The following is a 125,706-nucleotide window of genomic DNA, read 5'->3' as shown; positions in this document are numbered from 1 at the left end:
AATGTAACAAATCTATACATACATTTCATAACCATTGGAAGCGATCAATCTCCTCGAATGGCAATGACCTATGGGGTCCCTCAAGGGTCAGTTCTTGGACCCCTCCTTTTCAGTCTGTATATGCTACCCTTGGGCCAAATTCTTCAGAACTTTCTTGACTATCATAGCTATGCAGATGACAGTTATATTTAGCAGTGTCTCCAGATGACTACAGTTCAATTGGGGTGTTGTGTCATTGTCTAAAACAGATAAATAACTGGATGAGCCAACATTCTAGGTGAAAAATTCTTCTTTTTTTCTTAAGCTTTTTAGAGCATTTCCATATTTAAATGATCTTTCTTGCACTGTACGCTGTTTTAATTGTATTTTTATTTTTCTCTTTGTTTTAAGTTTGTAAGCTGTTTTTTTTCTTTGTTTTTAAATGCTTTTAATCATGTAAAGCACATTGAGTTACCTTGTGTATGAAATGTGCTTTTATTGTATTTTTATTTTTCTCTTTGTTTTAAAAGTTTATAAGCTGTTTTTTTCTTTGTTTTTAAATGCTGTTAATCATGTAAAGCACATTGAGTTACCTTGGGTATGAAATGCGCATATAAATAAATTTGCTTGGCTTTGCTTTGCTTACTGTAATACTAAATGATAAAAATAAATGAAATTCTGTATAAAAAGGCCAAAACAAATGTAATAACACATTAAACCTAGGTAATAACAAATAAATAATACATATGAGTGAATGTCTATGAGTCTCTGTGCTTGCATGTATTTTCTACAGGTATTCCGGCAAACATACAAAGTCCACACAGAAAGACTGGAGCCCCAATTCAAACCCTTGCCCCAAGAACTGTGAGCCTCAAATGCAACCCACTTTCCACCGTGCCGCTGAATGATAAATAAAATAGTTTAGCCATCAATGAAAATGCATACATGCATGCGCGCGCACACACACAATTTTATCAACTGACTTTGAAATCTTTTTCCACATGTGACACAAGGCGGCTTGTTGCTCGGCAGAGTTCATAGGGCTCAGTCACAACTGCCCTACTAGCCAATAGAAAAGAGAAAAAGGCGGTTGCACGCGATGCTGAACGAATGATGAACAAATGTTAGTTTATGCAGTGCAACTGTCACAAAGGCATGTAGATAGATAACTGGATGGATCGATAGATGGACAGAAAGCTAGATAAAAAGATAGCTAGATGAGAGGTAATGGACAGAGTGCTCCCAGTGAGCGCTGCGAGGGTCAAAGTTGCACATGCCCGCTGGCTGCGTCATCCCAGCTGCATTGAAGCACTCAAGATGTTGTGGATAAAAGCAGCACATTAAACCACCAAACAAGTGGCATCCAGCTATATGCGGAGCGCTAAAAGCTGCCGCTAGCTTACTCGCTCGCGTCCTCTCCTGTCTGTGCCCGTACGTCCACTCATGACAACGCGGACAATGCAGGAAATGTGTGTGTGTGTGTGCGTGTTTACTCTCTTCATTTAGCTGGTAAAAGCTTTCTACGCTGCTGTGAAAGCCTAACAACAGTACTTTTCGTACCACTGTAGCTTTTAGGACGTGCTGTATTTCCACCCACCAAAAGCCACAGGCAATGACAAAACATTTTGATTTTGTTGTTCATACAATTTCTTTCTAAATATGGTGGGATGGGAGAGTAATGAAGTGAGGACGTAAAATGAGGCAACTACGACATCTACAGGCTGCGTGTAGCATAACGTAGACTAAAATTGTGATACAGTGAACCCCAGTTTATCACGGGAGATGCTATACTTTCAACAGGTGTAGAGATAAACACTTGTTGCTGTCGTACTGTTATCTGTTATTTCCGCTCGATATTCTCCAAACCACCTTAAGTGTTAGCATCGATCTATTCGCACTCTCTTCGGCTAACCATGCCAACTTGCGTTGGTGGCTATGCGTTCATTTTTTAATTTAATTACATGTCGCTTTTTCCACTCTACAAACTATTCAGTTATGCTTTATGTTGTTTGTTTCTATAAACCTACGCTAAACGACGACCAAATGTTGTCAGTCGTTAATGCGGCGCTGCTTGTTGAGGTACGAATGATAAACCGCGGTGGGGAAGAAATGTATTACCAAAAAGAGTTGACATTTTATGAGGAAAAAAAGGGATTTTCTGGGAGTACTGTTTGTGATATCACGAGAATAAAAAGTATACGAGAATGAAGTCAGAATTCGACGAGAGAAGAGTTGTAATGTTTTGAGAACGTCTTTATTTTTACAGTTTTCTGAAAATAAAGTTGTGATATTAATAGAAAAGTTGCAATTTTACAAGAATAAAGTAAGAATTTTACAAAAAAACTAAACAATTGAATGATAATAAAGCCAAGATTTGACAAGAATAGAGTAGTGAGATGTGATTTTACGAGTAAAAATGTTATAATTGTACAAGAAAGAAGTCCCCTTCATCATGTTGGTGCTCTACTATCTGATCTCAGTCTGCAGATCTCAGAACCCTTCTGGGTTTCTAATCCATTAGCATTTCTTTAACATATTCAGGACCTAAGCCAGTCAATGATTTATCGACCAGAAGCAGAACTTTAAAGTCTATTCGATAGCTGACTTGGAGCCAGTGGCGAGACTTTAGAATTGGAGTAATATGTTCTGATCTCTTTTTTTTTTCTGGTCAGAACTCGAGTTGGAGCGTTCTGAATGAGCTGCAGCTCGTTTAATGTTCTTTTGGGGGGAGTCCAGTCAGAAGACCATTACAATAGTCAAGTCTACTGGAGATTAAAGCCTGGATGCGCTACTACTGGTCTGCTTGGAAAATGCAAGTCTTCACTCTGGATATGTTCTACAGACGGCTGCTTTAGTGATTGATTTGATATGACTGCTGAAAGTCAGATGGGAATCTATAATAATAAGTTGTGAATGCGTAATCCTGCTAACTAACAAAGGAACGTAAAATAATTATACAATTTCTTTCATTGACGGGCTCTGCAACCACTATCCAGTTTTCAACATGGATATGCGTTGCGTAAATTTGCTTTGAGTCCCGTGCACAGTCCCAATGGGAAAGGCAACGTGTAGTTAATATTCTTCCCCCATGTCAGTGTCGTGCACTTTTGCAAATTTGCCAATTACTCCATTTTTGAAGAAGTTTGCATTATGTCGCGGGATGAATAATCACTGCGGGCGCTGGGAATTAACCTTTTAATGCGTATGTGTCTCGCCTCATAAACACGCCCCAGTACACACACACACACACACACACACACACACACACACACACACTGTGTGCATGCGGAAAAGTCAGCTCATTGTGGATAGTGCTGGAGTATATAAATCCCGCATCGGAATAATAATAAGTGTGTCATTGTAATTCAGATGGATCGAGTGGAAATGAGATTTTTTTTGGGAGGATTGTTTTTGCAGATTGTGCAACATTCCCCTTCCTGCTTGAAAGGCAAAATGAATTGATGGCTTTAACTGTCACCTTGCATCTTCATTGTGTCTCCACACATCGCATCAGTGACCACATGGAAAATGATACACAAAAGGCAATACAGTGAATCCCGTTTATTGTGGGAGATGCATATGTTACAGACCCACCGGCAACAGTATTTTAACTTAACAAAACACCCTGGAGTTTATTAAATGACACTTTAAAAGCATTTTTTGACACCTGCTTTCACGCTCACTCCCAAATAAGAGGTCCAGTTTGCTTGCTTCAAGCTGTTTGTCACTCCCAGTTGAGGTCTACAGTAAAACTGACACATAAAACTAAAAGACAATCCAACATTGTATATTTCAACACCAAAAATGCTCAACCAAACCATATCATTTAACAAACGTCTGCTAGCTTAATGCTAACATATAATGCAAAATGCCATAGAAGAGCTAATGGAAATGAGCAAAGATGTAAACAATCATAATGACAAACTTTAAAACAACTCCTAGTTTAAAACAGACACAGAGCAGTAACACATACAAAAAGATAAAACAAAATTACTCACAGGTATTATCGTCGCTGTTGGGCGGAAACCTTGTATCTCCAAATATGGTCAATTTCATATTTTTTTCACAACTCGATACTACTGGTCTGTCCCCACATTGTCTGTTATTTTTGCACATTATAAACAAATTGAAAGTGTTGAAAATAACGAGAACTTTTCGCTCCCTTGAATGCGCAACTGCCTCAGAAGTGTCGCCTGTGCCCTCACTGTATGGGAGCCATACGGCATTGTGTCGCCTCAAGATGGAAAGTCGGGAGGTGTTTTTTCGACGAAGGAAAATATTTAGGTTAGATACTTTTGAGTGAGCCTGTTTTGTTAAAAATGGATCGCTGTAATGCTTCGGTGCAGAAGCAGAAGTTCCGTGCTGATTAATTTCCGCCTTTTCAACTGCTAAACCAGCTCATCGTTTTATTTATTGGGTCAATCATGGCTTTAATACATTTGAGAGAGTTTGGGAAGATGACCAAACAACAGTTGTTTGCTTTTGGGTGGTGTTGATGTTAGTGGGCAATGGTATTTGATAGAAATAGAAGGTATAAAAATAAATCCTGGCACGAACTATGAACTGCGATATAGCGGCGGAACACTACATTTTGAAATATTTTGTCATGAAAATGCGAAGACTTTACATCATTTCAGCACATTTCATAGAAGAAAAGCTCTTGAGTTCCCAATTTAATGTGGAGTATATAAACTTATACTGTGTGGACAAAAGTAGTGACTAGTTTTAAGACCGCGACTAACTGCTGTGATTTCCTGGAAGGTGTCCAATGAAGTAATCAAGTGTGTGTGCGTGTGTGCTATTTGCGTCCCTGCATCTTTTGTCATTTATAGCTGACTGTGTGTCAGCGGAGGTGGGCAGGCATCGCTGAGTGGGCAAAATATTCAATTACCTCCATACTTTTACCTCATACGGCACAAATGAAAAGTGTATACAGACAACAAGATTCATCCGAAAGCTCTATGCCCCTCTCGCCAGCTCATAAGTATTTAGTAATGTAAACTTTATTCTACAATTGTAACCTTTTCTTTAACTTCCTCTCGAGAGAAATAATGACTTTATTCTCGTTAATGCGAAACCTTTTTGGCTGTAAATTAATTTGTACTTTTTTGGTGCAAATAGAGTATTTCCAAACTTGTTGTAAATCACAACTTTATTCTCTTTAAATTTAAATGGATAGATTTAAATTACAGAAAATAAAAATGTTCTTGTAAATTAAAACCTTTATTGTTAGACTTCTCAGAAAGTTTGACAATACTGTCAGGAGATGACAACATTTTTCTCGTAATATTAAAACTGTTCTTCTAATAGCACGTTTTTTTGCATTTTTTTTCACAAAAAAACCCAAACATGATTCTTGTGCACTTTATTTTGCAAAGATAAAACTTATATTTTTTCCCCAGGACTTTTTAATAGTAATAACCTTTGTTCTCGTAAAATTACAACTTTGCGTGTAAATTTCAGAACTTTTCCTCATAATTCTTTTTAAATGCAAACCTTTTACTTTTTTTTCGTGTAAATCACAACTTCTACGTGAAATGATGTTTCTTTTTCTCATAAATATCCGACTTTTATTCACACAAAATTGCTACCTCACTCACACAAAATGTAAACTTTGTTTCTCATAAAAATTGCAACTTACGCAAACGTAGAACTTTTTTTCCCCCACCAATATCACGTTTGTTTTCTTCCGTAAAATACTCTTCTTGCAATTATGTGAAAATAAATATCTTGTTAATTTGGCACGCCACAAAGAAGAGTGTTGTTGACAAATTTGAATGATTAAAACAATCCCGAAGTGTACAAAATGAGGCTTCATAACCGCATAAAATCAAGCCATTGTCTCTGCTCTCAAACGTTGTGGGCGTGTCCGCTCAATGCTCTGAAACCACGCCCTTCTCAACTGTCAATCAAATACCACTTCTTCGACTTGGAAAAATGGATGCTACTTCATCCAGCATCTAATGCCTACACACGACTAAATGTTTGAGCCGTGAAACTATACACACTTAGCGGTAGCTGGAATATATCGTACCGGGTCGTGGCAAGGGCTTTTCCAGAGCGCGACAAGGTGCTCTAAAGCGCTCACGCCAGCCCAACGCCCCTGTCCACATGCTGGCTGTCAAGTCTGGCTTTTTTTTTTTTTTTTTTCCATTATTCCCATTTCTTGAAAAATGTAGTGTTATTATTTGTCCAATTCAGTGTGGCCCTACCAGCAATCATAGAAGTGCAGCCTGCAGCTCTACTATAGTAGGAAAATGGTGTGAGAATGATATGACGGCTGTCAAATACTCCAAGCCTAAGCGCCAATTCTGTCTGTGTCACGCCTGAACGTTTACTTACATGTCTGTCAGGCCTGTTCGTCCTCCCCTTTAAAACACACGCAGTACAGAGGCTCCCTTAAGTCATGATAATCATAGCACAATATTTTATTGATCCATGCCAGTGGATTCTCTTAAGAGCCCACCCCACCCCCCGAAACCCCCCTGCCCGGAGCTGCCCCACAGCTTCCCAACCCAACGTAACAAAAAAAAGAAAAGAAAAAGCACAACGCCGAGATGCCTCACTCTTTAGGCAGGAGGCAAATTAGTCTCGCGTGAGCCCAAGCGAGAGTGACATTAATTATTTCTGCGGCAATTTTGGGGCGCCGCGTGAACTGACAATATGAGAGATACTCTAATAAAGAATTGCTGTTTGTTCTTATTGTAATTGCTTAATGTTATTGCAGCCATTTGCTTTTGGGTGACACGCTTACTGTGCTGCTGTGTGTTAGCAGCCTGGTTTCGGGAGAATTTAGGAAGCATTTCACAGAAAAGGTAATGGAGGCAGTGGATAAAGTAGACTTCTTTCCAGGGTGACTGCAAGCGTGGAAACTTGGATCTCGTATAAAGTTAATTGTAAAAGGTGTGACAAATCTGAGGACTGGCCTTCATCACAGTTGGTCAAGCGCTGACCTCGTGGAGGCAAGTTATTGGAGTTTTGCGTTTTATGACTCATCAAACTTGGCTGCCAGGCTCTGCCCACACGCTATGATGAAAATTAAATGTTCCATAATTTAGTGTCACCCATCTGTCCAGTATATGTGATTCAAATTTGGTAGCAATCAGACAAAACCTTGAGGACTTTTGAAAGACACCTTGAAATGGCCAACTGAGCCTTAAATGGTTGCTTCAAACCAAAATGTCTATTATGTTTCATGTTAGCAAGTAAAACGGGCTTCGGGGGCTGAATTTTCTTTCAAGGACCCCTGGAAATGGCCAACATGACCCAAAAGTGTTTGCTTTACCCCAAAAAACAAAAACAAAAAACAAACAAATGGCAGACGCTGTCTTTTCAGGCATAGGTTATTGAGGCTTTTTTGTGCGTCTCATGATAGTACATTCCTACTAAATTTCTTGTTGCTATGTGAAAGTAGCTTTGGGGGCTGGATTTTTTTTGGGGGGGTGGGGACCCCTGGAAATGGCCAACCTGGTTTTAAAATGGCCGATTTAAACCAAAATAGTAGGCTTCCTGAGACTTTTTGCAGGTCTACTCATGATAGACCTTCTTGCCCAATTTTAGATTGCTAAAAGAAACTGGCTTTGGGGGCTGGCTTTTCTTTAAAGGGCCCCTGAAAATACACAATGACCCTAAAATGGTAGCTTTAAACCAAAATGTCAGACTTCCTGCGTCTTCTCAGGCATGGCTTTTTGAGACTCTTTTTTTTTTGTAGACACGTCTTCTCATGATAGGCATGGCTATTTTTCATGTCACTAAGTGAAACTGGCTGAATCCCTTGGGGGTCGAGAGAGAGAGAAAGCCCAGAAAAATGTCAATCTATTTGGCACATGAAGAAAAACCAAGAGGGCTTTTGGCCCTGTGTGCTCTGCAGCTAACAATGGCATAGAAAAAAAAGCCTCACTTGCCTTTTATTGGCCTCCTTTCATCTTAGGCCTCTCTTTTGCTTCAATTTTCATCTCCTGTGTTCTCTCCCGCTGCTGCACTTACACCTGGACGTACACACACACACACAAAGATGTGAGGCAGCAGCTTTTGGCGCTCAGTAAGCATCAAACTGCGCACACACACACAAAAAGACGTGGACTGTATCGGGTTCACAGCATCTGTTGGCGCTCAAACGTGCTTTGAAAGGCTGCCTACGACGTAGCTATATCATTAGTTTCCTTATGCTGCGGCTCTGATATGATACATGCCGCAATAGCGCTCTCGTGCTGTCGCTCTCTCTCTCGCTCTCTCTCTCTGGTTCTCTGGATAACAAAATGAAGACAAACAAGGGCCACGAAAAGGCATAAAGACTGCAGTCCAAAAAAGTTGAAATGGTTGTATATCATACATGAAGAGTTCCAGTGGTCGTATTTCTTTTTTCGGACCACTTTTCAGTGCTTCCATTTGAACACAGATATCTGTACTTTGTATTCTTTACAGGGCGGCACGGTAAGGGCGGCGTGGTGGACGACTCGTTAGCACTTCTGCCTCACAGTTCTGAGGACCCAGGTTCAAATCCGGCCTCCCGTTTGTGGAGTTTGCACGTTCTCCCCGTTCCTGCGTGGGTTTTCCCCAGGTACTCCGGTTTCCTCCCACATCAAAAAGATGTATGGTAGGTTGCTTGAAAAGTCTAAATTGTCTGTAGGTGTGAAAGTGAGTGTGAATGGTTGCTGGTCTATATGTGGCCTGAGATTGGCCGGCGACCAGTTCAGGGGGTACCCCGCCTTTCGCCCAGAGTCAGCTGGGATAGTGTCCAGTACGCCCACGACCCGAGTGAGGACAAGCGGAACAGAAAATGGATGGATGGATGTATTCCTTACTTAATATTGGCTCATTACTTTTTTTTAAATAAAAAAGGTGAAAGTGGAGTGTGCATTTGTAAAAATCACAAGCAGGATTTTAATATAGTTGTAATAGTCACAGAGAACACTGCCCAGCTTCAACAAAACGGCAGCGCTAGCAATACTAAGCTAGCATTAGCATTATAAACAACCCCACATTAGCCACGGCTGATACATTCGTAGCATGACTTAATATAACACTAAATGTTATCAGTTTAAAATTGTGTTTTTGAGAATTTACAATCAATGGAAACAAAAAAGAAAGAGTTGATAAGGAACTGGTACACTTTCCTGAGTCAGGAAACGGAATGACGTGAAACGGAATGGAGTCAATCAAAAAGTGATCCGACTGAGGAACAAGAAAGCTGCCGTAAATAAAGACAAACATTTCCTACCCGATATCGTATATTTGTATAAAAGTGTTTTCCCCAGATTGCAAGAAGTATTTTCCAAAGCAAGTCTTTTTAATGACAACGTCACCATTCTACTACGGTTCCTTCGGAAACACTTTGGAAAAATCGGCGGAAAATATACACGGAAGTGTTTCTTCTTCTTCTTCATTTTTGTTCGATCACGTTTGATAAATTGAGATTACTATCTTGTCGGACTAGATTCGAGATCGGTGGTGCAACAGAATCTTTATGCCCGTGATGTTACAGGATGTGTTGAGATTGTCAGAGCACACCACACACAATACGACCGAACCGTTAAATGCCAGAATATTTTTTTTTTCTGCATGTGTGGGGTCTGCAACAGATCAACACACTTTCAAGATTTGAGAAATCCTTACGTGTGAACAAGGCCTCAAGTACAGCGTGTAAGTACTTTTGCCACCTCTGATTGAGCTCTCATCCTTATTTTGGCAGCGTCTTAGTCACGGCCATGTTTGGTTTGTCCTCCTCGTCCCTGGAGGCCCTCAAAGGTGTCACACTCAGATAAGTGCACACGTGTTGTTGCTTTTATAATGCGTCTTCTCCACTCGCCATGCTTCTCCCAATTCATATCTACTCCAACTCGCGTCACTTTAATTATGATGAATGCTAGCACGGAGACGTCTTTGATCGTTTTTGCACACATGGGTACACCATAGATGTACTATATCTCGAAGCATGTTTTTGCATACCGATTCAAACGTCCTAATTAACACCATGTTTTGGATTGCAGGCTAAAGACCAAAATGCCTTTGTGTATTCAATATAATCATGCGGAGGAGGAACTTCTTTCATTAAGGTGTAGGAAGGATTTAAAAATAGAAGTTTGACAGCTACAGTAAATGGAAACTACGGTAAAAGTAAAGTGATGAGCAGTGAGGTTAATAGCTGGTGAGGCACTGATATTAGAGTCTCATTTACAAATGTATGAGCCAAACATTTGGCCATAAGGAGCGTTTTAGGGTATTAGCGTGGCAATTTCTTACTTATTTGAAAGGCTACTCATTAAATTATTAAGTGTTGTGCAAAAAAAAGAATTTTAATTTAAGCCTATACTGAAATATTCCGTTCATTTTTTAAACCTTTATTATAATGCTCAAATATTTTAAACACAGACTGCTCAACAAAATAATCAAAACAATATTTAAGTTCAAATTTTTGTTTTTTTTTATAATCTGATCAAATTTTAGGTCAAATTATAAACATTTTATTTTCTTACTTGTAGATGAAGTCCATGTGCCTCGACCTCTTAACAACAATCTGTAACCAATCACAACTGGAGTGTTCTGTTTGTCTTAGAAAACCAATATTTACATTTTTATAAACAAAACAGTCCAGTTGTGATCGAATCAGTGCCCTGAGAATGAAATGACCTGGATGAATAAGAATATTCACCGGCAACAATCTGTTACGTTCCTGTAAATTTTCTCTTTTTCTTCCTTGAGCTTCAAAAGGCTCTCTGTCTATATAGAGATTATTGTCAGTAAAGAATGTCTTCCTTGATCAATTCTAATCTGAATCAATGTTTTGAGTCTTTTTAAGGACGGAAATTATGTTTCCACAGCTGTCCGGGAGTTTCAAATTCATTCCTCACTGTTTGTGAGTTATACAGTCCGTTGAAATCAAAGAACTAGCGAGGTGTCAATGTGAATGTGTGCTCTCGTGCGCCCCTGCCACATTGTGGAGGCAGGACACCGTCTGCCTCACCTTACGCTTTAGCTGCAGTTTTATTCAATCAGCAAAACTAAATAAGTAACACAAAAATGTTGAATACAGTTTGACTATGGGCAACCAGAGTGCATAGTGTCTTAAAACATATTCATATTTTAGTATATGAAGAGAGACAGAACAGGCACTTGTCAATACCCTCCTCTGTTGTATTACAGTAATTTACTAATAGTTTGTTGTATTCTGCTGTGTTATTTGCAATCTTAGGCGAGGCTGGCTGCATGCTGTCGTGCTTCCGGTCTTGCCCATGTATTTGAAGAAGAAATACGTCCATCCATTTTCTGAGCCGCTTATCCTCACTAGTGTCGCGGGAGTGCTGGAGCCTATCCCAGCTATCTTCGGGCAGGAGGCTGGGTACAGCCTGAACTGGTTGCCAGCCAATCGCAGGGCACACACAAACAAACAACCATTCGCACTCACATTCACACCTACGGGCAATTTCAAGAGTCTTCAATCATCCTACCACGCATGTTTTTGAGATGTGGGAGGAAACCGGAGTGCCCGGAGAAAACCCACGCAGGCATGGGGAGAACATGCAAACTCCACACAGGCGGGGCCGGGGATTGAACCCCGGTCCTCAGAACTGTGAGGCAGACGCTCTAACGGCACATCCACCGTGCCACTAGAAATGCATCAATTTAGCAATTGAAAAGATGACATCCTGGTCTTTCAATCAATATAAAGCATAGACCCCAGAATTAATATGGAACATTTTTATGTGGGCCTAATCAGTATTTGTTTTTCTTTAAAAAATACTCTTCACATGTAGGTGAGGCTCTGCCTCCCTAGCAGCAAAGTAACAGTGCTGGAATGTGGAGTCCAAAGTAAAGCTACAGTAACAGTGAAGCTACAGTAAAAGTACATCTCTGGTATAGAAACTGTAAAGCTACATTACAGTGTGCTTTAAAAGAGAGAGATTAAAAAGAAATTATACAACTGTGTGTGTATTTTCCAACTTGCACTCAGTTACGTTTTCAATGACTTCTTTGTGACAATCTTATTCAGATTAGTTGACAAGACCGGTTTGACTTCATTTGGTGAGCAGGGAGAACACACGCACACATGCACACGCCTACACACACGTGCGCGCACACACACGGAGCTCACATGTAAGTACATCAAACAAAGATGCCCACAGGGATTGTGCTGGGGGGGATGGATGGAACCATCAGAGCCATGCATGCTAATGACATCGCTCACGCTTGCTATGTTTCTTCTATGTTCCCATTCAGTATTGATACGAGCGAGCACACAAGCCAGCCTGCAGGTGATCACTTTGCTCCCGCCATCAACGTTATTTCTTCACCACATCAGCTGTGACCTGCACTGTGTGCTCCCACACATAATTGACGTACGTGAGTGTGTATATATGCACAAATGATTAATACTGGACTGTACAACTCATTATTACCATGAAAAAAATCCCTCTACAATTCACATAATAGGATGGTTTGCGTTGCAAGGATGCAATCCATTTAATGGAAAGTGCTATTATGTACAGTATATATTATATACAATATTTGGTATCTTAAGTTAGTGTTAAAAATGCACTTACAGTATTGTCGGAGCTCACCCAGTCAATAAGCAAAACATATACTGTAGTAGATAAATAACAAGAAATAAAAAAAATACAACAGATGAAAGCATTTTTAAATATATATCGTAACAAAACACACATCTCAAATCATCTTATTTAAATGAATGGAAATGCCATTAATCAGTTCCAGACTTCCCCCCCCCCCAAAAAAAATAGTTGTAATGTGTATTTTAATGAGGAAAACTAGCACTCCATAATATTGTACTTCATAAAAACATAGAGTAATGACATAATTAAATAGAGTTAAAAAAAATTTGTCACATTGCATCAATCCAATGCTGCTCCTGGCGTGCTTGCCTTGGCCACCTGGAGGCAGTACAAGACAAGTGGACAGATATACTGTTCACTGAGGCGTTATTATGAATCCCGCTTGAGCTCTCGGCAGTCCTTGCCTCTTTGCAACATCCATTCATATTGCAGCGGAGGGTGTCCTGCCTAGAAATTAAGCGGGATTTATAATAATACCTGAACTCTTCTCTGATCTCATCAGTACGGCACTAATTGTAGTCATTCTATGCCGATGGGATATGACTGTGAGTTGCCTACAGTTACTGCACATTGTCTGTCTACATGATGTTGCTGAACCAATTGTGTTCAATCTGTTGCTCAAAGGGATAAAGCACTACAACATAGATGCTAACTAGTTCTAGCATTAAGCTAGCGGTGGCTTTCTTCAGGTAGTTCAACTGTTTTAAATACACAATGTTTGTTTTCTGTTCATTCGAGAGCGAACAGCAACTGGGTGTGGCCTCTTTTTTGATGAATTGTTCACTATTTGCCAAACTGCCACTTTTTGTAAAGTGTGTTGCGTTGCGTTCACTGCCACTATACTGCGCTCGTATTTCCAGTCAGGTCAAAGCAAAAAAAGAAAATTGGTGGAACGACAGCTCGTATCTGGAAAAACCCGTGAGTTGGGTAACTAGTACCTCAAGGCACCACTGTACTTAGTTTGGGCCAATTAGGTTGACTGATTGCTCCAGTTGTGCTTCTTTTGAAATCTATTTTAAAAAAATTGAAGCACAGGCAGCAGCACAGTAGCCGACTGGTTAGAGCGTCAGCCTCACAGTTCTGAGGACCCGGGTTCAATCCCCGGCCCCGACTGTGTGGAGTTTGCATGTTCTCCCCGTGCCTGCGTGGGTTTTCTCCGGGCACTCCGGTTTCCTCCCACATCCCAAAAACATGCATAAATTGGAGACTCTAAATTGCCCGTAGGTGTGACTGTGAGTGTGAATAGTTGTTTGTTTGTATGTGCCCTGCGATTGGCTGGCAACCAGTTCAGGGTGTACCCCGCCTCCTGCCCGATGACAGCTGGGATAGGCTCCAGCACGCCCGCGACCCTAGTGTGGAGAAGCAGCTCAGAAAATGGATGGATGGATGAAACACAGGCCTGAGTCTTGTAACAGTGGCAGAAATCCATTTTATAAAGGTTATTACTATATATACCAGTAAATAAATATAGCCATCAGTCAATATCAATCTTCTCTACTGCAAATACATATGACACATTTTGTCTTGCTATTGATTCAGTCAGATAGCTTCGGATGATTCTATAAATCTATAAAATGCAATATTCAAATTCATCCCCCCTCCCCACAAAAAAACCCAAACAATAAATCAGACAAATGATGAATGTGCAGCAAGTGTGGTGTAATTTTCTCCCTGCGTGCACTTTGTTTGCCAAATTAATTTGCCACAGCCAGGTGCAATCACAGAGAGCCACTTTACTGTGCTACTTTTTCTTCTACTTTACAACGGGTAAACTGGCTGGCTGTTCGTTCTGCCCCAATACGTCACTGTCAATACAAATGAATGGACACATTGATCAATCATTTTTCTGGCTTTGGCGCCGCACCTAATTAGTTTTTAGTTTCAGTGTCGGGGTTTGGGAAGCAAGCGCAGCTCTGCTTCTATGAGCAATCACTGTGATTCATCCCGTTTGATTCTGTGCGAGTACATGCTAGTCACTTGTGTTTGATTGCGGCAGGTTCTCATCCATTCCAAAAGAGAACAAAGGGGTCAGCTCTGCTTAATTCTACAAAATGACATGGAAAAGGTGTCAAGCTGTTTAGTTTGGAGCGTCTTGGATTCAAAACTTTTCGGGACTTTAAAAACAAATTGATGTAATGATGCGAATCCCAATTCCCACGCTCCCTAAACGTCACAGCACAACAGATGATGAGCCTCTTTCAAATTCAACTTAATGGGAATGCAGCGCAACCTGTAAGGGGGGAGCTAGTCTGTTTCCCCTTGGAAATAACGGGTAATAAAATAGTACGCTTCAATGTCAAACTGTCGCCTTTAAAGAAAAATAAAATATAGTGAACCCCCACTATATTGTGGCAAAAGAAAAGCGAGTTGTCACGCTCTCAGTGCATGTATCTTTGATTTTTTTGGTTTTGTTTACACTCCTTTTAGTAATACAGTAGTTCCTTGAGATACGCGTTTAAGTAGTTCCGTAACCATGCTCGTAACTTAAAAACACTCAAATCATCCCTCCCAATTGAAATGAATGGACATGCAATTAATTCGTACCAGCCTCCCCTATGCAAAAAACAAACATTTTTGTAATGTCTTTTTAATAGCGCAAACAGCACTGTATAATATTGTCGTTTATAAAAGCAGAGTAATAAGATAATCAAATAGAATGGAAAAAAATTAATCAGTTTATGCATCAACAGTTGGGGCACCACGTGAACTGACAGTATTATACAGTCCTACAGACACAAACGAAGAAGAAAACACCGTGACCCTCAGTGACTCAGTACACTGCAATAATATTCGTTGTTGCTCACAGATGATAAAGAATTTATGACAGTGAGTATTGTTATATTGTCTGTCTACATGTGTTAATGCACCGTTTGTGTTAAAATATCCGTTGCTTAAAGGGTTATTACACTGCAAGAAAAAAAAGTCATCTGGATGATGGCTTTTATCTAAAAAAAAAAAAAAAAAAAAACCTCGCAAGTCAGGTCACTCGGATCTCAAGCCACCACAGTGAACTGATTTTTGAGCTTCGTCGGTGAATGAATTAAAGTCATACCATGGCACCTCTGTACTTAAAACTTAATAATACAGATACCTTAAAAATCTACTTAGGTACAGTGATAGAGGTATTTGTACTTGGTGGTTACTTTTCACCACTCTGGTTTTATTGCACTCCAGTGTGTCCCAGTAAACATTTGACTGAGTGACAGTGAACTAATGAACCGCCACTCTGACAATGGAAGCAAACAAATGGGCCCACAGACACAATAGCATCATATCACTGACGGATTTGCAGTTTTATCACTAAATTAAAAAAAAAAAATTATTTTAAAAAAAAGAGCCTGACTGTAAGTGTTAAAATGGCTGCCTGGAAGCGTCCATTTAAAATGTATTTTTATTTCAGTTCACTTCGTGTTCTTTGCAGTGACGTACAGTTTGCTGCAGGGCTCCCGCAAACACAAAATGTCATTAAATTTTGTCACTTGGCAATGGGAAACATGGAGAATCATTAAGTGAGAAACATTCTGTACAATGTTCTCTCACAGGGACGATTGTCGTCTGCTTTATTTGTATGCGTTGTTGCTCTGTGTGTTACAGTAAAGTAGCAGTGAGTTGAAGATTTATCATTAACATATATGCAAATTTACATCAGCCCGCCTGTGGTATTTCACATTATATGTTAGCATTAAGCTAACAGACTTCCAAAAGACCAAATATGCCTTTGTTTGAACATTTTGGTTTTTAAACATACAATGTTTAATTCTCTTTTGTCGTGTGTGTCCGTTTCATCTTGGAGTGACAAACAAACAGCTTGAAGCAACCACACTTTGCCTAGTATTTAGAAAATTGCGAGCAAGAGAGAACAGATGCTAAGGAATACTTTAGAAAGTGTTCGGTTTTAAAGTCAGTTTGAATTTGTTTAAATCATGTAGGAGGTGTAAACATTTTTTATAAAAAGGTTTTCTTATGTTCTCATCATACAGCTGATTTGCATCTATTGCGGGTGGTTCGGGGAGGTATCCCTGCAGTGAACACATGTTCCCAAAAATTGGTTGAATTCCAAACATATGCCAGAGGAAAAACTCAAATGCATGAGTTCAATACTCGCTGAATGGTTGTCTCATGAGGCAGTTTGAACCCTGAAATTTTCTAAGACTTTAGAGGTGTATTGTCCTGAAAAATTGGTTGAATTCCGAACACTCTTTTAGTATCCATCCATTTTCTGAGCCGCTTCTCCTCACTAGGGTCGCGGGCGTGCTGGAGCCTAACCCAGCTGTCATCGGGCAGGAGGCGGGGTACACCCTGAACTGGTTGCCAGCCAATCGCAGGGCACATTCAAACAAACAACCATTCGCAGTCACATTCACACCTACGGGCAATTTAGAGTTTCCAATTCATGCATGTTTTTGGGATGTGGGAGGAAACCGGAGTGCCCGGAGAAAACCCACGCAGGCACGGGGAGAACATGCAAAGTCCACACAGGCGGGACCGGGGATTGAACCCGGGTCCTCAGAACTGTTAATCTGACGCTCTAACCAGTCGTCCACCGTGCCGCCCACTCTTTTAGTATGTTTCAAAAATAAGCTAAAGAAAAAATGTCAATACTTGCTAAGTTGTGAGAAAGCGGGGTGTAGGCATTGCTAGCAAGCTAACTGCACATGACAATTGTGCCGGATAACCGCTGATGCGAAAGAAGCCACTCAAGTTCTTATGCAGTGTAGTGTAGGAGTGGCAACTCATGTCGGACTCCAAGGTGTGTCACGTGGCCCTGTTATAGCCCCCCCCCCCAAAAAAAACAGAAACAAAAAACAAAAACAAAAAAAAACAGGAAAACTGAAATGGTGAAAGTTTAACACTATATTTACACAATTCAGTACAACATAGTTCTCAGTCTTTGCCTGTTTTCAGCATTATCGGCAAACATTTAGAATATATTTAGAAACAAATCTCTGAATTCACTTTACAGGGTCTTTAAGAATGCTCCGAATGGTAAATCATTACTTTTGCACTTCCGCCGTGGTAATGGTCTTATTGCTGGGTTGCCTCCACAGGAAGTCGCCTCCACACGCCACATGACTGGTGTTGCCAATTCCACATGACCTCCAGCTGTTCCCTCCGGTTTGATGAACGCTTCCCATAAGCCTCGTGAGTGAGTTAAGATAAGTGTAAAAAGAATACATTGGAGTTTTACACTCCAATATGCAGTAAGTTTGCTCGAGGGGGCCCAGGCCAATATCAAGTGGATATTGTCGAAACCCTGATGGCAGGAGCCACAGCTAATCATTTTCATGCCCATTAAGCTATCCAGAGGCCCGCTGTTTTTCTATCAGTGCATCAGCATTTGTTCCCCTCGAGTTTTCCCACTTTTTATTTCTGCTCTTTTGCAGCTGATGTATCAGAGGAATATACTGTCACGTTGTACTCGGAGAAAACCCACGCAAGCATGGGGAGAACATGCAAACGCCACAGGACCTCAGAACGATGAGGCGGACATGTTCACCACTAGTTCACCATATTGCTTGTGATCCCTCAGTTAAAAAAAGGAAATGACCACCCAGTAGCTAGCTAAAATGTTATTGCTGTTATTCTTAATCCCATACACATTTTAAAAACGTTTTAAGAAATTGTAGAAACATTCAGTATTGTCTTTTTAGTTTCATATTGGCCTGTGAATGGCCGGCGACTAGTCCGCCTCTCAAAATCGGTTGAGATCAGTGGCGCGCCGTGCAATTGGTATCTGGGCCTTCAGTGGGGACCTAATCCATCGCTAGATTTCATTGCTAGAAAGTCGCAATTATAGAAACCATCAACACTACGCAACAACGCAATATACGCAATTGTGCCGCATACATCATCTGGAGCACTTCACAATCAATATTTATCTAATAACATGATAAAATCATCCAAAAAAAATCATCATATACATGGTACTCACCGGAGACGCTGATTATTATTATTATTATTATTATATGTACAGTATTAATGGGTGCAGATTGTACATTTTGCTCTAAGCAACCAACCAGAGGACAAAAACTGCTGACATCATCGAGAGCCAATGCTCCGGCCCCGTGAGAACGAATTTGAAAGCTGACTGGTTAAAGAAACAGACCCATTGCTAATAAAGTTTTCAACAGTTACTGTATATGGGCCAGCACTACTGATTGTGAAGGGCACTGGGCAGATGGGATTGATATGGCAACACAGAGGCTTAAATCTGATTGGACAAAAACAATCTAACATCCTCATACACGTGCTGAAAACAGTGTAGCCAAGGTACCAAATGAACAGAAGAGACTGCCGGGAATAAATGAATAAAGTTTCATGGAACAAATATTAGAGTCTAGGTTGTAAATGCAGGTCAGTGCTTCGGATCAGATTCAGGGCAGCAGAGAATGCCTGGGATAGGCCTCCAGCTCCCCCGTGACCCTAATAACGACAAGCACTCTATAAGAAAAAAGAAAAAACAGATGGATGGATGGATGGTTTCACATTTTCCCTATGAAAAGATCAAAAAAATGTTGCGATTACAGGCTGAGTTTTTGATATCAAGCTGATCCTCAAATACAAGAAAGTTGTGAAGCTAAAAACTCTTGTAAATACTTGTTGAAGACTGACTTTTGGCTTTCCAGACATGCTGCTGTGCCAGGTCGGCCTTGAGCACAAACAGGCTGCATGAAGACTAATGAGGTGTCGCAGGTGTCCTGCCTGCGCATTAAGGCTGAAAGATTTCCGATGTTGGGGAGTGGGAATATGCTGTTTTGTCCTCCCGTTCCGTTCGCAAGTGGGCAACAACATACGGCTACCGTCCAAACATTGGGAATGCCATCCATAAGCACTACATAATCAATCTCAATCCCCTCCTCTCACACTTTGCGTTTGATGTAGCTTAACGCGTGGGCCTCGACCAGGACGACTTTGCTTGGATGGACTGACAACGTGTGTTTGTTTGTCAGTGGCGTCGGCGAACGAGGACGCTCGCTCGTTTGCGTGGAAGCCGTCGGCGACTTTGCTCCCCGGGGGCGACCTGAGTTGTCGCACATTGAGTGAAGGCATTATTACAGGTCGGACGACGCGGGCTGACACAGGTTACGGGTAATCACCCCCACCAACCCCCCCATAATTACAATTTGACATTTGTAAACTAGCCTATTTTATTTTGGAACCTATTTGCCGTGATTCGCTGAAAAAATCCACCTATTCTGCTCCATCTAGTGGTATTTTGGACCCGAGGAACTGTGTTGAAGTGAGTTGAGGAGCTTCATTTAGATAAAAGTAGTCAATTGCTGCCATCTTGTGGCATCTTTATGTAGTGACAGTACAGTATCAATAGCGCCCTTAAACATTGGTGCCTTGAAATACAAATGTCCCATCTTAGTCTTTCGAGAAAGGAGCCGTAGTCCGGCTGATTTTGTTTTGCTTCGACTTGCGAGCACAAACTTGAGATACGAGCACTGTATGGCGGCAAGAAACTCAACTTGGCTCACTTCAAAATAAGTAGCAGCTTGGTAAGTAGTGAACATTTCTACAAAAAAAGCTTCAAGCTGTTTAACGCCACTCGCAGTTCAAGCGTAAAAACGATTTGAGATACAAATGAATTCAACTTATCTCAAGGCACCACTGTACTCAGTAAATTGTGGGAGGCTAACGCTCGGATTTTTTCGATTACAAGGAGGTTCATGTCACATCTGTAGAGAACCTGGAAGCATCTGGTAAAGCGTGAAAATCCACAGCTCGATTATCGGAGCTGGAGAGGACCACATCGGAGGCACAAGGAGGATACAAAGGATCTGGGCGGGTGGGCTTGAGAATGAACATGAACACCAAAGAGCTTTTTGTTGTCCCCTCTAGATGATTAGCTTTTCAAATTCGCATAGAAAAGCAATCAGGCATCCCTTGATCTGTAACTTTGTGCATTTTGTCTGTGCGGCGACCTTTCAGAGGCTACTAAACAAAAACTCTATAATTGGCATGTATTGCCAATTATAGACTGCCCCCCCCCCAATACCCCCCCCCCCCCTTCCCCCACCCACCGCCCCGCCGCCGCTGAAAAGTACAAGGGTGTTCATTTATCATACAGTATAGCGAGAGATAAATGCGTTTATTCCTTCCCCCTGCAGGCAGAGCGGGAGCATGCGTCTGATCTTTGGTGGCGCTCGCTGATACACGGATCAGATTTTTATTTTTTATTTTTATTTATTATTATTTTTCTCTTATCGTCTGAATTTCACTTCAGCGTTGGGATTCGGAGTCCCCCGCTCTCTCTTGAAGGGCGAGCCTCAGATCACTTTTCTTTGAAATGTGTTTGCGTGGAGGTTGGAGACGTGTTTGGGGCTCATGAATAAGTGATGCATGTTTATAGTAGCATTACGGCGGCTGCAGTATTTATGGTGCCCGGGCTCTTTGGTTGGACCAACAAGGTGCCCGCAGGAGAAATTCTCCGCCCGTTTTGCAATATTTAGCGGACGGCGATGGATGTATTTGATAAGGCGGCGCAAACACAAAGCAAAGATTAATAATAATAATATTAACAAGCAGCAGTGATGGCGGGCCCCCGCAAACCAGTTTTTTTAATGGCAAATCTCCAAAATGCCGGTCAAACATGGATGCCGTAGTCCGCGCACGTTAGATGGCATCGGCTCAAAAGATTGGTAACTTTGCATCACCCCCTGGTTTAGGATACGTGCGTCTGATTTGCACTCCATCCATCTATCCATTTTCTGAGCCGCTTCTCAGCACGCCCGCTAGGGTCGCGGGCGTGCTGGAGCCTATCCCAGCTGTCATCGGGCAGGAGGCGGGGTACACCCTGAACTGGTTGCCAGCCAATCACAGGGCACATAGAAACAAACAACCAGTCATGCCTACGGGCAATTTAGAGTCTCCAATTCATGCATGTTTTTGGGATGTGGGAGGAAACCGGAGTGCCCGGAGAAAACCCACGCAGGCACGGGGAGAACATGCAAACTCCACACAGGCGGGGACGGGGATTGAACCCCGCACCACAGAACTGTGAGGCTGACGCTCTAACCAGTCGGCCACCGTGCCGCCTGATTTGCACTCATTTGGGTGAATTCCATGGTTGGACTTTGACAAAGTACGTGGCTTGGAATTGACCTAAAATGTCTTTCAAATCAAAATGGCCAGGTATGGGTATATTACATATTGCTAGCCATTTTAAATCATTTTGAAAAATCTTTCAACACCCAGAGTTGTGTGATGATACAAGCACTGTATCTACCAAAAGAAGAAGAAGACTTTAATTTCACTTGAAAAAAAATTTGTATTGTTTTCAGTTTTTTTTAGTTCTTTAATACTAGTTTCTGACCAAAAAGTGAAGCGAAGAAAACAAGCTTTTTGTTCAAAGAAACCTGGGATGCAGAATAGCGGCTATGACGCTAATATTTTTTTGTTGCTATTGTGACACCTCAAACTATAAAACAAAAACGAGACTGAGAAAGGACTTTTCATGGCAAAATAATCATTTATTTAAAGATTTTCAACTAAGAAACGGGCCGCGAGCGACGTTTAATCACCGCATGGTTCGAGTTGAACGGTAGTGGCTATTTGACATGACGTCCGTCATACACTGTCTGAACTGCGTCCTCTTTTCTTAAGATGTGTGTTCGTAGTCGGTAGTGAACACGAACACACTCAATTTATACCAATATCAATAAATACCAATTTATACTTCCAAGCTGTTGACATTCCTCGCCCTCATCATCGATGTGACAAGCTGATGAGATTCATCGCCTAATCTTTATCTTCTACTCACAAGCTGTGCTGATGTCAAATCTGAAGCGATGCAACGCTGCCATCTACAGGGATCTGTTAGTCATTAGCGTTATTTACAAACCCGTACTTGACAAATATAATTTGTTGGTGGCAGCAAGTGTCTCCTATTCGCGCGTCTGATTGGCCAGTCTCGCATAGTTATGGTGAGTTAGAATGGTGGTGAAGTGTTCGTCCAAATAGTTGAATATGACAATGTAAATTTCGAGGATTCACCTCATAGATACAAAGGATTTAACTACAAGTGGATTATGTGGGGAATGACTTTACTCTATACTGTTTGTGTTATGTGATCTAAAACAGACTTTCAGATCCCAAACAAGCCTGGGTTTTAAGGCAACTATAAAGGATATTCTGTACAAAATTATGGGATGGCATTTCATGTTATTATTATTATTTTTGCAACTGAGCCTTGAAGTAAATGTTGTCCTGCATCTGAAATAAGCAGCACCTCAGGCAGGTGATTTGGTGCCAAGTGACTGCAGCGACTCATCAGCATGAACAGGCTGCCTCAGGCCCCAGTGCTGCTGCTGCTGCTGCTGCTGCTGTTATTATTCCACTTGCCCGTTTGATTTTAATAAACAAGGTGGATGTCAAAACATTCACCCTGAGTTCGTGGTACTTTCTTTGAACTCCAAAATTCGGTTGACTTTTAACACGATAGCTAAAAACATACTCAGTTTCCGCCTACGTCACAGAACGTGTGCGTCGTGACCCCGAGAAAATGTGATGCAGTTCATGGAGTTGTGGACGCCATGTAAAAAAAGCCACTGATGTTCAACTTAAAACACACGGTGAGTCAGCGTCGCTCACGCTGCATTTTATACTTTGACATCAAAAAGCCCTTTCTCAGTCTTGTTTTTGTTGTCTTATTGTTTGAGGTGTTACAAAAGCAAAAAATATTAGCATCAAAATCACTGTTTCACTGTTTCTTTTCACAAAAAGCTTCTTTTCTCTGCTTTTTGATCACTTGTTAAATTATCGGGCTTCTTTTTTTTTCAGCAAGCAGCAATAATGCCCATAAAAAACAATGTTTATAGAAATTTAGTGGCTGGTTAGCAAACAGCCCCGCTTGCAACTCCTCTGCTCTTGGGTGTTTTGTTTTGTTTTTGTTTGCATTATTATTTATCTTTGTATTTCTTTGTATACGTTACATTATCTTGGCATCCATGTACACAGTAAAGTCAGAATTCCATTGCACAGGGGATACAAATTTCACTAGTGTTCATATTATAATAATCACTTGCAATCTTGAACCTGAGTGGGAAAATAATGCAAATACAGTCAGTGTGTAACATGTGGCATTCATCCTGCATGTTGGCTACAGAGAGCACTGAGAGTCAACATTTAGTGCAGAGTAAACACATACAGTACCCCCCCACCACTCCATTTCTGCTAACCCTGCATCTGTGTCCCACTTTTCCCCCGCTGATTTTGCTCATAGCTGTTGCCGGCCCGCGTGACTGAATGGACCCTTGCCTCGTCAATACAGCAATCATTAGGAGCAAGATTGGGTTTGCGGTTCTGTGCGGACACATCATCGGACGGGCTGAGCGGAGGATTGGGGCGGCGGGGGGAGGGGGGGGGGATGCTGTGGTAGTGAGACACGATGGTTAGATTTGATATTTTGCTAGTCAGCTGGATCTGTCTCCTCCAATTTCCAAAATAGGGAAACATTTTTTCTTTTATTTGTTTTTTCCTCCCTCCTTGAGTCGTCACCTTATCGTGGTGGAGGGGTTAGTGTATGCCCCTGTTAGGGTCACCCATGACAAACAGGTCCTAGGTGAGGGACCAGACAAAGCACGGCTCAAAGACCCCTTATGATGACGAGAAAAGATGGACTCAGTTTTCCCTTGCCCGGACGTGGGTTACCGGGGCCCCCCTCTGGAGTCAGGCCTGGAGGAGGGGCTCGAAGGCGAGTGCTTGGTGACTGGGCCTGCACCCATGGGGCCCGGCCGGGCACAGCCCGAAAGGGTAACGTGGGTCCCCCTTCCCATGGGCTCACCACTTGTGGGAGGGGCCATAGGGGTCGGGTGCAGTGCGAGCTGGGCGGTGGCCGAAGGCGGGGACCTTGGCGATCCGATCCCTGGCTACAGAAGCTGGCTCTAGGTATGTGGAATGTCACCTCTCTGGCAGGGAAGGAGCCCGAGCTGGTGTGTGAGGTCGAGAAGTTCCGACAAGATATAGTCGGGCTCGCCTCCACGCACAGGTTGAGCTCTGGTACCAGTCTTCTTGAGAGGGGTTGGACTCTCTTCCACTCTGAAGTTGCCCACGCTGAGAGGCGCCGAGTAGGTGTGGGAATACTTATTGCCCCCCGGCTCGACGCCTGCACGTTAGGGTTCACCCCGGTGGACGAGAGGGTAGCCTCCCTCTGCCTTCGGGTGGAGGGATGGGTCCTGACTGTTGTTTGTGCCTATGCACCAAACAGCAGTTCAGAGTACCCACCCTTTTTGGAGTCCTTGGAGGGGGTGCTGGAGAGCGCTCCCGCTGGGGACTCCATTGTTCTGCTGGGGGACTTCAATGCTCACGTGGGCAATGACAGTGAGACCTGGAATGGGGTGATTGGGAGGAACGCCCCACCCCACCTCCCCCTGTGGGGGGTGCTTCGGGAGTAGGGGGTACCGAACCGCCTGATACGGTCCCTGTACGACCGGAGTCAGAGTTTAGTCCGCATATCCGGCAATAAGTCGGACTCTTTCCCGGTGAGGGTTGGACTCCGCCAAGGCTGCCCTTTGTCACCGATTCTGTTCATAACTTTTATGGACAGAATTTCAAGGCATAGCCGAGGCGTGGAGGGGGTCCGGTTTGGTGACCTCAGTATTGCATCTCTGCTTTTTGCTGATGATCTGGTTCTGTTGGCTTCATCAAGCCGTGATATCCAACTCTCATTGGAGCAGTTCGCAGACGAGTGTGAAGCGGCTGGGATGAGAATCAGCACCTCCAAATCTGAGACCATGGTCCTCAGTCGGAAAAGGGTGACGTGCCCTCTCCATGTCGGGATGAGATCCTGCCCCAAGTGGAGGAATTCAAGTATCTTGGGGTCTTGTTCACGAGTGAGGGAAGAATGGAACGAGAGATTGACAGGCTGATCGGTGCAGCGTCTGCAGTGATGCGGACTTTGTATCAATCCATTGTGGTAAAGAAGGAGCTAAGCCGAAAGTCGAAGCTCTCAATTTACCGGTCGAGCTAGGTTCCTACCCTCACCTATGGTCACGAGCTGTGGGCCAGATGAGGTGGCTGGGGCATCAGATTCGGATGCCTCCTGGACCCCTCCTTGGTGAGGTGTTCCGGGCACGCCCCACCGGGAGGAGACCCCGGGGACGACCCAGGACACGCTGGAAAGACTACGTCTTTTGGCTGGCCTGGGAACGCCTCGGGATCCCCCCGGAAGAGCTGGATGAAGTGGCTGGGGAGAAGGAAGTCTGGGCATCCCTGCTAAAGCTACTGCCCCCGCGACCCGACCTCGGATAAGCGGTAGAAAATGGATGGATGGATGGAAAAAAAATGTCTTATACATTATAGACGTGAAATGTGTTGGTTTTTTTATAAGGTGGCAGAAAGCAGTGCACTCACACATACCGGATTTGTATGACAATTTTTCATAGCAGTTTTTTTCATGGATTAGTGGAAAAAAAATAGCAACAACTTAAAACTTAGTGGAGTGAAAAGGTGTCATTTGTACTCTTAAAATTTTACCGGATATGGTCCAAATAGACAGACTATAGATAGTTTTCCTGTGACGACACACACCTCTGGACACAGCTGAGGCTGCCATGCTGCAGGTCTACAAATTGTTTTGTTCTGGTGCTTAATGAGTATTTGGATAAATACATTTGATAGCCACTGTCAAAAATTTGTGTTGTCTTAAATGATCCCAAACTTTGGACAATCTGTCTTGGCTCGCATCTACTGCAACGCGAGTTTGCAGTAACATTAGTCCGTGTGGGAAAATGATCACCGCAAAATCCTGCGATGTAGCAAAAAAGTCTGCTATATATAAAATTAGATATATACGAATTTGCGATACAGTGAGACTGCAAAAAGTGAACCGCAACATGGAGATGATGATTGTATTCTGTGTGAAAGACTGAACAAATACCAACTGTACTGTCACATCACTGCTGCACCAAATGTACAGAAACTGTGTGAAAGACTCGACTGAGTGACATTCTAATTATAAGAAGTCAAGAATTGACCAACGGTAAGCGTAGATCTCAGGTTTTTGAATATTCCACACACCCTTTGGTCCATCCCCGAATGAGCTGCAAATCCCGAGGCTCAGCTTGCTCAGAGCTCAGCTGTGACATTGCTGTGTTTGAAAAGCAATTAATCAGAGTCCACCTGTGCACTCCTTGGCCACATAGCACAGACCCAGAACACAGGCAGGGCGTAGGACCGGCGACGCAGAAAGAATACAAAACAAGGGAGTCAAGATAAGTTATGGCTGTTGGCTTGTACAACAAGCGCATTGTTTCGGCCGGACTGCTGCGACGGCCCAGTCATGCGTGGAACCAATGCATTGGGTCATATTGCTGTAGTGATGGATGTCCGGCTTCTTAAGAGTGAGTCCGGTGCGGCCCAGCAGCAAGAATGTCACACTGTATAATCTGTAACTGTACATTTATTCTTTGGTGACGCAGGGGCTCAGTCTGCAAACACATCGATATCAATTCGATAGCAGGAGCAGGAGACACTTTAGGGGCCACAAAATAAATGGGAGGTTTTCTTTTTCTTATATGGTGTTCCATAAATGGCTGCAGACTATTTTTGCAAAATACTGCTGTCAGTGGTCCAAGCTATTGTCTCTCTGGTCTTGTCGGCAAGAGATCTACTGCAGCAAAATTGGTGCATTGGTAACAGCGGAGTTGACATTTAGTACCCTGAATCCCCTTCCAAAAGACAGAGTTGACTTTTCTTTCACCAGAAAAAGTTTGTTTCTCCCTCTTTCGATTCTTTAGTAATCAGCAACACATAGTAATATGTGTTGGTTTCCTCAAAAACACAAGCGAAATTAAGTTTTTGGTGAAAACAAAACATGTCTAGTGGAACAGTGACTTTGATACTAATATTTTTGGCTTTTGTGACACCTGAAAACCGATGGCATTCCACATGGCTCACAACTGAGTCAACATATTTTTACAGTATCACAGGTGTGAAACTCAAGGCCCGGAGGCCAGATCTGGCCTGCCACATCATTTTATGTGGCCCACTAAAGCAAAACATGTGTCTCTATTGTATTTCATGTTTCTTGGTAAAATCTGTACCAAAATTGCAAATTACCTTCACTTTTACTGTAATAACGGTGAGATGTTGCAAGCATTTATTTTGTCACCAAACCCCTTTTGAAAACAATTTGAAAAATTGTTGAATGAACTAATTTCCTTGATTACTAATTTTAAAACTGTTTATCCATCAATTTGTTGTGCATATGTAATAATATGATGAGATGATTAAACATTTATATGGTTTCACAGTCATAATGGCCCTCTGAGAGAACGCCAATGTGGTCCACGACAAAAATTAGTTTGACGCACATGATTGCTCAAAATTGCTTGGCCTTACAGGAGAAAACTAGCGGTGTTCTACAAAGCTCGATACTAGGTCCACTCTAGCTAAATATAAAAATCAGATATGCCAACACCAAAGGCATGAAAAAGGTGACCAAAAAAAACAAAAAACATTGTGGCAGGGTCTGGGGGGATCCCCCGGGCCCCCGCAGAGAATATTTTTGATTTTAACATAATTTAAGCAATCTGGAAAACTCTTAAGAGTACAATAAGACAAAATAAAATTTCTTCACGCTGAAAAACATTTATTTACACCGCTCAAGTACAAATTTAAGATTAAAATTAAATTTGCCTCATTTCTTTGCTTTTTTGTTTTGGCCTCCAACTCGAGCCAGGCCCACCTCCACCTGCACCCCATGCCTGCTTCAAGCTGTGCCACATGAATAGCATCCTCCTCTTTAAGCACTCTCATTCTGGAAAAGAATTGACTAAACTCATTATCTGTTTCACTTCATTTTTTACTATTACCAATTTAAAAGGCTAATCCCAAATGCATCCCCCAGGAAAATATTAAGTATAGTATTTTTCCATTTTTATTATTTCTGAATTATAAGTTAGTTCATTCTGTGAATTATAAGTTAGTTCATTCTGTGTTGTGACATAACCCCTAACATTGCTCCGTCGCTTAATACATTTAACATTAACATCCGTAAACTAATTAGATAATTGTAAACACGTTTCCTAATTAATAAAAGATGTACTAGCAGATCAGCTCTTGTCGCCGATGTTACGTGTGCTTCGCGGTTCCGCTGGGACCACAACCAGGGCAACGACCCGCAGCACATCAACGCGAAAACACAAAAGACCAGTGCAACAAATACGATACTGGCTGATCTGATGAGCAAAAATGTTGCTTCAACGTAAGAGTAGCAATAAAGGATGTCCGCTCCAGAGGTGGGTAGAGTAGCCAAATATTGTACTCAAGTAAGAATACTGTTACTTGACAATAATGTGACTCAAGTAAAAGGAAAAAGTGGTCCTCCAAAAAAGTAAAACGTACACAGTGAAATAATTACTCAAGTCTGAGTAAATAGTGAGTATCTCCTGATTTTTTTTAACCACAGCAGAAACATTAATAAAATAAAAAAATAAAAATAAAATGTGAATGTGCAAATTCTGATATTGCTGTGTGTGTGTGCGTGTATGAATGCACAGCCAAAACTACATCTGCAATTTACTGCAAGGTGTTTTCTCAAGTTATGGTGGGCTCAAATATCCACATTTGGGCAGACAGTACCAGACATATACTACAATACATGAAAGCTGTTGTTTTTGTTCGTCTAAATGTAAACACGAGTAGCGCGCTGTTGCCTTCATGGTAACAATGACCTTCCCAAAATGGTGGCCACGTAAGCACGATGGTCAGCCGGGCTGGCTTATCTAGTGTTAATACCTAGAAGACGTTGTGCGACTTTATTGTATCGTTTGATTGGTGAACTAGACTTAAACGTCACCAGTGCTTAAATTGGATTGAAGCAAACAGTACCCAATGCGGAAGTCGAAGTCGTAGTCTCGCGCACGAAATAGTTGATAAATAAGCAATAATTAATAACACATATAAACAAACGACCATTTGCGCTCACATTCACATCTATGGGCAATTTAGAGTCATCAATTAACTTACCATGCATGTTTCTGGGATGTGAGAGGAAACCGGAGTAGAGAAAACCCACGCAGGCACAGGGACACAAACTCCACAAAGGAGATGCCGGATTTGAACCTGGGTCCTCAGAACTGTGAACAAGTCGGCTACCGTGCCGCTGAGAAGTGTTTTTCACACGGATATTTACTGTAAATTCAGTTCTTTTTGTATGCTGCTGATGTATGTTCAGACTTAAGTACAAAACTGAACTATGTGGTAAACCGAGGACCCTTTTATCAGTGTTTGTACTTTTCTCCCCGTTGCCTCGTTTTCATGTTCCATTAAACATGAATCCAATGTTCCCATCTCAGCTACATGAATAATGCGTTCCCTCAAACTGTGACAATCTGTGCTACGCTGTGAACGCAACAGTGCTTTAGGGAGAAGGCATTCAAGCGTTTCTGAGCTGAGACATAGGTTCGACATTCTTTTACTACCTCTGTGAGTCATGTTTTGCAAATGGAGCAAAGAATCAGTATACATCTGTTCTTTTCTTTGGTCAAATTTCCTCACTGATACGTAGCATCACTCGCCTTTGGGCATGTGGTGCCATGTCTTATCTCGCCGGGACTTAGCGGTCCATGCGCGTTGATGGCGTGGGTGAAGTATGGAGTACAAGCACAAAAAGGCTGGGCGAAGGAAAGTGCAAACAAGACAGAAATTATGAAGTCGGTTCTGATATTACTTGTTTGCAGTATTGTGTAACAACCCTTGGTTTCATAACGACCATATCAATGATGTACAATCCAATATAATAATATGATAGGGGAAGTAGACACGCTATGCTGATACGCATCTAAAAGGCTGTGCGGTGGACAGCACCATTCACTTTGCGCTTAATCTCCCAAAAGCAGGCCGAGGGTGTGTATTTATCAAGTAGACCCATCTTGTTGGACCAATATTTCACACAGATATTGACATGACACCTTGAGCCATTAATAAGTCCTGCCATCCCGTAAAGCTTGTGCACACCCGCCCTTGCCATTGACTTTATGCATGTTTACATGAAACTCAATATCCTTTTATAAAAAGACAGTCAGTCTTAACAAAGGGCCAATTGGAATGCCGACGCTACTGCTTAGCCACACCATGTTCTATCTGCGCATTTAGGTTGGAGCTGACGGGAATTCATGAGTGGATTATGCGCCCAAAAAAAAAGGCTCTCCTCTCAAAGAGGTCCTGGAAGATAACCGATGGGTCCGGCTTGCAGCTTGTTCAGGGCCTTATCAGATTAACTGTTTCTTTATTATTCTTTCGACGAAAGAATTGGATCCTGGTGAAAAGTCACAAATTTTAGGGGTCCCAAACATGACCCCTTCAGAACTCACACGGTTAGGGTCTTCTGGCAGGTTGGAAAAAAATTCACCACCTTGCACCTATCAACATGAAATTGACTGGATGTGTCTATCATAACAACATGCCCGAAAAGGACTCATTCCTGAAATTGTACTGTATCGCAGATTTTTAAATCGTAAATAGTTGATTTTATAGAGCTGATTTTTTTGCTATATCGCAGGATTTTGCATCATCCTTTTTTTCACACAGACTAATGTTACTGCACGTAGCAATAAGCAGTAGCAAGGAGGAAAGAGTCTGTAAAAGACAGAATATGCAAAGTTTGGGATCATTTCACAATTACTAAATAGAAGATGAAGTGCAATTTGTCTACTGCAAGCAGAACCGGTTTACACGATAGCACGTCGCAGGTAAAGTAGACATCGTAGGCTAATTCAATATAGCATAACCGACACCAGTTAGAACTAATTGTAATCTGTCCGACCCCAAGTCGACAAAAATAATACCTGCACCTCCCATGCATATTTTGTATCGGTCTTATGTGTAAAGGTTTAAAATATATATATAACTAATAAAATAAACAGAACGTTGCAACTTCACGGATTTTCGTCTATCGTGAGATGTGGGGGGTTCTGAAACGTAACAACCGCGAATCAGAATCTGAATCATCTTTATTTGCAGAGCATGTCAAAAACACACAAGGAATTTGTCTCCGGTACTTGGAGTTGTCAAATGACAACAGCCATTTGACAGAAAATACTTTTGAGACCTAAAAACATAAAACACACAGTACGGAGAGTCACTGAGCAACAAAAGGTTACCGGTAATGTGGTCATTTTTTTTGTGGGGGGGATTGTGCAAATGATGCAGAGTCCTCGAGCAATTTAGTGCAGCTTCAAATGACAAATAGAGCGATAACATTGCTATGAGTCCTTCTATGGGGATGATATGATGCGTGTTATATGTAGTTTCTATGGGTGTCTTTCACACAAGCACCTTTTAGTCAAATTCTAGTATGGAACAAAAACATGTGAAGTTGTTTACCCTGTGAAAATAAACAGAACCAGTACGACCAAATGAGAGAAAGTAAACCCCAGATGTGAAAGCACCCATGTTTCCCATTGCCTCATTATAGCTTTAATGTGCTGTTTAACCCTCCTCGCGTCACCCTTGTTTGCCCACCTAGCTACTAGGAAATTGGATCGATATGTGTCTGCACACACACACACACACACCTTGATCTGGTTATTAATAAAGCAATTGATAGAGATGTATACTGAGGAGAGATTGATTGCAATGAGGAGCAATTGATTTCATGTTTTACTTCAACAGTGGCGGAACAGGAGCAAAGTGGTCTGTAAGAACAAAGTTAAGAGACCGAAACCGACATCGACAGCTCAGCCCAAAAAAAAAGAATGACTTTGCCTTCAAGGAGAAAAGTACACTTGAGATGGTTTTATATCTGAGTCTGTATGTGTGTGTGTTTGGGCCTTAAGCTCCAAGGTGCACTGGTGTGCTAACCCTACTAGTGCTTTTTCAGCTTTTCTCACGAAACCACAGACAGTTCATTAAGTGGCTACAACTTGTTGCCAAGTATTGTTGGGGAGAAACACCGCGCTAAATATATGGCCTTCAGTCAACTGCAGAAGGCTAGTGGTGGCATCTATCAGGTGGGGAGTCCTTTATTTGTTCAAACGCATTTTGGAACTAAGACAAGAGGGTGCAAAATCGTCTCGGACCCTCCACATCCCGGTCACCGGCTCTTCCAGCCCCTTCCCTCAGGTAGGCGCTACCGGTCAATGCAAACTAGAACGAGCAGACATTCCAACAGCTTCTTCCCTCTTGCAATCAACTTCTTAAACAGCTAACCTACAATTCCATTGCAACATGCTGCCAATTTATTTTGTCTGAGTTTGTTGTCACATTTCTGTCGGGCCAATTATATATTACTCGTGCACTCACTGTAGTAGTCTCGCCACGCTGCACTATTTGCATATCTGTTGTGACCAACACTGGCCACTCATGCCAGAGTAGCATCTGCCCCATTTGCACACTGACTGAGGAGTATCTGCAACATTTGCAAAATCAACATTGTCCCAGATTATCGCACTACTCGTTACTTTAAACTGCATACACTCCTTGAAGTCTCGGCGCCCTTTGCACAATGGTCATTGCACCGGACTATTGCGGGATTAGTCATTCGAACTGCTCTAAGTGATAGAGGACTTCCACTTTTCACTCATCTCCATGTGTCTGGCCGCCGCTGTCTAAACTTTGAGTAGGCCACATTTCTTCCACAGGTCAATGCAGCGGTAAACGATGAGGCCGTTTGAAAGACAATAAGAGAAGCCGTGCCAAATAGGATCATTTGGATGATGATGATGTATGATGGAGCTCTGTGGAGCCACAACTTCTGTATCTGGCTCACTGGGAAGGAAATTAGCACTCAGGTACAAATGTATTAACATTATGATTAATGAGCCTATAATCCTAGGATACTTCACTATGATTGCATTATATACTTTAGGGGTTATTTGAAATTACTCATTAACACTATCAATGAATAGATCACGACCCACTGCAACCTTTCCCCATTGGAAGGAAGCTACAATTAAGATTTAAAGAACATTTGTCTTCTGTAATGCATACTGTATAGCCTACTATAGTATGTACTGTATAAATGAAACTTTGGTTCGATGCAATATTGGAGAACAATCTGGCATTTTTAAAAGGAACACGTGATGCATATTCTTTTTATTAACAATTTATTAACAATTTTGTCCGCTTGTACTGCAAAATTTGGCTTACAACACAAAGCTAAAAATTGACCAAGCGACTTGAAAAATTTGTAAATTGGGGCACTCGTAAGTCAAGGTACCACTGTACATCAATATTTGCTTGCAACAATTGTTCATTAATGAGTTTAGATGATGTATGTTCGAAGGTCCGATCCCCATTTAGGAGTATTGGCCCACCACATGGACTCATCTGGCTAAAAAGAAACATTTTCTTGATGGCAAACATATCGTGGAGGTGAAGGAGGTTTATAATGAGTGATTGATGTGTTCTGGGTCCTTTTTTTTTTTTTTTTTTTTTAGACTGGGCACTCCACATAGTGGCCATACTTCCAAAATAAAAACAAACAATTAGGGTCCAATTGAGGGAACTTTGAGGCACTTCAATCTTTGTTGCTCTTTGTTCATTAGGACTCAAAGTGATGGCTGCAAGTTGTTATCGGAGTGACCACTGTGTGTGTGTGTGTGTGTGTTCTTTAATCTCGGAGAGAGCAGGGTTGAAACACTGCAGCACTTCTTGGTGAGGAAAGACTTAACGGACTCGCATCCCCTGTGAGTTTGCGTTGATGATGTTCAGTTTAACGACAACGTCAAGTTGCTTCGGAGCGCTGAAAATTGCAGTATTACATTACTCCATTTTATAAAATGATTTTGAATCAACCAATCAATTTTCTGTTTCAATTAGAATTTGTATTGAAACAATCTTCTTCATCATGCTGTTTGCATTTTGACATCGTGGGAACAAGACAACACCTAACAATTGATTAACACAGTCAAATCTACTACTGTGTAGAAGTGAGGATGGTGACCCCAACTAGATAAAACTAATCCCTGCACCTCACATGCATATTAGGACCACCATCCCAACTGTAAAATACGGGGGTGGCAGCATCATGTTATGGGATTGTTGCAGGACGGACTGGTACACTTCACAAAATTCATCAGGAAAGAACATTATGTGGAAATGCTGAAGCAACAGCTCAAGATATCAGCCAGGAAGTTCAATCCTGGGCGCAAATGAGTCTTCCAAATGGACAATGACCCAAAGCATACTGCCAAACTCAAAGTTATAAAGTAGCTTAAGCTTATGCAATGTTTGGGGTGGTCATCGCAAAGCCCTAAACTCAATCCTATTGAGAATGTATTATCATTGTTATTATTTAAAAGGCATGTGCGAGCAAGGCTGCCTACAAACTTGGCTCAGTTAAACCACTTCTGTTAGAAGGGATGGGCCAAATTTCCTAGCAACTATTGTGAGAAGCTTGTGGAAATATCCACAACGTTTGATCCAAGTCATATAATTTAAAGGCAATGGTACCAAATACGAATGAAATGTACATACAGTAAACGTCTGACTTTGAAGAAAGTCATGAAAATTGTTCTTTTTTCAAAAAAATTATTATTATAAAAATTATTATTTTAAAAATTAAAATTATTCTGGCATTTAGCAAATAGAAATATGATAATTTTGGTAATCCTGATTGACCTAAAACAGGAAAGGTGTTGTCAGATTTCATGTCAGACAGTGAGAAAAAAAAGCGTGTGTCTTTTTAAATAGTGTACGTAAACTTCTGGTTTCAACTGTAAGCCTCAGAGCCGTAACGAAAGGCAAAATTGTGGAAAATAGTGTCAGGTGTAAAACTTCCCACCCCTGTCCCGGCATTGCAGAATATGCCATATGTACTCACCGGCGTTGTGCTACTAACTCCCAACTCCCTAACTACTGTGTTGAAGTCATCATTCCAGCTCAACTCTCCAGTGATAAGCGCGACTTTGTCAAATGCCAGTGGACACAGCATACCGCTTGAAGTGCCTGATAAAGAAGGGTGGACTGTAAGTAGAGCTTCTTCGCCAGTATATCACATACAGGCTGGTGAGTCTTTTATTTGGTGTCACGGCACAACGCACCATATCATCTTCTCCCGGGCTGTTTTGGAGTTACTGTGACGTTAGAGCACGACAGCGGCTGACTCGAAGAAGGGGCGAAGAAGGAGCGCACATGCAAGATAAATTAGCTGCCAGTTAGCCATGTGGCAATTGAAGCGCGATGCAAGCTAGGAGACGTAAACCTTGCAGCGGTAAAACTCCAGCTATACGGTATTGTGGAATTTTAAACAACCATTTTTTATTTAGCGTTTTTACCGTATACAGTCAAGTCGGAATTTAGAGATGAGCCCCCTCAGTGCAGTACGACACCGTGCCAAGCAGCGCTGAGGTCTACTGGAAGACAGGCAGTGTAGTAACAGAGACGCTCCCCAAAATAAACTCCAGTAATATTTGTTGTTCCCACAGAGCAGAGAGAATACAGTATATGCCTGTGAGTACGACTGTATTCTCTGTTTGTATGTGCTGCTGCTCCGTGTGTGTTAAAGTAGCAGTTTTTTGAAGGGTTATAATTACCGTAATGTCTAAGCTCATTTGTTTCCCATAGGAAATAATGTACTAATTTTCACATTATATCTTAGCATTAAGTTAGTGGACTTTCATTCAACAAAATAAAAAGGTTTGGTTGAACATTTTCTTAAATTCTTTTGTTTTATGTCTCAGTTTACCGTAGACTTGAAATGGAAGTGACAAATCAAAAGCCACACCTTCAAAATAAAAGCATGCAGAATAATAACAGGTTCACCACACTTTCTCGGGCCACATGGTGGCTTATTTAAAAGTCACAATCAATAAACAAGCACAAAATAGTTTGAGTGTGACTAATAGATAAGAAATCATAGGACCAAATAAAGTGTGGTGAAACTGCTATTATACTGGCATGCTTTTATTTTGAAGGCCCAATTTTTGACAGGATGTTATCTCGATGTTACCTCAACTTGTCAGCGTGTTGCCGAGTAAACCGGAAGGCTTGTTTTTGCTATGAGTTGTCAATAAAAGCTTGCATTGTGAAATATGCGTTACCATCTGTTAAACCCTTTTTATGCAATCCGACAAAAAGTTTTGAATGCCGGCCATTTGCTAAAGAAAGTGAGGAAGACTATAGAATTCAAGAAAGAACTCGGAAAATGGCTCTCCTCTCTCTCCTCCTCCTTTCTTCCATACGCCATCAAGATTCTTCAATAAAGGTAAACGTGATGTTCAATGTTCATTTATCCACTTTATTAGTCATATTTATTTCACACTGTTTTCTTTTGTATAGCTATAGTTATTCTCTATAAAACTTCTTTTTTGTTAATATTTTTGAGTGTCAGGAACAGATGAATTTGATTTTCATTATTTCCTTTGGGAAATATTGCTTTGGATTCCATACAATTTGTTTTTCGTCAGACTTTCTGGAACGAATAAATCATGAAAACTAAGGTTACACTCTACTTAAGTGCCTTATTATAAGTTTAAGTGAGTTTTAACAAGTTTAAATATGCTTCATAAATGTAGGAAGGAAAAAAACTATTGTAATAGTTTTATTTGGTCTCTCTATAATGCAGATTTTCACCCATAGCTGGTAGGCCTCTGGAACGTACACCGTGATAAGTGGTGGTTCACTGTATACTGCAATCATCCCTTTACATCCTTCTTTTCCTATCATCATTTCCTATAGTTTCCATATAAAAGCTCTGTATTTTGCAGCGGGGACATTGTTTTGTATGTGAAAAAGCATCAACATAAATCTGCCGTGCATGTGAGCCTAATGGTGAGTAATAGCCCATCCGGTGAAATGGTAGCCTAGCGTTGCCTGATGATGATGATGATGATGATGATTAATGCATTCACCGACCGTTTGCTGCCTGCATGACGAAGAAGAAAAGATGGCCTGGTGTCAAAGTGTAAACAGTTCAAAATGTGAGGCACTCATCACATTTGTCAATCCTTCCAAGTTTTAATGAGCCGCTGGTCATTTGGTGGTAATGCTCATATAATAACGCTCATCTTCTTACACATGAAGGGCGGCTTAATAGTGAAGGAGCACTGACATACTGTATCTACCAGCCCATTAACCTTGACTCAAATGCAGCCCCATGGATCGGTGTCCCGGGTGTAACCTCAACTTGAATCTTTTGAAAATTCAGCCCCCAAAGCCAGTTTCACGTAGCAACGAGAAACTTATTAGGCATGTCTATTATCAGTAGACCCACAAAAAATGTCTCAAGAACCAAACCAATTACCGCAATATAAAAAAACGTGATTAGATTTTTTTTTAAAGGCGAATAAACCAGGGTTTCCGCGAGTAACACAAATACCTAACCACGTATATGCAGGCGGGGGTCCACTCTCTTAAAAATAGAAATAGACCAATATGTTATTTTCTGGGCCGATACCGATACTAATTATTTGTAGTCAAGGAGGCCGATAACAGATATTTGGAAAATTGGAGCCCAACATTTTTAATACAACCTCCGACACTTTGTTTAAATGCCTTTAAGCATATGTTTATTAGACAGCTATTCGACGTGTTAATGTTTTAAAAAAACTTTTTTTTATATGTCTTAAACAATAGACATCTTTCTTTTTAAATTCCAACAAAAAGTGGAGGGAGCGCCCAGACTCAGCAGCATGTCTTATAGAGGTAAATGAAAACTTAAAAAAAACAAGTCCGTTTTCTACAGTAAATAAAGCTTTCCAAAATTTCTTCACTTTGTTTTAAGATCCAACTAAAACAAAAAATGCAGAGAGTTCCCTGGGTCAGCAGCATCTCTTTCATCTCTCAGCAAAAAAAAAAAATTAAAAAAAAAGTTCCCTAAAGTTTACACAGTTTTAAATTGAGCTCTTATCTGCCGTGGAATTTAAAATAAAAAGGACGATGCCAATATGCATCAAAATGCCGAATATCGGCCTTGCCGATAATCGGTTGATCCGCGCTTGAAACTCTGCGATGTAGCAGGGGCGCGAACTATCAACCGCGATACAGCGACAGTTGACTGTACAGCGATAGCAACCAACCGGCTACATCAAACCCGCCCCCCCCCCAGACAAGTGCTGAATAGGTCTGATATTAAAAATCCCATCCCCTTTTTTTACAGCGTGAAATTCTTCTCCTGCTATGCGTCCCTGCAGATGCTTTTGACTAGCGCGCGAGCCAGACCTGTAGGTGTGTGTCACAGCTCTTTTTGATTGAGGCTGTGAGCGCTATCTGCCTCTCTGAACGCCACAGATAAAGCCTCCCGTGGGCCAAGTGAGAACACCGCTGCATATTCATCGCAATTGAGGCAAGAGTGGCACGCGTAGCTGGATGTATTTGCACACAAAAAGTGCCTCGACGCACACGAAACTACCATTTTAAAAAAACTGATCCGACGACCAATATTGGCTTGCCTCATGGAGAAACAGACGTAAAAGCTACACATACCAGATGGTGACAATTTTGCGTGCGTGTGCGTGAGACTTTGAAATGGAAATGATGAGTGGATGGGCTGCCAGGTGCGCTGAAGGATGGTGGGTGGATAAATATACAGTATGTGGATAATGTGGCGTCTGTGACATCATGAACCGCTTAAGTGTCTCTCTATACATGCAGATTCCATGCATTATTTGCACCAGGCTTTACATTAAACCCACATCAGGAAACAGCTTAATGGCACACTTTGGCTTTCTTATTTATTTATTGATTGATTTTTCTTGGGGTACATACCTGTTGGCTAACATTTAATTTCATGTATTATCTTTAGTTCTTTGGCCATATTATTCCGAGCGTCAGATGCTTGAAGAAAAAGATCAAAAGCGGAAAGCAGCATTGACATCCACAGCCGACATGGGCCAGAAATGACAAAGCAGAAAGTCAACTGCGAGGTCAAAGTCGCCATGGCTTTATTGGCTTTCTGCAGAGGCAAGAACGCTCGTATTTGTCCAATAACTCGGGTTTAGCCGGCAGCGGCTGACCTCGCTTCCAACGCCTCTAAGGACCTCAATAGGGAATGTGTTTTAGCCACGGCCCCTCAGCCCAAAAAAAACCAAAACCCCAAAAAATCAGGAAAACTGAAATGGTGAAAAACAGTTTTACGCTATAGTGCCACAATTGAGACGCCACGCTTTTAGCAATGATCTTTGAACATGTGTAATGTATTTAGAAATAGCTGAATTCACCTTACAGGGTCTTAAAAGTACAGTAAAAAGTATTTGTCCTTCGTCACTTCCCGCCACTGCCGGTATGTCAGTTTTCACTTGTTTCCAGAGGCCATACACGCTAACTGGGTCACAACATGTTAACATGTCCCCTACGCTACCACGCTGCATTAGCGTTTTTAGCATTTGCAAACTAACATTAGCAAATGTTTAGCAGCCAAAAGCAACACAAATGCGATGCCCCGCGACGGGCGTCGGCGCGCCCCGCTGGTGGCCGAACGTAAAAAAAGCACTCAGGCTAATGAACGTGCCCGTGTGGAATCCTCGCCGGAAGGCCCACAGACAGGCGAGCGAGGGCTCCATGTCGCAGTCAGGCAGAATTTGTTCATTTACACATAGCATGCTCTTAGATGAATAATGGAAAAAAAAGAAGATGCCCCAGAGGAAATGAAAGTTTAATGTTTACTGTATCTTATTAATCCACCAAGCCCACCCGCCTCCTCTCTCGTTTCGCTCAACACACTCGACTTGGCGAGGAGCCGCCCACGCAGAGTGAATCAATTACAAGCATGCAAAACATATTGGTGTTGAAGCACCGTGTCATCATTAAAATACACGAGCCTCACCGAGAGCGACGGAGCATGCTAATGTAGGTTTTTGTCAACTCACCTACTGTTGCCTGGAAGACCGCTACAGTTCGACGGAGTTGCGGCGCTCATGCTGAATAAAGCACAACATTTTTGGACCAACTACGAAAAGTAACACTAATGTAATACTACTCTTAAAAATATATTATTATTAATTATTATTATTATTATTGTGACTTTAGTAGCTAATACAAATTGTATGACACTGAAAAGAAATATAAAATAAAGAAATAACAATAATCATCCAAAGTAATACAATGAATTGTTTTTTTAATTCCCTTGAATTGCTTTAATTGTGGATGTTTTTGGTAGTTTTTTATTTTACTCACATTGCACATAGCTTGTACAGTATATTTCGTTCTGTTCTCTTACGTTACCTCATATTACGTTTTGGTGCATTTAATTTTATTCACATTATTAAAGCTAGTTATTTTATTCCCTTAAATTTCTTCGATTGTACTGTATATATTTATTTTACTAACCTTAACCAAGGATGAATATTATTTTCATTCTTCTTCTTCTTCTGCTCCTTATTAATATTATTATTAAACGTATGATTGTGGTAAACGTAATAATTATGTTAATTAACATCAACAGTAATCACATTATTTTCTTTTCTTCTTTTTTTATTAATTATAATAATATACAGTATGTTATACTATTACTATACTATTATATTTTTTACGCCTTCCAAAAATAAAGTGGGTGATAGGGTGAAAATTAAAAACATCTACTTTTTTTTAATTAAAAAAAAAAAGATGTTAAAGTAAATTAAAAAAATTAAAAATAAATAAAATCAGCCAAGGCCTTGCTGGCCCTGCCCTTTCACCACAGTGCTAATGAGCTAAAAGCTCCTCATGTTGCTAATTACGCATTTTCTATTCTTCCTTAATAGTGTTTTACAGTTTTACTTTTAACTTTAACGGAAACTGGTGACAATGACTGTGGAAGTGATTACCATATATTTCCATCATTTCCATGATTTCCAATGGGAAAACCAGTGTGAGGTGAGTGGGAGAGTCTCGAGTGGCGTCGAGCGGCGCTAACGAAGTGATGTGTTGCAGTCTGACACGTCTCGTCTTCCAAAACTGTTAGTTTGCTCGCACACCTTGATTATTCTCCCCTTCTCCTCCTGTAGATAAGAATGCTCGAGTAGAGTGGAAGCGATGATGTAAAGGATGACAAAGGTTCAGGCGAGAAGTTGCCCTAAAGTGTTTTGCTCTTTAATATGTACGGATACACGGGTGACGGGCTCCATCTGCTGCAATGGATGGATCAACGTGGCACTCTCTTTGGGACTTTATACGAAGACTTAAAACTCTTTCACTGCCAGTCCTCCATGTTAACATTGATATTTGAATCTGTATCTAGTCATACTTTTTTGGGGGTGGGGGGGAGGTTTTGGGGTCAAGAATTGATTTTGATAAAGCTCTTCTGACCTGTTTAGGATTATCAGCCCAGCCAGACTCATTATTGGTCAAATTTTTGTGGACAAACATCTTTGGTTTAGATCTGACCCATTGGCTTCATAGGATTCTCAAATGGCTTTTTGTGGACAAAGTACTTTGATAAAGATCTTCTGTGGCCTGTTTATGACTCTCAGATGGAATCTGTATTGAATAGCTTTTTGTGAACAAAGGACATTGGTTTGGATCTTTTATGAACCGTTGGCTTGTTAGCCTTTCAACTGGAGTCTGTAGGGAGCAAATTTTTGTGAGAAAGGAATTTGATTTCCATCTCCTGTGAACATTTAGCTTGACAGGCTTCGGACTTGGTATTGAATAGCTTTTTGTGAACAATGACTTTGATATGGCACTTCTGTTAACCGTTGGCTTGTTATTCTCAGAGTCGGTATCAGACAACTTTTTGTGCACAAAGAACTTTGATTCCGATCTCCTGTGAACAGTTAGCTTATTGGGCCTCTTAGTCTGAGTTGGTATTGCATAGCAAAGGACTTTTATTTCAATCCTCTATGAACCGTTGGCTTATTAGCCTCTAGGCCATAGTCAGTATCGACCAACTTTTTGCAGACAAAGGACTTTGACTTGGCTCTTCTGTGACTCATTGGCTTGTTAGTACTTTCAGCTGAAGAGGGTATTCAACAGCTTTTTGTACACAAAGGACTTGGATTTAGATCTCCTGTGAAATATTTGCTTGTCAGCCTCTCAGCCGGACTCAGTATTGACCAACCTTTTGTGGACAAAGGACTTTGACTTGGATCTTCTGTGACCTGTTTAGGACTTTGTTTTGGTATATATATATATATAAAACATAAATTTTCCAACACAACTCTCAGCTGCAGTCTGTATTAACCAACTTTTTGTGGACAAACGACTTTGATTTGGATCTTCTTTGACTTATTGCCGTGATAGGACTCTTATCCAGACCTGGAATTGACCAGTTTTTGGTGAACAAAGGACTTTAATTCTGATCTTTTGTGATGGATTAGTGCATATTATTGTATTTGAGCAACAAGAAAAAGCACTGAGTGGAGGGGTAGACTGCTTTGTTAGCTTCTCGAGTTTGCTGCCATGTGCTTAAGATGAAAAGGTACAGTGAGCTTTATGTGTGGGCTGGGTTAGTATACAGTATATGATGCGTGACGTGAGGTTTACTATTGTCATTTAGGTTTATTTTTCATGTCTTGATTGGATTACATCTGCTTATACTTGAGTGGCAGTGACAATGTTCCTTTGAAATTACACGTTTTGTGATGGCGACAGCTTGGACAAATGATTGCAAATCTAATTGATCTCAATGGGAAATGGACTCCTTTAGAAGTTAACAAAGAAACAAAATGTACACGTTCTTTCGCCGTTCCTACAGTGGTTACATCATGGGCTTATAAACACACGGAGGATTTTGCTGCAAAGTGTGTGAGGGTGCATAAGAGGGGGTGCAGAGGAAGATTGGAAGCAGTATTTTCTAGAAGTGGGTCAAAATGGACAAAGCCGTGAGTTGAGTAAATGAGGAGGGACCGAAGGGTGGAAACTAAGACAGGAAATAGTCAAATACATTTTCAGTGTCAATTCAGGACATCCTGAGCGGATCAAAGATGTTTCCTTTCGGTTTCGCGTTCTTAGTAGAAAGTGATGATGCTGACCGATTGTGTTCAAGTATGTCTGGACTTCCCAGTGCTGCGGCTGCAGATAAGAGGCAGGCTCAACACAACTTTTGTGCATGATACTGCAGGGGACACTCTTTGTCTCTTTCCGTGTACACAAATCTGGCTGTTTGGGGTACAAAAATAAAAGATAAAGATGAAACGTATGGATTGGAAGCTGCACCCTTGCATAATCAACCACAAGGGAAGGAAAGAAAAAAACAGAAAAAACAAACAGGCAGCGAGACTGCAATATCCAACGTATGGACAAAGTATTTGGGACGCAGCTCTTAATCAATTACTTCATCAATTAGTAGCTTGCACTAATGCTTGAAGTTCCTGCTGAATCTTAATTCTTCTTCTTGCCAAGACATTTTGGATGACTTTGTGGGGAAGGTTTTAGGAAGCCGCATTCTTTGGTTGCTCAGTGCGCAAAACAAGGTCCACAAAGGCATGCTTGGGTGAGTTTGGTTTGGAAGAAACACAATCAAATGCAGTGGTGCTTGGGATATGAATTTCAAACCACGCTCTGAACTCAAACCACAGTTCCCAAATGAAATGAATGGAAATGCCAATCCATTCCAGCCTCCCCAAAAAACAATGTTTTAAACGTGTCTTCTAATAAGGAAAATATTGTACTTATCATAAAAGCAGAATAATACCATAATCGGATTTCTTGATGTCATTTTCTAAATCCAAGTTGATCTCCATTGATTTCTTGTTTAGCTTAAAGTACAAAAATAATCTGTCTGCTTTCATGAACAAATGAGAAGGTATTCACTTCCTTTCCATTTTGGATACAATAAGCTTGTTGATATTTTACTGAATTTTTGTGTTCCATGTTGCCATTGGGCATTCATTAATCTACCTACTTATGATTTACTGTCATTGTGTTTTAACTCATCCAAAGGCTGTCAGTTGGTTATTAAGTTGTTTGGACACTACAGAGAGGACTAGCTGAATGTGAAAGTGAAGATTTCCTATGAAAAAATGGCTTACTCCTGACACTAATGTAGTGTACTGACTAAAATGTGTTGAACTGTTAAAAGTTTGTTTGGTTCTTTGTGTGGATGGATACTGGGGTGTCCTGCGTTCCGAGGGGTCTGTGAACATTTCAGGGTTTTTTTTGTTTTAATGATTGATTGAAGGGGTGGTGCGTCCAATGGGATTGGGGGAAGGAGGTGGGTCGTGGGGAGGAAGAGCGGGAGATGCGGCGGGAAAAAGGAGAGTTTTTTTGGGGGGTCTGTACCTGGTTTTTCCACGCGAACGGATTTTTGACTGTTTTCCACGCGAACGGATTTTTGACTGTTTTTCACGCGAACGGATTTTTGACTGTTTTCAACGCGAATGGATTTACTCTTTCAAAGCCACGGGTCCTGCCTGCTCAACGCCACCGGGCTGCCGCTTCGACGCTACGGGATCCAGTCGCTGTGCCTACTGAAGCGTTTTGAAGGCGCGTTCCTACGACAATCGGTTTGGGTTTCTTTTCCCCAGTGAACTGAGGGTTCAACGGTTTTGTGAGTACTGCCTTTGAGGGCTACACTAAAATGATAGCTTCACCCCTGAAACAGACACGATTTGGAATGGAGTTCCTCAGGAAAATGTCCTAAATCTTGTAGAAGAGTGGAATGTCTCTTCTGAATACTTTTGTCCATATGTTGTAGAGCGCACGTCAACTACATGCATCTGCACAATTGCATTCCAAAATCCATCAACAGTAACAGACAAAATTTGGAATGGAGTTCCTCATGGATGTGTTTAAGTCCATTTAAAATTCTGAAAAAACGTTTTTCCTCATCACTATACTGTTTGTCCATATGCTGTACAGAGCATGTCACTTACATAAGCTTTCACAATGGTGTTTCACCATCCATCCACAGGGACAGAATTTAGAATGAAGTTCCTCAGGGATCTGTTCTAAGTGCATTCAAACTCTCGTGAAGTCTTCCCAGAAGAGTGGAATTCAGTCAGTTCTTAGGTCCACATGCTGTACAGTGCATGTCACATAAATGCATTTGTAAAATGGTGTACCAACAGTCTGGATGACTGAAAGAATAGATGCAATTTGGAGTTGAGTTCATCAGGGAAATATGCTATGTCCATTCAAAATCTTGCAGAGGAGGGGGATTTTTCATCTTGATTACCTTTGTCCGTATGTTGTACGTACGCATGTCATATACAGTCATTTGACACAATGGCATTTCAACATCCATCTGAAGGAACAGATACAGATTTGGAGTGGAGTTCCTCAGGAAAATGTTCTAAATCGATTAATTTTCAATCAAGGTTGATCTCTAAAGGCCACTCAACTTTTTTAAGATTTTTAAAAACAGTGCCAGGAGGAAAACAAGATTGGGAACCACTCCCAAAAAGAAGATATGATGCTGCTATTAAGAGCCAGTTTCCATCAACGAATATTAGCGCTTATCACGCTCCAGGCCTAGGCAACACTGGTAATAGGACGGTAACTCACACCTCCATCCATCACGGCTGAGGGGACTGAAAAGGCTGGAACACTTCACCTGATTACTTGAGTGTTCCCAAAGCACAATGGCATGATTATGAGTCAATTAGAATCATGTCAAATTTTAACAAAAAAAAATCTTTGGTACCCTGGGAAGTTGCAGGCACTACCACCCTTTGACTTGTAATTTTCTGCCATTCTTTCACCCTCGAGTGTTCCAGTTGATTGTGTGCGGCTGTGATTTCCGCCCCCCCCCCCCCCCCCCCATCCCCCCTTCCCCGTCTCGTGTACAATCAGCCTAATCAGATCAGAGCAAAGTGGCCTGGCACCTTCATTGCTTTGACAGTCCCTCTTGATTACTTATAACAGTGGGATCTAATGGCCTATTTGACGTGTTTGTGCTCTGTGTGTGTCTCTCTCTCTCTCGCGCTCTCTTTTCACGATAAATGTTTTTTCTTTCTAGCTTTTAATGTTCTTTAGTAATCAGCGGAAGACCCATGTCCATGGTTCACCAAAAAAAATGGTTTCTGACCATTAAGCAAAGAAAACAAGCTTTTTGTGAAAAGAATCATGTCAACCACAACAATGAAATTGATGCTAATATTTTTTTGCTTTTGTGACGCCTCAAACTATAAAAAAAAACAAAAACAAGACTGCGAAAAGGATTTTGATGGCAAAATAATCATATATTTACAGATGTATAACTAAGAAATGCGCAGTGAGGGAAGCTAAATCACCGCATGACTGGAGATGAATGTCAGTGGCTTTTTTTGGGGGGCGGGGCGGGGGGGGTAGTAACGCGTTACATTTACTCTGTTACATTTACTCAAGTAACATTTTCGATAAACTGTACTTGTCAGAGTACTTTAAATGCACTGTACCTTTTACTTTTACTTGAGCATTTATGTGAAGAAGGACCGATACCTTTACTCAGTTATAATGATCGACATGCCGTTCGCTACTTTTATTCATCTATTCTTGCCTTTGCGCGTCTACTTTTAGACTTCATCTTCAACTTCAGCATAGGGCGCCCGTTGCGCCAATCCAACGTTACCACAGGGACGTAAGACTCAAGCCCACCAATCATAACGACATAAAGGCAGTCACATGACCGGATGTAGCTTTTGCGAGCCAATCAAAATGACTCATTTTGGGGGGCAAAAAACAGCCACGTGAATGTGTTTACTTTAGAGAGTTCAAAAAACAACAGCTTTGTCATGCAGCTCTTAAATTGTAACTGCCCAAACTTGGAAATTTCAGCCCACTTATAACTTGAGAAAACACCTTGCGGTAAGTTGCAGATGTTTCTATTGTTGTTTTGGCAGTGGATATGGCAACATTAGCCCTATCCTATGGTGTCACACACACAATCACTAACTCTGTTCAGCAAACAGCTTCTACATGAAGTCATTTAAGTGAATAAAGCAAATAATGTTTCTGTAGGGCCCAATGCATGTGTTGGTTTTTGGGCAGTGAAACATTTAAATGGTGGCAGGTGTGTGTTGACTTCCATATATTATTTTTTAAAATTGTTTTATTTCATGTTCATGCTCTGATTTAAAAAATAAACAAATCAGAAGTTACTCACAAGTTACTCTTTACTTGAGTAGTTTTTTCATTTAATACTTTCTTACTCTTATTCAAGTAAATATTTGGATGACCACTTTTTACTTTTACTTGAGTCAAAAAATTTTCAAAAGTGCAGTATGTTGACTGAGTTTGATGACAAACAAATAGGCACCTGTGCGAAGAAATTTGTGTGGGAATGCCAGCATATCATTTTGGATTCAATTGTGCCTAAATATCGATGGAATCTCGGCAAAACGGACAAACTTGCGTCAAGAGGGAGCCGGTAGAAAGTCAGGATTTAGCATACAAAATCTGCTAGCGAGCAGGTTAGGTTCACAGAGTCTGTTATCACGGTGACTGATTCACTGCCAGCCTTCCCAGTTAACATGGATATTTGACTTCTAAAGCTGTCAATGGCAGTGAATGTGTTGTAACAGACTCTCTTTAAACGGATAGTTTCGACTCATCTTGTGGTCAACTTCCTCTGAGTTTTTACATAATCTGCTTGCTGGAATACCCCTCAGAGCACCTGCGCAGCCACTGGAAAACGTAGGATCATTTGCTTTGAGTGTCATGTAACCCCGCGAAATAACTCGTTCCACTGCCACTTTCATTCATCTGTTGTATCAAAACATCTGGACAGCCTACATTAGCCACACATTTGAATTACTTATTAGCATGCGGCTAAATAAACAAGATACTACAGCAGCTTGTGGATAATTTACAACGGTAACGATATTGATACCGAAATTAATGTAGCGCCCCCTAGCGGTTGTGGCCCTAAAAAAACCCCAAAAAACAATCAACTGTTTATACCATGGGGCCGTTGTGACAAAAACACCCACACATATACAGACACACACACGTAAGCAGCTCCTCGGTTGTTCATCTGACGTTTGAGAGCGTGTAAGGCTCCTCAGCCCGTCATTCTGTCCCTGGCAATGAGCTACAAGTTACGAAGAGGATGCGTGAATAGCAAAGTGGCAGCAAATAGCACACCGACATGGCTCACACACACACACACACACACACACACGGATATGGTTCAGACTTTGAATGCCCAAGGCAGAGGGGGGATGTCATTTCCAATAAATATGAGTGACGAGAGGGCACTCGGTAATAACAAGCACATATGAGGACAGAGGCAGCCTTCGCGCTTTAAGAGATGGAAGGAAGGATTTCAGATGAGTGTATGCTAATTCGGACGTCTTTAAAGCACAAGTAAGGAACAATTGTGCGCGTGTAGTCTGCTCCAGGGCTCCCCCGAGAGCAATGATTCCAAACCAGTGAGAGAGCCTCCCAGTTTCATACACACTTCTGAAATAAGAAGTTGACTCAAATTACTTGTAATTATATATTATCAATAATAATTCATGACAATTTTATTTTGAAGACACTGATTATGTTAATGAGCTCTCAAAGTCAGAATGTGCTAATTTAGTGGGAATAAAAGCATGAGGGGAGAATAATGCTCTCCCATTGTATCGGGAAAGAAGGGAAAATGGAAAAAAAAAAAATCTTTTACTGCTACCTCTCTCACGGCAGTTCCAAAAAGAGCTGCTGTGGCATGCCGGGATTAGCGGTGCCCCTCCGATCCATCACCAGAATAAGCAGCGGAAGAATCAAAGGCTGAAAGGGAAGGGGGAGAGAGAAAACATTCAGACCACTGTGCACCCCATTATATGTTCATTATCATGAAGGTTGCAAAATTCCAGAAAACCTCAAAGTTTCCATAGGAATTAATAGGAAGTTCTTGGGCCATCACTTGCTCGATTTTTTGCTTTCTTGTTACGAGCCTAAATTCGAATTAAAAGTGAGCTTCAAATACACACCCGTTCAAGTGGAATGAAAAAAATTGCCCAGTTAAGGAATTGTAATGGCCTCGCCAGATCCATCTGGACAAACAGAGCTATCTATTTTGCATGGATGTGTGCTTATGACAAAAAAAAAATAATTTAATGTTCAAATGTGATACCTTTCCATTAAGTCCCATAAAGTTTCCAATTTGGAATATTTTCACAACTCCCCTTCTTAACTTCCCATGGACATTTACCGTAATTTTCTGTTGGATTTATCTTACCCAACATTATACAAAAATAGACACAAAAGGAATGAAGACGCTGGTTTCTTTTTCTCATGAGGAGGGCGTATGGGAGATTGTTCAGATCACAGCCTCTCAACACGCTCTAAACAATCCCCCCCCTCGCTCCTGCATTTATTTGAAATAGGAGGGATTTACAAATCATAATGTTCTAAGCAATAAGACACAACACAAAATATTTGATAATAAGAGGGTTTTTCCCAGACATAGTATTCTAAACAATAAGACATGACACATAATATTTGATAATAAGAGGGTTTTTCCCAGACATAGTATTCTAAGCAATAAGACACAACACAAAATATTGGACCAACACTTGTCCCGACCCGACCACATCCGATCACGTCCTTGGTCCAGGCGCCCTTCCATCGGATGATGCTGAGTCATCATTTCGAAGGCGAGACATCTTAAATCGTCCATAATACTAATGCAAGCTAAGCAAATAAATGATAACTTCTAGAATATATTTAACATTTTCCCTCCCCTTTGCAACTCTAATTATTATCATGTAGAACATAAGTAACCTGGAGTAAAGCACGTGATCATTTCTTTTCATTCCTACATTAAGGGTGAAGCATTGCATGAGGGGGAGGATACGTCCATCCCTCATCTCTCCTCATTAAGCGGCCGCAGCGTGTCTGTATGTAATTATGCTAATGAGAGCTGATCGTCAAACCTAATTGGCCTCTTTGACTGGAGGAAGTGATCCCGAACACCCCGACGTGTCCCGACGTGTGATCCATCATGTGTATGGGTCAAAGGTCTCAGTCTTACGTATCGCAACAGCCAACTTGGGATACATCTGGGGACTTCCAAGAAGACATTCATATTAACTCTTAATCTGAAAAGAAACTAATGATACATACTAATGATACAAAAATTACAAATTTGGGGAAAGCCACTACCATAGAGCGGGAATGTCGTCTTAAACCAAGCCCTTGTTGATAGATAATGGTGTCCCACAAGGCTCTATACTAGGTCCACAGAACGTTGTATGTGACATAAATGTCAAAATTTGGAAAAAAAAAAGAAAAGAAACTTGAGGGCTTCTAAAAGTTTCTGTACTAGGTCCACATAAAATTACTTCCAGTAAGAAAACAAAAAAAAAGATTAGAGATCGATACAAAGTTTGCGCAGGGGCGTAAGAATATATGGTCACACTGCACAAGAAGGCATGCTCAGTTCCCACCGTACTTAGTTTTTCATGTGATTGGTTTATATTTATAGCCTACAAGTGTTTTTCATACAAATATTTACCCTAATTATGACTTTCTTACTGCGTTGGGCTTGTGTTCAGTACAAATTCAAATTAGGTCAGCACTTTAGGGAAAGGAACCGTTAACCGAGGAACCTCCATATGATAATTTGTAAGCTGGAACATGCAGCGCTATAAAAGCGGGAAGCCATGTGCAGACGGTGTGATGTGCTTATGCATGTTGGCTTCTGGTGGTGCAAAGCTGCTTGTAACACGCCTGCTTGTGTTTCCACTTGGGTGGTGGGAATAAGGATTTGGTTTAAGGGAATGCTGTTCCCAGATCTGTGTTCATGGAGGAAGAAATCCTCCATCTGACTTAAACCACCTCACACACACACAAACACAGAGAGTTCCACACAGTTAATCTGTCGCTCCAGTCAGATGAGCACCGGGCGCTGAGGGCATGACCAGCAGAGAAGTCGCAGGTTCTTCTTCTCGGGGAAGAGATGAAGAAATATGAGTTGACAAGGAGAGAAAGGAAGCAGAGGTTATTCCTGTGACGCGCGCTGTCTCTTTAATCCCCGTTTTAATTTCCATCGGTGTCACCTCTGTCACCTCGTTATCGCTTATCTCCCTTCTGTCTTGCCGCATCCGCCTTCCAATCTGCACCTTATCTTCATCATCAGCTCACCTGGCACTACCACCCATTTTACCCTCTCTCTCTCTCTCTCTCTCCCGAGGTAGCTTGCTCACTCTCTGGGCTCGGTTGCATGAAGTTCTGCTTGGGTGTAAGAGGACCTGAGTCTCTATTGATGAAGTTGTACTTATAAAGCACCCTTGTGCAAGCACTTCACTAGCAGCCACAGTAATCAATAGTGGAATTAATTCATCAAGGAGCCAATGTGCTAGGTGTGCATTTTGTTGGTAATAGCTTCAAAGTAGTGGGGAGCTTGGGGCCAAGTCTTTTTTCCTTGGTCTCACCACTTTTGTTGGTATGATGTCCTATCGTATCATGTGCACAATAGTGTTCCAAAATATGTAATTTAAAGTGGAATTCCTCAGGAAAATGTCTGAGGTCCATTCATTTTGCATCAAGGTTGAACCCTCAAGCCCATCAATTGAAAACTGCATTTTTCTTTCCATATCCAGTTTAAGTTCCATTTATTAGTACAGTCTCTGTCATCACTAGCGAGACAATTCAGCGCACTTGTAGAATGACTAGGGCACACTGGTAGAATGAAAGTCTTACTAGTAATGCTTTTTCCACTACTAGTGTCACTTTTAGACCACTGGTATGCAATTTAAATACTGTGCTGCACTAGTAATACAACTACTACCGCAGTCTGCCTGTTAGTGACCTCTGCCCTAACTGGTTGTCATGTTAATGACAACCATTCAAAAAGGCAACTCGTCAACAAGGCTCAGTTCAGTGTGGCAAAAAAATGGGTGAAAATTGTGCCAAGAGCCGAGCCATCCGTGAATAGCAAAAATCTGAGTAATTGAAATACACCCAAAAAGGTTTAGATGGCACAAGGCGGCAGCAAAACAATTACACGAGGCTATGCCCAAACTAAATGAAGCTCCTCCCATCACTTCAACAGTCCAAGATGCCACCAAAGCAATATTTTCATATTAGACATGGCTTTGGCCTGAGCACAAAAAACATGTCGTATGCCGAGTCGCAAAAATGCGGGCGTTATCTGTAACTCTTGATCCTTGGGGTATTTTAAGGAAAACGGACTACAAAAATCCTACTAATGCTACAGACTACTAAAATGCTACATATGTCTCATTTCAGGTTGAATGAATACCAATATCCCTGTGTTGTGCACACACACCTTTACGATTATATTCTTGTGACAAAGTAATGTCTCAAAGCGTGCAAAAGGATCCTTCGAAGTTCTACACAAAAAACATTGATAAATGGAAGCCTCTATGACAGTGTCAATCAAAGCTGAGCATTATTCACTTTTGTAAAGGATTTTTTCCCCCCCCATTCATCTTTTATATTGGATCTCATTCAATTGTGTTGTTCTGCACAGTATCTCATGTTCTGTATGTTACGCACATGAAAATGAAGTTGAGGGTGCGTTAATTAAAGTAAAACCATGGCAACGACCTTGGTTGGTTAACATATAGAAAATCCCATAATAGTCATCGCGCTGCTTCAGCTCATAACTGAAAGTCCTCAAACAAAGTCTTGAATACATTTCCGCAAGAGTAAAAAACGAGCCCACATGCGACAGTGGCGCTTCGGAAGAGGTCCGCTCCATTCCGTTGCATTAAATTTGCACAAAATCATTTCGAAGTCTCGACGTGATGCTTTATTCACACGTTGGCAAATTTGCATGAAAGCAATTATCTGGAGGTTATTCCCTACAGCGTTTTGGTGCTAGTGTACGCAAGCCGGTTGCAAATGCACCCATTCCTAAAATCACCCTTGCAGTGTTGTTTTTTTTTTGTTTTTTTTTACCTGTGGTTCTATAAAAAAAAAAAAAAAAAAAAAAAAGCTGCTGTGCAGATGATACTGCAGCCGATTCGTCTTTTTAAGTTATTTATGGAGTGTGAGAGTAAAGCATTCAGCAGTCATTGCTGCTGCTACACTAGCTCCCATGTTGCTGCAACAGAAAACTGTGCTCTCCTCAAAGGAAGGGTCTCCTTACCAGTGACGGGAGGTAAAGCAGTACAAACACTTGATGAGTGGCAGCTAGTCAATATAAAAATATTGACAATAAAGTAAAACAATTATGAATATAATTAATATAATAATTTAGTTAAAAGGATAATTGAATGATTTTGTTACTTGTTTGTCCTAATGTTTACATTCTACAATAATTGTCACTGTGTAACTGGTCTATCGAATAATAATCATAATAACAACCAGCCGCACTGTACTTTGTTACTTTGTTGTTTTGACATTTGACAGCAATAAAAACACCCTAAATGTCATTCTTTCATCTTGAAATTTGAACCCAAAATACAGAAAAATGAAAATATTTCAAAATGTCATTTTGTTACAGGTGCTACACCGTTTGTGAACACAGGTCATATTTGACGCGACTAAAATAGATTTTAGATTTACCAATGTGTGGTAAATCAGGAAAATGGTGGTAAAAGAGGGAATCTTGAAACTTTCCCTTTCAATACAGATTATGACTACATTTGTCACCTCTGCTCCTCAGGGGAGTTTGTGTGCAGGTGTTTGGGTCAGGACAAAGATTATGGAGGGGACCAAAGAAGGCTGGGCTACACAAGGGGGTTTCCACTAATTGAATCCAGCCCACAAGGCCGGTTTGAAGGAGTCCACTTCCAGACCCTTTGCACTGGCACTGAATAAAAAGACGTTCTTGATGTGTCTGCTGCCACAGAGGGTCAGTGTTTCCACGTGAAACCAGCCTAGAAGCATAATCATCAGCTACATAAACTAGATATAGTCAACAATGTACACTCATCATCACTCAGTCGTCCATCGGGATTGAATTTCTTGCTCCTTTGATTTTGGCTTGCTGTCAGTTCCATTCACTCTGCTTTTGCTCTTCAGAGTTTTGATCCACTCTTATTTGTGTTTTTATTTTTTTTCCAAGAGCCTCCTGGGACTTTCAACATGTAAAGATTATTGATTGTCTTGTTTTTTTACATTATATTTCATCACAAGGCATTAGTAAGAAATCGCCTCTTGCTTTTGTGTTAGTGATGTATTGCTGTGAACCCCGTGTGTTAGTAGGGAATATGTTGAGCATTCAAACAAATGGTTACATTAACATAATCCTGCTTTGTTTGGACATCATTTCGTGATAAATAAATCAAAGTGATAAATAAATCAAAGTCTGAAATAGTACAAGCAGTAACGTACAAGCAGTAACGAAATAGTACAAGCAGTAACGTTAGCACCGAAGCAAGTGCTAATGCCACAAAGAATGTTCCTGGCCATTATAAAGTTTGGATTAACAACAGAAACGATTCTTACAGCAAGGCTGTGGAAAATAAATTGATAGATGGATGGATGGATGGATGGATATTAAATGGGGAGGCTTCACATATGGTAGTGCTGCTGTTTTCATTAGCAACTGAATTTAAATTGGCTCAGCAATTAATTCTTTAAAGGTTTACAATTTTGACATTTATAAAGAGCATAATATAAAAATCAGTGGATCTGGTATAGAACCTTATGCTTACGGAACACCATTCTCTGCCTTTTTTAAATATTTTATTTAACTACCATTTAGAGCTCCACTTTAAAAAAGCATTTATTATTTTATGGTAGCGTTTTGTGTTTTTCCTTGAAAACAATGACTACTCTTCTTGGAAGTTAAAGTTTCTATGTAACTTTAGAGGCAGATTTTCTTCAAAATGTTTCGTTTGAGCTGCTGTTTGGGTTGGTGACTTCAAACTGGCTGATCTGTGCGACTTTTGAGGCAGATTTCCCCTCCTCCCCCCAAAACCGTTCCTTTGGGTGTTCAAAACATGAGGATGTCCACATTTTGTATGAACTCTGCTGGAATGTCCCACTGTGTGAATGTGTTGACGAGGGAAACGAAACAAAGCAATGTGAAAAAATACACCCCCAAAACTTACAATTCTCCCAAAAGAGCCTCCCGTTCTACCTCTATGCGCTGCTGTTCATGTTCCTTGGTGTGTAAGTAACAATGAATGGGCCTTCCGTGGACTCGCACATAATTACCGCTAATCGCTCTGGCATTTACGGCCAAATAAAAGAGTTTGCGTGAGCGACTGAGACGAGAAAAAAGACCACACGAGAGGCTGCCCGCATGGGTGAGCAGACATCGTATCGTCACATGATCTCTGCGGGCTGTCAAAAGCGAGACCCTGGTTGTATTTGCATGAGGAAATGGGAAGATCTGCTATCTGTGCTGCCGGTACACACATTCAAAAAATGTTATATGTGCTGTACACTATATATCACAGCAAAAATCCAATAACTGCAGTTGGTTTTTGATTCTTCGCTTCTGTGTGAGACTTTAATTGGGTTTTTGACTCAATCCCCCTCCAACCCAAACAAAATCGGTCATACAGTGGCGAGCCAAAGGGAGATGCAAAAATAGTTATTTGGGGGGTAAATTTAAGACTGATAAATAATAAAATAGGCAGACTTCAAAAGAAGCTCAGTTTCTTGACTGAGGATACAAATTCCTTTTGAGGAGGATTAAATGGCCATTAAGTGCTTCATCTAAAAAGATCACAGGACTGAGCTAGTGTAATTGTTGCTGTTTTTAAAAGTTGCTTCATCCAAATTTAAGACCTCACTTTCATTATACATGACCACAAGGAGCAGGCCATATGGGATCGAGATTACGTCACACTTTTTTATTTTTCATGCTGCAGGGGACCTCTGTTTACAACAAGAGTTCCACTCTTAAGGTGAGGACATAACCAATTTTGTATGCAATTCAGAACGCTCCATAGAATATCAATAACCTACGCTAAAGCAGTAGTGAAGTCATAATTACAGTAAATATATATGTGTGCCCTGCAATTGGCTGGCAACCAGTTCAGGGTATACCCCGCCTCCTGCCCGAAGACACCTGGGATAGGCTCCAGCACTCCCACGACCTTATTGAGGATAAGCGGCTCAGAAAATGGATGGATGGATATTTGTATGTAAAACACAGGCCATAAATATTGAACAAATTAAAAACAAAGTATGGCAGTACTATGGAAACTTACGCCGCTATGGAAACTAGTTTATTGTGCATTGTTCGTAATTGTGACATATGTGGAATTACAGTAAGTATAATATCCATCCATCCATCCATCCATTTTCTGAGCCGCTTCTCCTCACTAGGGTCGCGGGCGTGCTGGAGCCTATCCCAGCTGTCATCGGGCAGGAGGCGGGGTACACCCTGAACTGGTTGCCAGCCAATCGCAGGGCACAGAGGAACAAACAATCATTCGCACTCACAGTCATACCTAGGGGCAATTTAGAGACTTCAATTAACCTACCATGCATGTTTTTTTGGGGATGTGGGAGGAAACCGGAGTGCCCGGAGAAAACCCACGCAGGCACGGGGAGAACAGGCAAACTCCACACAGGCGGCGTTTGAATCCCGGTCCTCAGAACTGTGACGCAGACGCTCTAACCAGTCGTCCACCATGCTGCCCAAGTATAATATCATAATCCATAAAAAAGATATAGTTTACCGCTATAAAGCGGGGGAACACTGCAAGCATGGCTAAAAAATTAGCAAATGATTAACATACAGCATGAAGGCTGGCGGTCATTTACATTGTGGGCCTTTTATGTTTCCACGACATACCCGCCTACCGTCCGTTAATCTTCCAACAGCCACCGCTTTAGCTGACTCCTGCAGAGACAGTTACATTAGATTGCATCGCCATCCAGCCTGAGTGGGAGGCGTGTTAATGGCTGCAGCGTGCAGATATGAAGACCGCCAAGGAACATGATTGCCACGTTTGATAAATTCAAAGCATGCAACGGAGCTTACTGATCTGCCTTTGAATGTTTCAAATGATTGATTAAGCTTTGCGTTACATACGGTCACTCCCCATTATAACTTAACTAATTTAACTAATTGCAATGTACAGTATACTTACTATATCGAGCGGCATCGTGATATTTTTTAAATAAGAAAAATAGCACAGGATTGTACTGAATAGAAACAGTAACAACTTAAAAAAATAGTGTTGGCTTGATTTACGAGATAAATTGTAATCCGTGATGCTCGTATCGCAAAACACACGCATCGCCAATCAACTTTCACTACTGAAATTAAGGGAAATGCCATTAATCAAAAATAGCCATCTACAGTATTGTATGTTATAAAAACATGGAGTTATTGACATAATTATATAAAATGTAAAGAATTAGGAAGTAAAATTTCACCTGCAACCCTAATGAGGATTAGCGGTACAGAAAAAAGATGATTTTACTACTGCATTCGCGTAGGCTGGTGATAGACTAATGCATATTTTTGCCTTGGGGAAGGAACTCTGTTGTAAACCGAGGACCCCCTGTAGACAGATAATGGTGGCATTCCACAAGGCTTTATACTAGGTCCACTGATTTTGACATTATGCTCTACATAAATGTCAAAATTGTAAACCTGTAAAGCACAGATGTCAAACACAAGGCCTGGGTGCCAGATCCGGCCTGCCACATCATTTTATGTGGCCCGCGAAAGCAAATCATGTGTCAACTTCAATGATTCATGCTAAAATCTTTACCAAAATTTCTAAATTGTCATATGTTATAAATGTTAAGCTATTGCAAAAACATTTTTTGTTACCAAACCTCTTTTTGCAGTAACTTGAACAATAGCTAAATAAACTATTAGCCATGATTTATGATTTCAAAACTACTTATCCATCAATTTGTTGTGGAAATGTAATAATATGATTTATATGGTTTCAGTCATAACGGCCCTCTGAGGGAAATCGTAACTACAATGTGGCCTGTGACAAAAATGAGTTTGACACCCGTGCTAAAGAATAAGTGCATTTCAACTCAGTTGCAAAAATTTGTGGATGCCCTTTATAAAGGATTTAAAAAGCCAAATAAAAAGAAAAACAAGCCTTGAATTCATCCTGTGGTGCTTATTATTGTGCGACTTTCATTGGATATTTTTCCAGAAAATACGGTGCAAATTCTATATTGTAGGACATCAGGAACATTTGGGGTTCCAGCAAACATTTCCTTTGTTCTAATATTTGGGTTTAAAATGTTCTCCAAGCGTCCGTACAAGATAAGAAAATAGCTTGAGCTCAGCGCTGAACTTGACTTAATAATAAAAAACGGAACAAAACCTCTCTCTGGGTGTTGTGTAATGTGTTTTTGAATGACAAAGTCTTAAAAGCCAGGCCTCGGCCCTCATGCACCACTGATCCGGGAATTAAAAGAAAAAAACACTTATAATTGTGCATAATTGCTGCCAAAGTTGGCCGGCCCAGCAATGAAGAACCGGTGTCTTGCTGCTGGGAAGGTCAAGCGCATCTATATGCAAATAGATGTTGTTCTCAAAGAACTTTGGAGTTCAATTTCACCTTTTGCTTTTTCTGTTCGACAGGTTGGGAGATTGTCCTTGTCACAGACTTCAACTTTAACCATGTTTCACTCACACAGACGTTAAAAGAATGTGCTTGGTACTGCCTTCCTGACACAGAGGGGTTAACGGTAGAGCCGGCATCTGCCTTTCATATAGAACGTCCAAAAGCGGGTTCACATAGCCATTAACATGCGTGGCAACATCACCACCAGCTTCTGCGACGAAAATTGGGCAATGAGTCTCATGGTAAATTTCACATTTGGAAAGTCGCTTTAGGCGTGCTCGTCGAGGTCCCAGTTCGGTGTGTACGGTACGCACTTGGTTTTAAGGCCATGCCTCAGTTCACATTTGGTACAGTAAGGGAACAACAAAATGCAAAAGTGCAGGACCAATTTTAAAATAAAGCAAAGAACTGCCAACAGCAAGCGTTAAATCCTCCAATGAAAGGGGAAGTTTGCAATTTCCCCCAAAATCACTTTGTCATTTGTTAAAACTGTCAGTATGAACCTATCAGAAGTCCATTTTTTAATGGGTTTTTACAGTATACTTATTTACTGTAATGCCGTACGTAGCATGTGGACAAGGAGAGCCATAGTTACCGATGCACTTTTCAGCTGTTAAATGAACAATAAAACCCAAATGTGAGCACATTCACACAGGAGCTGCTGTGGGCCACAACTTACATGTTTAAACAATACATGTAACAAACAAATGTTGCGCTGGTTTTGGGGGGAGACGGAATGGATTAACGGCATTTCAATTCATTTCAATAGGGAAACATGATATGAGTAAATGTAGTTATTAGCATGGAATGAAATAAACTCAAGTCAAAAGACAGAGACAGCGATTGACACGCACACACACACACACACAGGCACACGCACGCACGCACGCACGCACACACACACACAAAAGCTCATGTTAGGTCAACTCAGTATTTTGTTTAACACATTAACGCTGTATGAAGCAGGCTGACAAAACAATATTACATGAAATATGTCATTTGTTTAGTGTACTAGTGTAGCAAAAGGATTCAGTGCAATGCTTTTATAACAGATGAAATACAACCGAAAACACTGTGTGATCATGAAAATTGGACAGTTTATATAAATTTGTAGTCTTTTGTGCTTCAAATTACATTTAATTGATGATTATGAAAGATGACTGAGAACTTTTTTGGCATTTGGACATCTAGTCTTTATTAAAGAGTGAATGAGAATAGATTTCTATGGCACAAGGACATTTTAAAGGGCCACACTAACTCCTAATTTGTATTTATTGATATGATCTATAACAGTGGTCTCCAACCTTTTCTGCACCACGGACCGGTTTCACATAAAGCAATATTTTGACGGACCAACAGAGAAACAAATAAAAACAAATTACAGTGGAACCTCAGTTTCCGTATCCCTAGTTTTCATATGATTCCGTTTTCAACAATTTTTTCATCTTATGTTTTCTCCCTGTTTTTGTACATCTGCCCTTTTTTTGTACAAAAAAACACACGACTCAGCCATTCATTTCCCGGGATTGATGCCCGTTCATCCGAAGCAATTCGTATGTTGTGTTTAAAGGGTTCAAGATGTCAAGGAAGATACCAAAATGCAAGCTTTTATTAACAACTCACTGCAATAACAAGCCCCAAGGTCTACTCGGCAACAACACATTCTATCAAAAGTCAGACCTTCAAAAAAAAAAAAAAAAAGCACGAAGTATGCACCGTATACGGACACTTTCTTGGGCCACATGGTAGTTTATTTAACAGTCACACTCAATGAACTAGTACAAAATAGTTGGAGTGCTATTGCTAAATAAGCCTCCGTGTGACTCAAGAAAAGTGTGGGGAAATTATACTTGTGTGCTTTTATTCTATCTTCGACAGGATGTTATGTCAATGTTCCCCCAACTTGTCTGATTCTTGCCCAGCAGACCGCAAGGCTTATTATTGCCTTGAGTGTTAATAAAAGTTTGCCATGTGGAATACGCCTTGCCCTCTGTTGAACCCATTTTACACAATATGACAAAGTTCCGAGTTCCAGCCATTTGCCAAAAAAGAACTCGGAACATGGGTCCTCACGCTCCCCTCCTCACTCTGTACACCATCAAGAGTCTTCAATAAAGGTCTCTTAAAGGCAGCTTTGTTTTTCTTGGAAGTTCGAGGCTCTTCTTTTCTCTCATCATTTGGCCTTTTCCCCTTTGTGGAGAATCTCCCCCCAGACTTCTGTAATTTATTTATTTTTGCTAGCTTGCAGGCTTACCTTTTTTTACCATCATATCACATGACCGAGATTTGACTTGTGTACAGAGGAACAGGCAGCTTCATCTGGTTTTCAAAATAAAACTTCTTCCAGACTCTGAGACTCGGGGGTCGGGAACCGCTGAATTTAAATGTATGTTCCACTTAGCAAAGATAGGGGGAGCCTTGGAGTAAGAAAAAAAAAAAAACATCCTTTGTGCTCCTTTACCTTACAGCAAAATGTAAGGGCAGGAGTGAGCCGAAAAGGGGAAAAAAAACACAGGCGGAGATTTGATAGTAACACATGCACCAGTAAACACATGACGTATTGTATGTCACACACATAAACATCGTCAAGGATACACATTGTTGAGCCAGCCACCTTGAAAAAGGTGGCGAAAACACCGCGGGGGCTATTCATCACCGGCCTTGGTTGTGCATGGTGGCTTGCGTGTAAAGCAAGCCATTTACTCTTTTCTCTTTGGGAGCAGTAATAATTAAATCATTGATCACACAGATTGATTTCATGGTCCCACAATTGCTGGCGTGAAACAAACCGAGCCAATAAAAGAGTGCTACCTTTGGCCACTTTTGCTCAAGCAAATAGAAACGACCTTCACGTGTAGCAGCCATGTAAATTATTAACACTTAAGCTCATTTGAGGACAGACGTATTGACTCTTGGTCATTCCACATAAACAGCACTAAAATATATTTACAGTACTTTTGGTGCTTAAAGGCCCTGTACAGTGAATTGAGCGATTTGTTTCTAAATACATTACACAAGCTAAGATAATGAAGATAATTGCTGGAAATGTGAAAGACAGAACTATGTAGTATTCAACTGTGGAGGTATAGCGTGAATAAGGTGAATTCACACAGCCGTTACTTTTCCTCCAGCTCCTTTCACAACAAGGGATGAATAAAGGGGGAAAAAATGTTTAAAGTGATAAATTGAAGGTAGAAGGAATTCTAGCCTGTCAAGAGGAGGAGGAGAAGGAAACTGAAAATGCCCGATTGAAGAAGTCAAGGCTGCAAAAAATTGCAGGCCCCCAACCTCATCTCTTCTCATTCAAAGCACACGCGTGACATCTGGAGATTATTGACTCAAATTTTCCGCCGGGCTTGAGAAGGCGAGCACAAGGAGAAGGCGGGCAGCAGGAGGAGTGAGAGGGCGGGGAGGTGGAAGGGAGTGTGTGCTGATGCAAAGGCTGCAAGGCTAAAGAGTGAGGGAGAGAGCAAAAGAGAGGGGGGGAGAGCGAGAGAGAGAGAGAGAGCGCTTAAGTCAGACGAGAGATGAGGCAACATTTGTTTAACATGGAAGCGCGAAGAGCTGGGGGGGGTCAAGGGCACACGAGAAAGGAGAGAAACTCTGCATGGAGACATGCACACTAGTGCTGCCTTGAGATGAGATGCAAGTTTAATAAATCTTTCCCCATTGAAATGAATGGAGCGGCACGGTGGACGACTGGTTAGAGCGTCTGCCTCACAGTTCTGAGGACCGGGGTTCAATCGCCGGCTCCGCCTGTGTGGAGTTTGCATGTTCTCCCTGTGCCTGCGTGGGTTTTCTCCGGGCACTCCAGTTTCCTCCCACATCCCAAAAACATGCATTAATTGGAGATTCTAAATTGCCCGTAGGTGTGAATGTGAGTGCGAATGGTTGTTTGTTCCTATGTGCCCTGCGATTGGCTGGCAACCAGTTCAGGCTGTACCCCGCCTCCTGCCCGATGACAGCTGGGATGGGCTCCAGCACGCCCGCGACCCTAATGAGGAGAAGCAGCTCAGAAAATGGATGGATGGATGAATGGATGGAAATTGCAATCTAAAATATTGTGATTTATAGAAACATATCATAATAACAATTAAATAGATTGGAAGTTGTTCTTTTTTCCAATGCAATTATAATTGCTGACAGTTATGTGCAGATTGTTGCTATTTGCTGTGCAGCCCGGTCCCGACTCCCTACCCACTGCGAATAGCGAAGGTCACTGCACTACCATTTGAGAGAGAAGGAGAGAAGCTAGATTCCCGAGCCGTGTCTGGAATAAAACATCGACTCCGGGCTCCGAGTCTGACATCCAACTTGCCGATCACTCACGGAGCCAGAGAGCTTTTTGACCACAAATCCCATTGTGAGCGCCTTCCAACCACCGCGGGGATACCAGAGAAAGCACATTTGCTATGACAAAAAAACGAAACATACCAGCGCGTTTTCTTTCGAGAGGCTGCAGTCAACAGGTACGAAGTCTTGTGAACTCCCGCGATCACTTAATAATGTCTTCTAGTGGTGACAATGAATAATGAATGAAAATCCGATTTTTCAAGTTCTCGAAGAAGTGTGACCTTTACAGCTCGCTGGCGCTTCCAAAACACTTCCCTGTTTCAGCTCATTGTTTAGTTGTCCGGCCTGAAATTGAGTTTCATTATAGCAGCTCTGCTCTCACCAATGCTCTTTTACAAGAAAAAGTGGATGTTTTGTTTTGAAACAAGTGATCAACCAACAGAAAAGTTCACTCGGTTTAACTGCTAGTGAGTTATGCACCGCATGAGGCATACTCAAGTTGTTTGATACAATTTTGTTAAAAAAGCTGACACAACAACATTTCAAAAGGCAATACCATTTTTGGGCCATGATGAATTCTCATAAAACTTTCACAAAAACTGGACTTTATTTGGGATTTTGCGACACACCTACTGAAACAAACAAAACAAAAAAAATCTCTCTCTCTCTCTTTGTCGCTGGTCACATTGTAGTTAAGTTTTCTATCGGAAGGCCACTATAACTATGAAACCATACATCCATTTTTTCCCGCTTATCCAAGGTTGGACAATTAGCAGTTTTTGTACAGATTTTAGCGAGAAACGAAGTAGACTGATTTGCTTTCGTGGGCCTTGCGTTTGACACCTGTAATTACGAGTATAAAATCTGTGGACTGAGTAACAAGCCTTGTGGAACGGTAGACGGTTTTTTTATTGTAACGGCAAGCAAGCTAAAGAATGGAAAAAGCTAGAACCAAACGATTATTTTTCTGGTGAAAGAGATTTTACGCTCTTTGTCTTGATAGGTTCGGAGCTTATATTGTCACAGAACACAATCTCAAGTGGGTCTAGAAAGATCAGGCTAAAACGGCTGGCAATATGGGGAACTCTGCTTTGAAGCAGAGTACAGTTGGCAGTGAATGAGTGCATTGTTGTAGGGTCAGCCATTGCCGCAATAGCAAGATTTGGTGAGCTGCATCGGCAAGCCAAAAATCAGACAGCCAAATACGAAAATGTAATTGACGCCGTCGGCAACCTTAATGTAGCAGCAGACAGTAACTATGATTGTTTGTTCGCACACTGACATGGAAGATAAAGACAATCCCCAAGGTGTTTATTTCCTTGTTTGCTGTCTCATTGCTTCTGTTAATTGAGTTGTGCCAGTGTCACAAATGACACCGGCCGGCACAGCGAGTATATTGGACTTCCGTGACTGTTATAAATTATTGATTGTGTACTTTAAAAAAAGAAAAGAAAGAAAACAACCACTGGTATTGACTAACGCTCAGTGCCACCGCTTGAGAGAGCCATTTTATTTCATTGAATGCTAGACTTCACCTTATCGACGTACTGTCTGGCCTGTAATCTCAACTGACACTGTGCTCATTTCCAAACTTTTCTCTATAACATACACTAAGGACAATGTGAAGCACAGCGATGTGATGGGTTTCACAGCGTCAGTATTTGGCAAGCAGAATTTAAACAAACATTGCCTTTCCCTGCGCGTGTGTGTGTGGCTGTAAAAAGTAAGTGCTGGTTCAGGAGACTCTCCGCTTTAATTTTTCCAATCAGAAACAAAATTGGAGGGGAAAAAAAAGCCAAACAAACAGCTGCTGAGCTGATTGCAACAAAGTGAAATGTCTCAAAGAGAAAAGCTTTGTTCGACTTAATTGCAGTTCCTGTCGTCAACGAGGAAAGAACTAGTTAGCTGATAAAGACTGACTCAATTGGAACAACAAGCCGGTTAAACAGATTTCGCTACATAGGAGAACAACAACAAAAAAACAATTCTGTTGTCATCTAGTGGCCCGAGGTGTTTATTTACTCAACTGCAGACTGCCAGGTGTTTACTAAGCTCTCTAAAGGCAGGGTTCACCCTGGACAGGTCCCCATCCAATCACAGAGCACATACAGCGGTGCCTTGAGATACAAGTTTAATTCATTCTGTGACCATGCTCATAACTCAAAACACACATATCTCAAATCATACTTCACCACTGGAATGAATGAAAATGTCAATCCAGTCCAGCCTCCCACCCAAAGAAAAATACAAAAATTATTGTAATGTGTTTTTGATAAGGAAAATAGCACTCTATAATATTGCACTTTATAAAAACTGAGTAATAACATTAAATAGAATGTAAAGGATTAAACAGTTTGTGCATCATGATTTAATGTTTCCATTCAATTCATTTTCTGCTCCTTTGGGTGTGCCCCCCATGGCCACCGGGGGCAGTATAATACATCCATCCATCCATTTTCTTAGCCGCTTCTCCTCACTAGGGTCGCGGGCATGCTGGAGCCTATCCCAGCTGTCATCGAGCAGGAGGCAGGGTACACCCTGAACTGGTTGCCAGCCAATCGCAGGGCACATAGGAACAAACAACCATTTGCACTCACAGTCATGCCTACGGGCAATTTAGAGTCTCCAATTCATGCATGTTTTTGGGATGTGGGAGGAAACCGGAGTGCCCGGAGAAAACCCACGCAGGCACGGGGAGAACATGCAAACTCCACACAGGCGGGGCCGGGGATTGAACCCGGGTCCTCAGAACTGTGAGGCTGACGCTCTAACCAGTCGGCCACCGTGCCGCCCAGTATAATACAGTCATACAGATAAGTAAGAGTCACTACTACGTTGCAATAATATTAGTTGTTTTGTTTTGCAGAGGATAAATAATATGTACCAGTGAGTGATATTGTTTGTCTACATATGCTGGTCTGGTTTGTGTTCAAACATCGGTAGCTTAAAGGGCTAAAACATTGGGACTATCAATGCTAATTGGTAGCCTGTCAATAGTGTTTTCCATTATGTGTTAGCATTAAGTTAGCTGAAGCATTCTTGATTTTGGCTGTTTTAAATACACAACATGTAATTCTCTTTGTTTCATGTTTAGTTGACAGTAAACTTCAACTGGGAGTGGCAGCCTGAATTGTTTACTATCCGCAAAACTGCTGCTTGTTGTGAAGTGAGCTGAGTTTACTGCCATCAAACAAGTCTCAAGTTTTTGCTCCGAAGTCAAAGCAAAGAATCCTCCTAACGAAAACTCATATCTTGAGAAATCGGGTCACTTGTATCTCAAGGCACCACTATAATTGTTGTAAGATGAGTGTTTTTTTTTAAATTTTTTTATTTATTTATAATTTTTTTTAAATCATAGTTCGAGGTATATTTAGGATTTAAACTATTAATATAGGCAACATCTCAACCCCCCGCAATCAGTGAGGGATAACTGTAATCCTATTCAAAAAGAAAAGCAGGAATGAAGCTCAAACAGTAGAAAATGTTGAGGATTAACGAACCATTTAAATTGTCGAGTGTAGGTATGAGGCGACCAACCGGGCTCCTATAGAGACTGCAAATAATCTAACCTACCACTGTGCACCGAAGGGCCCTAAAGAGACAGTGCGGGGGTCTCATCGCACCAGCAAACCTCTTTACACCGGCGAAGCGTCCGACTGGAACAGATGTGGGATAATATATATATATTTCGCCGATGATTGTTTTACTTAGCTTGATCATAAACACCACAGCTGCATAGTGCTAAGTGGCAACAGCTGGCAGAGCGAGAGAATATATCAGCACCATGTCATACATCTCCTTCATTTGGGGAAAAAAAGGTGTTTGGGGCTGTTATTTTTATAAATGTTTTTGGATGACTTCCTACTACCGGGTTAAAAACTGATCTTTGCTTATTGAAGTTAAATATAGACGGGTGAGGAATGAACGGACTAAATAAATTGCATCATGAACATGCGCATGACAGCTGAGGCTTGAGCACACATCCGCATCATAAATTCACTCTCTCGGCAAGGCTGAGAGGGGGATTTTATTAGAGTGACATATTAGGGGGCCCCTAAGGGAAATTGCATTGTAAACATTGCAACTCTACCACAAAGGAAACAATTCCCCCAATGCTGCGCTCCCCATTTATTCATCATGGTGTGCTTTGTGTGTGTGTGTCTGTGTGTGTGTGTGTCTGTGTGTGATATGAACATAACTCCACCTGGCCTCTGATTTCATCCCTCTACATCACACCTATTGTCACACACGCGGACTAATGAGGAGTGGGCAGCCATTGCAGGAGGCAAAGGTCCGTGGGACTGTTTGATGGCAGATTAGGCCGGCGAGTCACGCAGGGGACGGGGCCACACAGAAACATTGCGGTCACATGGCTCCAAAAGCATTCCAAAGGACGACGGCTTAGATCAGAGCTAACACAGGAGTCACAATTAAATAAGTTAAAATAATGTTGTAAATTTTGCAAACCACCTTTGCCCAACAACATTGACCCACACCACATTTGGCCAATTTGAATGACTAAAACAACACCAAGTACATAAAACATTAACTGTGCACTTTCTTAAAAGCAATTTGCACACCTCGAACCATTTGGATCGGTATTCAGCCCTGCATCTGATTTATACGATACACTATACACGGGTGGGGTTACACTAGGCTCAATATTAGGGTCTACTCTACATCAACGTCAAAATTACTCCTCATTACAGTACAAAGGCTAAATACCATAAGACGGATAGATAGCTTTGATTTACAATATTCCAGAAATACGCACTTTTGAATTTAAGAACAGCGTGCAATGAACTAGTTAGCACTGCAAGGTAAGAATAAGTGATAACTCAGCACAAAAAGACACTTCGCCATACTTACTGCTTCATTTGATTGTTTAATATTTATGCCTAGAAGTGTTTTCTATATAGCTAATTACTGTAATTAACGCTTTACTACTGTGGTAGCATAGGTTAAAGAACAACTCCATCGTAAACTGAGGACCTCATGTAGATCGATACTAGCGGTGTTTCACAAGGTGGGCTACTAAGTCCACAGATTTTTACAGTATGTTGTTGTTGTGACTTTTCGGCTTGTCCAGTCAGGGGTCATCACGGCAAGTCACTCACATGATTCATTTGGCACAGGTTTAATGCTGGAGCCCTTCCTGACAAAACCCGCCCATTTTTAATCCGTGCTTGGAACCAGCAGTGGCTGAGTTTTCGGGCACTGACCAGAAATGTAATTGGCGCCACCTGCATGAAAGGCAGCAGCATGTACTACTACACTGCGTGAATGTCAATATTGTCTGGTGTTGCAGTAGAAAAACTAGTGCTGTCCCAAAAGGGTCGATACTAGGTCCCTGCTACATAAATGTCCAATAGGAAAACCATGACTGTAACATTTACGATCATCAACCATTGACCTATTTTTTTGAGCAAATTGGGGAGGAAAAATTCCTCTTAACACGCCCCACACCATATGATAATCGCTCAGGATTACCCTTTCAGAGTCATCTGTCTTTGCTGACTTTGATAGGACTAGTGGAAAATTCTCAAATTTGTCCCGATTATCGGTATGCACGTGCCCAGCTTTAGCTTCTCGTGCTCCCCTTGACCAAATGGTAGCGTGTTTAGTGTGAGCGGTGTTTTACGTTTATAATGTGTTCCAGTTGAATGCAAATGAAACAAAATCGAGGCTTGAACATTTTAACTGCTGAAAAGGTTTGCTGAAAATATATCCAATCATTTTTCACAGGCTTTCACTCAAGACAAAATAAAATCAAGTCCATTTCCATGTTGAACAAGCTATAAAAGTGATTGAGCGCTATACTGCTGCACTTTTCCCTGTGGAAGGTCTAAAATTGGCATCTGAAGGTCACATTTTTTTTTTTTACTTGAATTCATGAATATTAATTCCTCTTTTTGACCCAACTTTAATGGAGAGAGCATGCAATTTGATGCCAACCCGTTTTTATCAGCTTTCTAGATTCCCTATTTTCCTTGACGTTTCCATCAATTTCACTCCAGTTGCAAGTGAGCGGCGCATATGGCCCGGAGTGTCCAAGGTCGTACTAGATGTGATTCACGCAAGTGCATCCAATGACTCCGCTCAGGACAATTTGTCCTCGCAAACGTCACGCAGTCATAACATTTGGAGTCGCAGACAGTGACCTCCGTCCGACCTCTTTTGACACGGCTGACTCTGGCTTGGCAATAACACACACGGTCTGGCGGCGCTGCTGATGTCGGCACATTTGTGCTCTGGGACTCGAGTTGCTTCACTGGCACTGATTAGCACTTTTATCCTTCCCTCTGTGAACGCCAGCTTGCATACCAATGGACCTGTCCAAGCACAGCCAAGGGGTCTGATACATGCCACTAAAGCTCAAATTAAATGAGGGGAGAGTTGCGGGCGAGGCAAATATGGTCGTTATTGATTAAATGTATGTAGGGGAAGACATTGGTCGAAGTCCTTGTGATATTTTAGAATACACGACTAAAAATGACAAAAAAAAATGAACATACTGTACATGTAATCCAACTGTTACATTCGTGTAACAGTTGGATTAAGCATAGGGTGATTGCTCATGTCCTGGAAAGTGTGGCACAAGGAACACATCATATAAAGGCAACTGTTGTGTTACTGTCTCGGACGCTACATTAGCATAGCAACACAGCTAACGCCATACCCCACACATCAAAATGACAAAAATGAGAGAGGGTTATATCGTACGGTAGACCATTTTTATATTGCCCTACGATAGACAGTGGCGCCGTGAGATACGATATTATTTTGTTCCTTGACCACGCTCATGACTCAAAACACTTGTACCTCAACCAATCTTTTCCCGTTGAAAAGAATGAAAATGCCATTAATATGGTGCAGCCTCCCCCAAAAAAACCTAAAGAAAAAATATTGCAATGTGTTTTTTAATCAGAAAAAATTGCAACACATACAGTAATGACAATTCAATAGAATTTAAAAGAATTCAACCGTTCTTGTCACATTTTCTCATTCAATTCAATGCACATTGTGCTGCTCATTCTGTTGCGTGCCCCTTGACCTGAGGGTAGTATAAAAGCTAATTCATACGTCACACTTACTTTCTTGTCTGTATGTCGCAGTCAATCATACTGCAGCAGGGCGTTTCCAACCTACAACTGGGATTCATATGGCTCTTCTTCACAGAGGATAAAGAATACAGTATATGTCTGTGAGCACTGTTATGTTGTCTGTCTACATGTGTCACTGCACTGTTTGTGTTCAAATAGCCGTTGCTTAAAGGGTTATAACACAGCCACATTGATGCCAATCATTGCCCATGTTAGCATTAGCATTAAGCTAGGGGACTAAAAGCTAAGCTATGTGGTCATTTTAAATACGCAAAGTGTAATTGTCGTTGCTTCTCGTATCTCAAGGCACCACTGTATTTCGTGATATCGTACCGCTCTAGCCCCGAGTGAACTTAGCGAGTGAAAGTTCCTCTCAGGAACATTTTCAACTTGTTTGTAACAGCGGAACATATGGCAACTGCCCGTAACAAAATACGGCGAAATCGGAACACTTGGCATCTCGGTTATAGTAGCAATGAGGCAGGGAGACGGAGAGGAATTCCGCATTCGAGGCCACGTCGATGGGCTTCCGATGTGTCAGCCGAGGCCCTCCTGAATGCGTCACACAGTCTGAGGAAAGCTGATAAGAGCCGACCGACTGACAGAGGAGCTGCTTTTCAATCACACGCAGATGGGAGGCCGCAACCGCACACGCACGCACACACACACAAAAGTGTTTTTAAAATTCTGTAAGAGGGATGCTTTGTCGAACATTCGTCTACTTCAGCATAAGGTGGTCAGCCAGAAAAGGACTGGGTGAACTTTCCATTTCTGCTCCCTGACAATGAGTCACGCTTCATGATGACCACCCGCACATTTGTTGTTAGTGTTCGGTATGTATGAGACTTTTGGGAGCTGGTGTTCCACGGAGGACATTTTGCCAAATCAATTTCTCTTGTTGGCAAAAAGAAAATGTTGGCGTGTCACAACTTTTCCAATTTCCTGCCCAGTCGATTCGCCAGACTCCTCCGAACAGCTTGAGGCCATACGGGACCGCCTGCTGGGACGCCTAAAGAGCTCCGTGAAAACATTACTGCAATTCTCAATTAAAGGGGAGACAACGGTATAATCGTGCTTGTATTTTTTTTTACAATGCAAATCAAAACACCTTGCTGTTCATCACTACTCAAACACTTTCTCGAAGGTCTTAGTGCTATGACTGATGCAAGCTGACTAAGCAGTTTATTAGATGGAAATGAATCTGCACGCACTTAGTTCGTGGCTGACCAGTTCCTTCTGCACCGAAGCATTACAGCAATCCATTTTTAACAAAACGGGCTAAACTAAATGTAGCTAGCCCGACTATTTTACTTGTCATTGTCTGAAAAAAGATTTTCAATCTTGAGACGACATAATGCCACAAGGCTCCCGTTGAGAGCGGGAAGAGGCGGAGCTTTACGACACTTCTCAGACAGCCGAGCGTTCAAAAGAGTTCATAGATTTGTTCTTGAGCTATTTTCAACACTTTCAATTGGTTAATAATGTGTAAAAATAACAGATGACATGGGACCACATGAATAGTAACGATTTGTATCAAAAATATTAAATTGACCATACTTGGACATACGAAGTTTCTGCCCAAAACCGACAATATGTTAGAAGTACATGTTAGCTTTTTTTTTAGAAAGAGTAATGCTCTGCAATTTTATCGAAAACTGACTGATTTTCTTTTTAAAAAATCACTTCTTTCAAATTACAGTTAGATGATAGATAGATAAAGCAATAACTATACAAAAATGCAATTTAACAGGAAGCAACTATTCCACGTACATCTGGAGCAGTTCACAATCAATATTTATCAAATAACATGACAGAAACAAAAACATTCTTTAAAACATCATATTCACAAGTGATGCTAATTATTAAATTATGATCGCTCCAGACGTGTTTTGCGAATCGAAGTTGGGTGGAACAAGTTTTGCTCGGACGAACCAAAAAAACAAATGTAAAATCTGATTTGTTAAAGAAACAGTCCCATTTCTAATATAGTTTGCATGCACTCGTGATTCTGAAGGCAGATTATTTCTGTAGCAACACAGAAGCTGGAATCTTATTGGACCAAAAAAAACACACAAAAAAAACTGTCCATTTACTTTATTTAGTGATCATGAACTTTGTGGTGCAACTCTCCCATTTGCTGTCAATGCACAGCAGCCGAACAGAGGGCCAGTACCCTCTGACGCAAGTGTAAATACAGGAAGGGGGCCGCGAGAGCAGAGATGAGTGGATGCATTTGTCTTGTACGTACGTGTGTGTGCGTCCAGTAATCACCTCGAACAGCTCCCTCTCCTTTCTGCCTGCCACCGCTGGAAACAAAGACTAAGGACTGTGTTACATGTGGGCTATCCCGACATCTGGGAGAGATACTCCGGAGCTCAACTGTGAGGAGGAAGGAGAAAAGGAACAGATTTGTGATGAGGAGGTAAGGAGAGAAAACACCAAGTGTGGTACAAATAGCAGGATAGCGATCTGCCCTGGGCAGCGTAGATGAAAACCAGTGCACCCGCGTTCATGTGGCATGCACAATATGAAAGCGCACACTACATTATGCATGCAACAGTGGGTCCTCGGCTCAAATTTGATGGGAGTTGCATACATCCGACCGAGCTCAAATATTACAGACTTTGGAATCATCTCCCTGTGGACTTTGTTGTTATGGTGCTGCCTTCACACAATCAGACACACACACACTTGATCACACACACTGTCACCCCTCTCTCACACACACACACACACACACACACACACACACACTTGCCCTCATCCCCTCCCCTTCAGGCTGCAGCACACAATGACAGATGAGGAAAAACAACCACACAGTGTCGTCGTTTGGTAAGTGAGGCACGAGGCAACAAAGAGTACAGACATCCCTCCAGGCTTTCACTTTTGCCACCTGCAGAATCGGTGACTGAGGCCACCTGGTGCACAGGTCCTCGGACACTTGTCTTACAACTGGCATATAGAACTCCACTTTTTTAGAGATGAAATGCAAATGTAGTACAACTGAAAAAGTACTTATTTCTCAGAAAACGAGTAGTTAGTTCTCTGCTCATCTCCGCTATGTGAAGCAAAACGTCAGCGTGGGAACGAGCTAATGATAGCCATTCTAGTTAGCCATGTTAGCTGACTAATTGTAGACATGCTAACTCTCATAGTTGGTTGTAAACGCTCATTTCAAGACAGTTTTTATTCGTTTTATCTGAAACCCAAATATCTTCAGTGTACAACAAAAACAAAGGAATTGATCGTGCCATCAATGTAGTGTTCAGGTTGTACTCTGCCTATATATAATATCCCTTACATGTTGTCAATTTGTGAAATACAGTGGTGCCTTGAGATCCAAGTTGAATTTGTTCCATGACTGTCATGCAAAACTATTGTATTTCAAATCATCTTTCCGAATTGAAATGGAGATGCAATTGATCCATTCCTGCCCCCCCCCCCCCCCAAAAAAACATTTTTTTTTAAATAATAATAATAATAATAACAATCCAGGCCAAAAGGGCAGGTTTTTTGACCACCACCTAGTGGCTGTGTTTGCACATGCCTGCATAGCAGAGTTGACTCTACAGTTTATACACCTTCTGCGACGCCCCCCCCCCTAATGTAAAATATGTGTCTTGGCTCACCAAAGGTTGGGAAACCCTCTTAAATTCACCACGTGTGGTATGTATTGGCCCTACAGTGGTAACCTCAAAGAAAACAACCCGAGTGTCGTTTGCTGTGGTTTCTCACTCTCTTTACGACTGCCAGCGACTTGATGGACCCCAGCTCCCTCTTGTTGAGAATTTCCACAGCTATGTGACACACACACAGACACACACGCTCCACGGTAACAACCTCCTACAGCAGCCACACGGCCAATTGGACGGCGTCGTTGGATAACGTTTTCCACCGAGTTTACCTATTGGCTGGTCGGCGAGCGGAACTGCGCGGCGCGGTCCACTAACACCGCGAGGAGGGGGTGGAACTATGCCGGGTTCCTTAAATGCCGCGGACGCCGGAGGTGGAGAAGCGTTGGCAGGCGCGGACCCCAGCCGCAGACGCAAGCACTTGTTGGGGGGGGGGGAAACAAGTAGAAGAGGAACGCGGACGCACTCATGGAAGTGGAGGATATTTAAGCACTTGCCTCGGGGGGCGCACAGGTATTCTCTTTTGGTGTTTTCGTGCGTAAAAGAAGCTGCTTTTGTGCACTCGAGCAAGCTGTCGTATTCCCTCCGCGTCTCGAGCGTCTTTGTTGACGTGCGTAAAATTTGTGCACTGGCGACGCCTCATTCTGTGCCTCCTCCGGTGTGTCCTCCCATGCAGACACCGCAGTCCATGCCTCTGCCTTGCCGGGTCCTTGATGGGAAACCAACTGGACCGGATCACTCACCTCAACTACAGCGAGCTGCCCACGGGGGACCCGTCCGGGCTGGAGAAGGACGAGCTGCGCGTCGGCGTCGCCTACTTCTTCTCCGACGAGGAGGAGGAGGCGGACGAGCGCAGCACGCCGTCCGCCTGCGGCTTCGGCATTAAGGAGCACAGCCCCGCCGACGAGGAGGACGCGGGACCGGGGGGGCCCTTCTCCCTGAGCGAGCTGGAGTACTCGGCGTTCCGCGCGCACGAGTGCATCTTCTCCAAGCTGCGCGAGGACGACGACCTGGACGTGTACGCGGCCGCAACTTTGCTGGGCGTGTGCAAGCCGGGCGACCTGCTGGAGCTGGTGGCCGCCGCGCAGCCGCCGCACTGGGCCGTGTGCGAGCGCGGCGGCCGCGTCGTCCACCTGCACAAGGGCGAGATCCGGCGGGACGGCCTGCTCGACGTGTGCAACGGCCGCCGCGGGAGGATCGCCAACGGCCGCTACCGCTACCGGCCGCTGCCCGCCGACCTGGTGGTGCAGAACGCCGCGGGCCACGTGGGCCTGCGCAGCGACGAGATTTGCTGGACCAACTCGGAAAGTTTCGCCGCGTGGTGCCGCTTCGGCAAGCGGGAGTTCAAGGCCGGCGGCGAGGCGCACTCGGCCGAGCAGCAGTACTTCCTCAAGGTGCACCTGGCCGGCAGGGGCGTGCACACGCTGGTCTTTCGCAGCCTGGAGGACATGATCCGGGAGAGGCGGCGGCTGGACGCCAGCGGGATCCTCCAGGAGCAAGGAGTGATCAGGGATTCCGTTTGATATCGACCCCTCCCCTCCCCTGTAGGGTTTGGACCTCGCCGTGATGCGTTCAAAGACCGCAGACGCTGTGTTGTTGTGGAATGTGGAACCGTGTAAACAAGACTCCGCCCCCCACCCCACTGAAGAAAAAAGACAAAAAAACAAAAAACTGCTCCCTCTCATGACTGGCTTGGTTTTGCCTTGATTCTCCGGCTGGATGTTGGATTTTTATTTTATTTCATTTTTTTTTGTTTGGTGGGGGGGGGGGGATTTGAGAGGGAGAGTCCACCTTCTATTTTTTACTGTTAGCTTTAAGAGTTCCCCTCATGGTCACACATAAGCTGCCTAAATAATAACGAAAGAGAGAAAGAAGAAAAGAAAAAAAAAAGAAGCATTTTTGGCTTATTCAAAAAGCAATCCCTCTTCTTGCCATATATGACAATATTACTGTATTGTCACCCTACAGCCATCCTGCTCCACAGCAATGGATGTGTGTTAAAAAGGAAAAAAAAATGTATTCCTTTATTTTTGTATTTGCGTTGAGTGGATTATTGACCCTGATCTTGTTTTTATTCCCCTCTTTTTTTGATTCAAATAAATGGAGGTTGAAATATGAAAACAAGTGCTTGGTCCAGCAGGTGTTATTAGGTTTGCACACACACATGCAAACACACGCCCACGACAGCTCTTACTCACTGTATGAATTATTAATGCGTCAGTGACCCGCCTCGGGCCTGATAGGCTTCATGTATCGGCGCATATTTGAAAGGCGAGGAAATGGTCATCTGCATTGAGCACACAAAAAGCCTTCATGAAAAATCCATGTGGCATTTAAGCTGTTTTATACAGCTTTTTTTCTTTTCTTTTTTTTTTAACCCTCTCCTTTTCATTTCAGCACTGATCGGAATGATATGAGCGTCATGTTGTTTAGAAGGGATGATGTTACTCCTCAGCGCATCCCTGAAGATAATCTTATTAAACGCTTGCATAGCTTGACGGAGGATGAGAGGCTCGCTCTGGTCATGATTATGCATGCCAGTAGAGCTGAGGAAGTGTTGTTGTTGTTTGTTTTTTTGTTTTTTAAATCTGCCTCACAGTTCTGTGGCTCTGGGTTCAGATCCAGTTTTTCCCGTGTGGCGTTTGTGTGTTCTTCCTGTGGTTGCATGGGTTTTCCTCAGGTACCCTGACCTCCTCACACAGCCCGATGCAACAAGAATTTTGAAAATCGGATAATGGGTTCTGAAAATTATTATTTGTTTTTGTGTGTGCGTGTATGGAGGGGGAGGGAGGTGGCTTTTTGGGACACCATTTTTGTGCCATATTGCCTTTAGCAGTGATTTTCAGTGTGGTACTAGTAGTACCTCGAGTTGTACACGGGCTCCCTGTAGTGTTATGTGAAAGAACCACTGCCTAAATACTGTTCAGATGGTATTTTACTTTTTAGTACATTTCAAAATAATACATTCATCTCTATGATTTACTATAGGTGCCTTAAGCATTGATTACTTTTGTAATTAGGTGTTTGTGATTTGAGCAGTCCAGTTCACGTGGCCTGTGCATGGGCAGTGACGTCACGCTCACTGGCCGGAAGCAGAAAGTGTAACCGAGGCAGTAGCGTGTGCCACTTAGTTTCGTTCGACTGTGTGCGCGTCAATGACGAAGTGAATAACAACACATAATTACACTGTAAGTGCCTTGTTGCATTATTAGGGTATTTTACGTGATATTTATTACTGAAAGTAAAGCGTATTGATTGGTAAAATAAGCGACTTCCACTACGGGAAGTGGTGTGTTTTGTCCTACAGAATAAGAGCACAATACAGGAATCGCTAACTTTGTAAATATTGGTAACTTAACAGCATTCTTCATCAATGTCATATGTAAGTGCACATTTAAGTACACACACAGGCATAGCTAGTGTAAAGCACCAATACATTTTTCCTTATTTCTTGGGGTTCATTTTTTTTTTTTTTTTAAATGGATGAATGGCGAGCTCAATGAGACAACTAAAGAAGGCTCGCGTGTTTCCACGCGCTCGGTTTGGCTGCAGCCAACTGGCAGACAAAGAGCTTTCGGTGTGGGAGAGCGTCGGGTTGCGTTTGCGTCCGCCGATGCTTTGTGGTGCGCGACGATGTGTGGAGGCGTTGATGAGTCAGAAGTCGCGGCGTACCCGTGTGTCTTTCACTGTTTACATGTCGATCCAAATGTCAATCTTACTTTTGCTGTGACCTTCTCCCCCTCCCCACCCCTCCTTAAACGGGCTACACACACATACTGATATTTGGGATAGATTTGAACACTTTTTTCCCCCCCAGCAAAGTCAGATTGTTGGCGCGCTCTAAAAGCTTATCCTAAAGTGATTATATTGTTGTGTGGTGTGTGTTTAAGGTGAGTTTTCTGCACGGAAAATGGTCTTAAATGTTAAACCTGTTCAATATTTGCTAGTGGTAGGCTAAACACTGACCTACATTTACAACCTAGATTCTAATTCAGTTTCATGAAAGTGTATTGATTGATTCCAAACAATATATTCTCTTCATTTCATAATGTTTCTCTTAGCTGTACTAAGAGATTTTTTTTATTTTTTTTTGTCCAATCAGATCTCAGCTTCTATGTGATGCCATGTCAATCTAACCTACCCAGGGCATTCAGTGGTGCTGGCCCATGTGACCTAAACTATAACAGCAATGGGGCTGATCAGATTGCAAACTCCCACTCAGCATCTTTTCATCCTCTGATTGGTTGATAAGAGCAAAACATGTTCCAGCCAACTTCGACTAGCAAAAGATGTCTGTAGCGGTGTGCACACATTTTTACATTGAATAAACTGCATATCTGGTGAGTATGATGTACTTTTTCAAAATGTTAGTTTTTGTCACATAATTAGATAAATAATAACTTCGACTTGGTCCTGATGATGTACATGCTGTTGTATTGCATTGGTTGTTTCCATGATAGCGACAGGTCAGGACAGGTTGCTATCCCAGGTACCAAATGCACAGCCTGCCATTGATATTTACAATAGCAAATGAAAAATACCAAGTATGGTGAAATAAGAGGGGGTAAGCTGAAAGTGGTAGCCAGTACCAGCACAATCAACGAAGAGTCCATTTTCACCACGTACACACTCGGGATAATCAATTAAATCATTCAGTAAAAATTCCATCGGAATTTGCGGAATTGATGAATTCAATGTTAATAATGAATTCAATTGCCAATTCCTACAATTTCAAACAACGATGGCTAATTGAAACACTGGCTGAACAATGCACCATCGCCCACTACTGGCCTGACACGCACATTACAACGTTTTCTGTTATTTTTGCAGGTCTGTGTGAATGCAGATCATTTCAATAGTGTGGCCATTGGTGTGTGAAACTTCAAAAACAAATGAAGAAATGGTTGGGCTTTTTTCCCCCCCTTTTTTTTTTTAAAGGCTTTTTTACAGTTCGGATTGAACTGGTTTGCTTATCGCCGTCTGGCATGAGAAAGCACGCTCAGTTACAGCGACACTTAATGATTTAATTTGATTCTTTTATCTTCATGGCCAATTAGTTTTTTTCATACAAATATTAAGTGTAATTATGATTTTACTACTACGTTAGTGACGAACTACGCCGCATTTCGACTTACGAACAAATTCAGGTTACTTTCCTGCCGTAGTCACGGACCCCCGTTGTAGATACTAGTGGTGTTCCACAAGGATCACTACTAAGTCCTTCGATCTTTGTAGTATACTAAACATGAATGTCAAAATTGCCTGGCATTACAGTGGAAAGTTAGTAGCTTTCCACAAGGCTTGGTGCTAAGTCCACTCTATACGTTCAAATTATTTGGAGTTCCAACAGTTAAACCAGATCAGATAGATACTCGGGAGTCTCGATATGTGGCGGTCCTGTCAGAGGACATTTCGAGGATACACACAGCCCGTGATGAACCACCTAAAAGTTTTTTTGCATAGAAATATTTTCTTTAATCATGACTGAACAATTTTTTATGTTTTCATGTTTTAGATATAATGCAGGTTACACTAACACTGGAGAAACAGCTAGGCAGTAAAACAAGGATCAACCGCATATCAAATACTTTTGTTTTTATGTTTAATATGAAACAAAGATTTTATTGTTGCTTTTGTTCAATAAAAATATATTTTTTAAATGCATAACATCTGTAAATACATTATTTTCATTGCAAAGTGCCGACTACTATATTTTTATTAATCTGTTCCATCCCTAAACAGCTCAATTGCAGTTAGCAGGGAAAGCTGCTTCCATTGTTCTGTCTTAAAACTTGCTTGTGGCTCTTTTGTTCATCTTCTTTGCATTAAATCCTGGCTGCCTCAGGTGTGTGCATGTCAGACACTCCCCGCCCCCCCCCCCCCCCATCCCTTGAGAGTTAGCAAAATGAGGCTAGTGGGGCAGTTGATGTTGTGAGGAAGATTTACTTGTGTGTTTGTGCGAGTGACCATATGTGTGAGTGGGCTCGTGGAAGAGTGCAAAACAGCGACCTTGAAGATTGAGTGTGTTGTTTTCCCTCGGCCATATGTTGCCCACATGCTTATTCATGAGGGCCTGCCTCTTATTTTATTTTTTTTAAGACATCGGCTGAGTGTAAACGCCGTTACTACAGAAACCAAGGCTCCTGTTGTCACACTAAACATCCACCAAGGGCCTTTTTGTGCAAATCATCCACAGTTGTGTCTGCCTAATAGCTACTTGTGTAAGACAAACACATGACAACACTCTCCACCTCTCCAATTGTGATGCTCACACCGGCACTGACTCACAGTTGTTGTGTGCGGGGTGTATCCGGACAAAGCGGATCTCCGTTAGCTCGGTGGCAGCCGGGGCTGGATCACCTGTTCTCCTGGGAGAACAAGACAGAGTATCCTGTCGCCGCGCTGCCTTTCAGAGGATCTGCAGCTAATTGCGATACCGCTCCCGCATCCCAGCAGACTTGCCGCCAGACCCGCATCGCGCTCGTCTTCTTTCTCCGACCACAATGGCGACCAGGAGCCGCCGTTGTAAATGAGGCGATGATGAATGGGTTTCAAAGCAGGGTTGTTCATGCGGACATCTGAGCGCGATCGAGGATGATGGCCTAAAAGCAGTCGTTTGGGAGCGAGCGGGAACAGGCTGCTGTTACCGAATGGACGGCGAGTCCTTGTCACCATTAAAGGGAGAATCTGGTGACTCCATGTACTGGTCCGCAGAGAATACCAGCCTGACTGTGTTGCGGTGTGGAAGCAGCAGTGCCCATTCAACACTCGTTAAGCACATAAACTGCAACGCTTCGGTAAAACGACACCGTCGGAGGGCTGTTAATTCAAAGTGGCCAATTCTCATTTAGGGCCTATATCCCATTTATATGCATGTACAATGCTACCTTGATACGAGTGACCCGAGCTTTGAGTTTTTCGACCGATTTTTTTCGCTTTGACTTGCAGGCAAAAATTGAGATTCGACTATTGTATTGTGGCACTGAACTCAACTCAGCTCACACAATAAGCGTCAGTAATTCATCAAAAAATGGCTTCAAGCTGTTTAATGCCAGTCCCAGTTAAGTTTACTGTCAAACTAAACATGAAACAAAGACAATTACATTCACGACAGCCACATAACTTGGCCTGTAAGTCCATTTGCTTAATGCTAACAGAATGGCAAATGCTCTAGATGGGCTAACGAATAGCGTTTATATTGCAGTGTTATAGCGCTTTAAGCAATAGATATTTAAACACAAACAGTGACACAACACGTAAAAAAGACAATGTAACAATACACTGGCATATATTGTAATCCCCCACAATATTGCAGTTCACACTTTGCGGTCCCGCTATATCGTGGATTTTTTATTTTTTTGTAAGTGTTATTACAGTTGTTACTATTTTTATATACTGTTTGTACAACATTTGTGTTACTCATTGGTCTCTCTCTCTCTCAATATACTGTATCGTGTTTAAATGTGTTTATAGTATTTTAAAAGGGTGTTTAAAGACAATAAAAAAATAGTGTTGTAAATGCTATAAAAACGTGCCTAGGGTGTATTAAAATGGGGGGTTTCTATTTTTCGTATTTCACTTTGCAGGGGTGGTCTGGAATGTAACCCCAGTGATGGAGAGGGAATACTGTATTCTTTATCCTCTGCAAAAAACAACTAATATTATTGCAGTCACTGAGTGACTCACAGTAGTTGTGAAAGTCTTCTTTGTTCATGTTTGCATGACTATTATACTGTCCCCGGTGGCCCAGTCAGGCACACCAGAAGGACCAGCATAATACAGTATATACAGTATAATACAGCCATACAGATTTACATGGAGACGGTCACAGCTTCTCAGCAAGCTGCAGTAATATCAGTCATTCTTTGGAGAGGATAAAGAGTATATGACTGTTATATTGTTTGTCTATGTGTGTTGCTGCACCATTTGTGTTCAATTATCCAGTCCTTAAAGCTCATATCCCAAATTTCTTATCACAAGTCAAAGCAAAACATGGTCTGAACAGCTCAATCTTTGATTTACCGCAGGTGTTTTATCATGGGTGTGTTGTTTTACCTCTATTTCAATGAAGGTTACATCTGACCTGCCCGTTTACTTGGTTTTATAACCATACTGACATAGAACATTTTGAGGAATGGTGAGCAATTCACTCAATTGCGGTAACAGAAGGCACACTCAGTTGCAGCCGTACTTACTGTTTTTTACATTTGTTTTATATTAATGGCATAGAGCAGTTTTTCATACGGATTTTTGCTGTATTTTTGACTTTACAACTGCATTAGCATGGGTTAGTGATAAACTACAGCAAGTTCTGACTTAAGTTCAAATTTAGCTTATGTTGCCACTGTAGGAATAGAACTCTGTTGTGAACACGGCCAACAAAGAATTAGAAAGCAGCGCCACACAGCTAATGTAGCAGGTGGCCTAACTGACGTGCAAATAAAAGTCTTCTTCAAACAATAGGCGACTGTAGACTTGTTTGTTCAGCGTCGTTAAGCCTTGATTCCATCTGGGCGGCAGAGAAAAAAAACGTGTATTTGTAGTATTTTTGGTTTGAACTTTGTGGGTTAGGTCTATTTGTCTTAAAATATCACAATCACAACCATCAAAAAAAAGAAAAATACTGTATCTACTTGTCTCTTGACTTGAGAGTTTTATTCATTCCGTGATCAAGTGGGGTGGGTAAACTTTTGTGCTCAGAGGCCATGTTTGTTTTTGTTTTTTAAAGTGGACAGATGGGCCAGCTCATTTGTAGATGAGTTTAAAACAAAAGTACATGTAAACTATTATTAACTAAAGGGTATTCAGTAATTATGAAATCCATCCATCCATCCATTTTCTGAGCCGCTTCTCCTCACTAGGGTCGCGGGCACGCCAGAACCTATCGCAGCTATTTTAGTGCAGGAGGCGGGGTACACCCTAAACTGGTTGCCAGCCAATCGCAGGGCACATACAAACAAACAACCATTCGCACTCACATTCACACCTACGGGCAATTTACTGTCTTCAATCAACCTACCATGCATGTTTTGGGGATGTGGGAGGAAACCGGAGTGCCCGGAGAAAACCCACGCAGGCACGGGGAGAACATGCAAACTCCACACAGGCGGGGCCGGGGATTGAACCCACGTCCTCAGAACTGTGACGCAGACGCTCTAACCAGTCGTCCACCGTGCCGCCTGTAATCTATTTAAAACAGTTTATTTATTTAACAATACAATTAAAATTATATTATATAATATATTATTATTTGTTTTTTTATTAATTTAGTATAACAAATGTATTTACAAAAGTATTATAATATAGTGTAGTATTATAGTGTTTTATAATTTACAGTAAATTATTTTACCAATTTTCAATCATAAATATCACATGTAAAATTATTTAACATTTTTTATATTTTATTATTTACATTAAATAAACATACCAATATTTAATGAGATTAATAAACCAAAAAAAAACAATTATAAGTAAATAATTTGTCACTTCACTCGTGCGGAGGTGTATCTGAAGCAAGCTTGTAGCTTAAATTTTGTCTTACAAAGCAAACTAAATACATAAATAAAAATTGACCAAGAAATGGCTCCTAACTTGAGAACCGCATAAGTTAGCGTACTTGTAAATCAAGGTACCACTGCAGTTCCTTAATGCTTCTCATATTGTTGCCCTGCAAAGTTTTTGCGCATAGGTTTTCCCTGGTAAAACCTTGTACGTTAGCCGCAAAAGTGATGAAACTAAATACTAGTGTTTTGCTGTAGGACATAAATATTTGATTTTGCAGGAAGCATAAGTTCCAGAGTCTTGGCCTGCATGCCCTCAGGTTATGTAGTGCCTCGTACCGCCGAGTGTCTCCAGCAGGGGAATGGCATGGTCAACCTAAATGTCAGCGATGCGTTGTTGGCGACCATTCGAAACGTCGAAGGAAAAGCAGCCGCGATTGCACGTTTGCCAATCTGTTGCCGAGAGTAGGAGCGAAAGAAATAAATGCGCAGTCTTTGGAAATCAGAGAACGAATCCGCAGAGAGGCAGCTTTGACATTTGTGGGAAGGATTCAGACAACAAAATGGAGAAAAAGTTACTCCATAAGTTTTTTCACTATGCTTCAAGACAGAATTAATATAGTTAAAGCTCAGTTGGACGTTTGAGTAAGATTAGAATTTACTGTGTTAAGATTTCAGAAGTGTACTTTTCTTTTTTAAAAACATTTCTAATGACCATTTAAAGTGAATTCAGAGATTTGTTTGTAAATACATTACTGTATACGTGATTTAAGATAATTGCTGAAAATGTGCAAAAACAGAACTATGTAGCACACAATTGTGGAGATACAGTATAGTGCAGTGGTTCTTAACCTTGTTGGAGGTACTGAACCCCACAAGGTTCATACGCGTTTTCACAGAAGCCTTCCTAATTAGAACAATAAAATATGGATTGTTTCAAATTCAAAAGAGGCATCTATCTTTTTGTCTTTGTAGATTCTCAGTCATCTAGGTCATGATAATTCGCAAAGGTTGAATCAAGTCAACTGGACTGTTCTTGTTGAGGACAAACAAGAGCAGTCGGGTTCCCTTGATTCAACCTTTGCGGTCGTGTTTTATTTGTGCCCAAAATGAACCACGCATCAGTTACACTGAAAATCTCTGTGTTCAAAGAACAAAAACAAAACAAAGCATGAATTGCACATAAAAAAAAAAACATAATTCAATTCAAATTTGCAGTAAATGAATGTGAATTTTGCTGTTGCCATTCACCTTGCCAAGTACTATCTACTACTGGTAACCTTTCATTGCTCAGTGACTCTCCGTACTGTGTTTTTATGTACAATATTTTCTGTCAATTGACTGTCTGTTGTCGTACTAGAGCGGCTCCAACTACCGGAGACAAATTCCTTGCGTGTTTTTGACATACTTGGCAAATAAAGATGATTCTGATTCGGAAGTGCCACTCACGAATCATTTTCAGAACAAAGTCTTTTCAAGTTTTTTTCAAATGTTCTGCATTAATAGCACATGCTCTGATGTTGACAAAAAAAGTAGACCTCATAAAATTGGTTGAGGAATGAGCAAGTAATTATTTGTTTCAATATGCATTACCTTTGACGTGGCCAATACATAGGCACCTCATTTAGCCGGTATCTACTATGTTCTCTAGGTATGTCTATGGATTGCTGTTTACACCCTGAAGTCACTCCACCCACTCCTCTCCTATTGGATGCGCTGTCTAATGCCACATCGATGCTGCTCAACTTGAGTATATCGTTGACATATTCCTAAATAAAGATATTTAAAACAAAAAAAACATTTCAACTTCAGGCGCAGTGCCGCAACGGTAAACACCCACCTTGACGGAATGTTGCGTTTACACTGCGTGTGTCTTGTCGTTGAACACCTGCGACTGCCTCACCGAACCCCTAGGGTTCGATTGAACCCAGGTTAAGAACCACTGGTATAGTCCTAAACTGTTTTCCACCATATCAGTTTTCGTAATTTTCTGGGCGTGGCGAAAAGGCTCGAGCCGCGCCTCCCCCACTATATAAGAACGTCTTTGTTTACCTCAGCGATGATCCGACACAATTGCAACATGCAGTTAACTAGTTAGCTTTGTCAAAAATGCATCTTGCCTTCGGACAGTCCAGTGGCCTGGCTTCTTTAGAGCGGAATGTTGTTCGACATGAGTGCACGCACATCACGCAGAGAAAGGCAGAATAGCAAGGACGGGGGAATTTTTTCATAAAGCCTGGCTTGGCAGCCAGTGTGTGGACCGGGGATGGCATGGCTGCTTTAGAGTGCCTCATTGTTGGCCATGAGTGTGCACACATCATGGACAGAAGGCGGAAGAACAAGGCAAAAAGAAAAATAATTTAAAAAGGTCTGATGTAACAGCTAGCCTGTGGACAGGGGCTTTCCGCTGGTGTGGCTTTTTTAGAGCGCCCCGTTGTCACTTTAGAGTGCCTCATTGATCCGGTGGGATACGTTCCAGTCACTGGAGGCTTCAAGCGAATAGTTATGTGTAGGCATAAGAAAGACGCTAGACGAAGTAGCATCCATTTTTCCGGGTCGTAGTGGTGTTTAATTGACATTTGACAGTTGAGCGGGGCCTGGTTTCGGCGCATTGAGCGGACAGGCCCGCAGCATTCGAAAGCAAAGAACAGCTTCATTTTTCATGATTTTGAAGCCTTATTTTATATAAACTGTAATTTTTTTTAACCGTTCAAATTTGCCAGGGTTGTTAACAATACTTCTCTGTGGTGGGTAAAATTCACAAGACATTTACATTCACTCGACCAGCCTTTCTAATTTAAACTCTCAGCACACGGGTTGATTACCCTTGACGGAAAGTCAAAGCTAACGACCAAGCAGCTCACACTGTACACGACTAGACTGACTGACTGACTGCAGGTCAGTCAGTCAGTTTTAAACTCGCTTTGACTGTCAAAACAAATCAGAAGCACGTTTCCGCCGTCCAACTCGGAATGCTCGTGAAAAAACAACGGTAACAACAAAGCGGCTCGCTGAGGCTCATCATATTAATAATAGATTAATAATACAATTAGTAAAAACTACATCCCCATTTAGTGTGGACCCTAACAATATACCACTGATTACTGTTGCCAATTGTCTTCCTTATTTAATCGGCTTAATATTGTTTGGGTAGACGTGCATGTATTACAGTATGTCATTGTTCAAGGGGTCCTCGGTTTACAACGGCCCCGACATATAAGGATTCGAGTGCACTCAGTTACTGCTTGATTTATTGCTTTTCATTTGAGTTAGTCATGAAGTGGTCTTCATACAAATATTTACTGAAATTATGACTTTACTACTCTTTTAGTAGTTATGTCGCTGCTGTAGGAGCTGACCTCCTTTGTAAGCAGAGGACCCCCTGGAGACCGGGTACTAGTGGTGTTCCACATAGCTGGCTACTAAGTCCACAGATTTTCACAGTATACTTAACATGAATGTCTGGCGTTACAGTGGAAAGCAAGTCTTTATATACTAGGTCCAAGCAAGAACCTGGGGGTCCTCGGTTTACAGCGGTATTGTCAAATGACAATTTGAGAGTTACTGGTAACTACTCTGTGCAATCTGTCCTTCATTTGCCTGCTTTAGATGTCCAGTTTAGGAGTGTTTTTACAAGTACTGACTGTCATTACGTTACCTTCTGACTGTGTTAGCGTAGGTTACTTATAGACGATGGAGCATTCTGATTTACGTACAAATTGAAGTTACGTCATCGCCATGGGAACAGAACTCAGAGGATGAGGATGTAATATGAGGAATATCAGGATTGCATTGACAAGGTAGTTCTGAACTGTAAATGTATGCTAGTCAGATTCCTACTGCATAAAGTGGAACTTGACTGATCTCAAATTAGGAGGGAGTTAGAGGATGCAGGGTGGATATTTTGGCATCAAACAGCAGCGTCTCCGAAGTTTGCTTGACCTCAAATTTTTGCTTACAGCAGCGACATCTTATAACTTGGAAAACTTCTATGTTGGTGCACTCAAAGGTTCCAATTCCACTATACAATGAATGTGATTTTAGCATACTGGTGAGCCACATGGAGCAGTTAAGAGAAAAACGCTTAGGTTCACAGCAGACCATTCTATCCATTTTTTGGGATGCTGTACTACTTGAAATTAGATTCAAAAGTCTGTCATGTTTGACTTGAGTGTCTTGATTTAATGATGGTGTTTGGCTTAAGAGGAGGTGGCGGAGATAAGCCGGGTTTCATTCACACGCTCATCCACTTCTCTGGCCTGACAGTTTAATGTGTGTGGTCCAAATCCGTCGCTGCACTTTCTTAATAAGCGAGCTCTCAGTCAGCAGGCCCGGCCATTTTGATTAATGGCAATGACCGAGTGTGGCCGTGCCGTTACCCCACTGTGGCTTTAACTCTTCTTAAAATGTCACGCGAAAAAAGGTTATGGAAAATGTCGCTATGAGCATTCCGTAAGCTCTCTACTGGCAAAATGTCAGGCGAGGGCCACGAATTTTTCATACACTTGAAACCTCAGTTAAATTGTTTAGTAATGTCCCCAAGTGAATGCATTTCAACATCTTTGAAACTTACCTCACTGTGCAAGTTGTCTTAAGGATGGCAACTGCCCTGAAAAAAAAAAACTCTGGCGTACAGAGGGGGGGGAAAAAAAAAAAAAAAAAAAAAAAAGTTTGACCGCCAGTGCTGCGGCCTGGATGGCTCCTTCAAAGCAGAGCAAATAAGCACACAGCTCATCCCTGCGGCATGGCCTTGCATATTTACAACTGCTTCCGCGAAGCTCAATACAGTACACAAGCCCCCCACGCCCTCAGGAGGAACTGTGATGCTGAAAGGGGTGGGGGGGATAATTTACTACAATAGGGCCAAAGCAATTTACACACAATGTGTTCAGATAATGCAATTTGGAAACACACAGAGGAACCAGAACGTTATCTGTTGCATGATGTTGGTTCACAAGTTCTATTTCTAATTGTCATTTCAAAGCATTTTGTTCCAATTAGAAATAATGTCCAGTGTTTCATATCGTTGTTAACTGAGCAGGCAGTTTTTGCTTTACAGTGGTTTGAACTCAAGTTTTGTTTTATTTTTGGGGCATATTTTTTGTTACACGGTAGATGAGTTGTTAGCACATCCATGTCACAGTTCAAAGGTTGGGAGTTCGAATCTGGGCCGAAGTCAGTTGGGATAGGCTCCAGCGTACCCGCGACCCAGTTAGGATAGGCGGTCAGAATAGAATTTTATCATTTTATTAAAATGTTTTTTGGGACACTGCAAAGATGAGGGGGAAAAAAAACAAAAAAACTAAACTAAACTCCACATTGTTGTAAAATATGAGTAACAAGAGGCTGGAGCAAAGAGGTGGAAAATGAAGCAGAGCATACTTGTCAATTAAGAGAGAGTTAACAGCTGTCTTTTCATGTCGTTATGGATTCCGTACACACAGACACAAACACGCGCATACCCTGCAGCTTTAATGAGCGAACATAAAAATCAGTGATGGTACACACATCTGTTAAAGCGTCGTACAACATCTCGTACCTGACCTCAAGCAGTTTTTGGCGTAAAATGAAAAAATGTCAACTAGAGCTAGGACTTGGCGTCTAAATCCCCAAACGATATTCGAATGAACTGGAACGAATGACTAGCGAATCACAACCGAATCGTTACTCCTTGCAATAGTCCTAAATAAAAACGTCATTGTCCACCAACTGAAAAACCTTTTTTTTTTTTCCCCCCCACTTTACTTGAGAAGTGGCGTATCTGAAGTTTGCTCGTAACTCAAATTTTGGTTCACAACACACAGGAGCAAATAGACCAAGAAAAAACCCTCTCAACCAACGTGGGCAAGGAGACGCACAGTCCCAGATGGACTTTCAGCCATTTACTGAATGGGACAATCACACAAATACAAAATGACAACACCCGCAAGGAACGGCTGGAGACCACAACTCAGACCCAGACTCTTACACACAGATGAACCGGCCAATTAGAATGCAGCTCCTGATGTCACTCATTAGCCATGCCGCTTAAAGGCACACATCTAACGCACAAATACTACAATGTTTACTTGGGATGTTTGAAACCAGTTTTTTTTTTTTTTTGCAGACCGATTCCAGTACGAGTATTCACTCAAGTGCTCACAGATACTGAGTGCAGATACCACTAGTACGTTTGATACATGAAATTTAAATGAACAGAATGACAGATAATTGTAAACAAAGACGTTTATTTATTTCTGACACATGATGATCCGCCAATGTGCCAAACCGCTACAGTATAGCGCCAACTACTGGCGAGGAGGACTTACTCAATGTCAGATTTTTGTGTCGTAAGCATCGGTGGCCAGTATCGGCAGCCTTCACGAGTATCCGATAGCTTGAAATAAGGCTATTATCGGCCTGATACTGGTACTCACCCATCCCTAATATGTACAGTAATTACATGACATAAAATCAGTTTATTTTGTATTGTCTTATGTTTTAATACAACAGTACTATTTTTTATATTTAAACACAAGTAACCAAAAATGGTTGTTGTTGTTTTTTAACATCTGAAATGGATTGATGGCATTTCAATTCATTTCAATGGGGAAAATGTATTTGGTATTGCAAATTGACTTACAAGCTTGATCAGAGAACGAATTAAACTTGTATGTCAAGGTACCACTGTAATACTGTATATAAACCTTTTTCATTTAAAGTCTTTGGCTATACATCAGCCATACAATTAAAATGCATTCACAGGTGGTCCTAATATCGATCATGGAAAAAAAAAAACAACAACAAAAAACAAGCAATACACTGCTGATGTCTATCTGCATTTGACGCCTATTCAGCAGCAAGCAAGCAGTGGTTCATAATGATGCGCAGGTTTATGTGTATTGACAATGCGAGCTCGCGCTCATGTGTAATTGCCACTGATGTGTTTGTGCAGCAAGCTCAGCCGTAAACGAGCGCGCGTGCCAGGGAGAGAAAGGTATAATCCAGCGGTAATGGAACATGAAGCCGAGCAGAAAATTGCAGAAAAGAAAAAAAAAAAAGAAAAAAAAAAAAAGAAAGAAAATGACTCTGAGGATGTGATGAAATAAAAAGCCTGGCGCATACAGTACGCGGAAGCCATCAAGGCTAACATATCGAGGCTAATGCTCTCCATTGGCGCACATTCATTATGATAGTAAAAACAAAACAACTGCATTGAGTATGGTTCCATGGGTGTGCTAGCTTCTGCTTGATAGGTTCACAGCATCCAATTACTAACTTAACGGCAATACCTACAACGAAGTAAGGTAGAGAGGCAACTAACATTTTTTTAGATTAATTCAAACAACTAAGTTTACTTGCGAAAACAGACTGAGCCCTGCCGCGAACAGTAAAACAATCGTAAGCAATTGACACCCCTTGCTAAAATACAGATTTACACCAGAAGTGCAGATGTATGTGCACATGCGTCAAAGACTCTCCGTAACTTCCTCCAACAACCCAGGCTAAACCTAGCTCCTTCACCACTTATTTAAACGCACACATCAAGTCTACACTCATGCATGCAAAATGAACCAACAGAAATGGCATTTCATTTTTAGAGCTGAAAGTCAAATGTATAATTTCGACAAACCTTTCTCGGAACGTGATGCAACTAAATGATTGTATTGGCAGTTCAAAATGAATTGCAATCATCATTCCAAGAAAATCTACGCACGGACTGACAATCTTCAGGCTGCTGCCTTTGCATGGTCGGCATACCTTACAACACAACAGCAGCCTTCACTGTACAACCATTCCAAGGATAATGTGCGGTTTTACAACCGCCGCTTTGACACAAAATTGGCCTTTCTGCGCTGTAGCAGCAATTTATCCACCTTTGCCTTTTGCATAGAACCCAGTAAAGCGGGATATTATTATTATTATTATATTGAAATTCGTCATTCCTGTTTAAAATGGCAAAAAGGTAAGACTGTTCAGGAATTTAAAGAGTCCGCATTAAAGCGTCATGATGCTGCATGGTCACGTCTCATTTTCATGACACGAGTTCTGACAGTGAGCCCTTGCTATTTATGCAGGTTAGGGAACAAGCCCTGACAACAATTGCTTTTTTTTTTAAATATACCTCACTCTAAAATGCCCAAATACAGTCGCACCTTGGTTTTAATATTCCCTAGTTTTCATATCATTTGGTTTTCTTTCCAGCTACATTTTGTCCCAGTCAGTACATCTGCTTGGTTTTCATACAAAAAACAAAAAAAACAAAAACAAAAACACATAACTTGGCAATCCATTTCCCAGAATTGATGCACAATCATCCCAAGCATTTCCTAATTTGTGTGAAAAGGGTCCAACAGACGGCAAGGCGTATTCCACAATGCAACCATCAGCGTAACACATTCTATCAAAAAGTCAGACCTTCAATATAAAAGCATTCAGTATAACAACAGTTTCACCACACTTTCTTAGGCCACGTGGTGGCTAATTTAACAGTCACACTCAATGAACCAGCACTAAATAGTTAGCGTGACGGCTAAATAAGCACCATAAGGCACAATAAAGTGTGTTAAAACTGTTATTATACTGCCATGCTTTTATTTTGAAGGCCTCATTTTTGACAGGATGTTACGTCAATGTTCCCCCAGATTGTCGGAGTGTTGCCGAGCAAACCGGGAAGCTTATTTGCTTGAGTTATTAAACAAAGCTTGTGGAATAGGCCTTGCCATCTGTTGAACCCATTTTACACAATACCACAGAAGGTTCAGTGTCAGACATTTGCTAAAGGTGAGAAACAATAGAATTTACTAAATATTTTAGGAAAATGACTCTCCTCTTTCCCCTCCTCACTGTATACACCAAGAGACCTAAATAAAGGTAATAGTGATCATAAAATGTTACTTTATCCTCTTCCTTAGTCATTTATATTTATTTCAAAGAAAAGTTAGTTATTCGCTATAAAAATGTCTTTTTAATATTTTGGAGTGTCCGGAACGGATTAATTGGGTTTACACAATTTCCTATGGAAAATATTGCTTTGGATTTTGTCACATTCATTTTAGTCAGACTTTGAGGAATAGATTAATCAGGAAAAGCGAGGTTGCACTGTTTTTCAATATAATTCCAAACTCATTTTACAACATTAACCAATACAGTTTGCGTTCCACTGACAACTAGGCCTTCAAAAATGCGATGGCACTAAAAGTCCGTGTCGGCAAGTCCATTCCAACAGTTCATCAGTGTGGATACTGTTCTATTCTGGTACGCCGCAGGTGATCTCGACTTCTCGTCCTGTTGTGTGTCTCATCATCATTAGAGCTGATGGAGCGAACAGAATTGACTCAAGAAGGAAGATTGACCACGACGACACCCGACAGCTTTCATGCGCCGACCCGGCCCTGACCGGCCAACTTCGCGACCCGGATGTCAGCTCCTCCGATCATTCGACGACGGCGCGAGTACGTGTCAGCGCGTCCAACCTTCTGCATATGAATAAAAGGTTGAACGCAAATAGGGAAATGATTATTCACAGCCATCTGGTGGCAGCGGCTCTTTCTCCGTTAGCGGCAGACACAACTCGGCGGCTCCCTGCGGGGTTGCAGGCTGTCCAACAGTCCTTCGACGGTGTGTGGTAGAGCATAGCTAAAGCCTTATTCTGACGGACGGCCGGCAGCAAGCAGAGGGAGTGAAATATTGATGAGAAATGTCAGGCTCCAGAAAGAAAAGAAAAAAAAAAAAACTTTTACATTGGCACTGAAGGTCACATACAAAGAAGTTATGTATATGGCGGGAAAGTTATACGGAACTAGTTGCCTCAAACAATGACCATGCTACTTCAAGTTAGTTGAAAATAATTCCTATTCCTTATGAACTAACAAGTTTGACGCACTCCCAAAAGTATATTAGCCATGATGTCAGCGAGCCAGAGGCTAAGCTGCACTGTGTTTGTTTACGGAGTCAGAACGGCCCTGGACCATACCAATTGTTCCAAATAAAAAATAAAAACATACCTTTACCATACTGTTACATCCCTAATGCCAATGGTACAGTGGTGCCTTGAGATATGAGTAAAATTTGTTCTGTGACCACGCTCGAAACTCAAATCACTTGTTTCTCAAATCGTTCTTTCCTTATTAAAATGAATGGAAATGTCATTCATCCGTTTCAGCAAGAAAAGTATGGAAAGGAAAATAACACTATAATATTTTACTTGGTAAAAACATAGGAGTCATTTTCAGAAAATTTTACCAATAATGGTAAAGACACTTGAAAAAAAATTCTAATTCTAATATCTTTTATGCCGTCTTGATTTTATATTGGTAAATGTCTCCCATGCTGAAACAGCCACGCTTAAAGTCCTATTTTCGAAAAGTTACTGGTGAATTCAAATTTTAGGTTTTCACAGTAAAGGCAGTCCTTATTGACAGAGCAAATGGGGGTGGCCCATTTAAATACACTTTTTGCATTGCGGTAAAGTCAAGTGCGTAGCAGTTAAAACATGCACAGTTTCATAAAAGTCGTGCGAGTTGCACAATTTACGTTTCCCGTCAAACTCTGTGGATACAAGCGCATAAATGATCCTAACTACTCATGAAACCAATTCAAATCTCGTCTTTATACAATTGTGATAACGGTAAAGACATGCAATTGTATCTGACACGTTCACACTTTCATACATGTTCATTAATGTCCCAGAAATAAGCATTTCTTTTTCCGTCTGCTATTGTGTAAATGCAAAACGGCTGCCTAATCCTGGCACTTCAGCCCACAGATCCCTCAGGTGTACTGCAACAACATAATGAGATTTGTTCAAGTGGCATGAATGGTAAAGACGGCTTGAGTGACAAAGACGGACAGCTTGTAAAATAACCAAAAAAAAGGAACTCTGTTAGTTTTCTTGGAAAAGACATTAAGAAATGAGAAAAATGCCATATATCCAAAAATGGAATTAGCATCTTCAGAAAACATATTGAAGAAACTTCATTACAGACACCTGAAGGCTAAGTAGTAAAGACATTTTGCCATTCAAAGTTTCCTTAGAAACAATTATGACCTTTGATGGATAACGACAGCCAATAATTCAAATACTCATATGAGTAAAATTACAAATAGATTTTTAAAAGCTAATTCAGTGGGCCATGTCCTGACCATTATTGATCAAATTATATGAAAATAACCCATCAGTAATAAGATAATTAAACGGAATATAAAGAAGGAAACTGTGCATCATGATTAATTCACTGCGGCTCCTCTGGTATGTGCCACGTGGCCACCGGTGGCAGCATAGTATGGTCATACAGAGAGAGAGAGAGAGAAAAAAAGGGTTTCACAGCTCTACAGACTCAGTCAACTGCAGTAATATTAGTTATATATATATATATATGTATGTGTGTGTGTGTGTGTGTTGCTCCATCGGTTGTGTTCAAATATCTGTTGCTCAACGGGCTGTGACACTGCGACTTTCGATGGCAATCATTAGCACGGCAGTGGCGTTTCTCATTAGCTTAACTTATGTTCACATTAAGTTTAAGCTCTTAAGGCAACGCTGTTTGGTTGTTTTAAATACACAGCATGTAATTGTCTTTGTTTTATGTTTGGTTTGAAAATAAACTTCAACTGGGAGTGGCATTAAGAGGCTTGAAGCCACTTTTTGGAAGAATTGTTCTAATGCTATATGCCAAACTGCTGCTTGTTGCAAAGTGAGTTGAGTTGAGTTGACTGCCACCACACAGTGCTCCTATGTGAGGTTTACCCTCGCAAGTCAAAGCAACAATCAGCCGAAAGACGGCTCTCGTATTTTGGGGGGAAAAAAACTACTCGGGTCACAACTGTAATGTTAAACACCAAAATCGTGACAGACAATCTGATTCAATCATCTATCATACGAGGATCATTAACAACACCCAAGCAGTCTTTCAATTCAAATCCATGTTAGCAGAAAGAAAACATGTTTTTTCTTTTTTTTTTAATGTATTGCATCAGCTGACATCCCATCTTAGGTAGTCCTCCAGTAATTAATTAATCCGCTGCAAGGACCGAAGTGGTCCAAGGATCATGCAATAATCACGCAAACCTTCAGATACGGAAAATTACAACTTGAAAATGGAAAGCCTGGAACCAATTATGAAATGCTAATGGGGGAACGTTCAGGGACGAGGTGTTAGCAGAAAGCCGCAGTGCGTTTGGCCTGCTTATTTATTTATTACACCTTATTCTGTTGATGCTGTGAGCGGTGCTCTCCCCCGCGGCGGCCTTAATGAAGGATCATGTCGTGGGCCTCAGCTGTTAAATGGAAGACAGACAACAAAACTCAACATCGCTTGACACGTCCGGATCATTTGGCGCCGCCGCTCGTCAATAAACGGATGACCGAACGAGTTTGAGGCCGAGTGAAGGTCATGGAGTCGTCGTAGCGCTTATCCGCGGCCAGCTGCGGTTTAATTGCGGCTTCCGGTAAGCGATTGGGTTGGCTTTTCGCTCGAACGTCATCAAAAGCGGGAAGGCGGATGGGAACGCAAACGGCTCGTCACAGAGGTGCAATTAACGGGCTGGTTAGCTTGGAAGCATTGTCAGACTTGAACGTATGCCCAATTCTTGTTGGTTCCGCTCATTACTGCACTTGCAGCATAGACAGTGCTACCACAAAAAGTCACACTGCCAATTCGCCAATCACCTTTTAAAATGTAGGGCGCACAATGATACCTTAAAAGTTGACTTAAAAGTTCAATTTGTTCTGTAATCAAGCTCTTAACCCAATATCCTCATATCAAATCATTTTTTCCCCGTTAAAATGCTGTGACAGTGTTTCTTCGCTATATTGCGGTTCACCAACTGATTATCCAGTGCATGGCGGATTTTTTGTTTTCATATCGCGCATAATTCGCCATATTGCAGGATTTGATTTTTTTGTGTTAAAATAAACATTTCCTAACCTACAAAAGAAATCATAAAACACGTTACAAGGAATAAAATGTATATAGTGTACTGTATGCACATTACTGTATGTTTAAGAATATAGAAAGAAGGTGATAATAAGAGAATGGTACAAGTTAATAGAGAGTGTGGGGAAGATTAGAGTCTGGGTAGGTTCATACAGATTTAAAATACGTATAAATCAAAAACATCAATCGATCAACGAGAGATTACTGCGATCCGTTTCAGCTGTTACATTTTGAAGAAAAATAGCAGTGTATTGTAAAACAACACAAAAACAAAAGAATGCACAGAAATAGTGGTTTTAAAAAGTGTGATTAAGATGGAAGACATACACACACACACACTCACTCACGTAGTCACTCTCACAAGCACACGCACACACACACACGCACACGTTCACCCACTCACTCACACGCACAAGCACTCACTCACTCACTCATCTCAAGCTTCCTTGTGTGCATTTCATAATCCTTTAGTCCAGTTTGGCTCACCCATTAAAGTTGAAATGTTTTTCTCGATGTATCGCAGCATGCGAGCACGTCAGCCCGTCTGGAAGTGACGTTGGCGTGTAATTGTCGCTCGCCGTGGCCGACATTTGCGGAGGTGCGTGCGTGGTCGGGGGGAGAGTACGAGAGCGCCGTGTCACGCCAACCTTTTAATGGCTTCTCTTTGTGTGCCTTAAAAGCCGCTTGACATTTCCCATCAGGATCCCGGCCACTCCGCGTGTACGTGTGCGTGTGTGTGCGTGTGTGTATGTGTGTGCGCGTTTGTCCTCCTAACTTCTCAAATATTACTTTGGACTTTTACACGCCATCCTGTAAGAACAAAAAAAAAAAAGAGCCTAGGCTGACTTCAAACTGCTCAAAGTGAACGAACCTCACTTTTTTTTCTTTTTAAACTATGCCTTTCACTACCTAGGAAATTTCACTTCAAAGCCATCATCTCATCTGACAGCTCAACAGTCCACTGAGATTCGTTCCAGGCCCCCACCCAAAAAAAACAGTTTTGAATCAAGACAAATAGCACTGCTTTTGCGAACAATAGCGTAGTGAACAATTCTTCAAAAAATAGGCTTCAAACGTTATTGTTGAAGTTTACTGTCAAACTTAACATAAAACAAGAATTAGACGTTGCGTAGTTAAAACAACTTGATAGCTTAGTCTTTCAGTCCACTAGCCTAATTCTAATCTCCTGCAGTGCTAGAACCCTTGTGATGGATGGAACACAAACAGTGCAGCAACACATGCAGTCAGACAATATAACAGTACTCAGTCTTATTCTTTATCCTCCACGTAAAATGACTAACATTACTGCCTTACTGTTGAGTTGAGACGAACTGAGACCTCTCAACGAACAGTATAGTCTGTCCCCAGGTGGTCAAACGGGCACATCAGAAAGAGCAGCACAATGGTCATTCAATGTATGCAGTGTGACAAGAACTATTTATTTTTAATTCGGTTTACTTTTGTCCTTACTGTATGTTTTGATAAAGTACAGTATTATTGGGTGCTCTTATTCCTTCAATTACACATGACAACATTTTTTGTTGTTTTTTTTTGGAGAAGGCTGCAACAGATTAATGGTATTTTCATTCCTTTCAATGGGAAAAGATGATTTGAGATATGAGTTGTTTTGAGTTAGGAGCATTATCATGGAACAAACTCGTATCACGAGGCACCACTGTAAAAGAGATTGTAAAGAAATAAAATAATCAAAGTAATTCAGATTACTCTTTAGCTGTGGCAACACTGTTGGCCAAACCTGCTATAGGCCAAACGGCCACGTCCGAATAGACAACCCCAATTCCAATGAAGTTGGGATGTTGTGTTAAACATAAATAAAAACAGAATACAATGATTTGCAAATCATGTTCAACCTATATTTAATTGAATACACTACAAAGACAAGATATTTAATGTTCAAACTGATCAACTTTATCGTTTTTTTAGCAAATGATCATTAACTTAGAATTTTACGGCTGCAACACGTTCCAAAACAGCTGGGACCGTGGCAAAAAAAGACTGAGAAAGCACCTGTTTGGAACATCCCACAGGTGAGCAGGCTCATTGGGAACAGGTGGGTGCCATGATTGGGTATAAAAGGAGCTTCCCTGAATTGCTCAGCCATTCACAAGCAAAGGTGGGGCGAGGTTCACCTCTTTGTGAACAAGTGCGTGAGAAAATAGTCGAACAGTTTAAGGACAATTTTCCTCAACGTACAATTGCAAGGAATTTAGAGATTTCATCATCGACGGTCCATAATATCATCAAAAGGTTCAGAGAATCTGGAGAAATCACTGCATGTAAGCGGCAAGGCCGAAAACCAACATTGAATGCCCGTGACCTTCGATCCCTCAGGGACACTTCAGAAAACCAATGTCAGTAAATACAGTTCGGCGCTACATCCGTAAGTGCAACTTGAAACTCTACTATGCAAAGCAAAAGCCATTTATCAACAACACACAGAAATGCCACCGGCTTCTCTGGGCCGGCTGAAGCTGCACAACAAGCAAGAATTGGAACGAATTCCACCTACAAAGCTTCAAAAATTGGTGTCCACAGTTGCCAAACGTTGATTGAATGTTGTTCAAAGAAAAGGTGATGTAACACAGTGGTAAACGTGACCCTGTCCCAGCTTTTTTGGAACCTGTTGCAGCCATATCAATTCTAAGTTAATGATTATTTGCTGAAAACAATAAAGTTGATCAGTTTGAACATTCAATATCTTGTCCTTGTAGTGTATTCAATTAAATATAGGTTGAACATGATTTGCAAATCATTGTATTCTGTTTTTATTTATGTTTAACACAACGTCGCAACTTCATTGGAATTGGGGTTGTATTTGCCCGTATGAAGGGAAACTGGAGTGGATATAAAAGAGAGGAGAAGGTCACAACGTGTTCATTGTTGACTAAATGGAGCAGGTGGAGTCGACTGTGGATTTTACATGCGCATGCAAGTGCCCCCCACACTCCAGGGCCCACCCCACCACCGAGGACTTTTAGTTGGCTGATGCGCTGGCGCAGGCAATCGATCGGCTGCTTAATACAGCAGACACACATTTAAACATTGATTTGTGGGTTATGTGACTTTTGGCCAGCGAAGATGATTAACCGAGGTCTTGTGGCAGCGCCCTAAGGTTTTTTTTTTTTTCCCTCCCGCGTGTGTGCAGGATATGAGATTTAATGGAACATCTGCAGCACACTCACGCACGCACGCACGCACGCACACACACAGGAGCTGAGGTAAATACTTCAAGCTGGAAAAAACTGCTTAAAAGTAGTCGAATTAACCAACTTTTCACTACTGACTTTTCAATGTTGCGTTTGACTTTACTTGTCCTTCACAAAACAGCAACTAATCACTAGGGGTCCGCGCTGGCAGTGCTCCACGAGACTCTGTACAAGGTGCCCATATTTTTAAAGCAGACTCTAAAGAAACACAGTCATAATGACTTGCCATTAGAGTAGAAAACTGGTGGTGTTCCACTAGGTTCGCTACTCGGTCCACAGATTCTTCTAGTATACTCTCTATTACCAGATTTACTTCCAGTTTTCAAAGCAGAGGTCCCCATATTGCCAACAATTTTAGAACATTTTGACTGATCTTTCAAGACTCGTGTGTTCTGTGACAAAAGAAAGAGTAGACTCTCTTCTTTCTTCTTCTTTTCCTTTTCGGCTTGGGTCGCCACAGCGCATCATCCTTTTCCTGCATCCTCCTCTCGAGCACCAACTGCCCTCATGTCTTCCCTTACGACATCCATCAACCTTCTCTTTGGTTTTCCTCTAGCGCTCTTGCCTGGCAGCTCCATCCTCCTACCAGTATACTCACTATTTCTCCTCTGGGCGTGTCCAAACCATCGAAGTCTGCTCTCTCTAACTTTGTCTCCAAAACATCGAACCTTGAGCTCATTTCTAATTTTATCCAACCTGGTCACTCCGCGAGCAAACCTCAACATCTTCATTTCCGCCACCTCCAGCTCTGTTTCCTGTTGTCCCAATCGCTTTTTTCTACTCCTTGGAAAAAAGGGTGGTCTCGGTGAAATGCTTTTGCACATTTGTTGCTTCTGTGTTTGAATCACCAGCTACAAATTACTGTTTGGTGAGAGACATTGATGATGCAAACGTAACTATTGATGGATTGAAGAAGTAACTGTAGTCTAATTACTCTCCTGGGAAAAGTAACACGTTACTTCACTCGTTACTCAAAATGGCGGATTTTTTGTAAAGCGTTACCGGCATCAGTGATAGTGAAGCTCGTTATTGGACGCAGACGTATCCTTGCCTTCATTCGCCGATGTCACCTCATTGTCGCAGCTGCCAGTTTTCCACACTCTAAACACCCACCTCCTAGGAATTACCTATCATTGTGTTGTCACTGCCTACTATGCACTGGAGGAGGCGAAGGCGGTGGAGGGGGTGCGGGAGTTGACAGTTTGTCAGGTCAGAGATGATAAAATGACCGTTTAGCAGCCGCTTGCTCTCGTCTCGGCTTTAATTATTCTGTTTGCTTTCCGAGCGGGAAAGTCACAAAATATAATGCGGGATTCTTGAGACGAACGAGACTTTCTGCTGAGTCTGAACCCATCATCTGATGAGTCAGCCGATGGAGAAAATAAATGCCTCCCTACAATAGGTTGTAATCATCTCAATTCTCCGCCATCTCTCTGTGTCACACAAACACAGAGACCTTAAAGAGTTAACTGCTGAGCCCACTTGAACCTTGTTGCTACGGAAAGCAGCAGCACTGTCTGTAAGTAGGAGGCCTTCACTTTTACACATAAAACTAAGAATTACACACTATATTTAAAAAAAAAAAACAACCCACTAAACTATGCTAAGTCCACTAGCTTAATGGTAACACATACCGTAATCGGAAATGTCAGAGACGGGCTAACGAGTAGGATCTATGTGACGGCGTGAAGCAGTGGATATTTGAACACGAATGAACAGCAACACATGTAGATGTACAATATAACAATATTCACAGGCATACATTCTTTGTCCTCAGTGACGACTAACATTACTGCCGCTAATTGAGTCACTTAGTTGTGAAACTCTTCTTCGTCATATGCTTGTATGATACCGCCACCGTTTGGGCTGGTCAAGGCACATACACCAGAAGGAGCACAATGTTAATGGGCAATGAAGCACAAAATAACAATGCACAAATTGTTTAATTCTATACATTTTGTTTGTATTTTTAGTGCTAAAACGGACTAATGGCATTTGCTTTCATTTCAAATGGGGGAAAGATTATCTCCGAGTGTTATGAGTTATGAGCGTTTTCGAATGAATCAAACTTGTAGTCAAGGCAACACTACTTAAAATATAACACAATCTGACTATGCTGTTACCATACCACTATGTTTTAAAAGCATGCGAGTGTGACGGATTCTTCCAATTCCAAAGGCAATTCCAGCCTCAAATTGGCCCTTTGGAAGATATTTGCGAGAGGCTGTGGAATTATAGGAATACTGGTTACCTTAGCAACGTAGCACCTTTCCTTTCCCGTGCGGTCCCCATAGGAGAAACCGGAGGGAAAGCAGCGAGGATGGAAGAGATGTCGGCTGCCAGGCGTGCGAGAGAGGACGGGGCGTGACTGGTGCATTTGTCTCTGATTTTATTTAGAATGGGCCATGCAGGAGCCATTCCCCCCCCCAAGAGTTTCCCGATTTACTGCCACTGCCACATATATTCGTCAAGTACGTGTTTCAACAGGTAGGCGTGGAACAGGGTCTCGCCCAGCTTGTAGGTGAAATTCTGTTTTGTAAGTCACCATACTGACTAACAGATCCCTGTGGATGGCGGTGTTGCATTGCTTTGATTTGGAGATCAGCACAGCTTTTGAGTAGAAGATGAAGATTAGTTGGTGAATATCGGCTTGTCGTGTCAATTATGAAGGAGAGAAATGCCAACACGCTGGAAGTCGGACATGATTGGGGACCTGACACTCAAGAGTATGTGTATGCATAATATAAACAGTAAGTGTCGCAGTAAGTAGCAGAAAGTGTGTTGCAATTGTGAGAAAAGATGACGCACTTCTTGGAGTGAAGGAGGAACGGCACATTTCTTAGTTGTATATTTGTAAATGTATTAGTTATTTTGCCATTAAAATCCCTTTCCCAGTCTTGTTTTTGCTGTTTTATCGTTTGAGGTGTCACAAAAGCGAATGTCAACAAAGTCACTGTTCTGCTTGACATGTCTTCACAAAAATCTCATTTTCTCCCTTTTTGTAAAAAACTGGGGTTTCTGGTAAAATAATAACCTATGTTTTACTGCTGATTATTCAAGAACGGAAAAGGGAAGGACAGCCCCCCCCCCCCCCCCGGTGAAAGAAATCTACTCTTTCTTTTGGTATGTTTGGTGCCTATATTGTCACAGCACAAAATATTCCGTGGGTCATGATAGATCAGACAATATGCTCTAAAACGACTGGCAATATGGGAAACGCTGCTTTGAAAATGGATGGCAGTGAATGAGTTCAACCATTATACCTGAAATGTAACAACACGTGTCAAGTGAAAATGGATTTTTACGACTGGATGAAAAATATTTTTTTCACAGCTAAGGTCGTCCTGAGTGGAATTTGTCCTTTTCAGTTTCTTACTCCCACATTCCAAAAACATGCATGTTGGGTTAAATGAAGAATCCAAATTGTCCATGGGTGTGAACGTGAGTGGTTTTTTTGTCGACATGTGGCCCGTGATTGGCTGTCTAGGATGTACCACGGCTCAACACCAAAGTCAGCTGGGATAGACTGCAGCAGTCCCGAGGCCCTAATGAGGACAAGTGCTATTGAAAATGGATGGATGGAATGCCAAATTAAACATCCATTAGGTTCTTGGTATTAGATGTCAGGTTCCAATAAGCTTCACTCTTTGGCGTGATCAATTGCACAATCAGACACTACGCTTCACATTATCCAGTTTAATCTAGCCCTCAGTGCTTGCCTAACTAATTAAGTGGCGGTGGCAGTGAACAGCTCAAGAACAAGAAGCAAAAAACGGAACCTCTTAAAATGGCACTTTGGTTTAAATTCTTATGGTCTTTTTAAGTGTAAAATGACAGCAAAGAGCCACGCTGGGGATTTGTGCGACGGCGGTGGATGAGAAGACAAAAAACTTGGCAAACAGTGGTGTTATTAATTTTCACGCAGTCGACGTGGAAGACAAATACAACCCCAATTCCAATGAAGTTGGGACGTTGTGTTAAACAAACAAAAACAGAATACAATGATTTCCAAATCATGTTCAACCTATATTTAATTGAATAACAACAAAGACAAGATATTGCATGTTCAAACTGATCAACTTTATTGTTTTCAGCAAATAATCATTAACTTAGAATTTTATGGCTGCAACACGTTCCAAAAAAGAATTTGGGTTTTAGCTGCCAACATGCTCGACGCCCAAGCAACCCAGTACGGCGGTGGCGGGAAATTTTTGTGATTTGTGCGCTGGTCACGCCTCCACTCTGAACTCTAATCATGTCCGTCTTGAAACACAACAGACGGAATAACTGCAATAAGCTGAATTAATTTCAGGGCCGTGTATTAATCAAAGATAAGCTTTCCCTCCCATGTTGACTGTTGTCGGCTGTTTGCAGTGCTCCACTCCTTCACGTCCTTGATGGTAAGTGGAATATGTAATGCTTGAAACTACTACCAAGAGACGAGAGAGAAAACTTAAAACTTAACAACTCAGCGTTGACATCGGAAGTTCATTTGTACGCTCCGACTCCTGTAGAAATGACTGACCAATCAATAATTAAACAAACCAACCAATTGGGATTCATTGAGCAATCAAGAAACCAATCAGTCAACCAACCAAACACTCAGCCAAGGTAACGAATCAGTGAGGTGGACCAATCAGTCAACAAATCATTATACCAATCAGTCAATGCAATAAGCCATTATTAAATCAAACAATCACCCAATCAATCACCAACCAACCAATCAGGATTGCGCGATCTAGCATTAATAAGGCAGTCAACCAATCAATTAATCTGTCTGTCACTCAATAAATCAAACAGGACTAATCGGTCAATCAACCAACCATCCAGGACGTATAAATGAGTCCATTAATCATCCAGTCATACAACCAACCAAACAGGACTGGTGAATCAACCAAACTATTTATCAATCAGACAACCAACCAACTGGTTCTGATCAATCAAGCCCTCAATCAACCAACCGACAAATCAATTGATCACTAACCAATGACTCTAAACAACCAACCAACCAACCAACTGGGACTAAACAATCAATCCACAAAGCCATCAACGAACGAATCGGTCAATCGTGGTCAATCAATGAATACATCCATAAATACATCAATCAAACCCATTAGTTCCATTCATTAATCAACCAAACAACTCAAATACAGCACTGCTATGCCTCTTCTTCTTGCAAGCTTGCAGAGTGCAAGTTGAATTTCCCCTTGAGGGATTCTAATAAATATAATAAAAATACATTTTAAAACGTTGTTGTGTTTGATGACCACGGCAACTAGGACGCTGAAATATAAGGAGCCACTCCACGGCCACTCGGGCGAACGCCGCCGCCGTCTTGATGGGTATCATCGACGCGCAACTCCAGCTACCAGTCGCTGCTCTCATTAGCGGGCAGCAAAACCCTCGACAACAACAACAACAAAAGTGTGTTTTGTCCAATCAGGACGAATCAACGAGAGCGCACCGAGCACATCAGCGTAATTAGTCGCCAGAGTGCTGCATTAATCTGCTTGATCTAATTATCTTTCAAACATAATCAGCACCTTATTACGTCAACCGCGCCACTCAATGTTTTTATTCCCACCTGGCATTTGCAGAGACAGAGTGGGGCACTTTTGGTTTGATTTGAGGTTAACAGGCTTTGATTGGTTCCGACTCCCCTAGGAACCTGCCGTGGAGTATTCAACCAATCGGGCGCGCCGATTCCCACCACGGTCATTGATTGATGACTGGAGGAAGATCGCGTTTAAAATGTGCACCAGTCTCTGTTCTACACTACACTTGCATCCCGAGCATGGGACGTGTCCTGGCTGGTCCATTGACGACAGTACTAAACATCTAGTCAAAAGGAGGTAATCCTTGGTTACCAGGGCAATAACTTAGACACTATTCACATCATGTGAATGTGAAGTGTGGGAGTTGTCCTGGCTGGGCCACCAATAAGTCTCAAACTTCTAGAGCAGGTGATAATTGGTTACCATGGCAACAGCCTACTCCAGGCATTAACACTACTGACCATGTTACACGCACGGGATGTGCGATACGAGTTACCCAAAATACGAGCTTCTGGGGATATGAGCCGTCATTTGGCTGATGTTTTTTGCTTTGACTTTCGAGCAAAAAATTTGAGCTAGATTTTCAAGCACACAACTTTGCGCTCTGCTAGCTTAATGCTAACACACAATTCAAAACCGCATAGACGGACTAACGGAGAGCATGGATAGTCGCAGTGTTTAAGCAATGAAATTTTGAAAACAAATTGACAGGACAATATAACAATACTAACAATACGCATATTCTTTATCCTCTGCAAAAAACAATTGCAATATTTGTATTCTAGTGCTACATTCTATGTTGGTGAGCCAAAGACAATCTTCCACCTCGGAGGACCAAAAAAAGAATTATTTTATTCCATTCTATTATTCTAATATGACTGCAGTTATTGAGTCACTTACAGTAGTTGTGAAACTCTTCTTTGTTTGTTTGCATGACTGTATTATACTGCCGCACGGCGGACGCGCACACCAGAAGGAGCTATAATGAATTAATAATGATGCACAAATTCTTTACACTTTATTTAATTATATTATCACAATATGTTTTTATTTTGTAAAGTACAATAAGATATAGTGCTATTTTCCTTATTAAAAACGGATTACGAAACTTTTTTTTTTTGCGGGGCGGGGGGTGGGGGGGGGGGGGGGGCTGGAATGGATTAACCGCACTTCCATTCATTTCAATGATGAACAATGATTTGAGATACACATATTTTCTGTTACGAGCATGGCCACACAACAAATTAAACTCATATCTCAAGGCAGGAACCTGGCTGGTTCAATGAAAACAGTAGGTGATCTGGGGTTACAAGGGCAACGACCCAGATGCTATTGACCATGTTACAAGCGCACATTTTTTCAAGCCGTTACTTTAAGTTTATAAATACGATTACATACCTCCACTTTCATTTTAAGATCTTAGTACTTTTCACAGCCAAACACACACTTGTCAACATAAAGCACACACAGACACACATACGTGTGCACATACAGCCTCATTCCTAATTAGCTTTAAATCCCTGACGTGTGCTTTCAAACCTTCTCAGCACGCAGCAGGCGATTCTCTTAGTTAAGATTCCAGACCGCTGCCCTCGGCAGATCTCATCTCTCCATCGCACACTCAAAATTACACACACACTTATTTCTGTTGTTAGTACGCAGTTGTAAGAGGTTACTATGGAAAATCGTTTGAGTATTTATTCGAGACCCATCATAAGGTCTTAGTACGCTCTTTGGCTTCACGAGTAAGATAACTCAGCGCACTAGTAGAAAGACTAGGGCAAACTAGTAGAACCACTTATTAGTCAGGTTTTTTTTCCACTACTGTATGTCATTTCTAATGACTATTAGGACAACTAGTTGTATATTGTGTAATGCGGGATGTAGGGAGTAGTTTCAACTGGATTAGCTGTTTTTTGTCGTTGAGAATGTATTTCCTTTGTATTTGTATTATTTTTTTTATTTCAAACGTGCGTGGAAAATAAATGCCCTTTTTGGAGTAAAAACTTTTGTCATTTCCAATTATTTTAGAATTAATATATTTCCCCCATAATTTTAGCATTATTATTATTAAAATATTACATTCAAATGTATCTTATATTAATTAATATTTTTTTCAAAACAATCGAAATGACATTAAAAATATGAATGATCAGAATTGATATACATTTCGAAATAAAAAATAATTATCATTTAATGTAATAGAATCTGTGATAGTTAGGGTTCACTATCAATCCCCTTTTCCTTGATAGGCCAGTGCTGTCACGGTGCCTTTTTGCGAAAATTACTTTCTTCATTCTCTAAGATATATTTCTATGCTGCTGCTTACAGGACACTAGGACACACACCGTAGCTTCTCTTTGTTAAAACTGACCACACTATGTTTTGAAGACCCACCCTCACACACATGTGCCACAGACATACTGATAACATTCAGACTAAGAACAGGCAACAACCGGTTTGATAAGGAGCCGCTAAGGGAACGGTTATCTGAAAATGAGGCTTACTCAGCTTCCGGATCCCACGAGAGAAGGAAGAGGGTCCAGCGGGCTGTCTCTCCCACTCGACCAAAACATTGTAAACTTGTATTTCCAATTTCGTTGTATTAAATACTCAAAAGACAAGTTCCGTGGATAGGGATTCTTATTTGGAAACAAGGTCACCGACCAAACATTAAAAAGAAACGGGAAGAAGGAATAGCAAATGTGAATGTGCGCGTCTACGTATTTGACAGGATTGTGTGTGTGTGGCCGTGAATTTCTTATTCAGATTTTTATTTTCCACAGACATTTACAACCAAGGACAAGCATGTTTTTTTATTTTTATTTTAATGAATGCAAGGAAAGCAGAAATAAAGCAGTCTTTAACAGAGGAGCGTTAAGGAACTCAAATAGTTCCTCTTTTGATTTTCTTGTGCCGCCGTGACATAATACAACACTATAGTTGGACTCATCAGAAACACTTTCAAAGTTTTGTAATGGCTGAACACAATGGATGAGAGTAAAAATGAATAAAATAGAAAAGATTGAATAAGTCTGAATTCGGCATTTTAAAATAAGAACATAAAAGACCATTTTTAATGAAAGAAAATGAAATTTCTGCCTGGAATGTGCCATAAAGTGGACTTGAATGCATTCACTCACCATTTGTTTGTTGAAGTGAGGACAGGACCCGGGTTATGGATGGTGGATGGCTGGATGAGTTGATACTATACTGATCTATCCAAACTATACTGATCTTTCAAGCTTTGAAACAAAACAACAAAATGTCAAAAGAATGCATTGAAAGCCTTAAATTACAGAGAGGCCTGCTTCCATGCTCTTTGTTTCCACTGAGCCCACACACATACACCTGACTTGAGGTGGCCATCTTACTTTTAACCCTTGACCCATGCAACCTAAGAGCAGTCGCAATAACTGGCCAGTGAGGGGCAGACTAAACAAAAACTACCATACTATGGGCTAGACCAGTGGTTCTCAACTGCTGGGTTGAGACCCCAAAGTGGTTCGCAGACAGGTTAACTACAGGGGTCCGCAGTTTACTAATGACATACATCATCATTTGGAGGTTACAGATGACATAAGAACACGCCGTCTCATGGTACAAGAAGCAAGGATAGTTTAGCGCTGTTTTTCATTGGGTTGTTTTATATTTTTGGCCTAGAAATGGTTTTCATCCAAATATCTACTGTAATTATGACTTTAGTACTGTGCTAGCATAGGTTAGTGACCAAGACCAAGGTGTACACCAACTTTCATAAAAATTCAGGCTACATAACGCCATAGGAGCAGTGGAATATTTAACGTGTGATTTGGAAAATAAAATCTTAACAGGCTTACGTCGGAAACATTACTTCCCCCTTTACGTCCGCAGGCTGTCCTCAGCCACGTCCGTTTTTCCTCTGTATAAGCAGCGTGTCGGCAGGAAATGCTCCCAGTCAGTTAAGCGGAGCGCTCATCACACAACAACATTTGTAGATTTTGGAACTCGGTGCAAACATAAGGCGCACCGCATTATAAGGCGCCCCATCCATTTTGGAGAACATTTAAGACTTTTAAGTGCGCCTTATGGTCGTGAAAACACGGTATGTCGTTGACTGCAATCATTATGAGAACAGGCATTCATTAGCGCTAGCAGGCAGTGACATGTTAACCTGGCTGCCTCGGAAAGTGACAAAAAAATTATACATAATGTACCAAAAACAAACATTAAAAAAAGGTCAAGAAAATCTTTCAGAGGTGATCTGTTTGTTTTTATTGATTTCAGCTGTGGTTAGTGAGACACAAGGACATATTTTACATGGTCACACAAACAATGTGAGCACGTTTTCACAAAAATTTCAAGGGATTTTGCGTTAACTGTAACAATATTTCAGAGGGTTAGGAAAATTGTCTAAACCATAAACTAAATTGACATTTTCTGCCTACATTGGGTGTTTTCAGCACAGCATTTGTGTCTTTGTTGCAGTATTTTGCATTGCAGGGGTTTGAACAAATAATGCAACTGAAAATAATATGCCATAGCCCTAAAAATGACAAAATTAGTTTAGTTTTTCAGGCAAAAACGGGTTTTCCTGCATAGCATTTGTGGCCTTTTACCCTTATTATGAACCACCATTTGTAATTTTTATTAATTCATGATTAAGTGTGTGTGCGTGTGTATATTCATAATATTTTTCAGTGCAGTTAGCCTTACGTCTATATTTTATTTTAGAAAGTTTGAGGGGAAAAACTCACTTAAAGGGGAACTAACGTTCTGTTATATTTTGAATGTGCATATCTTCTTTATCATTTACTGTTTACTTAAATCTAAAATGTATTTATTCTAAAAAACATTTAAAAGATGGCATCTACATGCTTACGGGGGCCACCATTTTTAGCTCTTTTCACATTCTTACAGAAGTGCAAATATTGCGACAATGTGATGTTGGTTGACCAATTCCTGCCTGCTTTATTTACTAAAACCAGACAGTTGGCAAATATTTAATTTTAGAAATTATACTAAATTGGGTATTTTCAGCACAGCATTTTTACAGTTTTTGGAGCAACATTTTTATTTTGTATTTATTTTTTGAAGTGTGATGCTAAGGGGATTTTCCCCCACAACCCGTTTCTTTGATACACCAGCTGTTATTGTGATGGCTTTCTTCATGCTTCTCTATGGCTACAATGGTCTTATGGTCAGGGGTCATTCGTGGCATCTGTTCTAGAATATTGAAATGTTATTCTAAGTGGTTTGGCCCTTTTGTTACAAACCTTTTAGGCATTTGAGAGCTACATTTGATCATCTGCAGCATTTGTCAAATTTTTTTGTCGTAGGATTTGAGTAACACAAATTATAACAGGTCAAGGTTTGTGTTGCAAGCATAAGCAAATTTTAATTCATATCAATTCATTCCCTTTTGTACAATTTACTATTAAATTCTCCCTAGAACAGGTATTATTATCGCTCCATGATGACTGGCTTTTGTTTTTGTTAGCTGGTGTACAACACAACTTGACGCTAAAATTGTGGGAATTAATGTGACACTAGTATGACAATGGTGCCAAGCCTGCATTTTAAACAACAGAGGGACTCCCCCCCCCCCCCCCACCCCCCCAAAAAGAACAAGGCTGATAATATTCCACAGTCACTTGGCAATTATTTCATCACACAATGGGACACAGCTTTTGAGCATAAACAGCCTGCTTGTTGATTCCTGACTGCTGGATGTTAAAGAAAAATGGTTCATTGATATTTTGACCACCACTGAAAATGTCTGGGAAACTTTACCCGCACTTCACAGCCACTTCTTGAGGGCGGCGAGGGCCGAGTTAAAGGTGAACTGCGCCGGAAGGGCGCCGTGGTGGGCCAGCAGCAGGGAGCCCGCCTCGGCCCCATGGCCGGCCGCCAGCAGCTGGGCGGCGGCCTTCTCCACATCCCAGCCGCCCTCCCGCTGATGCGCCAGCAGGTGGGCGTGCAGCAGCGGGTAGGCGGCCGACGATATGCAGCCCACCAGGAGTCCGGCGTCCAGCAGCAGAGAAAGGAGCTCGCCGTCACACGCCGCCGCGGCCGTCTCCTGTAAACGAGGAAACAAATTCCCTTTTTAACAACAATAGAAGAACCAAACCAGCTCAAGGAAAGACTCCACTCTCTTCTTTCACAAGAAAACATTTGTTTCTAGCTTTTTCTGCTCTTTCGTAAGCAGCAGTAGAAAATGTGTTGGTTTCACCACAAACTCTGGTTTCGGACCCAAAAGTGGACAAATTTGCTTTTTGTGAAAAGAAATGTCTAACAGAACAGTGATGGTAATATTGTTTGGTTTTCTGACGCCCCAAACTATAAAACAACAAAACAAGACTGACATTTTATCTTACACATTATGCCATAACACTCGACACACTTCAAACAAAAACAACAAAAACAAGACTGATAAAGGCCTTTTGATTGCAATGTAATCATTTATTTACAGATATACATCTCAGAAACGCACCGTGAGCGACGCTGATTCACTGAGTTGAACATCAGTGGCTTTGTTATATGGCGTTTGTCATTCAATTCCTCACCTGCATCATATTTTTTCACGATCATGACACGCACTTTCTACTACCTACTGCAACACATACTCCGTTTATACCACACATAACCACACTCTATTGGAGTGTGAGGTGCCTAAAGTCTCCCAACTTCCAATATGTTGAAATTTTCTCTCCCTCTTTGATTTACTTTGATTGATGTGACAAGGCCAGATTCGCTGTGTAATCTTTTATCTTCTACTCAAAAGCTGTGCTGATCCAAATCCATAGTGTTGCAATGTTGCCTTCTACAGGGATCTGTTAGTCATTACAGTGGATTACAAACCTGAATTTCACAGACAAGCTGAGCACGACCCTATTCTATGCCTACCCGTTGAAACACTTGACATACATTTATAATGTTAAAGTTAATAAAATTACCTGCCGTTACAGTATAAAACGAGGTTCTAGGTTCAATTCTGGGTCCATATATATTAGGGATGTCCCGATCCAAATTTTTCCCTACCGATCCGATAGCGATACTGCAGCCTTGAATTTTGGCCGATGCCGATATTGGTCCGATCTGATATCAGCAATAATCCTACATACGTTACTTATTTTGTAGTATGGAATGTTAGAAAAGGCTTGATGAAGTTATATTACTCAAACAGACAACAATAATCAGCAACAGTAGGTATGAGGAAAACTGACCCATTTATTATTAACCAATGGGTTACATAAAGTAACGTAAAAAATGAGAATGTACTACCATTGAATAAAATACATGAAATATTTAAATTGCAACATAACGACTGCTTAATTTAAACATAAGCATATTCTACATTTGAATGGATTAAAAAAATGAATTTGAAAACCATGAAACATAATCTCGATATATAATAAATACAAATTATACTTTTAAAGTGCAAAATAATTAAAGTTTAATTCAGTTGTTGTTTTTTTCTTTTTACTGTCAGTATATGGTGGGAACATTTGCTTTTTCCACATGTGCGGTAATGCACTTTTGAACGTGATGCAACTAGGGTTTAGTTTTATCGACAATTGCTGTTCCTGCTGTACATGTCTTGGCCTCTGAGGGGCAGTGTGATATATGCCATTAGATAGACACAGCAAAAAAAAGTAGAAGTCACCATCCAATATTGTTATTATGGCTTGTTTTTTGCAGCGTTTGAAGAATATATGCAATAGAGTATTGTTATAGTGCCTGTATGTATGTGGATATACAGCGTTTGTGTACCAATACTCATTATTTTGAGAGATATAAGTGCCGCAAGTTCAATGCTAATTTCCATTAGCTTGTCAATGGTGTTATTCATTCAGTGTGTTAGCTTTGAGCTAGCGATTTATGTGAACAAAAACGAAGAAAGTCTGTGATGCATTTCAATAGGTGTAATTATTTTGTTATGTGTGTTTAGTTTTACAGTGAACTTTAACTGGAGTGTCAATAAATGACATTAAGCAATCAACATTAACTCTTACTCCTTGCTACTATGGTGGCAATAAGCTGTGATATGTCCACAAGCTATGACTTCCATTGTAGCCCGAGTGTTTCTCCTGGTGGGGTACACTCAAACGAGGGCGATGCTTCCGGGAAGGAGTGATTTCCAAGCTCCTGCTTGTGCAGCGACTTGTAGCAAATACATAAAACACACGTTCAGACATGCTCAAACAATCGCCAAAGTCATGTTTTCATTGTCTCCTCTGTTACACTACGTCACATCAGGGTTTCGACCGGCTGAGCCCTGTGATGGAGCTTCCATCCCTGCAGCCTCTCACCTGTTCACTGTCTGCATTCCTCTGATGCCTAAGTGCACACTAACATCCCTGTCAGGGTATTTCTGGAGCTGAGGCACGCTCAATTATACATGTCCAGCTCGTGTCTGTGAGTGCAACCCGACCACTGGCTGGCACTCCTGTAACTCACTTTTCCACTTCTTCATGAACAATTCTGCCTTAAAAACACAAATAATGGATATGTGAAAATTGTGGCCAGAGGCTTTCATTTAGTCAACTGCAGGTTTATTTGTAAACAAGGTTGCCCATATGTCAAAATTCATGTCAAGTGAAAGTTAGTTAAAAATTAAACAAAAAGGATTAGTCACTGGTTTATTATGAGGGTTACATTCAAAACAACAGACGAAAATCCATGAATTAACAACCATATATTTATTTTAAAGGTTAATACAGAATACCTATACAAAATATGCATGTGAGCCATCTTTGCCATCCTTATGTTCTACACTGGATTATCTGTGACTTCGAGTGTGAATTTGTTAACGTTTGTCCAATAACGTTGACTCCATTAACTGCATTTTCTTTTCTCACAACCATGACACACACTTATCCATCTACCATGAGACATATTATGTTTATCAGACACACACACACACACACCGGGTAATTGAAAAGTAATTCCCTATTTTTAACTATAATTTTTAGAAGAAATGAACATGAGAAGAAAGTGTATTGCATGGAGTTTTATTTAAAATTCGATATGGGCGCCAGCATTAGCCACCAGTTTCTCAAGCCGCCTGGGAATCGCATTAACTGATTTCACAAGGAACTCTTGTGGGATGGAAGACATAACTTCTCGTATTCACCCTTCAAGTTCTTCCAAAGTCGGTAGAATAGAATAATAAATTATAAGTATTTATAAATAGGGAGTTACTTTTCACTCACCCTGTGTGTGTGTGTGTGTGTGTGTGCGTGTGTGTATGTATGTATATATATATACACACACACACATACACAGTGGGTACGGAAAGTTTTCAGACCCCCTTAAATTTTTCACTCTTTGTTATATTGCAGCCATTTATATATACACACACAACCCCAATTCCAATGACGTTGGGACGTTGTGTTAAATAAAAACAGAATACAATGATTTGCAAATCATGTTCAACCTATATTTAATTGAATACACTACAAAGACAAGATATGTAATGTTCAAACTGATCAAATTTATTGTTTTAAGCAAATAATCATTAACTTAGAATTTTATGCCTGCAACACGTTCCAAAAAAGCTGGGACAGGGTCATGTTTACCACTGTGTTACATCACCTTTTCTTTTAACAACATTCAATAAACGTTTGGGAACCGAGGACACTAATTGTTGAAGCTTTGTAGGTGGAATTCTTTCCCATTCTTGCTTGATGTCCGGGGTCACCGTTGTCGTATTTTACGCTTCATAATGCGCCACACATTTTTAATGGGAGACAGGTCTGGACTGCAGGCTGGCCGGACGAGTACCTACAAAGCCATGCTGTGTGTGTGTGTGTATAGCATGCATATATATATATACATGCATATATATATATATATATATATGCATGTATATACATATGCATGCATATATATATATATATATATATATATATATATATATATATATGCATGTATATACATATGCATGCATATATATATATATATATATATGCATGTATATACATATGCATGCATATATATATATATATATACATGTATATATATATACATGCATATATATATATATATACACACATATATATATATATATACATATATATATATACATATATATATATACATATATATATACATATACATATATACATATACATATATATATACATATACATATATACATATACATATATACATATACATATATATATATATATATATATATATATATATATATATACATGCATATATATATATATATATATATATGCATGTATATACATATGCATGCATATATATATATATACATACATGCATATATATATACACATACATACATGTTGGCATATCTTCCTCATAGTCAATGTGACAAACCGAAGTTCACCGCTAAATCTTTATCTTCTACTCAAAAGCTGTGCTGACCTCAAATCAAAAGCGATGTAACGCCGCCATCAACAGGTATCTGTTTGTCATTAAAGTGGTTTGTTCACAAACATGAATTTCACAGAGCAGCTTGATGAGACCCCCTTCCACCCCTACCCATTGAAAAGCGTACTTGATGTATTTGAAGTTAATTTCAAAATTGCCTATTTCTAAAAATATGTCCTTGTGATGTCACAGTTTGGCTAATTTCAATAATAACTCCGCCCACACTTGGTTTCTCTGCCTATTATTTGGCAGTTAGGCTCCAATAGAATAAGCAGGTTCTCACTACATTTCGCATTAAATTTATTTAGTTCCATGAAACATGCTTGACTATATGATTTTCTACAAAATTCCCTTGATAAATTAACACTGCAATTGGTCGCTGTAGCCTTTTCAGGTCACTGATGGAAAAACAGCAGGTGCTCGAGCAATAGGCTGCTACTCCATCACTCTGCTTCACACACATGCATGCAGACACATACAGGCACACACCTCCCAAGACTATTACAGTTTGAGGTGTGTGTGTCTGTGTGAGAGGGAAGAGAGAGAAGATTTGAAGCCTGGAGACGGTGGGATTGACAGGCCAAGTGGAAATAGATGTAACAGAACAGCGTGGAAATGGAGACTGGGAGGTGTGTGTGTGTGTGGGGATATCAGAGAGGTGCCTGAAAATTCTGCCATCTTTTGTATGACACAATGGCCTGTCATATTTTTTTCTTCAGGGCTCAGCGATCGGGAGCGACGTTCCAAACCTACTGGAAAGCCAACAAGGCGACTCTGGAACACCGCACGCAACGCATTACATGACTCGGCTTGTCGTTAGTGAAGTGGAAATCAGGCACACTGTCAACAAGGAGACGGTCTGAATTAGTGTTGTGTGGGTAAAACTATATATTTAAAATCACATGGTCTCTCTAAATGGCTGAGTTTAATTTGTTCCGTAACCATACTCGTAACTCAAAACACCGTATCTAAAATCCTCTCTCACTGAAACGAATGGAAATCCCATGAATCTGTTTTCCCATTATGTGTTAGCATTAAGCTAGATAATTTAGGCGGCTGTTTTTACTGTTTTAGATGAAGAATACATAGTATCTCTGTGAGTATTGTTATATTGTTTGTCTATATGAGTTGCTGCAAACATCTGTTGCTTAGATCATTACACCACCGCCACATAGATTCTAGTTGTTAGCTCATCTATGGCATTTTGCATTATGTGTTAGCATTCAGCTAGCGAACATAAAAGCAAAGTTATGTGGTTGTTTTAAATACAGGTGTAATTCTTCTTTGTTGAAGACTTGTTCACTATCTGCCAAACTGTTGCTGCTTGAGTTGAGTTCACTGCCACCATGCGGCGCTCGTATCTAAATTTCTTTTAATCTCAACTCAAAGCAAAAACAAAAAAAAAATCATCTGAATGAAACATACAACAAAACGCAACATACAAATGAAAAGGAAAAATAAATCGTATTTTTTTTTGCCGCTTTTTACAAAAATGAACATTTTAATGTCACAATCAAATTTCACTTTAGCGTCCCTAAATAAACCACCGAATCTTCCAATTGAGTTTTAACAAATTTTGCCTACCACTTTTTTATTTAATCATTTCATAATTACTGAATACCCTTTAGTTAATAAGCTTTTTAAATATATAAATTGAGCTTGACTCTTGTTTCTATTTGGGCCTTGGAAGAGGTCTGTCTTGTCGCTACATCTTCAATCTCGTGTGCTCACAGCTGGTGTGTGGGGTGACTAAGTGAACAAACAGACACATCAAATTTCCGACACACGATGTCAACAACCTCTCCCAAACGACCCCCAAAACCCCCACCCACACTGTTCAATCCACCCCCTTTATCCTCACTCATGTTATTACCTCCTGGCTGTCTATCGTGATGACACAAAAGCTGAGGTTGTGTTTGCTGCCTGGATTGCAGGGGGGAGTTCGCTAAGTGCCAACCCGCCAGTCAATATGTCACACGGTTGTTTGCCATTCCACCGGGCTCTCGTTTCCTGTCCGCGTCCGACTTGTCGCGGCGGAAGTGCTTGATTGGAATTACTGCCGCACGAACGCCCTGCTGATACATAATGCATGTGCCCGACGTCTTTTTATCATTTTAATCATAAAGCTCTGACACATACAAATTCAGAAAAAATGTTGCATGAATCAATCAATCACACATACTGTTGGTCTTCAGGTGCATGATGCAATGTATGATCCTACCTGAAGGGATTTTTGGGCGGAAAGGCTTTGTGATCAGCTTAATCCCAATTGTTGGTATGCATGTACCCTCTAGTGATTTATGAGTATAAGTTGTTCCACGATCATTATTCATATATCAAATCCATTTTCCCGCACTGAAATGAACTCATATACTGCCATGGATGTTTACTGTAACCGACGTATATATTCATCAAGTATGTTTTTCAAATGGGTAGGCGAGGAAGAGGGTCTCACCCAGCTTGTCTGTGAAATTCAAGTTTGTTAACCAGTGTAATGACAAACAGATCCCTGTAGATGACAGTGTTGCATCGCTTTGTATTTTAGATCAGCATACTGAGTATAATATTAGGATGGGAATTTTGGCTTGTCCCGTCAATTATGAGGGAGAGAAATGCCAACATGTTGGAAGTCAGACAGGTTAAGGCACCTCGTATATGTACGCTATAAACAGAGTATGTGTCGCGATAGGTCGCAGAAAGTGTGTGTCGTGATTATGAAAAAGATGACACAGTGAGGTTCAGTTCAAATGCCATGTAAAAAAAAGACACTTAGTGGTATACCTGCAAATAAATGATTATTTTGCCATCAAAAGCCCTTTCTCAGTCTTGTTTTTGTTGTTTTTGTTTGAGGTGTGTCGAGTGTTATGGCATAATGTGTAAGATAAAATGTGTGAGATGGAGAAATGGAAGGGTCACAAAAGCAAAAATAAATAAATAAATAAATACTAGCGTCAAAATCACCTGTTCAGCTTGGGCGGCTGTGGCTCACTTGGTCATCCAGGGACTTAAAGGTTGCTGGTTCGAATCCCGGCTTTAACTGTCTGTTGTCGAAGTGTCCTTGAGCAAAACACTGAACCCTAAATTACTCCCAGTGGTCCTGGCAGCGCCTTGCATGGCAGCTGCCGACCATTGCTGTATGAATTTGAGTGTGAATGGGTGAATGTGAGCTTCTGTAAAGGACTTTGGGCACTGTATGGTAGATAAAGCGCGATATAAGTGCACTCCATTTTCTGCAGTTGTGGTAACAACTCAATATTGTTTCCCATTTTCACGTCCATAAAGTAATAGTAATACTTCCTTTATCTCCTGTCATGACTCTTTTGTCTCTTCTGTTCTTTATTTACCTACTCAGCCAGACACAGTGTCTCACCAGCACCTCTCATTCAATCAGCGTGTCAAGAGACTTTTTGAAAAGCACCTTTTTAATGACACACTAATCTCCAGGAATTAAACTTGGTATAAGCTCGATCTCGGGGTATCGCTTTTGTAAAGAAAATAAATCATGCGGTTATTGGGGCGACAGGACGCAGACGGCGACCGTCGCGCTTGGCGGCGAGATAACGGCTGCCAGTCAGTGCGAGCGCCGTTGCGCGGAAGTGGGGCGTGTTGTTGCGAATAAAACCCTGGGGCTTATTTATGCAGATCTGAAATGGCAGGTGAATTAAGAATGACATTTACCAAAGTCTTTGCTAATTCACTTTGCTTGTTATGGCAGAGGAAAAACAAAAGCCCATTAAGGTGACGCCTAATTGGAAAAGTTGAGCATGCCGGTTGTAATGACTGTAGCGGGAATATTTGCTGTATGACACATACTTAAACTAACATCATGATCACAAACACACAAGTGTTCACAGTAGGACCAAGGCATACAAGGTCAATTAACCACATGCTGCTTCAACAAGTCTAAAGGAAAATACATTAGGGAGGATCTGATCATATGCAGCAGTGTGTTCTAGGGGTTCGACTTTACTGTTTCGCATTGACCTTTAACACTTGAAATTGACTAATCGCTAGCTTCGGCTATTCTGATCACCAGCAGTTTTAAAATATTCATACCAGCGGTATTTAAACTCCGCCTTCAAACTGTGCATAATGTTACAGTGGCTTACAATAATATTAAATATACTTTTAAGAATAAAATCTCAGCCCCATTCTATCCTGTTGAAGCGCTGCCTTGTGTTCCTCTTAAAAACAGTTTCCCCTCCCCCTCATTTAGCTCTGCATGCTCAAAATGCACACATGTATATGCACAGACGCTTGACGTGCTCAAACATGTACACACATTTCTGAGATGCAGTGATCCAGGAGCACAGTGTGGTTTCATCAAAGTTAAAGGAGGTTTCCACACCTTGAATAGCGCGCTTTGGCCTTGATTTTATCAGATCCCTGCACAAAAGAAAGGTCTGAGTGGTCCCGCTTGGTAATGACTGCTTATCAGATCAGGAAGCAGCCGAGTGATCCGCAGAGGCTGCACTGATTAGCTGCTTATGTAGCACACTAAACTGGGAGGCAAGTGCATGAATGCTGCTCAGGTACTGTATATAAATGTACATTCCTATGAGAATACATAGTTGGTTGGTTCTGGTCTATAGTGTATGACGTATCATAATTCCTAAAGATAATTGATGCCCCTCGAAGAGATTCCAAGCACCAATTAGCTCTAGCTAATACACAGTGTGCTCTAATTAGTCCACTTATTAAAAGTAACTGCCTCCCTGACAGTTTTGATTGGTGGCATCATCCAGTTGCATTCTATGTCCTATATCTTCTATAGTTATCCATATACTCCAAAAAATAGTGTCCAATTAAACGCTGTACCACAATTCGACCACCTAAAAAATTCAACGCCTCCCTCAAATAATATGTTTTGCCACTTCCAGTGTTGTATTTGATACTGTATACTGAGCACCCCTCAAACAGGCTCCATGCCCCAACTCGTCAACTTGAAAAATTATTAACGCCTCCCTCAATTTGTTTTGGGTAGTGCGAACTCCCAATGTGTTCATTTGTTGATATAGTCCCAAAAATAGGGGCCACCCCTAAAATACACTTGGAGCACCAATTAGTCAAGTTAAAATAATCAAATACCTCCATCAAATATTTTTTGTTGTTGGTTGTAATTTCTGATCTATTCTATTGATATAATCCTAAAAACAGTGATCACCCCTCAAATAGACTCCATGCCTCCCTCAAAGGATTTTGTATTTTTTTTTTTGCTCATTGCAGCTTCCAGCTTTGTGAGGGTCTGCTGGGAACGTCTGGCAGAATTCCCTTTCAGAAGGAGTGTCAACTCCCACCTCCGACAGAACTTTGCTTATGTTCCGGCGGGGAGGCGTGTGACATAGAATCAGAGTGGACCATGTTCCGTGCCTCATTTGCTGAGGCGGCCGACTGGAGCTGTGGCCGTAAGGTGGTCGGTGCCTGTCGTGGCGGCAATCCCCGAACCCGTTGGTAGACACCAACGGTGAGGGATGCCATCAAGCTGAAGAAGGAGTCCTATCGTGCTTTTTTGGCCTGTCGGACTCCTGAGGCAACTGATGGGTACTGGCTGGCCAAGCGGAATGCACCTTTGGTGGTCGCTGAAGCAAAAACTCTGATATGGAAGGAGATCGTGAGGCCATGGAGAAAGACTTCCGGACGGCTTTGAGGAAATTCTGGTCCACCAACCGCCGTCTCAGGAGAGGAAAGCAGTGCACCACCAACACTGTGTATAGTGGGGATGGGGCGCTGCTGACCTCGACTCGGGATGTTGTGAGTCGGTGGGGAGAATACTTCAAAGACCTTCTCAATTCCACCGACACGCCTTCCCATGAGGAAGGAGAGTCTGGGTTCTCTGAGGCGGGCTCTCCTATCTCTGAGGTTGAGGTCACCGAGGTTGTTAAAAAGCTCCTCGGTGGCCAGGCCCCGGGGGTGGATGAGATTCTCCCGGAGTTCCTATAGGCTCTGGATGTTGTGGGGCTGTCCTGGTTGACAGGCCTCTGCAACATCGCGTGGACATCGGGGACAGTGCCTTTGGATTGGCAGACTGGGGTGGTGGTCCACCTTTTTAAGAAGGGGGACCAGAGGGTGTGTTCCAACTACAGGGGGATCACACTCCTCATTCTCCCTGGTAAGGTCTATTCAGGGGTGCTGGAGAGGAGGGTCCGTCAGGAAGTCGAATATCAGATTCAGGACGAGCAGTGTGGTTTTCGTCCTGGCGGTGGAACAGTGGACCAGCTCTACACCCTCGGCAGGGTCCTCAAGGGTGCATGGGAGTTCGCCCAACCAGTCTACATGTGTTTTGTGGACTTGGAGAAGGCGTTCGACCGTCTCCCTTGGGGAGTCCTGTGGGGGGTGTTCGGGAGTACGGGGTACCGAACCCCCTGATACGGACTGTTCGGTCCCTGTACGACCGGAGTCAGAGTTTGGTCCGCATATCCGGCAGTATGTCCGACTCGTTCCCGGTGAGGGTTGGACTGCGCCAAGGCTGCCCTTTGTCACCGATTCTGTTCATAACTTTTATGGACAGAATTTCTAGGCGCAGCCGAGGCGTAGAGTGGGTCCGGTTTGGTGGCCTCAGTATTGCATCTCTGCTTTTTGCAGATGATGTGGTTCTGTTGGCTTCATTAAGCCGTGATCTCCAACTCTCACTGGAGCAGTTCACAGCCGAGTGTGAAGCGAGGAGATCCTGCCCCAAGTGGAGGAGCTCAAGTATCTTGGGGTCTTGTTCACGAGTGAGGGAAGAATGGAACGGGAGATCGACAGGCGGATCGGTGCAGCGTCTGCAGTGATGCGGACTTCGTATCGGTCCGTTGTGGTAAAGAAGGAGCTAAGCTGAAAGGCGAAGCTCTCAATTTACCAGTCGCTCTACGTTCCTACCCTCACCTATGGTCACGAGCTGTGGGTCATGACCGAAAGAACGAGATCCCGGATACAAGCGGCCAAAATGAGTTTCCTCCGCAGGGTCTCCGGGCTCTCCCTTAGAGATAGGGTGAGAAGCTCGGTCATCCAGGAGGATCTCAGAGTAGAATCGCTGCTCCTCCACATCGAGAGGAGGCAGATGAGGTGGCTGGGGCATCTGATTCGGATGTCTCCCAACGCCTCCCTGGTGAGATGTTCCGGGCATGTCTCACCGGGAGGAGACCCCGGGGACGACCCAGGACACGGTGGAGAGACTATGTCTTTCGGCCGGCCTGGGAACGCCTCGGGTTCCTCCCGGAAGAGCTGGATGAAGTGGCTGGGGAGAGGGAAGTCTGGGCGTCCCTCCTAAAGCTACTGCCCCCGAGACAGGACCTCGGATAAGCGGTAGAAAATGGATGAATGGATGGATGCAGCTTCCAGTGTATAGTTTTTGATATCCTCCAAAGAATAGGAGCCAGCGCTCGAATAGACTTGGTACCCCATTTAGTCCAAATAGGAAAATGAATCGCCTCCCTCAGGTATATTTTTGGATTGTTGCAGCTTCTGATCTACTATAATCATTTAAAGTATATCACAAAATTCATTAAAAATAGTGGCTGTCCATCAAAAAGACTCCATGTCCCCAATTAGTCCCCTAGAAAATTAAACGCCTCCCTCAAATACACAACCTTGTACTTCGACCGACTTTGAATGTGATCCAAAGACAACTGTGCCAAATCTCGTGTATCATGTTTTGGGTGGCACTCACTGCGGTCATGGCGTTGACTTGATTCAGAGTTAGCTGCAGCAGCTCGGCGTCACCGCTCTCGGCCATCAGCTTGAGCGCGGGCTGCTGGAGGCTGGGCTGCAGCAGCTCGGCCACACTTCGGATGCACTGGAGGACGCAGACAGATGGAGGGAACGCGATAAACCAGAGGGCTAAAGTTAAGGAAACCGTGTAGTACATTCCCAAGTATTTTGTCATTGATGACAGACAAATAAAATGAACGGAAGATAGAAAAAAAAAAAGGAGATGAACAATTTTTTTATAGTGATCCAACAACAGCTACCTATCTACTTCCTACATTGCAAGCTAGTTAGCTACCTATGTACCATTATATTTAGCTAGTTAACTACCTACCTAACTGCTTACCAACATAACTAGCAAGCTAGCTACCCACTGACCTACCTATCTAATAGGAGAGCTTACTACCTCAAACTACGTAACTGAAGCTAGCTAGTTAACTTTCCTAATTAGTTAGCTACTGAACTACCGACCGATTTACTTAGCTAGTTAACTACCTACTGAACTACTTAACCTAGAAAATTAGCAGGCTAGCTAATTATCTACCTTCCATTGAATTAGTTAGCTATCTAACTACCTACATGGTAACTATTAGAGTGAAACTTTTCACAGCCAATTTTGATTAGCAAAACACATCTGTAGGGATTTGCACATATTAGTACATTTAATAATCAGCAGTGATTATGATGTATTTTGTTGCTGTTGTTTGTTGTTTTTGTCATGTTACTAGATAAATATTGGTTGTCAACTGCTCGAGATGACTACCTACCTGCCCATCTAATTACCTAGTTAACTATCTACAGTACCTACCTACCTACCTACGGTACATACTTAGCAAGTTAATTTATTATCTAGACAATTAGTTAGCTAGCTAGGTAGCTAATTATCTACCTTTCTCTCTACGTAGTTAGCTACCTGCCTATACAATAGTTAATCAGAGTAAAACTAGTTACAGCCAAATTAGACTAGTAATACACATCTGTAGGGATCTACACACATTAATACATTTAATAAATCATTATGTTTGGTGATTATTTTATTTAGATGTTTTATGTTTTTGTCATTTTATAAGACATATATTGGTTGTGAACTGCTCCAGATCATGTGAACGGCAAAGGTGCAAGCTGTTATATTGCGTTTTTGTACAGTAGGTAGTTTCGACAATTATGACATGGCAGAGGTGGTATCAGGAGCCAGATTCAGTAAATCCTCACTGAAGGCCCAGGTACCAAATACACGGCCGCCACTGCCTACTTATGTATCAAATTAACGGGCTAACTACCTTCCCACCTACCTACCTGTCTCTGTAATTAGTTAGCTACATACAGACCTTCGCATCTAGCTAATTAGGTATCCAACTACCTGACTACTGCAATTCCCCTGATAATGGCACAGGTTTAATTATATTCCCTCAAAGAAATAATCTAATAACAGGTTTGGGTTGTATAAAAATACGACAAATGTAAGAGAAATTTAATCAAAAGGGCAGTATAAGAAAAATGCAGCGATACATAATGCTTTTAAGAAGGTCTCCAGTGCGCCTGAGCACACAGTGTGCTGCCGCCGCTAGTAATATATCGCTATTATAATGCAATCTGACTCCTCTGCTCTGCTGGTTTCATTCCACCGCATTCAAATTAAAGCAGAACGGAATAAACCTCCCCTCCCGGCTACACCCACCCAACCACCCACCCTTGCATCGCTACCTAATCGCTCAGCAGACTTTCGCCTATTCGAGATGAATAGCATTAACGCTAAACGAATATCACAGTCAGCTGGCGCGAGATGTATGGAAAGGCATAAGATTCAGCAGCCCATGAATAGCATTAGCTGGACGTCACGTATAGCAATAGGTTAGCTAGCACTTACAGTAGGTCACGAAAAAAAAGGCACTGAGCTGATGCTAATGAAATGTTGTGGGCTACACACCTAAAAAATTATGAGAGAGGTGGCGCTGAATACAAGGAAGCGCGTCATAGAGGTAGTGTTCACCCGCTAGGGGTTGTATAGACTTGTCGACTTTTTGTTTTATCAAATTTACTACTCCACAATGATGTTTACAGTGTGACATCGACTAGTCGCTAACCACGTTTTTGGCTTGGAGGAGGCAGCTGCCGCTTTGCAGCATCAGATGTGTGTGCTGAATTTGTCAAGAACTTATGCCCCAAGATAAGTGTGGGTTCACTGAAAAGCCACAGTGCTCATAACATATTTATTTTATATGTATTATAGAGTAGTGATTTGGTTACAAAAATCCATGATAATAAATGGTTATGATACTCCTAGTGATGTTTTTGGAGTCAATTCATCTTCCTGTCATTCAAACACTGGTAGGTGTGGCTGGAAAATGCTAATGTTTTCATTAACCCATGCTTGCACGGATTCTGCCTAGCAACAAGTGGCCAACAACAACAAACAAATCATGTACTCCATGTTGTTTTACCTGCGCAGGGAGCTTGTGCTTGGTGTTGTACAGGGATCGCACCATGGTCACAACCTGCTGACCCAGGTCCACCTCCACCTCCAGCCCCTGGCAGTGGGTCAGCATGGCTGAAGTCAGCAGAACCCAGGGGTTACGCTCAGAGACGGCCCTGGAGAAAGGAAGCAAGAGCAAGTGTCATCATCTGCTGAGTTACAACAGCATTAGATTATTAGCTACACACGCACAAGC

General features: G+C 41.5%; 2 protein-coding genes and 2 long non-coding RNA genes across 5 annotated transcripts in view; 2 read left to right on the top strand and 2 right to left on the bottom strand.

Annotated features, from left to right (window-relative positions):
- Nucleotides 1–6,498: 6,498 nt before the first annotated feature.
- Nucleotides 6,499–72,504, bottom strand: LOC133468553 (uncharacterized). Its single transcript, XR_009785519.1, has 3 exons — nt 72,383–72,504; nt 48,949–49,046; nt 6,499–7,967 (listed from the first exon to the last, which is right to left on the bottom strand). It is a non-coding gene; the product is annotated as an uncharacterized LOC133468553 (long non-coding RNA).
- On the top strand, nt 8,341–17,688 carry LOC133468149 (uncharacterized). The gene is made up of 3 exons (XR_009785417.1): nt 8,341–8,575; nt 12,196–12,314; nt 17,597–17,688. It is a non-coding gene; the product is annotated as an uncharacterized LOC133468149 (long non-coding RNA).
- On the top strand, nt 72,435–78,110 carry lratd1 (LRAT domain containing 1). 2 transcript variants are annotated; one of them, XM_061754600.1, is made up of 2 exons: nt 72,435–72,556; nt 74,443–75,890. In XM_061754600.1, the coding sequence occupies exons 1-2, from the start codon at nt 72,549–72,551 to the stop codon at nt 75,287–75,289; spliced, it is 855 nt and encodes a 284-aa protein (XP_061610584.1). In that variant the 5' UTR covers nt 72,435–72,548; the 3' UTR covers nt 75,290–75,890. The 2 variants fall into 2 exon arrangements, with proteins under 2 accessions (XP_061610584.1, XP_061610583.1); XM_061754599.1 differs by lacking the exon at nt 72,435–72,556 and adding an exon at nt 74,127–74,279 and having other exon boundaries at nt 74,443–78,110.
- A 31,085-nt stretch (nt 78,111–109,195) lies between these two features.
- nbas (NBAS subunit of NRZ tethering complex) overlaps nt 109,196–125,706 on the bottom strand; it is a 170,552-nt gene continuing 154,041 nt past the window's right edge. The window contains 3 exon segments of the mRNA XM_061753787.1: nt 109,196–111,023; nt 123,000–123,125; nt 125,479–125,626. Of these exon segments, the coding sequence (XP_061609771.1) occupies nt 110,745–111,023; nt 123,000–123,125; nt 125,479–125,626 (553 nt within the window). The 3' untranslated portion in view covers nt 109,196–110,744.

This window comes from Phyllopteryx taeniolatus, chromosome 18 (genome assembly GCF_024500385.1).
Source record: "Phyllopteryx taeniolatus isolate TA_2022b chromosome 18, UOR_Ptae_1.2, whole genome shotgun sequence".
NCBI lineage: Eukaryota > Metazoa > Chordata > Actinopteri > Syngnathiformes > Syngnathidae > Phyllopteryx > Phyllopteryx taeniolatus.
Note: the sequence above shows the minus strand (reverse complement) of the source record. Positions and strands in the feature narration are given on the sequence as shown.